The sequence below is a fragment of the Megalops cyprinoides genome, chromosome 22 (genome assembly GCF_013368585.1).
Source record: "Megalops cyprinoides isolate fMegCyp1 chromosome 22, fMegCyp1.pri, whole genome shotgun sequence".
NCBI lineage: Eukaryota > Metazoa > Chordata > Actinopteri > Elopiformes > Megalopidae > Megalops > Megalops cyprinoides.
Genome location: NC_050604.1, coordinates 19667235 through 19811413, shown reverse-complemented (window position 1 = coordinate 19811413; position 144179 = coordinate 19667235). Strand labels below are relative to the sequence as shown.

Sequence of the window (144179 nt, the reverse complement as noted above, 5' to 3'; positions counted from 1 at the left end):
TTGGATGACATCATACAGTGTCACCTTGGTTATGTTGATCCAACAATTTGTTACCACACTACTTTTCATATTTTTTTACACGTGAGAAACAGCAGATGTGAGCATTGTGTTGTATATTCTAATGAAATTAATTAGTGAGACACGTAAGAAATAGGTGCTTCTAGATGTAATTCATCTTCATGTCTGGCTTTGAATCCGCTTAGCATTTGAATGTCATTGATTTGAGGTATTCGGGTATCAAGGATCATGTTTCTGACAGATTACTTTTCTGTTCTGAAGTACCACAGGGCTGTGTTCAATAGTGTTGCTTGCAGTTTCTATTAAATGGGCTGCTTGCATTTGCTATGCTTGGAACTGTATTGCTGTATTACCCTAATACAGCAGCAGTGTGGAAGTGCAAAAATGGCGATGGTGTTTTCACCAGTGTAGCGGCCATTGTAATGGTGGCTGCTTAGGGGACTAGTGCATTTCAACTTGCTATAGTGAGCCGTGTCTCTGGATGCCCTGGAACATGCGCGTGCGTACTTCACAGTGATTAATCCCGAAGAAAAATGTTTGTGATGAAGCCCGTATCCTTGAATCTTTCTTTGCCGGTCTTCTGAGTCACTGAGCATGCGCTAGCAGAGTTCCATTTCTGTTGCACAGCTCTAAAACAAAGCAGTGTTTCCCCCTCCCTTCACATCCAGGCATACCTTTGTCTGCCTTGTGGGAGTGGGAGCTGTAATTGACTATCCTTCCTAGAGGCAGTTGGATGGTAACATTGTTTGATATTTGCCCAGAAGTGTTACTGCTAACGTGTAACACAGGGACATCTGCTGTAGTGTGTAGTGTTTACACTTAAAGCCAAAGGAAAAGTGAAACTGGTTGGAGTCAATATACACCTCGGATGATAGCGTAGTGTTATTGCCAGAAACTGTGGAAGGTACCACTGTGTGCCGTTTGTTGAACACTCTTGGTTTAGTTTTAAAAATTTTCACTGACTTTGTCAAATCGATTTATGGTAATTTTAAGTAAATGCATGGTTGAGTTTAATGGTTCATTTGTCTGAGTCCCAAAATACAATTGTTAAATGCACATCTGGAAGAATATTGTATTGAGCAAAGTTCAGTGAAGTGCCTAAAATGACTTAATAATTTTAAAAAGACTACAGACAATCCCATGTGAAAAAATCTTAAGTGTTTGTTGTAAGTTTTGTTTTAGACCAATCATATTGCTTGTTGTGCAACGTGTGCAATCTTCATGTGTATTTTTTTATTCTTAAAAATCATTTTTCTCATGTATGGTTTGAAATAAAGGATTGAACTCCTGAATTACACATTTACTTTTGTGTAGCATCTTTAAATTTATTTACTTATTTATTTATTTTTAATTAACAAACTTACTATTATTTTCAAAAATCCGTACCGTGGCTCATTCGTGCGCTACTGTATCACGTCTGCAGAGGGGGACAACGCGCAGTGTCCGCCGCTGAAGCCTGTGTGCTTTCCAGCTGTTTTCTTCGTGGACAATTTACAGAAAACGAAGAATAATGACAAAGTATCCGATAATAGATACGCACTATTCCACGAAGTAGAACATGAATAAAAATAATGTAATTAAAAAAAATGAGTTTAAAAGAAATGCAGTGTCACGAGAAAAAAATCGGTTTTAGTGTACCAGACGGTAATAGTCACTTTTATGATGCTGTTTTATGGAAATCTGGATGCCCGAAACATTACTAATTTGTTGAACGTGAGATGTCCAGATTCTCCGAGTACTTTGATTAAAAGTATTTTCTAGATGAGCGTGTTATATGTGAGAGCGTATGCGTAAAGAAACATTCGGTTGTTTATTTATATTGTTTAAAATGAAAATTTTCTGGTTATCGGTGATCATCAGGATTTCTGTTACGCAAGTAGAACTATGCGCTATGAAAGAGGTAGTGTTTTTTGGGAAAGCCTGCCCCTTTATAAATCGTGCTGAAGTCCACGAGTCAACCCACAGGAGACACGAAAAAAAAAATCGCGAAACCCGCACCCTCCTCTGAGACTGTGCCGTACAGCTGGCAATCCACGGACAAAAGAGAGAGAGAGAGAGAGAAAGAGAGAGAGAGACATTATTGGCTGTTGAGCTCTCTTCTCTGCTCCATCAACTGCAGGAGGCTACACTGGAGATGCGGAGTTATATCAGTTTCATTACAACTTTTTGCTTTTAAATCTATATGATTACACATTTATCTGTATATAAGCACCCCAAAAAACTACTAGGTCTTTAACCTCCAGGGGGAAAATCGACTATCCGGAGACAGTTGGAATAATCGGGTAAGTACAAAACATTTAATTGCTTTTGTAATTTGGGGGAAAATTTCCTGTAATCTTGCATTTATGGAGTGATTACGACTGAATTTCGTATAAGTGTAATTTTTTTTAAACTACATAATGAAGTAACGGTACTGACTGAACCGTTATGAAATGCAATAGTCGTTCTGCAGTGAAAGTTTGACGTTCTGTTAGTGGCTTTAGTTTCGTTTTTAGCGTGGCCATGAATAACGTTTTAAATTATCTTTATGTAGGTTGACAATGCCCAGCTCATCCTTCCGGTTACATATTTTGTGATCACAGTACCTGACATTAATATCACAACCGCATTATGCGCGTTTATCAAGCTTCCTTAGCAAGTCATACTCTTTTATTTCACCTTTTAAATGGCTGCTGTTTGGATGAACTATACAAAAAGTACTGCATCCTTGGCTTGAATGTACTGGAGATACGGACTTTTCACAAATGTATATCTTTATCTGCAGTCACATTTGCTATGCATACATGCTTTCAGGTATTTTTAAATTATTGTATTAGCAACAGAGGTAGTCTTCATTTTCCCTGACATCTCTCCAGTATACGTTTGGTCATGGTCAGCTTTTCAAGTAGAAGAAATAAGTGAAACCTCACTCTAAATGTATAACTAGAACAGGATTTTACTTATGAGCAGAACAAGTTGGGATTAAATGAAAACAATTGACGTAACTGTAAGGGCCTACAAACCCTTTTCCATTTCGGCAACAAAAGCCATGTAGAATGTCCGTATTGTGGAGAAAGTAGCACCCTGAGACTGCATCCAGTGAGTGCGTTGAGACCAGACATCAAACTTTGTGAATGTAGACTGAAATAGAGTGAAAAATGTGTGTGCTTTCCAACACCAAGATGAATGCGAGTTTCAGACGGCCGAGACCAGCCTCCCTGGCCGCGTGTCAGCTCCGTATTTCCTTGCCAGTGTGACTGAAGGAATGTTTCTCTTCTACAAACTTCAAATTCCAGACTCAGTTTGGGAGCCGGCATGCCCTGTCAGTTCCTGTTGAGTTCAGTTGCTACCGAATACGTGAATGGAGAGAAGTGGTCAGGCATCATTTCTTTTGATTACGAACGTTTGAACTGGGCCTAAGTGGATAGAACATCTCCCCCTTTTTTTATGGAATGTTCTAATGAAAGCCCTTTATGTGATTATTTTGTTAAATTTCAGCCCAGCAACATTTTCCACTGTGGATTCCTCCCTATGTTCTGAATTGATTTTACAGGACTTTGGTCCTACCACTTCTGTTTAATATCATTTCCAGCACACAGGCCCACTAGCTTTAAGGGGGTCTGTGATTTATAGGACAAGCCCTGGAGCTGTAATCCATAAGTGATACCTTAATGGCTTGGAGGGATGTTACGGTGGAATGCTCTACTGTGCACATGCAAAAGGAAGCAGCTCGATTACCTGTTTTTTTTTTTTTTTCCCCTTTTAAGACCTGGTCCCGTATTGACTTTGGGATACTGATATCTTATGTTTTCTGTTTGAGTTCACACATAGAAACATCCTCCATCAGAGGCCTCTGTCAGTTCAGTTCAACTTAAGAAAGCAGTTTTCCTTAGCACTTATCAGACATTTTATTGTCAACACTTTTCCCTTTGTGGTTCCCAGACGACCTCTGGCTAATACCTTATTCTGATGTAAGCACTGATGCTTTGATCCTGAACTGGAACCTATGCAGATGAATTGATTATCAAATCTTTTGATCTGTATGCAAACTATGTGTGAAAGAGAAGGAGGGTTAGATAAGTCATTGTCAGTGTTTCTGATAAGCACTGATGAGTCATAGGCTTCAGACAGCCGAGGTTAACCAGGCACAGCCAGTGCAAATGAAAGGGTATTGAAACCCAGCTACAGTGCTATGGAAAAGAAAACCGTCTTTGGGAGGGCTTTCATGTTTATATCAAGATGTTTCTGAATGGAGTTATTTCCGTCCCGCACATTTCTTCACTAAGCAGTTTCTGGATCAGGAGGCACAATCACAAGCCTGACCACTTCATCCTGTTTTTGATCTCTGTCTACCCTGTTTCTCCTTTTAATTTGGCAGAGCTGAGCAGGCTAACTGTCAGAACCCGTCGAAAAGAATTTAGCCTAATCCGAAGCTACAGTTTCCCGGGCCAGTGAAAAACAGCTCTTTACCGGTGTTATTGTGGCGTGGGCACAGCACTGTAACGCTGCAGCCTCGCTGCTTGCATACTCCGTGTTGGCTGGCTCGGTGTTGCGCTGGAAGAGTCAGTCTCTGGCCGAGGGTAGGTCCGCACTGCACCCTGGTGGAGTCCCAGGATCTTCGCCACAGCCACAGTGAATCCGTGCTGATCCAGCAAATTGTTCCTTGGTTGATTTCATCTTTTGATCCAACCTGAGCCACGAGCACATTAGAGCCGAAGCTCCCTGCTCTTGCGTGAAGTGTGCGATGAGCTCTGGAGATGGAGCACAACTGATGAAGCTGGACATATTTTTATAAATGAGACTGGAGAACAAAGGCAGGCTGTGGTTTTTAAAGCAGACTGTTTGTTTATTTTCTTACAAAATCATTCCAGGCCTCTGTTTTGGAAATGGAAAATGCCTGATTTTTGGCCTGGGAGGAATGCCACTTTAAAACAAGCTCATTCCTGTGCTTAACCCATGGATATGTAATCATGACACTGAAGGGCAGTTGTTGAGTTTGTTTCTCAGTATGTGCATGTTTCTCAGCTCCTTTTCTCAGCTTTCAGCAGGAAGTTTATTAGCTTAAATAGATATATAAATGTATGTCATCTAAGATGATTGACATGGTGTATATGAACTGCCCTGCTGACGTATGACATGTCAAGAACCTTCATGGGTAATATTATGGGCAGTTATAGTTGGCTGAACAAATGCCATCAAATAGCTGTTAGGCTAACATGACCTGCTAGTTAGAACCCTGCAATAGCCCACATAAGCCTGAGTTTTACATTCTTGTAAGTCCAACCGATACCTGACTATATATATAAAATCTCATAGAAACATACTAGGTGGGGGTTAACAAGCATAATGCACGAATGACTGAGGTATGCTGACGCCTTAATGTAACCTATGTAAGTCGCTTTTGGATAAAAGCGTCTGCTAAATGAATAAATGTAAATGTAAAGATTTGTCATTGTATAATCATTTTGTTGTGAACTGTGCTTTAATGAAGTCCAGGTATAAAAGTATTCTGTGTGTTGTTGTCATAAACATGAATTTATTGTTTGCAGGAGCATAGGCTCTTCGCTCCATGTCTTTGGTGACAGTTGTGTGTTCTTTGGATTCTGTGAAAGCTTTGCAGTTCTAGCAGACTGACTAAGGACAGTATGAGTTCCAGCAAGGCTTTAGATGGTGAAATTACCTGGTTCCTCGGTGTAAATTTTCCATGGGCACTGCTAATTGGAACAAAAGAGGTCATGACCCCCCAAATCTGTCCAGGTCAAATAGACATAGGTCAAAGGTGACATTTTCTAGGTGTGGAAAATGTACAGAGAGCTGGTCGCAAGATAATGGATGCTTTCTTACCGTAACAAGCACTATGCACTAAAAGCTACAGGCTAATTTGAACTGGACAGTGTGACTATATTGAAGTTATTTATATACACAGAAATTATGTTTGCAATTATATAAGTGATTTATGAGCAAGAGATATACAGCCAAATCTTCTCTCATCTGCTCCAGAATCTTGCATTTATTGTGTCTTCCGTCTGAGAAAAACTTACGGAGTTCACCGGAATATCTAGCAAGGACAGTTTGCGGTGGATTTTTACTGTCAGACACTCACCATATGGTGTGTTATAACCCCTCACCATGGTCCTTGTTCTTCCTCATCTCGCTCGACCGCTAAGTTTCTCCCGGCAACCATGTGTGTCTGAGATTTTGGCACTCCAGGACGGGACGGAAATGAAACCAGAGCTTTGGCAGGGTCCCTCCATTGCTCTGAGGTGACTGGAATCTCTGCAAATGCTTTACCCCCCCCCCTCCTTTCCACAGTTCTGTTTACAAAAAGCCTGAGGTCACATAGTCACTCAAAGAATAGCGTCTTATTTTGGTCCTGCATTTAAAAATTGACATCAAGAAGAAGTGTTTGGCAAGATGTGTTACTTGTATGACTCCTGGACTAGAACAAGCTGTTGTAAATGTCTGCTTACCAGTGTTTTTTGTTTTTTCTAGAAATTTACTACAGGGGGTTATCAGTGGTGGAGAAGAGATTAGGGTTGGTGTGGTTCTAGTGTACAGATCTTAGGCAGTTTGGTATTTGTTTGCCAATACCTAAGGTATTTGTATGTTCTGGATCTATTTGATGGCCGCAATATGCTGTATACTGTGCATTATAAAATTAATGTAGCAATAAACGAGTAGTGAACATGATGGATCTAGCATTGAGTAACGCTCCATAGGACAGCTACTTGAGATGGTGCATGGACTGAACAAATCAATCAGTTTGATCTTTGTTTGAACTTTTTTTGTCAAGCAAACTGCAGTAGTGGAATATTTTTGAGCAAAATAGGATGTAAGTTCAATATTTTTCTGTGTGTATGAGCAGTTCAACATATGTCATTTGTTATTGGAATTTTTATATAATTTCAAGAACAGGGTAAAAGGATATGATGGTGATTATAGAGAAAGCAGACCATTTTGATGAATAATGAAGAACACAATGCTTCCTGAGGAAATGAGTAACTTTATTATAACTGATGTTTATATAGGAACAGTCTGAGCACCATATTATACCCAGTTAACTGTTAAGTATGGTTCAGGAGGTCTTGTGTCTAGATAGTAGTTATATGATTGTAGTTATATTGAGACTTTATGTGTGTGTGCATGCGTGCGTGCGTGTGTGTGTGCATGTGTGTGTGTACATACTCCTGGAATGTCAGACTTTCCTCTGACTAATGCTTACTTTGACCAGCACAGACGTCTGGCAAGTTTTCCAAAGGATGTGATTCTGAGAAAACCGAGACAGGGATGACTTAAATATATGTTACATACTTATTTACTTAGAAATTCTGATAATATCTGTATTTCAAGAATGTAAACACACTGTAAACACACTAACTCCTAGTTATACTGCCAGTGAAGATTTCAGCTAGGCCACCAGTGCTGACCACATCCAATGTAAATTGAAGTTGTAGTTCATCGCAGGAAATCAGTTATGAGTGAAGCAAATGCATGCTAAAATAATACAAACATTCAGTTGGATAGATGGCATTTCACTCTGATGAATGAATTTGTAAGCCATGTATGATACTGTGCCATGCATGTAATCTCAACAGCTACTCATAATTTATTCCATCTATAGTGCACATATGCTTTCAAAATCTCTGTAAATGAGTCAGAACAAAAGAGAAATTGCTTTCTCTGTACAATGTGTATCTCTTGTGAAATTTTAAGATCAAATGTTGCCTCATTTGCTGGTTTCAACGGACACCCAGTGTACTGGAATATCTTTTTTGGGTGCCTATGAATTATTGGGTTTTCCGGCATGTAGCTTAGTGAACGAACAGCATGGTAATTGACTGAATGCAACTCAGTCTGTTATTAATATAACACTCAGAGTCAATGGCCTTTATCTGTATGCCCTGCTGTATCACTGTATGAAGGAATACCACTTAGGATGCCTAGGGGATACCAAACCCCCTGAGCCCTGCTTGTCCCTGTCCCCTCAGCTACAAGACAAAGGATGAAGAGCTTTGCGTGGTGGCAGCAGTGGGATGTAACGGTGGCCCTGCTCCTTGCTATGTGGATTCCCTCTTGCCAGGGCCAGACAACACCCTCTCCCTCGCAGCAGAACGACAAGCTGAAGTTCCGGCTGGTGGGCTACCCCCGCAAGCACAACGAGGGGCGCGTGGAGATCTTCTACAAGGGCGAGTGGGGCACCATCTGTGATGACGACTTCTCCCTGGCGAACGCCCACGTGCTGTGCCGCCAGCTGGGCTTCGTTTCTGCCACTGGCTGGACTCACAGCGCCAAGTATGGCAAGGGGATAGGTGAGCACCGGGGCAGGGGAGGGGAGGGCTGGAGATGTGGGTGGGTATGGGGCCAGTTAAAGAATCCACGCCAGGACAGAACTGGGAATTCTGGGAAATGTAGTGCAGGACACAGATAATCAGCAAACAGACATTACATTACATTCATTTAAGACATGTATTGTATGGTGAAAGTTTTTTTTTATTAGTCTCTGAATTTATATGGATTCCTACATAGAGGGAAATGAAAGAAATCTGTGGTTTATAACAATGGTGGCCCTTTCTGGCCCTAGAAAGCCAAAGGTGTGTCTGGTTTTCATCCTACCCTTGGTCATTCTTCTCCGGGTTCTACTGTACACTGCCTCATCCCACACAATTATTTAATTGGACAGGAGTTTGAATAATGAGGTTCTGTAAAAGATGTGAGACTGTTCCTCTGAAGGACTGGCCGGTACTTAAAATGTTAGATCCGCTCTAACCCTTCTTCGGCATCCCTCTGTGACCAGGAAAGATCTGGCTGGACAATGTGCAGTGCAGTGGCAGCGAGAACAGCATTGAGTTCTGTAAGTCTCGCGGCTGGGGCAACAGTGACTGCACCCACGACGAGGACGCTGGCGTCGTCTGTAAGGATGAGAGACTGCCCGGCTTTGTGGACTCCAATGTCATCGAGGTAGGAGCACATGTAATGCATACAGTTTGTACACAGTGTAATGCAACCTTAATGGAAGTGTAGAAAAAGCTCAGTCATGCGTCAGGATCCTCCCAGTTTCCAAACCAAAGCGATGGACTGGAGTGAGTTTCCACCCTCAACTACAGTCAACACCAGTTATTGAAATATTCACAATATGCAATCAGTGATAACAGCCTCTTCTACTCAGCTATGGTAATATATATATATATTTTTTCTAACAATAAAATCTGAAATATCTTGGGATTCTTCACTCAAACTTTTCTGCATGCATTTCAATAAAGCTTGAAATGAGGGTTGTTTTCTGGTGCGGTAAAACCTTTAACCTTTGAACCAGTGCAGATCCACCTGTCGGTGCGGGGGGGGGGGGGGGGGTGGACATGTGTTCTGAATTACCTCACTCTCTAAGCTCCTTGACAGCACTCTTCTATCTGGGTCTGGATCTGGTTAAGGAGGGAAGGCGTTCAGCGGCCGACTGTCTGGCGTTGACACTCTCCCATACATTACGCTTTTTTCCTTTCCTCCATCCTCAGCAGGGCTACTGAGAAAGCCTAGTGGATATGCTCTGATTTTGCATTGATGAGGAAACTGATTTTGTTCAAAAAGTTGTTGTTTTTTCCACAGTGTAGATGCTTTATTTTAGCGCCCCAGGATCTGATGAAGTGAATCTGTAGCCAAGTAACATGGAGCACTTAATATTGTGCAATTGTAACTGAATTGTCTTCAAAAAGAGTAGTTTTAATGTTGGCAGCCTTGTTTACCACTGTAAGTGGTTCATTCACAAAGTGTTTCATTTCATCAAATGAATATAACAGCAATGTATCTGACACCGTTTTTGGAAGATCACACTAATTATGAGAACACATTATGAGAATTACATTACTGGCACACTTTCATCACACATATATGCCAGTTGCACATTGTTTTTCTGTTTTTCAGTCCTCCATAAAGGTCCATGCCAGAGAGAGCTTCAGGGGCTAGGGAAGTTTTGAGGTTTGTTGGATGATGAAAGCACTTTAGATCAGGAGCGTAATGCCACTGACCCACATTATGTTTACTTGTGCTGTAGGTCTTGGACAAGCAATATCTTGACAGGGACTTGCTGCAAAATAATCACAATTTATTTTCCAGCTGAAAGAAAGTTATTTAATCTTCATTTAGGGTGGCCAGATATATCACAGCAGACGTTATTAAGAGTCTTGAGTTTTACACAAAAGCCATTGGGATCAAGGGCAATGTTAGTTGACCGTTTGTATTTTTATTATTTATTTATTTTCACACTGAGTAAGAGATAACTTGCTGTCTGAGAAAGTTCCTCATTTCCTCAAGGCCTCAAGCCAAGGCAGTACAAATAAAGACCTCAGTGTGGGTCATCTCATTTTTAATTATCTCCTGTTACTGTGACACAGCGAGCAGCCAACAGTTAGACGTGCTTGCAGACACCACCCATCGATATCCATGCAGCAAGCCCTGCACTGTAACTGAACTCTGTCCTGGCTTTGTCTCGATGCTCTCTGGGGTATGGGGCCAAGTTGAGGTCCCGCTAAAGTCTGTCTGCTGGAGCAGCTAAAGGCATAGCTTGAAGGCTTTGTGAGGCTGTCCCTCGACAACATATGTTTGGACATCTGGGGCTTGTACTAGCATAGGATACGGCTTTCCTTTTCGTTCGTTATGGTGTCCTCTGGCCTGTGCACCAACTAAATCCTGATTTTATGTCACACGCATTCTTTGTATGTTCATCATTTCATGGACCCACCCCTGTCTTTTGGGACAGCCGCATTAACCAAGCATGCTGGGAAATCTCAGCCCACGATCGTGGAGTCCTTATTAGCGGAGAGCACAAACCCGTCCCTGTGCTTCGCAGTCCCATCCTCCTGACGGCCCAGGAGCAGCCCGCTGCAGACTTTAATCCAGGTTTTCGGAGCCGTTCCTATCGCCCTCCTCCGCTCCCCCTCAACTGGTCAGCGATCTCGCTCAAAAGCAGAGCTTTCATAAGAGACAGGGGATGGAAAAAACTGGTGGGGTGAATTCCTCCTGGCTGTGGCCTCCTCATTCCAGGGCTGCCGTAGCTGCACATGGCCGCCCCCCAGCCAACCCCCCCCCCCCCCCCCCCCCCTCCATCCTAAAGTAAAACAGCACTGAATGGATGTGGTTTATTCCAGGCAGAGTAGCGTGGGCCAGGTGTCGGACAGAGTCACGTGACGGCCTAGTGCTATGAATCAGCCTTTTGCAAGCCTCCGTGGGGTGTGTCCACTGTGGTCAGAGCTTCCACAGACTGGGGTTCCGCTCTCCCCGCTGTGTAAATAAACTTGTGTTTACACAGCATAGGGCAGGATCACACACACTCCATACATTCATCCTGTACACTGTGAGCTCTGGAGGTCTTATCACTGTTAGTTTTTTTGTACTTGGGCGATACTCAAGTCAATTCATGTAAAAATTCACTGTATGAAAACATGAAAGATGTTAACAAGAATGAAGTGGACAACCTCTTAGAAACGCACTTACTTAATCATTTGCACTACGCTTACTTTTGGTGTGTTACAAGATGTGAATTTTTTTTTTTTTTTGACCCACCCGATAATAATGATTACATTTATTTTTACATTTTAAGAGGCACGTTTATTGAGTCAAAGCCACAAACCGCAATGTGTGGTCAGTTTTTGATTTTGGAACTCAAAAGGGGTCAAAGCTTTAATTCAAACAGGCCTCTGCTCTGACATTAATTTCAGTGGTGACTGATCTCATTTTGTGGGCATGCAATGTTCCGTTGCTTTTGCAGCTCTCATTGTGCTGGGTTGTCACGATGTCTGATTATCAAATAAAATAATCAGCTTGGGAAGCTGAAGTGACTCCGCAATCTGAACTGATTCATGTATTTCGCTCTGTGGATGAAGGTGTTCTGATTGCTCCGAGGCAGTCATAGATTAACAACACACGCCAGTGTCTCTCTCCCATGACTCAGTAAAACCAGGGGATTTCACTTTCCATAAACACCTTTGCTGAACATTCAGCACTGTTGCTTTTTTCTTTAGTCAACCCTGTGCAGTGGATGGCCTACCAAAGGGGTTGTCCATGATATTGAACTGCTTTGGGGGCTCTATTGTATTAAACTGATGATGCCCTGTTTTATTTGGAGTCTAATGTGTGAGACTGACAATACCAGCTAGCTTGTACCTTATCTGGCCAGGTATTGAAACTTGGTCATGCAGTGCTTCTAATATTGTGACTCCATGTATGGCTTTCACTTATGTTGTACTCTGCCTCACTTGTAAGTCACTTTGGATAAAAGCATCTGACAAATAAATAAATGTAATGTAATGTAATGTAAATGTAATGTAGTACAACACCTCCCGCTGCACAGATGCAGGTGGAGGTGAACAGGGTGGAGGAGGTCCGACTGCGCCCGGTGGTGGCCATCGCTAAGAAGCGGATGCCTGTCACGGAGGGCATAGTGGAGGTGAAATACAAGGATGGCTGGGCCCAGGTCTGTGACCTGGGCTGGACCCCAAAAAACTCCCGCGTCATCTGTGGTATGATGGGGTTCCCCTATGAAAGGAAGGTCAACAAGAACTTCTACAAGTAAGTCACCCCTGGGGTTCTCCGGTAGAATGTAGAGGAGCATGGCTAAACACTGTCTGCAATTGTGCCTGCTGTTTGCAATGTCAGTTATTCAGCTGATGTGGGGGCTGTTTTCCCTAGTTCCTACACTTGGGGAAAGTCTCCTTTGGGTCTGTATTTTCTGTTTAGTGTTATAAATAATGTTATAATGTTATAATAATAATGTTATAATAAAACATATTAGCACAAATTGCGCCTTCCATTTATGGATCATTGCAGTTGCAATGATCACAAATGCAATTTGGAAAAATAAGAGATTGAGTTTCTTTATGCATGGTTTTTGGTGAGCAAAATATGGATGGCCCTTTTTCTGCTGTGGTGAAACATAAAATCATTTTAGTTTTAGTAGATTCTAACATGTGAATTACACTGGTTCCAGAGGTCCTAACTGCACTGGTGTACACGTTTACAAGTGAGAGAATGATAATCTCCTTCACAGCCACAGTAGCCAGCAGTATTGTGATGCATTTTAGTGTTATGTGTATTCAGTTTCACCAAGTCATGACTGTTTCTAAGCACTTTCAAGAAACATTTTATTTGTATGACAGTGGAGAAATACGCCCTTAGTTTCACATTATGAGGGGAAAAAAACCCCCAGACATAATTACACTGTTACTTTACCACAAACGACATATAAATTCAGAAAATGTCAGGGCTGACAAGGTCAAGTTTCCATGTTTTCTTGGCACTGGCAGCTAGCATTTAGAAATATTTAAGAATTAAAACAATCCCACAATAGGATTGACCGGGTCACCCATACCCTGTAGGGAGTCCTCTATCTTTGGCTTCATCTGCCCAAGCACCCAAATATGTTGCACTTATAAGGACAAAGCTGTTGTTCTTGGCCTGTAAGGAAAGGCTTGCTGGCATGTCTCTGTCCTCTGAGGGAGAGATATAGAGAGAGGGGTGCTAATAAGCTGAGAGGGGTGATGAGGGAGGTGACTTTCTGCTTCTCTGTTTTTGGGACAAGGCAGCCCTCCTCTCACTGGCAGACTCAGGTCTGTGTTCTGTGAACATCAGTTTTGATTCACACATAAATGCAGGTATTCCTTTTAACACAAGCAACTATTTTTTAAGTTAGTTTCGATGGTCACTGAAGTCACCAATCTGGTTGTAATGAGAAAAGTAGCATGGTATTTAACTGTTTAGGACGATTGCTGATCTGATTGAGGCCAGGCAGAGGTCCACCCTTCCTGGCAGATGGGTCATTTTCCACTGCCTTCTTTTTAAAATGGTGAAAGTATCAATTATATCCATTTACAAACTTCAGATTGCTGTGTTTAGGTTTTCACAGCACAATGAGGCGCATGTAATCACACAGTCCTCTAAATAAATTAGAGGGCCTCCTGTACATCTATTTCAATTTCCCTTTCTTTATCCCTGCTGAGGTAATGGCAAAAGACAGCTCCGAAACAAGAATATCCCGCTGGTTGCTCATGGACACAGAAAAACCGCAGAGCATGTTAATTAAGTTTTTGTTTAATTTAGTCATTTGAATTTTGAAAAACATACTGATTTTCCATTTTAAGTACATTTTTGAGAAGGTATCTAAATTAATTATGTCCGCAAAGCATGTCACAGCGAGGTCACAGTTTCCCAGCACGAAAACAATTTTTACAAAGTAAAGTTTTTGGCTTTTTAAATGTACAAAAAAATTGAGTATGAGTATGAGTCAAACAGTGTTGCCCCCCTGAACTCATGAAATAATCACATTGATCTAGTAGCAGCAAACATAAGCATGTCCTGGTAAAATGAGCTTTGTGATGTTCTGACGTGATTTATTCCTGTAGTGGTCTACAGCATGTAATGAGAAGCTTTACAGAGAAATATACTGTTTAAGCTGACAGAAATAATGACTGTTGAATATATACAGTGTTGCATTCTTCTACAGTACATTACACTGTGAAGAAACAGGTTTTCAGTCAATTTTAGTCACCTTATGCAAGTTATCATATCAGGTTATGAAACGCCTTTTCGTGCCTTATGCAACTCAGGGGTCTTAAGTGTTCCATGGGCCCAAATACCAGTTTTATTCATAGTCATGTGCCGCCATTTTCCCCCTTTCAATTCAATTTCAATCCAAATCTAAAAAAAAAAGAGTAATATTTGCTCTCTTCTTATCTGTCTGTTAAAAATAACAGAGGGGATTGGAGCTTGACTGTGCAGTCTGTCTCCTGTGTGTTAGTCTCTGTGTGTGTGAGGGAGCTAGAGGTCCCTCCAGTGAACTGGGGATGTTTTCCATATGGAGCGGTGGGCCTCATGCCAAAATGTGGAACTAAAGATTCTGGGCCGAAGTCTGAGAAGCTTGAAACTCGAACCTGCTGCACACTCTTACGGCTGATGGACACACACATTTCATATCAAGGCAATTTATAAGTGACCGACTTACCAGCCAATGTAATGTATTCTGGCCATAGATTAGAGCTTGATATAATTTATTGTTTGTTAAACCCAGCTGCTACTTATTTTTGTATTGATAAGGAAACCTTTGCTGTCCAGGAATGTCTTTAGTGCAGTACATAGCTGTGTCATGTTGTCAAATCTCATAACTGGTTATACAAAAAGCATTCCGTTTTCAGTGAATGAATCTGATTATCATATTTTACATGACTTTCATTGGACAGAATGGCAGACAGAGACCCAAGGCATCCTTACATATGGTTTCCTTTGACTGAATGTGGTTCTCCTGCAGTGGAATTCTGTGTTCGGAAACTCCCAGTGAGCTTAAGGTTTTTGCCAAGGTTAATAGTTGGTTAGGGCACAGCAGTGCTTCAAATGCACCCACAAGGCCGCTGTGTATGAATGGACATAACACACTAGAAGTCCAGTTACAGGCCCTCAGAGCTGCTCGTAACAGCATTACTGTTGTAATAATGTAGTAGTATGGTAGTACTACAGAGAGGAAGTACAAGGGGCTTGAATGGCTAGGCATTTGTGTGTGCAGAGGGCTCCTGTGTAGTACTGGCATGTCTTGCACACTTGACATCAGAGGAAAAGTATCAATACTGCAAGAGATGGTTATGGTGAAATAAAGAGAAAGTGTCTTATGTACCAGACATTTATAAATAAGTCTTGTGTGGGCAATTTACAGAGTGTGTGCTTGGTTTGTCTGCCTTGTACTTGCCTCTAGGGTTCGTTTTTTAACGCGTATTGGTTTTTCCAGAAACTTCTAAATTAATTTCACGCTTCAGTTAGATATAGTAGTTAAACAGAATGTAAATGACAAAATCGCTCTGTTAGCTTTTCCAGCATTATTGCATTCTTTATTGACTTACACACCTTTTTACTTCAAGTGAAAAAGTTGTGTAGATTTAAAAAAAAGCTGACTCAGACATTCATGCGGTATTGATTTTCACTGATCTTACGCAATAATGATTCAGTTGAATGACACCCAAACAGTCAGGGCTCACAGAGAGCAAAGAATGCCCCTCCTTTGTCCCAAGGCTGTGCTGGGGCACATGGAAGGGTTCCAGGTTGTGACGGACACTGCCGTATGGTTTTATGCTAAAGCAACTGTTTGCCCTCCGCAGCAGACATGGTTATTTGTCATGTCTGTGGGGGCTGAATGACATTAGCCGGTCTGGTGAGCTCCAAAGGGCAGACCTGAACGCAGGTCCTTCATCCTCTCATTCACGGCCAGATGGACAGGACCGTCAGGCCTCAGCGTGAGGCGTTGCTCTGATGTTTCAGAGAGAGAAGGACGCTCTTGTATTTTAGCCACAGGCACGTTAACAAAGTCTATGTAATCACCAGGACTGGTGCTGAATGGCTCCCTATGTCACAGGCTCATGAGATTTTCTCTGAAGTGAGGTGGCCTCCCTGTTGAAGGACATTAGTTCTGATGTGAATCCCTTAGTTGTTACTACAGTGTAAAAGCTGCTTTCCACAGCAATGTGTGTGTTAGTTGCATAAGCCACCATTAATATTTGGTTTGGTTTTGCTTGGAATAGCTGTTCTTCTCTGTGGCCTGTACAGATCAGGTGGCCGGTTCACTTGCATCTCACAGTTGGTGGTTAAATACAAGTAGGCTCCTGCATGAAGAACATAATAAAATAAGAATATCAGGAAATATTCTTATGAAAATATACTATATACTTCAGAAATAGAAGGAGTGAAAGTATGTTATTAAATTATAACAAACCCTTTGAAGAACAAGCGACAATCAAAAGGTGGACAGGTGACCTGTGTGGCTATTCATTCTTTCTGTGTTTACCCAGAATGTAAGCATGTGACATGTTAAGGCAGGTTGTCTCACCTCACCCTAACAAACACTGACCGGGCAAACACTGATCCGGAAATTCTCATTCATCAACATCTTCACACTGTGTCATCAGTAACATGAGTCACAGAGCTGGGTTGCACTGACATCAATCATTTCGATTCAGATTTTTTACCAATCACATTTCACAGCTCTTACCAGTGACTGAATATTCATCTGACTGAAAGGAAGAGGTTTAACTTTTAATTCACTACTAGTTTTGAAAATTGCCAAGACTTTTCTTTCCTGATAGTTTTTTTCAGTGCTATATACTTCATTAGACAATCTGTATTCCATGCCAAGTGAACAGAAGTAGTTAAATATAATTAAAGGCGATTCAAATCCTCACAAAATCTAATAAAATCAGCACTCATGGCAAAATAAGTTTGAAGCGGTGCCTAAATGAATATTTTCCAGTCTGTATTATTGTTACTATATCAGTAGTAATGATGCTGCCACTGTAATGCAGTTTAATGTATTTTAGTGATGGGGTGAGGTCATCTCATTTGGTAATCTCAAACAGATGAAAATTAAAGAGCTGGATCATTACATGTTCCGAGACAGCCAAATTACCCTGGCTGTCAGTTAGTCATTGTGGAAACTTCACCACAAGGCAGCACACATAGTTCTAATCAGTGGATGTGGCATCGTGCAGGGTGGTGACAGTTTCTAATTCTGATTGGTGGATATGGTGTCATCACAGGTTGTGACAATTTGTAATAATCCTAATCAGTGGATTTGGTTTTGCTGATGGATGTGATGTGATAGGTTGTGACAGGTTGTGATAGGTTGTAACAGTCTTGATCAGTGGATGTGGTGCTGTAACAGTTGTTGAAATCCACCCTTTCAGACCTTGGCAGGGGTTTCTTCTTGTTTTTGCCAGTTGCTTCACACATAGTATTTTGCTCAAGGGTATGACCACTGTGTCCCACCCAGGCACACATTCCCAAGACACTGCTTCAGTGTGCTGCTCCCTATGTAGGCGCTTAATATCCATGGAAACACTATTCTCTTGGTTATATGTTAATGCAGAGTTCACAGGTTACAGTTAAATAACTCACTGAGTGAAGAATGAAATCACTCCTTCATCCTGCCAAACAAAGCAGGCAGATATTTACCCCAGTGGCCTTGCCGCAAATGAGACTCTCTGATTACTCAGAGATTTGAAATAAACGACTGATCAAACGTTGCTGTCGGGTGTCTTTGTAGTGTTGCTATGTCGTGAATGAATAAGATAAGTAGCTGAGATTTGTGAGTCTCGGGAGGATTCCACAGCGAGGCTGCGGACTTGCACGTGCAGACTGCAGGATTCCACACTCAGACTGTGCAGGCTTCCACATACAAACTACAGGATTTCACATGTAGCCTGCAGGGTTCTACAGGTAGAATGTGGGATTCCACATGTAGATCTGATTTGGCCCCAGTTAAAGCTTTCCAATTTGGCCCTGAGTTAAGGTGTATACTTGTCCCTGGTTAAAAGTATAACCTTGTCCCTGGCCAAGGGTCTCATTTAGCCCTGGCTGAAGTAGCAGACCTGTTCTGAGGGTTTGCACTCTCTAATTCTGTTCCCGAAGCTCCACTTCTCTGCTTCACTGCTTTTCAAAAACAAATTTTGGCCGCGGAAGGAGGTTGTGGCCAGTGCAAGAAAGATGAATCCTTGTGCCAGGAAAGTATATATGGAGCTCGCTGGAAAGAAATGCAGGAACTGTGGTGCCTAATTTTGGGTACAGATTTAAAACAAAATTGTGCTTGAAGAATGCGAGTGCGAATCCATGGGCTGGTGGCTTGAGTATGACAAAGTGACAAGGTGGCGCCACTTCTGCAGCAGAGCTGTTGTATTCCCTGACGTGACCCACTCGGTAAAAGTGATACACCGCAGAGCACTGCGGGGCTTCTGGTCTGAGCGCGGCTTCTCTAAGTCTCGTGCCACCGCTTCACACCAGCGCGAGGGGAAAGAGTCTGTTTTCTCTCAGTTGTTTGTGAAGATCCCGGCAGTCTGGTGTTGGGCATGTCTCCAGGGCTCTCTCACTGTTCAGACTGGCGACAGGCAGAGGTTATGTAGTCTCTGGCAGGAAAAAGCGGAATGCAGACTCAGACTCAGTGTTCATTCAGACTGGACCAAGGAACTCATCCTCGAGCATCTACGTGTAACAGCGATCAGTCCCTGTCAAAAGGGCCTGTCATGTACATATGAAATTAAAAAAATCTACTTTATTAATAAGAATTGTGTCATGTATCACACACACACACACACACACACACACACACACATATATATAAACTCTAAAACTCTAACTCTATAAACTCTATATAGACACACAAGGATATATGGCATTTACCCCTTTACTTTCACAGCATCATAGTTTATGTCATGCAATCTGAACAAGTGTATGATTTCATTTGAATGGCCGATATTGTTTATGCATATCCCTGTTATACTTGACTTGCACCTGAATTCAGAATTTCCATATAACACATCTGATTGACTGTTAAGTGCTTCCTCTCACTCAGCACTGTCGTATCTAATTACGTTCATGGTTTCACTAGTTTTGTTCAACAGGTCAGCAGATGATTTGGTGAAGCTTATCAGTGCCTTCAGCTGAATGATAGGATTGATGATTCCACATTACAGTAGACAAATCAAGTCCCATATGTGGGTACACAGTGTACGTACTGTCAGTATGGGTTTTCCTGATATTATGCAGATAGATCTCAAAACTTGTTTATGGAAGTTTATGAAAGACAAATCTGACTCTTTCTTCTTGGCTGTGATATCAGCTGAAACAGCTGCTTTACTGAATGTCTAGACCTTGGAGAACAAAGAGTGATTGATTCCAGACATGGTTATAAAAGACAGAAACTGCCGACATCACCTCGTCACCTTGCCTTGATCTGCTGGAAGGATGCATCTCCTAAGCCTCTATATCCAGACAGTTGAAATATAGGCTTGACAGATTACATACGGTTGGAAATTAAGTCCCTCAGCCAAAACTGTAGGGGTCACCTCCAAGTCACGTTTCATTAGTTCAGTTTTTATACCTCTGGGGATTTTCTGCCATAGATATAAGATGTGATTAATGTCAGTTTCAGATGTAGCATTGCACAAAAGCAATGGTGTGTTACCCTCTCCTTTTTCAAGCACCATAACGCACAGACATTTCATTATGGGAAGCTCACCTTTCAGCGTCTGTCCTAAAGCAATGGCTTAGCTTGTCTTTTAAATTGGTAGAAACCACTTTAAAAAAAAAAAAAACACTGTCTGGAGTAGTTAATTTGGTGATATGTGGGGACCAGGGCCAGAATATTGTCACTTTTCAAACATGCAGCATAAAACTATACTTAAGTGGTTGGTGATGGCAGGCCATTACACACAACAGTGTCGTGACAGGATAAAAGGGTGAAACAAAGAGATGCAGAAAGAGGCCCTTTTCATTGTTGTGTCTGTGGACTCATATACCTGGAGAGTTTAGCCGCAGTATTCACATGTATCCTCTAAGCCATAAGCTCAGTCTGCTGTTCAGACAGTGGCCCCAGGAAGTTTCGGGGTCACAGGGTCCTCTGAACCTCGACCTACAACAGGTTTCATAAACAAAGGTTGGTGCTGTTTTTCAATGGGGTGTCAGTGTTTCTGTCTTAGCTTTAGGCAGGTGAATATTCAGTCAGTGGATCTGCAGTTGAAAGGGTGTGCTGTTGGATGGTCAACAACCAACCAAAAAGCATTCGTGAAAATAACGCCTGATGATAAGCTGTCCATTGATTTCCAAGTAACAGAACAAGATTCTTGGAGTGATTTACAATATTTGTTGATATGTACACGAAAATGCACAATTTGACATTTCACTCTTAGAATTTGACAATTCTATGCCTAGATTTTTCAATGTAGGTGAATTAAAGAAAATGAAATACAATTGATTAGATACTAAGTGTGTTCAATGGATGTCAAACGTTAATGCTACTATGACATTCATTTCCAAGAGTAGCTCAGCTAATTCTAGTGTATCAGGTGGTGAGTTTCTTAAAGACCAGTTATGCGAATGTTCCCCAAGTTTCTGCTGGTTTCAAACTGGACTTTAATGAAGTCCAGAAGAACTTCATAGCATGTCTGTGGTATTTCCTCCCCAAAGAAGTGGTTTTGAATTGGGTGAGATGAGAATATTTTGCCAGCGCAGGATTTTTAAGTCTGAAGATGTCTTTTAGTGAAATAGCTCAGACATACACCAGGACCACAAGCTTTAATATCATGCCGGAAGCACGTTGTAAAGTACACGGTTAAGTTCACCTCATCAGCGCGATTTGAACCTCGTGTGTGACCATGACAACCTGGCTACATGCTGTTTTTGTTTACTGAATTTTGTGAACGTTTCCCAGAAATAAGGAAACTCAACAAGGGTTTGGTGTAAACACAGAGAATGGAAAAAGCCACAGTCCCCACCTTGCCACATTTCTTTCAGTTAATCTCTCTGAACATATTCTCATGTTTCCTCAAAGTTTTCTGGCTGATAAATTACCTTTGTCTCATGACTGTCTGACTGTGTGGAGGTCAGGGTCAGTGAAGGCCCCTGTACAGTGGGGTGATTGATTGCTGGTAGAGCAGGAGGGTCATAGCAACCAAGGCAGGTAAACTGACCATATGTTTCATGTGCGACTAACAAGAAGCTCTGCAATAAATAATACAACAGGACTCCACATCAGGGCGAGAACTTACACAACCACAGACAACATAATCAGTCACCCTGTACACTTTTAAGAAAGTCATGCATGTTTACTGTATGTATTCACACAAGCAGCAAATGCATTTTAAGTGTATTATTTGCGTCACTCAAGGGCTTCACCCTTTACATCTACGTTTGTTGATTATGTAAAGGTGAATCATACTCAGAAAGGAAAAAGGTGTTACATCATTACATTCATGCGATTTTTGTACTTGCTAGAGTCATTGAGTCAAAGGTGCATGTATTCGCCATGTAAAGGGTGTGCAAGGTCCCTTACTGCCTTCTGACTGAGAGTTAAGGGGGTGGTATTCATTCAAAACTATGAGGCCTGGAACCAGAGCAACCACAACTTCATGGCCAACATTGTTTTGCTTAATTTGTTTTTGTTGTGGACGGAGACATGTCCCCAGAAAACCAGCACACTGTGCACAAAGCTTTTGTGTAACAGTACAATGCCAGCCAGCAGTAATATATTTCAGGAAAATATGGTAGGAACTAATAGATGAGTAGAAAGAACCAGGAATGTTAAATTCCTCATTTTTTCATTTACATCCTGGTAAATGTAACCTTAAATATTTAAACCCCCTAACCCAAGATTTGAGGAGAAGATTGCATTTAAAATATGACTTTTCATTAAAATGTGACATAAATACAATTATTACATATTTTTATATTTCTGAAATGTAATTTCATATATTTCATATTGTAAGTGATTCTGTAATTATTAGAATCAACATAAAGTTAGTTGTCAGACTTTTTAACAGCAGGTAAACCTTATATGTGTGGTCAGTTTCATATTTTCATATAATACTAGGCTTCATGATTTGTCTTTTCTTATAGATATTTGCTTTGATGTACAGAAAAATTGTTTCTTTGGATCCGTTCTGAATAACTGACTGATGCCATTTCTCAGGAAAGCTTAAAAACTGTGAGGAATCAAGTTTTTTATTTAAAGCTGATCTTTTTGACTTGTTCAGAATAAATAAAATGTTTATTCGTTTGTGAGAGCAGCCAGCAGAATATCATTCTATAGGGCCATTGTAAATAGCTTACAGTTTACTCACACAGGCCATATTTACAGGCGTGTAACTGGCGCCAGGCCTATGATGGAGGAGGGAGGGGACAGAGCAGGAGTGAGTGTCCATGATCATACTGTGAAGTGCAGTAGGAAAATTAAGCTATGAGAAAAATAAGATAGGTGAGCTTTGAAAAAGCACTTACTATACAGCAGCTTTTCATACACTAACGAATGATTTCAACACTCTATTGCTATTTTAAGACATGAGATGTTCCCAAGTCCTTGGTCTGTGCAGCTTGTAAGCCCTTAATTGTGATACTGAAGTGCTTAAGACTTCAGACCTTCGCTTTAAATAATGTTTGTTATCCATGGAACGTGATGACAGTAGTTTGCCTCTCTCCTGTGGTTGTGGTGCTACTCCCTGCTACATGTGCGCACATGCAAACACAAACAGATTCACACACACGCGCGCGCGCACACACACACACATACGCACACGCACGCACAAACACAGACACACACATACGCACATGCGCGCACACGCACATGCACGCACACACACACAAACACACACATACACACACGCACACACACACACACACATACAAATTTTAACCAGATATTTGATCTCGGCAGCATGTCAGAGGTGCTCTGTAAATTGGCTGAGTGAAAGTAGAGAGCATGAAATTGAGCAGATGTATTTTATATGTCTGCAGATGGTCTGTGATTTTGCAGTTCTAGTTGCAGAGAAGCTTTCAGCTGTCTTAAAATCAGTGGAAGATCATTCATGGCTGAGATTTTTACTTTAACCCCCTGAGGCTAGCTATTGATCATTATCTAAGTTGTTCCAAAGTATACACTATTCAAACTATATGCGGACATTATTGTCACATATAGTTTGAATAGTGTATACTTTGGAACTGTGTGTACTGTTAACAAATCAAGACTAGACTTGACTATGTATACTATGACAGGGTATGTATACCAGTATGTATAGATAAATGCTGTGTTATTCTCTGTCGACCATAGTTGGCACATGGTTGTTTTGAATTGGATTGTCCATTATGTCCTCTTTTGTGGTGCAGTGACTCCTTTCAAGCTCCCTGCCATTATTGTGATTGACTCCATATGCAGTGGATGACCTGAGGGAACATGATGATACTGTTATGTGTTGTGATGAGCTGTGAAATTCCGCCACAAAGGAATGTTGGCGTGGTTGCAGATTCAGCCAGAAATACGCGCTTCAACAGGGTCTTACAATGTTTAATAGTGTTCCTCCTATTTAAGGGGTTTTACAGACTCAGAGTTTCAGTATCAGGGCTCCTAGTATTAAACCAATGTGATATGAGATCAAAATATATTCGTGTTTCTTGCTTTTTCAGCAAATATATGCAAAGTCTTGAGTTTCTCTGTTATGATTTCACAATAAGATTTTAAAGAAATGTTTGATGGCATTTTATTTTTTTGGTGGAGTATTACTTCAATGCTGTCAGTCAGTTCTGAATTAGAGGACTATCCAGTCAGTGAAAGAAATGGTGCCATGTGATGAGTTTTTTTGTTTTTTTTTGTCTGGTGGAAAGAGTGTGTGGTTGTGTGCCTGCAAGCATGCGTGTGTGTGTGTGTATGTGTGTGTGTGTGTGTGTGTGTGTGTGTGTGTGTGTGTTGGTGGGGGGCGGGGGGGGGGGGGGGGGGGGGGTTAATGAAAGAAAATGTCATGGCATCTGAGGAACATCTATGGCCTGAATAATTTTTCAAGTGTCATCCTAATTCGTTGCACAGTCGATCTAATGACCGCTGATTTTTTTTTGTACGTGCCCCAGGTTGATGTTGCTTTTCAGGTTTCCTCTAAAAATACCAACTTCATGGGGTACACACACAAGCTGGAACAGGGCGCATGTGCCCCAAAAGTGCTGTGGACGGCAGAGCCAGTGTTTTGCTTTGATGTATGATGGGTGCACTGCAGGCTGATGAGACTTCCGTGCTTCACTATTGCAGACGGATTAAGAGAGCTGCGGAGGCAAAACCCAAGGGTAACGGTTCTGCTGGATCCAGGTATATTCTGAGGGGGAAACGCCACAGCTGCTTTCCCACCTACAGACCATGTGTGTTTATGTGCATTTCTGTTCTGTAGTCTAGAAAATAATAGCGTCACCGTCTTCCTAATATGCGGACACCCTTTCAGTAGGATATTGTGCAGGTCCTGCATAGTTGGTCTAAGGATCTTAGTCTGTCGTTCAAACCTCACGGTGGCAACTCAATGCTTTCACATGACTCAAGCTGCAAAATATGCTTTTATTCAGTGGTTGACAGCCATGAATGTGGCATTAGACAATTAATCACGTGCTTATGAGACCATTTTCTTTGAATGTACAGTAGCTAAATGTGAATTGGCAATGAGTGATTGTGTTTGTGATTTTAAGGAGTGGGCTCAAAAAAAATAAATGAATCAGCAGTGCCAGATACCACTGGGCTGTTGAATGTTGGGTGGTCTTATTCAAGCACCCATTCGATGGACAGTCATTTGTGCTCTATAAGCGGAACAGTCGTTGTGATGCAGCTGGAGAATCGAAGCATTGAGTGGCCATGTGTGGCTTGGCCAGATCCGTGAGATATGGAACAACAGTCAACAAATGAATTTCCAATACCGCTACCAAACTTCGCTAACGTATAGATACCCTGGTTCCACTTCCTGGAAGTGAAAACCCTCAAGAAGGACCATAATAATATTTGATTCTGTTGTTCCATGTGTTACATGTGGATAAAGCACAATATCTCTGTTTTTGTAGTCTGTATTTGTGTTAGTAACCATGTCAAGTAACAGATTCCTGTGTGATGGGACAGTTCTGTTTACTTGGTCTCAGGGGGTGGTACCATCATGTCTGCTGGCTTGTTGAAAGGACAGTGGCTTCCAAATAGTTTTGACTTCTGCTCTTTCACAAAGTATTAATGTTAGACAGACGCTTAATCTGCTCCACAGCTGCTCACACAAGCCACTTACACAAGAAGTACGTTACAAAAAGGCTTGTGTTATATAATAAGAAGTTCTAAAATCTTTAGCACGGTGATAGACATTCATGTCATATGTTAACTCATGGATATGGGGGTCTGTCAGGCAAACATAAATTACAATGTTAGCACCAACCTATATATTAAATACTTATGAGCACAATCATATATTTCTGCACCAATTGTCAACTTGTCATTTGGTAGTCTTTTTATGTAACTTATGTAACTTTTCGCTGGAGAAAGGAAGATCTGGACCAGTTAACACAAAGTTGCTTTATAATATGGAGATTCTCAACGAATAATGTCGTCTATCCCTGATGAATCAATTCACAGTGGTTTTTTAAAGTTGCATTTAAAAAAGTGTTCCTGTGTTGACAGATTAAATGCTGTCTGTGTAGATGGATATAGTCTGGAAGCTTCTTTTGCCCAGTGGGAGCTTGGATCTTTACGCTGATGTTTAAATGGGACATTTCACTGTTTAAACAATCAGGATTCCAGCGACCTCACCGTTGGTGAATCACGTAACAATTTGTTATTCAAACAGACAGTCCAAGGATTGAATCATAGAATCCACGAATCCAAGAATATAAGTGAATAGTGCAATGTTTTATACATCTATATTAAAATGGACTTTGATGGTTCAATGTCTGGATTCCAAATGTAGCACCTCTGTCTATATGTTAGATGTTAATGAAACAATGTTTGATTGGATTTGTTCTTAATCAGCCTTGTCAGAGCCACTGACTTGGTGCATGCTTTCTTCATCAAACTAATTACTTTACTTGATATTAATTTTCCAAATACTTCATGTTTTCAACAAAAATTAATTTCATGTTCCGATGAAATAAGCATGTTAAATTAACTTGCAAGGTGCAGTTAGGTACTGTGAAAGGAAACCCAAAGGTGCCCTTTTAAAATGTGGTCCTTTTTTTATAGATCCATAGACTTTAGAATCTATCACAGACACTGAGATACTGTGTTGTCATCGTTGTTGTAGATATGTTTCAACATACTTTAATTGCACTGGTGAGGAAATACAATTAGAATTTTCAATGACTTAAACATGTTGATGTCATTGGTGAATAATAAGGAGGTATTCAGAGCCAATGCTTTGGGTAATCAGTAAAACCAATTTTAAACCAGAAATGTACTTAGTGCAATTAAAGTACTGCTCTGTGATTCATGTGTTTTTCATGTGTATGTGTGTTTAGTACATGGAGTGTCGCATGTGTAAAGGCTTTCCATGAAAAACTATCTGGGGGCAGGTCATTTTAAATGGCTGGTAAGCCATTTTGTCACTCTACAAACGGATTCCTAATGAATGTTTACCTTTCAGGCAGAAAGCCATTCCCCAACCTAAACCTAAATCTAACTCTAAACAGAGCGACTCTGGGGCAGGAAAAAGGTAATCTGAGAAGAGATTGGGCTGACCGTTTTTTTCCCCCCCAGGATAAAAACGACATACTTCTGTCGACGGCCTAATGTTTTCTTTTCCCCACCCTTTGACCCTTCCTTCAGCCCCTTCTCTTTTCCCAGGGCCTGCCTGGTGAGCGGGCAGTGTGCATACTCAGTGACTGACACAGCCAGCACACAGAATCATAGGGCAGCTCCCAGTCAGTCTTGTGGACCAACCTGTTGTAGAACCTGCTGGTTTTTGGACCACTGTGTTTCGGTGCAGTGGTGTAACTTTTCAGAACCTGTAAGTTAATGAGTAGTGTGAGTGGTTACTGTGGGCAGTTACTGAGTATGGCACAGGCCTCCCCTTACTGTTGGGCTTTGGCCCACAGTGGCAAAGGCATTTCAAGGCCTACTGTCACAAAGACCACCATACTACTGTTTATTAGAGTGTTCTTGCTACTAGCAAAATTAGATCTGTTGTGTATGTGTGTGTGTGTGTGTGTGTTTGAGTGCTCTCAGTTGTCTGAAAAGAATCATTGGGCAACAATGTGGAGATGGAGATGCAGAATAGGTCATTTGTATGATGTTATTGTAGGAAAAAAGTTCAACTTAAACTTAAATCTTACTGAAGACAACATAGTGGCTAACAATGATCTATAAAAGCTATTTAAATATATGAATTCTATTGATTAGTTAACACTTTATTAAATTATATAGATAATTCTGTTGCTCAGAATTCTATGCTCATGGTCTGTTCTTAACATATTATACTGAGATGCCAACTCAAGCTGGAAGCAGATAAAATGCTTGATATATTGCATCATTTGATACATCCAAGGATATCACTGAATAAACTGATCTGATCATTTTTATATGTTGGTGGTGCTTGTGACATGCAGTTGTATAAAATGGTCCATTGTTTCAATGAAAGTACTGGGAGAACATGTTTCATGTTATTTATGTGCTGTTGATGGGTTTTATTTTCTGACAGAGGAGGTCAGTCAACAGTTTGATGTGTTTGATGCAATAGCTCAGAGCTGATAATGGACAAGCATGTTTTTTTCCATCTGAGAATAAAAAAACATAATTAACCAGAAGATTCCAAAGCAGTGAAGAAGAGGACTTTTAACCCAGTTCTGAACAGAATTTTTATATATATAGTAAATAGGCCAATACTGATGTGTTGAAAGAAACAACAGCCTAAACTACATTGCTGTTTATGACGTGTAGTCATTGTTTCACTTTATGTCACTGTCATTTAGCTGTGGAACATATTTCCTCTTGCAAGGATTTTTAAGTGAAATCTGACCTGGACTTGCAAGTGTAAGCTACAGTGCTGCCATATCACATTAGTCCTGTTGGAGCTAGCTGATCTGAGAACTGTTGTAATGAGAGCTTTGCTCTAAGGGCTGATCTGACATCAGTTGTAACTAGGGCTTCACTAATCTGGTGTGACGACAGCTTCACTGTAAAGGCTGATCTGAGATCTGTTGTGATGAGGGCTTACTTCACAGTTCCCAACCCCCCCCCATTCTCAGGCTGTTTATGGAGAGACAGCAGCACCACTACCTCATACACTCGGTGGCTTGCCTGGGGACCGAGGTGCACCTGTCCACCTGCCCCATGGAATTCGGAAAGGGGAACGCCAGTGCCCCCTGTGAGGGCGGCATGCCTGCCGTGGTCAGCTGTGTGCCCGGCCCACAGTACTCACAAGCCAGCAGCCAGAAGAAGAAGGTCAAAACAACGGTAACGTCTGTGTTCGTGTGTTTGTGTTTAAGTGTGTGATTTGAGGGCAGAGGGTGTTCTTTGATAGGTAAAGCAGAATTTTGAAATTTTGAGTTGAACGAGTTAATGACCTGTATGAATAACCTGTGGCAGTCGATGGAAGTCATCTGTAACATCAGAGCAGAGATACATGTGCTGTCAATGTGGCAAAAATTCCTTATTTATAAGGGAAATGCCACACAATTGACTACATTAAAAATTCTAGGTAATAACACACAGCCACTTGTGAATGTTTATTTACAAACTTTTCAAATTTTGGTAAATGAAACTCACACAGAGGGTTTCTTTTGCAAGATAATGTGCAAAATGTTTTCCGTTTTTAAAATGTTCTTTTACCTTTCCTCAGAACGCTTAACAAAGTGAGATGTCATGAATTGCATGTGCCACCGTGTGGCACTAAAAGATGGGAATGGCTTCTACAGGAATGTCTATTTGTGCTCCTTTGGGTGCTCCACTCTGGGGTGCTTAATAACGCCCTCCATGGGCCGTCTGTCTCCCGCAGAGCACGGTGAGGCTGAAGGGGGGTGCGAGGTTTGGGGAAGGGCGCGTGGAGGTGCTGAAGAACAATGAGTGGGGGACGGTGTGCGATGACCGCTGGAACCTGCACTCCGCCAGCGTGGTGTGCCGGGAGCTGGGCTTCGGCAGTGCCAAGGAGGCCCTGACGGGGGCGCGCATGGGCCAGGGTGAGAGCACAATACCCCCCACACGCACACATACACACATACACACACACACACACACACACACACACACACACACACACATATGCATACACACACAACACCCCCCCCACACACACACTCACATACACACACACACACATACACACACACACACACGCATACACACTCCCCCCCATCTCCCCCCCCACACACACACACGCATACACACACAACACTCTCCCCCCCCACACACACACACACCCATGCATGCACATACACACGCGCACACGCACACACACATGCAAATACACACAAACACACCCTTGCTGTCAAACAACTGTTACTGACTCAGTTTGCTCACACCAGCACTCAAAGTGGCTAACGGGTGGTAGGACCGTTTATACAGCTGGGTTTCCATCTGGAGCAAAGCCAGGAGGCTGGACTGGTGTCCACTCCCGAGTGCATCTGCACATCGGGCTGCTTCAGTCCCGATACAGGACTCATCTTAAGCTCCAACCAGTTGATCCAGGGTAGCATACAGCATCCAACACCAGGTGCACCTGAATTACTGGCACAGAGACCATATCTTACCTGGAATTTTACACCAGGTCTCAAATTACAGCTAACAGTATGGCCCTAATGCCAAAGCGTCAGATTCCTGACCGTCACAGGTGATTGGTCCCCTTCAGAGTGTGTGAAAACGTCATGGCCAATGGAAGGAGACCTTTCTTGCTTTATACACATATTTCAATTACAGCTGAGCAGATTGTAATTTAATTGACATCAGGTTGTATGTGAATTGACATCACTCTTTTTCTGAAGTTCACAGTATAAATTCAGCTCCACTTTATGGTGAGGTGTTGGATATGAATCAGAGACAAAGGTCTTAGTTCACTATGTCTATCTAATCGAAATATTTCTTGGAAGTCATACTGTGCTTCGAATTTGAAGCCAGCTCTTGTCAGTCAACTTGAAAGAGTCATTTGTCTGTGAGAGCTGACTCACTTTAAGTATTCGAAAGACTCGTGAGACTTTGGTTTCATGCTGTCACTAGTTATGTCTTTATTGTTTTGTGTGGTAATTCATGCAGTCTTTTCTCAGATGATTTGGCTTGATGTAGCAGCAGTTTCTGTCTCTGGACTGCAGCTCTTCATCTTTTTCTGTTTCTGTGACATAGATGAAACTTTGATGCTTTCTGAAAGCAGATGACTTAATATGTGAGGAAAAGCCAAGGCAAGAGATGGAACAGGTCCGCTGTACGCTCCACTGTACTGGCAACTTGTCCCATCTTTCGAGGCCTGAGCTTGGCCACCATTGCCTCTGAGCCCTGACAATGGATGACACATAAAAAACACAAGCATGGTAATGCTGAAGTTACTCAGAGGGTAGTGACTCAGTGAAGCTGGCAGGTGCTGCGCTGTGTCAAAGAAGCTAGGCTACGCGTTGGCATCCGCTCCTTACAGACTCATTCGCCGGCTGCTCTGCCTGTGAGACAAGGAGAAGCCTCGGAAACGCCGCCGTCTGCTGCTGAGAGCGCAGGACCGGGGCTTTCCAAGAGCAAACGTGCAGAGGCGCACGCACAGAGCCGGCTTCCTGGAAAGAGGAGCTGAGCACACTGGTGTCAGGTGGAGGATCTGCGACAGGCAAGGAGGCCGGACTGTACAAGGTGGCTTTGACTGTGCCACTAGGTGGCAGTGTTTCTGCAACTTCAATCTCTCATGCCTTCCACTCCACTCCACTTTGACGCTCGGTCAAAAAAAAAAAAAATGCAGTGACTTTCTATTATAGTGAATAGGTGGCATACATGTTGCCCCCCCTGCTGTCACCAGGTGCCGCTTCCTCCTCTGTGAAATCGCCTAGTGTGGCAGAAGGTCGCCTTGCAGGGGGAGAATTACTCAATCGCCTCGCCGACCGGTTTAGAGACCTGCCCCAAAATCACGTGAGCAATACGAAGTGTAGTGTGGCGACAGTGCGACGGTGAATACATGAGTTAAGCTGAATAAATTAATTGTTGGAGGGGGAACTCTGGTTGGGGAAGCGTGCCGTTCTATGCCTCCCTGCTGTTTTCTGTGGAATAAACAGCACGAAGCGCCGCAGGGAAAACAGTGACATCATGGGATGAAAAAAAATAAAGCAGCATCTGCCTCACAGACTGCCATTACCGATTCAGAAGGCGCAAGCGCAGAGATTTTTGAATTTGTTCAGGGTAAACACACATGTCTGCAGTTTACATTAGTCAGTGAGTCAGTGCTTTCATCTTTCAACACGTCAAGCATCCCAGTTGTGCAACAAATGGAAGGACTTTCTTGGACCTGTAGGGGAAGCTGGTGGAAGTCCAGGCTCTGTTGTGGTCTTAGAGGAGAAGTGAATGAGTGGTTCTAAACATTGCTGGAGTTTGAAGGTGCACCCCGGGAGGCACAAGTTCCTCTCGGACAGAAACGAGGATGCTTGTCAATGCCTGTCAGTGCATAACATCATGGCTGCACTCACCAGATGTCCGTATCTGACGCATTTTGGAATTCCTTACAGTTTTACATATTTCATAATCCATGTATACAGACTGGATTTCTGGAGCTGATATACTAAGGTACATTGCTCCGTAGAGCAGTGTCAAACTTGGGATCCTACAGCGACCTCTATTGGGTAGCAGAGATTAACCAGCCAGGGTAACAGAGCAATTCTAATGCGAGGGAGGGAAATTCTGCTCTTTAGCCTCTGTCTCAAGTTATTCTGTCTTCATGACAGTTCATTTAAAAACAAAGTGCTCTGCAATTGGTTCCTATGAACTACAGTATCTTCCCTTTTTTATCCAGGAATTTCTTGCCTCCACTTCTTTATTTGTCTTCTTATCTGAGCAAATCAGTGTGAGAATCTATATAATCAATAACCTACATCTGAGTAGGTTTAAATAATCTTGTCTAAAAACCTGCTTTGTTGATCAGGTATTATTTGTTAAGTTATATTTTTGACCATATAAAAACAATTCTACAGGAGGTGCCCTTTAAATGACCTGCATCAGAGAAGCTACCCATGATTATAATCCCATCAGTCAGCACATTCTACAGACAGGATCCTCACTTTGGAAACCGGCTGGATTTCATTACATGAGCTGAAGTTTATCTTATTAAAAGGCTCTACCCAGAGGACCATAGGTATTCCATTTGGGGTTGGATAGCTGCCCTCTTGAGCAAACAAGGGGGCTATTTTCAGATGTACTGTAGCACACAGCACAGATGGTTTTAGGCACACAGTCTAGTTGTACAGGGTTATGGGTTGGCAGAGGGGGTATATACTACATTAATCTTTTCTTAGGTTTGTAAACATGAGGTAGGTGGAGAATTACAAAGCCACGAGACTTTCCAAGGCCCCATTGCACTTTCAACTCCTGACACATATTCAACATTTTTCTCAGTGTGTGTATATGTCCACCAAGCAGGGGACAGTTTGGTGTTAAGTATAGTAATTACAGTTACTTCTCTTCAACTGTGAACTAAAGTAAGACTTCAATTTTACAATGAAAAATGTAACATTATTAGCCTTGTGGAGGAAAACACTCGTGAAATTATTATTATTAGTAGTAGTATTGTTGTTTTTATTGCTATGATAAGTGTGGTTATGATTATTGATTAGGATTATGATTATTATTTTTGATACCACCCCCTTTTCTATGTGATGTATTTACTGAAGCAGTTGAGTTTAGGTGCAGTTTTGCAGCCACTCTTTTGGTTAAAAGTCCTGGTCCTTAATCACTATGCCCACTAGGCCTGTGTATGTTAAATATCTGAAGTATCCTTCAGAAGACAGGTTTTTGTAATACACACATATAAATAGCTAAAAAAAAACATGCTACTGCTAAACAGCATGCTCTCTGTACCATATGTGAGGGAAGTCAGTGCTCTGGCTCCTTCATCGCTGTGCCTCGGAGTGGACATCAATCATACGGAGAAGCCAGACAGTGCTGTGAGGTCATCCCCAGGTGCTGAGCAGCTGTGTCGTGATGTCCGCAGGAATGGGTCCCATCCACATGAACGAGGTTCAGTGCACCGGTCAGGAGAGGTCGATCTGGAACTGCCGCTACAAGAACATCACGTCGGAGAACTGCCAGCACGCCGAGGACGCGTCCGTGCGGTGCAACGTGCCCTACATGGCCTTCGAGAACACGGTCAGAAAACGCCTCACCTGCTGTCCACGTCGTCCCACCTCACACGCGGCGCTGGTGCAGCGTTTCTCAGGGGTTAACGTAATGCGAGCAAGTGCATTGTTGTAAAGGCACGGGCTGTTTGTAACCTCAGACCACGTCAGAATGAATCACCCCTGTCTCCTCAAGCAGATCTAGAACTGAATGTGCAGAAACTGTTTGTTTTTCATTTAAATCAGAGGCAGGCTTTGTCTGGCAGCGTATCTGAATTAATCTCTCTTGGGTCATAGTGGGAAGGTAATATGCTTAATATGTTTGACCCTTGTTCAAAATAGTTACGTTTGCTCTTGAAATATTTTGACTGATTTTTTTTACTTTACAGAAATCATGTGTGGGTAATTAGTTAGCTATTCTATCTTTATGCATCCTTAAAACTACACATCATTTTAACGCATTTAAATTTGTGTGCTTTGGTACCTTTCAAGTGTAATAGCTGAAAGAAACGAAAGAAATGGATGCCAGTGCTTTTTTTTACAGTGGTCATGATTAGCTCGCTGACTGTGGTTCACCATGAGGAAAGTCAGCTGCGCACTTTCACCTCCACAACTCTTGTGTAAAATGCTAATGCTAATTAATTCATGCTCACGTTAAACAAACAGCAAATGCTTTATGCTTACTGGCAAGCTTACTGGAAACCCTGATTCCCAACATGCCTTGCTGCTCGTTCAGTAAGTAGTCAAGCCAGTCTATGAGTCCAGCCAGGCTATGTTTGAATCCCAAGCTGACAGGTTTTCGGTTCTAGCCCCGCTCAGCTTTAATCCCCCCCCCCCCCCCCCCCCCCACTTGCCCTGCACAGATCCGCATCACGGGGGGGCGCACCCGTTACGAGGGCCGGGTGGAGGTGGTGACCACGGACGCCAACGGGACGCAGGGCTGGGGGCTGATCTGTGGAGAGGGCTGGAGCACACGAGAGGCCATGGTGGTGTGCAGGCAGCTGGGGCTGGGCTACGCTAACCACGGCCTGCAAGTAGGTAACCCCCCCCCACCAAACCCTACCGGGGGGGTGTAGAAGCTCTGCCCTTTGACCGCTAACTCGTCGTCTAACACTGAAGCGAGCAAGCCTCACTCTCAGAAACGCAGTATGTGACGGCCGTCTCAAAGGAGAGTGTTTTCCTTCATTGGATCAATCGGATATTTTGTCTGGAGTGCGGCGTGCTGTGTGGGAAGAGTGTAACTGGATGTCTGAACTTCTGAATCACAGTCAGCCTTCCCTTTACCTCCACCACACAGCTAATCTTTGCTTAAGTTTTGCCACAAGATCAGTATCTTTAACCTCCACCACTAAATCAGTGCCCTCTTTCATCATTACCTTCCAACAACTGGAGATATCCTCAGTTGTGCTCTAAGCCTATGGGGTCTGGCGTACTCCATTAAGACTTCCATATCAAAACTCACCTTGGGTTGCACAATTCATTGGCTTTGTCCCTGGTGATGTTTTGATTGCACACAGCTGTGTATCTGATTTCGGTCAGTAAGGAAACACCGTCGGTGACTTGGCCTTGCACACAGTCAGTTCTGTTGCGGAGGGTGACAGGGTCCGCAGAGTATGTTGGAGGGGAAGGTTTTTGAAGGGTCAGGGTGTAGAATCAGGGTCACAGCATGCTGACGTCCTGTAGGGCCTTTCTGCAGATCCGGATCGTCGGTGGACGGACGAATTTCGAGGGTCGGGTGGAGGTTAAGGTTGGGTCCAAGTGGGGCACTGTATGCAGTGATGGATGGACCACTAAAGAGGCCATGGTGGCCTGTCGGCAGCTAGGGCTGGGGTACTCCATGCATGCCATCACTGTGAGTAAGACCCTGGGAAGGTACGCACACACATAAGACAGGCAGCAAGACAAACACAGCATACAACACCAAGGTCTTACACACATACACACATATGCATGCATAAACACATGAAATACAAAACACAAGACCCAGACTGCAGACCCAGGCAGACCTTCTAAATGTACCACACGTACACACACATATATGCGCATGCTCAGCACGCAGGTCTTTTAAATGTATCAAACATATACACACCTACACACACTCACAGCACACAGTGGAAAATTACTGGGTTATGTCATTGTGCTGTTATTTAAAGTGAAAACAAAATGACAGTTGTGGATACTGAAATCAATAACACTGGTAATACATCAAAGGAAGTAATTGTCACATATTCTGTTGTCTGATGTAGATGAAAGAAAGGAACCGAAAATATGACACATTTTATGCTATCAGGGTGACTATAATGGGAAATATTATAATATCAGTTTATCAACCCTTAAGAATATTACCCTTATAAAGATACGGTTGTTTATAAATTCACAATATATAAAGCAGCATTGTAGACAAATCATTATGAAGACAAGCTGTGTACAAATTTATGTTCAGCTGTATTGCACACTACCCCTTATAAAGCTATATTGCCTATGAATACATAGTACATAATGTATTGTACAGCCCTGGATGCTATGGAAACTGTGTTCAACTGTTTTCCACAGTCTGGCAGTTTGTGACGCACGACGCTGGATCAGATGTATATATAACTATGCTGTCATTATTTCTGAGAAGCACCACTGTGTTTTCACTCTATCCAGGGGAAATCGTTTCGGGGAAAAAGAGGCTTGATGGTATTCACAGCCCTGTCTGTTTGAGCAGAGCTTGAGGTTTATTTGCCTGCAGCCGCTTGATCCATTTATCTTCTATTGTTTAAACTGTTTTAGACAATATTTTTAAAAGTTAATGATTGCCAAATAAGATAACATAGTCAACATAACCATTGCATCACATTACTTTACATTCATGCTGCATCTCTGTTTTGGATTTTTAGTTTAAAATTTATTGTTTTCTTGGTCTGTTTTTGTCTTACTTCTTCAATTTGAGTGTTCAGGGCCTGTGCCTTTTGATAGCAGGATTGAAGTCCCCTAAATCAGAGCTGTGCCTCCTGGCTGCAGTCTATTATGTTATAGCCACATCTTACATTCAAAGTTGACTATTAAAGATGGAAACATTCACAGTCTGTACTGTGCCTCCTTCCTTCCCAAAATCGTTTGCGCTGGCATGTGATTTTATTTCTCACCTTTCTCACCTTTATGTAAGACATAAAGACATAAGCACTGATTCATCAGTGATTACCTCCTTTTTCACTGGCCATTAAAATAGCCAAAAAGGCAGATGTGCTTGATGGTCTCATCTCCCCCCTAACCCACCTGTGTTTGTGGATGTCGCCAAGGAAACATGGTACTGGGACAGCAGCAACGTGACGGAGATGGTGATGAGCGGGGTGAGGTGCACGGGGGACGAGATGGCGCTCAGCCACTGTCAGCACCACAAGGTCTTCAGCTGCCAGAAGGCCGCTCCGCGTTTCTCTGCGGGGGTCATCTGCTCCGAGAGTGAGTGACCACGGGCACACAGGAACAGACAGAATCTGCACCTGGCCTTACTAGTGAAGTCTAAAGAGCAGCTCAGCTCAGCACCGCTGGGGGAATCCCTGTGCTCTTCCCCAGTTTCATGGTGTGGTCTACAAACAGATTTTCAAGCAGTCTGAAAATGGTTATTGAAAGAAAGGTTCTCAGCATAACTGGCTTCACATTAGCATGTGCTTGAGACATTTTATAAAGGGTTTTTGTGTTTTATGAAACAGTTTCTGGGGTTATGCTTTTTTAACTAGATTTTTTTTTCATATTTTACTATACTTTATTCTTATTTATTCTCAGAAATCAGAGAGAGAGTCATTTAAGAATATCTCATCCTAAAACAACATTCATGGTATTAGGCTTTTATTTGGAATACACTGTCCGCAGATTATAACATTAGCTGGCTTTGATATTAACCAAACTATTGCGGAGATTCATTTTGACTGTGCCGTGGCTGCCTCTCGCTTGCTTCCCAGCGGCCTCCGACCTGATCCTGAACGCCCCGCTGGTCCAGCAGACGGTCTACATCGAGGACCGGCCCCTGCACATGCTGTACTGCGCGGCCGAGGAGGACTGCCTCTCCAAGTCGGCCGCCAAGGCCAACTGGCCCTACGGCCACCGCCGCCTGCTGCGCTTCTCCTCCCAGATCCACAACATCGGCCGCGCCGACTTCCGCCCCAAGGCCGGGCGCCACTCCTGGGTGTGGCACGCCTGCCACGCGTAAGTACGCCGAGCGGTCCGTTCACACGTCTGTGCCGCTGCGCTACTGTTTGCACAACAGGAAGCGTGACGCCTCTGACAAGCCAAAACATGCTGGTGTTTTTGTTTGTCACGGTTCGCTTGCCTCTACCCGCTGCTTAGCACAGTTACTGAGAAGTGAACCATTTCCGGTAATTAAGTGAACATAAATATAAACAGTTATACACTAAATAAAATGGTGAAAGTGCAGGAAAATCACTAGCTATAATATGAACTTCAGCAGGTGAATAAACCTGGTGACCTGTGTGTCACCTCTCAGTCTGAACTTCTGCTGAGAAGGTGTCTTTTCAAATCTGAATTTAGCATCCCTCCATACCCCCAGGAATAGTTTTCTGCCTTGTGTGGATGTTTCTCTTCTGTTGCATGGCCTCACTGTGTTTGTAAACCTGTTAGGCATTACCACAGCATGGACATCTTCACACACTATGACCTGCTGTCTGTCAATGGGACCAAGGTGGCTGAAGGACACAAAGCCAGCTTCTGTCTGGAAGACAGCGAGTGCCAGGAAGGTAGGACTAGTTTTTTCATTAAGTTTTTTTTCAAGTCACATTTTTAGGAGGAACCTCACTTTGAGCGTGCCAGTTTCAGCATTCACAGATGTAGACAGTTTCTTTCACAAAGGAAAAGAGATTTTACATTTTTCAACACCTACTAGAATTCTAAGAAGGAGTTATAACCTTATGGAGTATGGGGATTCTATGGCAAATAACTGTCTGATGGCTCGTAGGTTCTCCTGGATCGCTGTGCTCTAATTTGTCCTTGTATCCCCTGTGGCAGGCGTTGCTAAGCGCTACGAGTGCGCCAACTTCGGTGAGCAGGGCATCACGGTGGGCTGCTGGGACCTGTATCGCCATGACATCGACTGCCAGTGGATTGACATCACTGACGTCAAGCCAGGAAATTACATCTTACAGGTAAACCGGATGCCTGGCGCTGACAGAATCTGCCAGTGCGGAGAGGCCTCTCACGGGTGATTGCAGCGCGGGGGAGAATTCGGGACACTGAGTAGAAGGTCATGGGTTCACAGATGAGAGACTTCTGTAAAGTGTCAGTAAAGAGTTTTGGTAAAGCACAGCACTCTTTCATAACGTACCCGTGTACATTACGACCCCAGTGCTATGTATCAGTATAAAGTATGTATCAGTATAAATAGGTTCAACAATGTGGGTAAATATAAGGACAACAGTTCGCAAAGTAAATATCTACCATTTACAATGCTGGTGGGGGACAACCACAGAGGGGACGACTGGGGCAGAGAATGAACTCAGAGCAGTAATGTGTGGCTGTTCCCTCTCCCTCCCCCCTCTCTGTTCTTTCCCCTCCCCGACTCCCAGGTTGTGATCAACCCCAACTACGAGGTCGCGGAGAGCGACTTCACCAACAACGCCATGAAATGCAACTGCAAATACGACGGCCATCGCATTTGGCTGCACAACTGTCACATCGGTAAGCCGTTTCATCGCTTTGGTGATGAGCTGGGGGATGGTTGGCTCGTCTCACAGCACAGTGTACCTTTCATATCAAAAACTGCCTTTTGTCAAGGAATTTAGAATCTTGCATCAAACATTTAACATTGTTTTAGGTGCCAAGGCTAAATGCTTTGGAAGATATATATATATATATATATATATATATATCAGACCTGTTGAGTCCCAAATGGCTAGCACATAAGCATGGTAGTAGAGCACATTACTAAAGCAAAATTAACATCTGTTGTGTTGGGCAGTTTAATATATAACTTTATATTATTGCATGGATACAATGTCTTTCAACAAAGAATCTCAAAGTAGTTTATAATTTAGAATTACTGACTGCATATACCCACCATAAGACATTCCCATCCAGCACTGCAGTGCTCAGACAGCTTGTTTGCATCAGACTTTATGCTAGCTAAAATTAAAAATGGCAACTAATAGTGCCAGATTTATAATTAATGGTAAAGAGATTCATGGTGTGAATGAGTTTGACATGTGGGCTGAAAGTTGTAATATCTCTGTAGTACCTCTGGCGCTAGATTTTACCCCCATTTCCTTCCACCCACAGGTGATGCCTTCAGCGACGAGGCTGAAAGGAGGTTCGAAAAGTACCCTGGGCAGCACAACAACCAGATCTCCTAAATCCGGCACAAGGGCTCGGAAGAGCCGCTCCAAATGCCTAGCAAAGCAATGGGCCCAGGTGCTCACCGTTTCAGCACCGAATTAGATTTCTGTGTGTCCGGCAGCCAACCCCATCCCCCCACCCCCACCCCCCCACCCCCCTCTCCTTAAACCACCTAATTTGAATCCTTCCCTGAAAGACACCAACAAGTCAAAAAAGAGAGCCCAGTTAATGGTGAACTGATAATAAGCTCTGGGCTGCAGCAGTATATCATTTTGTCGCTATCCTAGCTAAAGCATTTGCCTTGTCAGAGGGCTGTGCGATCGCTTCACCCAGTGAATGTGTCAGACTTGCAAGCAGTATTTTACTTGAATACTTAGTGATCCTTTATTCATTGAAACAGACCTATTTTTCTTTCCTCTCCTAACATTACAAAACATGCAGCTTAGTGTATATACTTCCAAGCTGGAAAGCGTGCTACTTAAGAGATTTCATGCAACCGTATGTTCAAGTTTTTGTACGATTACTAATGCACAGTCTGTATTAAGAGTGAATGTTTGTAAATGAGCTATGAATATAATGAGATATTAACCTGGTTGGGTTTTTTTTAGGTTTGATTTATCCAGAGACCTTAGTGGGACTTCTCTTAATGTCTCTGTCAATCAAGTGCAGTGTTCTATGTTGGAGTGGGGAGAGAGATGGTCACCTACCACAACAGGACTATGCCTGCAATTTGAGTATATGAATTCATCTTGTGTTAGAAGCATTATGGTATAATGGTGGTGGTGCCGCTCGAGTCACTGTTCACATGTCCGGCCCACTGAATGCTGATATAAAAAGCTATGTAGGCGTCAGTGCAGTGAGACTGGTTTTTAAGCCATCTTTAAACAGAGGGAATGTAACAGACCAGCAAAGGATGCTTGTTCGGCACAGTATGGCATTCCTCGTGCAAAAAAAAAAAAAAAAAAAGTAGGTGCCATTCTTTTGACCAGAGGATCTGTGTGATATTGAGCAGAAAACCAGTATCTGAGACTCAAGGTGTCTGTGGCTTCATACTGTGGTCTTGTCACTGACAAAGCCCTACTTTACCTTGGTAGCAAGCTGCCACATAGATGTTTTGAGAGGAAGGAAACACACCATTCACTTTTCATGTCACTCTTCCTGCACTGAAACCTCTTTGTCTAGGAAACGTCAGAAAACGGCATAACAAGCCATGCACCTTTACCATATATCTATGGAATACCGTACGAGAACTGTGTGAACCGTACAGTCCTCTGTGCCCTCTATGTAAATATCAGCTAAATCTTCCCTCGCTGCAGAAAAGGGTTTGAAAGACAACCTGTTATGGTGCTGATTTTTTTTTTCAATCTTTTTTTTGTTTGTTTTGTTTGGTTTATTTGGAACTGTATCCTTTGAAATTAACCATTTTACTGAATGTATTTATTGTCCATTTCCATGTGCTCAAGAATGTGGAGTAACAAATAGATTCATTCACTATTAATGCTCACCTTTCACGACAAAGGAAACGTGGGCCATATTGGACATCCATTTGCTAAACCAATCAGACGAAAATAAAGCGAAACCAGGAAGTGCGTGAACCGCTTCCGTCTTGTACAGGGAGTGTGTGAACTGTCTCTGCCTTGCATGTGGTGCATTCTCTGAGTCTGTCTTTGCCAGTCTCTCATGTCTGTGGTCCTCAATTTTCAATCTGTCTTGGTCCAAGCACCAACAACCCTTAGAAAGCCAAGGTCAATTCACCAGTCCATCTGTACAGACTCCCAACAGACGAAGAAAAATGATCCCTAAATATGGTTCCTGTCCTGTGTCATACTCAACCTAGTGTGCTGGAGTTTGTAACTGTTCGCAAAAAAAAAAAAAAAAAAAAACACGTGCCCCATTACACATAATACACACATGAAATGAAAACGGCAACCACTGAAACATCTAAAATTGTCAGAGTGTGTGACAGTTTGGTCAAAGATTTTGTTCTCGTAGTTCTTCTCTCAACCATGAGAGCTACAAAACTCATTTGAATGAAATGCAGTGGCTTTCAGGCAAACCAAAGAGGCAGGGTCTGAGTGACTGAGCCAGAGCAGTAAATATTTCCTCCATTCTCCAGCCAGTTAGTGGCACTGTATTCACATTGGTGCACTTTATGAGTGTGTGTGTGTGTGTCTGCATTTCATTCATCCCCTTGAAATCTCAGAACTACACACATAGGATGCATATAACGATATGTCAACGTCATTACAGTAACATTACAATTAAAACTGATTGCCCATTCCTGGTTACCGTGGGCACTGTCAGGCATTTTTGTAGATATGAAAATTACTTTACTCCAGCACTGTCTCGCATGTAGCTATTTTTGTTATTCAAGTGACTCAGTCGAGCCTTTCACATTTCAGAGTGCGTATCTCACACTTCCTCTGAGTCAATTCTGAACGTGAAAAAATGTCAAGAGCTGTTTAAGCAAAAAAAAAAAACATTTTCTTGTTTGTTGTTTAATAGGTCAGACACACACCACGCCACCACAGCACGAAGATACCATTTCTTATCAGAACCAAACCCTAACACCCTGGAAGCGCTGCAAGATTTGCGTTTTTTAAGTGCAAGTTTCAGGTGTACTTCGGCGGGTTAGGGCTCTAAGCAGCCATTGACGGGTCTCATGGGTTCACATCTTACTGCTCTTTCATTTGACATCAGAGTGGTTCTCTCCCCCCCATCTGCATACTTTCAGTCTCAGTGCTCAGCTCAAATTTACATATTTTGAAACCACAGGCACCGGCAGTCTTCACAGTTCACATATAAATTTATTCAGAAAATCACATATAATGTGATTACACCCCCATATTTATTCGGAATTACATTGTAGATGTAGGTTTCCAACTGGGTATGAGATGTAACATTATGATATTCTTGTGACAGAACACTCACCATAGTGAAAAGGCAAGTCTTTTTTTTTTTCCAAAAACATTTATTTTTATGACTGCTTAACAGCGAAGACATCCTGTGGTTGATCACACATTTTTCTTTAAAGAGAATACAGTGCTTTGGAGGTTTTCAGTTAAGAGGCATATAAAGGGATATAAATCCATGAGAAAACCAAAGGAAATTATTTTTCTAGAGTAACTCGGCACATATTTTGCTGTTCACTTCCTTACCCTCAGTGTTCCACAAAGACGCCTTTGTACCTCAGCGGTCAGACTTTGACCTTTTGGATTCCAAGCTCCGTCTGTTCTGCATATAGACGTATGGTAAGGTTTAGCAGGAGGGCTTTGAGATTCTTCGGTTGTTATCAACTGCAGATAAAGTCTGAAACCCTTAAACAGAGATAGGTCGATATACAGCCATGAACTTTCATCAGTCATAATGACAGTCACTACTTTCTCCTCCACATCATTTCTGTCGCTAACCTTTAACACGGTCATATAATTAAGGTCACATTTGTGGATGACAGAGAGAGAGATATGAACTCTTGCAAGCTGTCTTGGGTCTTACATAAACATTAATAATACTGTGATTGAGATTACAAGGCTTTTATTTAACTCTAACACATCGTACTTGAAGCACAAGTCCATTACAGAAATGGAGATGATCACCTATGTTGATTGTAAACTGAAGGCGCAATAGGTGTACTTCTGCGAAGTGACAGATTCAGGCAAGCTTGTAATTCAGAGCAAAGGACACACTTAACACACTCTCCATCAGCCATATTCTTCAGTTCACCCTCTGTCAAATAAATATACCTCTTCCTTGGACCAACTGACAAAAACCAGCCTTTTACCATCCAAAATTGTGGCCCCTGAGCCATATTCATGTCCAGGCCTGCCCATCGTGAGGAACTAAGAACCGCGCTCTGTGCCGGCTCTCTGGTCCCCTGTGCCCAGCTTGGTGGCCGCGGGACCCCTCACTCAGTGAACTCGGGGCTGACGTGCAGCATGAGCAGGTCGAAGCCTCGCTTCACCACCATGTTAATACTGTCGCTGGTGCGCACAGCGTTGTAGATCTCCTCCGACGTTTTCACCGCCGTCCCGTTGATCTCCACCACAATGTCGCCTGCCTTCATCCCCGCCCTGAAACAAAGTGGGGGGGCGGGTGTCACACCAGGGTCATGCTGAGATTCATACGCATTTTAAAAAAAATTACAGGTGGACCAAGCCTGGGTGCAACTTCACTTGAAGCTAGTTTTGTTGTGTATTTACAAGAAATAGTGTGCATTTGTAAAGGCTGTGCATTATACCTTTACAATGCTACCTGGCAGAACTAGGCTGTGAGACCATCTGCCTGCTTGCCCTGAAACTGAAACTGACGGGGCAGTTTGACCCGCACACTGGATTCAGGACAATATCGCTGTTGCAGTGGTGTGTCGGTCAGAACACAGCAGTCAGGTATCCAGTTCAGGGCTTTATTTAAGTGATGTGGGTATGTGCGTCTGGGTGTGTGACTGTGTGGTTTCATTGGCACAGACGCACACAACACAACTGTTGGTGTCCCCAGTTCTTCACCCCACAGGAACATGTGCAACACCGAAGCGAGGGAGATCACCACAACTTTTATAATGTCCAAAATCCTTAGGTTCTGGGGGTTCCAATTGGTGGCCAATGGATGTGGACAGGTCAGGGGGTTCTGCTAAGGAGAGCAGCAGGACAGGTCTGGGCAGGCTTGAACTGGTTTTTAAACAAAGGTCTGGGAGAGGTGGGGGGTGGTGTGCACAAACCGAGACAAAGGAATGCGGCCCGTTTTTTTTAACGCACTCAGCGCACGGAACTCACCGATTGGCTGGGGAGCCCATGATGACACGGTGGATCAGAACTCCGTGCGTCACGTCCGGAAAGGAGGGGTCTCTCATCTTCAGCTCCGCAATAATGCTGGTAAGAAAAAAATCGACCAGCAAGAGTGCCGCTCAGTACGCCGTCTTCCACAGGACTGTTCCTTCACACCGCCGAACGAAAGGGCAAGGAGGGACATTTGGACAGGCCGCGTTGAAAAAAACCGCCTACCTGGGCGTGAGAGTCAGCATCATCACCCCTATGTACCGGCGCTTCGCTTCCGACTCCCCAAACCAGGACTCTGAGGACACAGGCAAAATCCAACTAAGATGGAGCTCATCATAATCACACGTGAAGGGCACGGCGAGTGGCCGCAGACAGACGTTTTAGTATGCACAAAGCAGCTTTCAGCACCAAAGCACAGTGCCACAACATTGGTATTAACTATGAATAACACACAGTGGCTCCCCAATGCACTGAAACTCTTCATAAACTGTAACAAGAACTTGATTCAACAAAAGAAATTCAGGTGTGCAAGCAGTATATTTGGTCCAAATAAATGAAAATAAGTACAACACTACCAATCCCCCACACAGCAACAGAATATGCTTTAAACACATAACTGTTTTCCTAAAACATTAAGAAGAGAGAACATTAAAATGTGAGCCTACATCACGTTTCCATCGCCTGAAAGTTATCAGAAGCTTCTGGGAAAATAGATAGAACACCTGTTCAAATACTACGAATCAAAACTGTTGGTGAAATTCATGACTGTGGCTGAGGTCAGCAGGCTGCCTGGATATTTTAAGTAAATTAAACAGATCAGTGACCACAAGACAGGTGAAGATAATGAAAACATTCACATGGGTCTGAACCTGCCACTTTTCCCTGAAGACCAGCAAGGCCAGGTGGAGGGGGACGCAACACAAATTCACCGCAACACGCTGCAAGAAAAGAGGCCCGAGAGGTAACTCTGAAGCCAAAATTCTTTCCTTGGTGAAGTGCGACAACTGTTGTGACAAGTGAGGAATTCTGCCAGAGGGTGCAGTCAAACACCCCTCCTGAGAAGTGCCTGAGTCTCAGGGGGAAAAAAAAAATGAACAAAAAAAAAAAAAAAAAAAAAACACAGGCAGTCTATCGGCAACATCATTAATGTCCACTGAGGACTCACAAAATGCGGGAGGTAGGGCTGTTAACAAATCCAACCATTATGCCCTGGGAAATGACCTGTACAACAAATGCTGTTCCAATGAAGAGAACTGCATGTCAACAAGCTGTTTGCACACTTTCACTTCACCTGCCAATTCATCTTTCTTTTTCTGTCTACCAAGCAAATGCACTACGTGACCACAAAACTTCACAACCCACAAATGCAGAGGCTGCTGCAAAAAGCATTACGAGTAAGAGGGATGGAACGGTTTGTGTTTTAGCTGTGGCTGCATCTCCTGCAACTCAATGTGTCTCCAAGTTCTTCCCCCCACTCATTACTATAAACAGACTCACGTGTCCAGCCACACTGCCTTTGCCATCATCAGCTAGGTGTTTTACCACACAAGTGAGGAAACTGTAAACCAATCACTGGAACGCTTATTTGAAATAGATTACGGTGCAACAATTAATGACAATGTATGTTATCACCTAGGTGCACAATAAATGTAGATATATCTAAACAAAACAAAAAAGGGCCAACAAAACTGGCACTGTAAAAAAAGTAAAGTAAAAACTTATTTTAGTTGGAGTTTAGTTTTTTTAGAGTTTAGAGTTTAGTTTTAGTTTAGTTTAGTTTTCATTCAGTGAACTCATGAGAGGGAGCACAAGCTGATGTATTTATTTTTCACTTGCTAAACGGAGGGGTTGGAGAGAGGGGAGAGGAGTACCAAACAGACTGGGACACAGCCTGCATGTACTAGGGATCTGACCATATCAGACTTTTGAAATGAGGTCATGTTAAGAGAATACTCACTCTTCTTGTCAGCCGCTCTGGTGAGGAAATGCCTGAGGCGGTCCGACGGGATAGCAAAGGAGATGCCCGCTGTCACCTTCATGGTATTGATGCCAATGACCTCACCATCCTGAGGGTGACATCATGGTCATGTGACCATACACACACACTCACCAAGCAAGTGTGCCACCAAACAAACTGACCCATGCTGGTTTCAGAAAGACATGCTGGTGTGCTGGACTAATCCCAATAAAAGCTTTTCCTTTCTTTACAGACAAATGTGCCGATGTCCGTTTGTCTCCTTTATGTGATTAAAGGTCAGTGCTAAGATTATATTCCTACCAGAATAATATCAAAGGCAAGATGGTCCTCAACCCCACCATGTTAATGGCTGAACCTAAACCTGTTTTTTTTTTAATCAGATGACACACATAAGACTTACCAAGTTGATGAGAGGCCCACCAGAATTCCCAAACTGCAAAAAACAGTAAAACCAAACACAACCATCACTGCCTCTGTGTTTGAAAACTACAACTCTTTAGTTTGCCAGTAAACCTTGCAACTGAGGGCCCAAGTATTAACAACCAGACAACCAGACCTGCAACCATATTACTCTGCATATTTAAATTACATCATTCATAACTGAATTTAGTCTATTCATATCTACTGCTCAAATAATACCATTCTGCACTTCATCTTCTCAACACTACTAAATGTTTGCAGGTACTAGTTAATGATAAAAAAAAAAAAAAATCAAAACAAAGACTGGTCTGCAGACACGCTGCTGGTTCAATGCGGACACAGCGGTGACTACCATGATGAGTTATGTAACAGGCTCATGTGCTTAAGGACCTTTGCATACTTTTTGAAGGAAGGTTAGCCCCCCCCCCCCGCTTCCGTGTGGGTTTGAGAATTGGGACTCACGTCAATAGCAGCGTCTGTCTGGATGTAGTCCATGTTTGAGTTGGAGATGCCCAGCTCACGGCTGCCCCTCTGCACCGAGCTGACGATCCCCGATGTTATGGTGTTACGCAAGGCAAAGGGGCTCCCCATCGCAACCACGAACTCACCCTGCCGTATCTCCGACGACAGCCCCAAGGGCAGCGTGGGTAAAGGGTGCTGGGAATGACAAAGGATATCCTGTTAAACAACAGCTCCATTTAAAAACAATCACCTGATTGGCACTCTTGCCTGGACAACACTGCCTAGGGGTGGAGCCAAGGAGTCTTTCAGCTGCAAGTAATGGGAGTCATGCATTTTCCAATTACAGTTTGTTTAAACTGCAGACACTATTGCTATTGCTGGATTTTCACTGGAGTATCTTGTTTAAGTGTAGGGGATAACTGTATCCCTCTAGGGATCTGAACCAACTGCAAACATAAGGTTCCCAGCCAAGTGCTCTCACTCTGTGCTCTATTGACAGTAAGCTTAGGGTTTTTTTACTATGAAACTGACTGTGTGCTATCACTGCCTACAACAAGAGGAGTGTCCTTTGAGAAATAGAAAGGCATCTTGATAAACCACCAGAAACTGGCAATCAAAACAATTTTAATTTTTTTTTCATGGAGAGCAGGCAGAAAAATACAAACATGTTTTAAACATCCTGCATTCCACTCTGAAACTGTAATGACAATCCAATATTGTCATGCAAATGTCAGTAATTGAGGTCCAATTCATAATGGTGCACAGCAACTACAATATCTCCTGTAACTACAGTATGCCACTTTGGCAGAAGCTTCACCTAAAACTCACTTAATCAAATCTTTTGTAATGTTGAGGAATTATTACTGAGGAAAACTGTGATAGTGTGCTCACTGAGAGCATTACAAAAAATAAAGGCAAAACTAACAGACACAATAAAAAACCGAAAGGAAAAAGCTATTGATGCAATGAAAAAAAACATTAAACTGACAGTGACAGGCAACGAGGTGAGAAAACTTACTGTTATAAGACTACACATGAGTAATAAAAGGCTATACACAATTAATCAAAGGCTACAGTGAAATGCACCTTTTCTTATTAACAAATAATGGCTGACGGCAACTGACAGCTAGGAAAAACGGTAAAAAAAAAAAAAAAAAACAAATGTCATGCATTAAATCGTCAGACACTTTTGTCAACTTTTTCTTAATAATTACTTAAGTATGCATCATATACCAACCTAGTCCCATAAACAGTCATGAGCAATTATAGTTTTCATCACACGGTTGCAAGTGTATTCTGGTACTCCATGTTCTGAACTTGAAGTTCAGTATGCAATCACACAATAAAACAGCGTGAAAACGCTGCAATGGTTACAGAACCAATAATTATATTTTACAAATACATTCCAAACAACCGCAGACAATAAGGTCATCTTAGTGAAGTACTATTTCGTGTGGACAGAGGGCCAGCCAAGTTTGTGTGGACACATATGCAAGTTGAAGCAACTCATCGGAGCTGTGTGTGTTTAGAGGGAGTGACAGGGAGACGTTGCTGTTTTACTGCCCACCTGAGTATTGATTTTGATGGTAGCAATGTCTGCAACCTGGTCCACATCTTGGACGGTGGCGTTGTAAGTCTCTCCGTTCGTCAGTTTGACTCGAACGCCCCGTTTGTTGGCAACAACATGAGCATTTGTGACAATCAGCCCATCTTGGCTGATGATAAAGCCGGAGCCGTTGGAAATCGGTACTTCCCTGCCAGAGAACGGGTGCCTGAAACGGGAAGAAAATGGCCATTAACTAACCTCATCACATTTGTATACCGTCACTTCGCATTTGTCATTAGCAGGGTAGACCTCTCGCCTCCTATCGCGTGGACAGCGTACTAGGTGACAAGACCGTGGGCGAGCAATATGCAGGGCAACAAGCCACAGAAACAATATCATGAGTGTGTAAACTTCGTTTAAAATGATGGTTATTTAAAATTGTTACAGCAACAATGCCAACGCTGTCCGCCACTTTGTCCGCCACAAAAAAGTGATAAAAGCAATGTCAACCACATGCTGAGACAATTTCCGTTTCACACTTTTCATATCATTACATGCATTGTATTAATTTATTCGCACTGTATCCGATGGCATGATTCAGGCACTATTTTATATACCTTCTCATAAGTTTTGTTTTCACTTTTACAGTATTACTTTTAGCAAAATAATCTCAATCAATGGCCGCTTTACGACGCAGCTAGCCACTACTGCCTTGAGCCAGGCAGCTAACTCGCTATCTAACTGACAAATAACTAGTCAGCTTCCTGCAATTAGGGTAAATGGTATACTTGTAGCTACTATCTCTTACCTCCCCAATATTTCGATGTACACAACTGCGGGTGCAGATTTTTCCACAACATCTGCAATGAAGTTGTATTTATAACGAGGGCTGTCGGGTTTGAAAGGGGAAGCACACTGCGCTGTAGACAACACGTTCTGGAAGAGGGAACCAGTTTGGGCTGTGACAGCTGACAGGACTCCCCCAGATAAACCCTGCTTCTCCCCATCTCTCAAATAGTACAGAAGTGCAACCCCGCCGATGCTCAACCCGGTCGCGAAAGCTGTCCCAAAAAGACCTGTCCGATTATGGCCCCTGCCCCATCCGCTTCCATAAGTCCCTGCTGACAGCGATCGGATGTTGGCTCCTGCTGCGTCCCGTCTATGTTGGAGGCGATCTCCATTGTAGTGCCCTAGTGAACGCTCGGGAATCAATCGCAACCTAAAACTGTGATCCCGAATACACTTCCTGAACATCCGCAACAACACGGTGTTCGTAGGCGCAGCCATGTTGGAACACGCCACCAATGAAATGTCTTTTTTTTTAGTTCCTGCCTGAAACAGCAGATTCTGAAACATTCTCTCTTGTGATTGGTTCTAACTGTTATGATGCCATATTATCGCGATAATATGATGTCACGTTACAATAACAGAACGTCTGCGGTGTCCTGTCTTTCGTCACGACGGGAACGCGATAGGTCGAGTCTGTGTCGTTGGAATGAAAATGTACTCATGACAGACGTATTCAACAATATGATTGTTTTACATAATTTTAATTAGTTACTGGAAATGCAATTGAATTAGCTCTGTCTCCCCTCCGACATCACAAACATTACGTCCAATATAGTTATATGTCACGTACAGTTGAATTCAGGGCCTGACGTATAATCGCGGGCATGAATTACTAAACCGTGGGTATGCATACATAAATCCAGTCCATGAATTACTAAAGGGGTATTTTTCGACCGTGCCGAGGGTGTCCGTGCAAACCCAACATGAATGGTGATAAACATTTTCCAAATTTAGACTCTGGCTGATAAACAAGTGTCATACGATTACAGAAAATGAAACAGGTGTTTTGTTGCATGCAAGGGTATCGAGTACAACGGGGGCTTTTTCGCAAGTTCGGGTTTGCTGTAGATGAAACAAAGAAAAGCACCTTGCTGACTTAAAAGTAACCTTGACCCCTAGACCGAGGACTGAGGCAAGTTGCAACATGTTAGTCACTGTTTCTTACCCATTTTGTCATTCCAAATAAAGGCTTTTTATTATTATTATTATTTTTTCAAACTACAGCGTGTCTGAGTTTTTGGGAAGATACTTGCTTTTCACAGTTTTGAAAAAAAATATTAACAATTTTGTTTTCCAAATTTCAGCGTTTTAATAGTGTGAAAGACTTTAAACACTGATGAACTCTCCCCTACCCCAGGGCTGTCTTCCTCCATCTCAGAAACACTGCCAAATTAATATGCTTTCTGTCACATAATGACTCAGAGAAGCTTTTTCATGCTTTGGTCTTCAAGGTTAGACTACTTGTAATGCTTTATTATCTTGGAGTCAAAAGGCAGCAAGGCTCCTAATACCAAGAAATGTGACCATTTAACACCCATTCTTGCTTCTTCACATTGGTGCCTAATCGAACAGTGCCGATTACAAAATCCTGCTGCTAGTCCTTATTAAAGAATTACAAGTGTACCAGCATACTTAAGTGATCTTATTTCTCCTTATCACCCAAATAAGACCCTGAAATAAAGGACGCACACTAACTTGCCATGCACAAAAATTCAAAGCTCAACCCCGGAGCAGAGCAGTCTTTCAAGATTTCAGTGTTTAAACCTAGACTTAACCTTTTAGCCTCAAACATCTGTTCCTTATGATACACAAAGGTTTTCCTAAAATTATTCAGTCTGCTCTCATGGGATGACTCGTTGCAGTGTTTCGATTCAGCCATTTTCAGACTTGATTAAATAAGTCATTCTTGAAATTGAGGGGAATGAAGTGTTCCTAAAAACTTGTCTTGTTAGCTTTTGCCCTACCACTGGTGACGTGAGTCCAGGGGCCTTAAACTGTAACTCCTATTAGGCCATACTATAGTCCAGGTACACCAGTAATCATTTTCAGTAGGTGGGTAATACACCTATATAGGAAAACTACTATATAGGCAGTTAAACATTTTAAAATGCTCAACCTGAAGACAACATAAGCACAACGGACTGTTAAATTAGTCAAGATGGTATTCACTTACCTCTACTAATTCTTTGCTTTTACATTGCAATGTAGGGAATTTAACCAACCACCTTTCGGTTAAGAGTCCTGCTCCTTACCACTATGTTACACTGTCTCTCCCATGTTCCTGGACTGAACTTTCCAACATCCTGGATTTCGAAGGGCTAAGGGATGTCCTTTCAGTAGCTTTTTCAGCCTTAGTTAGTCCTATGGACTGTGGTGTATACAGTAATCTCATCAGTTATTTCAATGAACTGCATATTCTTGTAAATGACATATAGAGTTGGCCATCACAAAACCTGAATTACCCTGTCACCATTAAGAGTAAAAACCTATTAATTTACCCCCCCCTCCCCAGTTTTTCCCAAACTGACTCAACAGGGTTTTTCTCCTGTTTTTTTATTCCCTCTGGAAAACGTCCATTGTGAAGTGCTGTGTGATAACTGGTTTGTAAATGGCCATAAACAAAATCAAAGATGTGTTGCAGAGTCCTCAGACCTGAAATGGCTAATTCTTTCACTTTTGAAGACCATGGCAGAAGTCAAGACTCTGCAAAGGTAAAACTTATAAAATCATGTTCACCTAAACCACACTTACCATTACACTGCAGGTGTGACTAAAAACACAGAAAACTATAACCAAATCTGCTATCAAACATAGGTTTTATTGAACATTAACACTTTAACAGTGACAGTTAATGGCTGCAAGTGCCACAAGTGCTGTGCAAACAGGAGAAAGTGAGTAGTGAAAACTCAAAAAGACATGGTATCAAAGTGGATAACAGGCTGGGTTTTAATTTAACCGGAATGAATATTTAAGCCAGCTCCTCTTCTTCCTCTTCCTCAAACTCCCCTTCCTCTTCGGCGGTGGCATCCTGGTACTGCTGGTACTCAGACACCAAGTCGTTCATGTTGCTCTCGGCCTCTGTGAACTCCATCTCATCCATGCCCTCTCCGGTGTACCAGTGGAGGAAGGCCTTGCGGCGGAACATGGCGGTGAACTGCTCGGAGATGCGCTTGAACAGCTCCTGGATGGCCGTGCTGTTGCCGATGAAGGTGGCGGCCATCTTGAGACCCCGAGGAGGGATGTCACAAACGGCAGTCTTGACATTGTTGGGGATCCACTCCACGAAGTAGCTGCTGTTCTTGTTCTGCACGTTCAGCATCTGTTCATCCACCTCCTTCATGGACATGCGCCCGCGGAAGACAGCGGCCACGGTGAGGTAGCGGCCGTGGCGCGGGTCGCAGGCGGCCATCATGTTCTTGGCGTCGAACATCTGCTGCGTGAGCTCAGGCACGCTGAGGGCACGGTACTGCTGGCTCCCCCTGCTGGTGAGGGGCGCGAAGCCCGGCATGAAGAAGTGCAGGCGGGGGAAGGGCACCATGTTCACGGCCAGCTTACGGAGATCAGCGTTGAGCTGGCCAGGGAAGCGCAGGCAGGTGGTCACTCCGCTCATGGTGGCGGACACAAGGTGGTTCAGGTCTCCGTATGTCGGCGTCGTGAGTTTGAGCGTGCGGAAGCAGATGTCATAGAGAGCCTCGTTGTCGATGCAGTAGGTCTCGTCCGTGTTCTCCACCAGCTGGTGCACGGAGAGCGTGGCGTTGTAGGGCTCTACCACCGTGTCTGACACCTTAGGTGAAGGCACAACGCTAAAGGTATTCATGATGCGGTCGGGGTACTCCTCCCGGATCTTGCTGATGAGCAGGGTGCCCATGCCTGAGCCTGTGCCCCCACCAAGGGAATGGGTGAGCTGGAAACCCTGAAGGCAGTCACAGCTCTCCGCCTCCTTCCTCACAACATCCAAGACAGAGTCCACCAGCTCTGCCCCCTCAGTGTAGTGGCCCTTGGCCCAGTTGTTTCCAGCCCCACTCTGGCCTGAGCAGATAACAGTGATGCAGTGAAACATTTTGCAAACAAATACATGGACAAATAACCACAAATACTATATGATCCGAAATTCTGTGCTGGAACTCTTTAGAAGCTCACGTCTGTTCATTTTTCAAGTCTTGTAAAACATGATTTATTTATTAGATAATCACCCTAACAGGTTATTGCATAATACTGTAGCTACTAGGGCTGGGACAATATGCTTTTGTCGCGATGCGATATTATCACGATACTTTGGTGCCGATTCGATTCGTATTGTGATTCCGATATATTGCGATTCTACAAGTATTGCGATTCGATAGTATTGATTATTGCAATTTTTCTGGCACCATTTTCATTCGTGTCACAGTATTCAGCAGCCCAAGCGTTTAGAAGCGCCCTCTACAGGCCTGGTGGAATTCCCGGCCACTCTTAGCTCACATTTGTCAGTGAAAGCAATACAGCAGCGCAGCGCCACTATTACGCATATGACGTCACAGAAAGTATCGATTCTGGGAAGAAGTATCGATATTTAGTATTGTGCTATAAAAAAAAATCGCGATATATCTCGATTTTTTCCCCACCCCTAGTAGCTACAGCTTTTGAATAATTAATAACCACACTCAATTTCATAGTTCACAAAAAGGAAATCTTTTACTGACTTAAGTGTGTACAAATGATCTACTCAGGCAAATGGAATGATGAAGTGAAAAGGAGGGAGGGCTGAAAGCAGACTTACTCAGCCACAAATTAGAAAACAACTCTTGCAGAGATTCTGAGCAGTCAGCTGATGGAAAAGGTGCCAAACTCCTTTGAGCCCTTAAACCCCCCTATGGTTTTTAACCAAATGTCAAATGTAATGCAGTCCTTTGTTGACCTCAGACAATGTATAACAAACAGAACTTACCGAAGACAAAGTTGTCAGGCCTGAATATCTGGCCAAAAGGTCCAGATCGTACAGAGTCCATGGTCCCTGGCTCCAGATCCACAAGGACGGCACGTGGCACATACTTGCCCCCTGGAGTCACAGTCAGTTTGTCAAAATTGTGATGTTCCACACTCCTTGTGTCTCAGAATTAGTTTGTCTTAAAAGGGTATTCAGTAACTTCTTTCAGGGGCTCCTTTACAACTTTATTCTCTGAATTTAAAACTAGGTATTCTACCAAATCCAGGACAAATACACATCAGTTGTACAAACGGTAATTTCTTACCGGAGGCTTCATTGTAATACACATTGATCCTGTCCAGCTGCAGATCACTGTCTCCATGGTAACTTCCCGTCGGGTCTATACCATGCTCATCACTGATCACCTCCCAGAACTGAAAACCAGAGAGCGGTCCAGGTTATAAACTCAACAATGAAGTAATACACAACTCGGTCTTGGAACTCGGTCTGGTGATGATTTTACAGCCATCAACATTCCACAGGGTATAAAGTCCGCGTGAGAAGCCTAGCATATCAATGCGCATTTAGAAATCCACAAATTGCTTAATTTTCTCTCCAAATTAAATTCGTAAGACTTCAAATACAGCATTTAGCTATCAGCAGTTTACTTGAGAATTCGTTTGAGAATTCGTTACTGCGATTCGGCACTTCCAACACCGAATGTCCCATGTGGCATTTTCGAAAGAAATCAGTTCAGCTGTGCGTTTATAAAAACATGGGATGCACTAGCGAATTTCACACTGAAGCGAAAATTCACCACCTACGACGCAGCCTAATTGCCATAATACTTGGGTGTTGGATCCAACAAAATGACCGCAAATGTACTGAACAGGGAAGAGATTTTAAGTCATATTGCACCACTGCGCACCATTTTTCCAGCTGGGCCAACACCCTGAGCTCCGTGTTTTAACGCAAATACTGGACTACGCAGTTAAACTTACCAAATTAAAGTAAAATTGCTCTTCATATAAAACAAAAGCTAGAGCAAATTCATCAGAAGAAAATATTCAACATAACTACGTAAGGTTTTACAGTGTTAGATTTGTTTAACCCAGCAGTACAAACAGCACAAACAAATTATAATACATAAATTACATCTTTCGCTTCATTCATTTATCCTAAATAAGTAAAGTAGCTGCAACACATCGCCGAATATACTCTACAGCTGATATTTTGCAAATTCGGGCCTGACATTAAAGGCACCTTGTCACTTACTTCACAATTTTTTTAAAGAGTCACAACCCAATGGTAAAAGTATTTGAAGTCAATCGCAATAAAGTTATACAACCAACCTTAGCACCAATCTGGTTTCCGCACTGTCCGGCTTGTAGATGAACAATTTCCCTCATTTTACAATTTGCAGGATCACCAACTATTCCTTACCAAACTTCTATTCCGCAATCCCGGTTTTGTGGAGCCTCATCCTGCAATTCTCCTTTTCTTTAGACTAACGCCTTCGCTGATTGGTTCGTGGACAGACTATACCCGCCCTGCGTTTATTTTAATTGGTGACATTCTGTGCCTGATTCCCCGTTGTAGGCCCGGCAGACAGTATAGCGATTGGTTTATTTTTGGAAGATGAAGGATACCATTGGTGGAGTGGAGAAATACTCCTTCAACGACAGTGTTTACTCATTCCTAACGTTTTTAAAACTACATCTGTCAAGTGTCTGCTACCGGATTAATGGAGTTTGGTTGAGATGTCGCAGCTGTGCGACTACACTGCACCGCACACACACACACAAACAAAACACTCGTTGTAAACAAGGACTACAGTTCCCCGAATCCCATAAGGATAACAGTGAAATATATTATTATCATTTTTAAAGCAGAAAAGTAACACAAGCTGCAAAACACTCTCAAAGTGATGACTAATGTGGAAGAACTTAATTTGTGCAAGCACTGGAAAACCTTGGGGACATTTACAACCTAGTAACAGGATTTTTGTCTAGACAGAGGTAACCAGCAAGCCAACAACAGTGGAAAAACTATGTAATTGATCCAATGGCCAAAGAACCTCTTATCAGTGTCCTGTGCATTGATAATTCCCTGAATGTTATCTGATGTAAACTGTATAGAAATGTAGGCCTTGAAAAGATCATGAAGTGAACGAGGAACACATTTAGTCTTGTGTTATACGTGACCTAGAGATATGAGGTTAAAATGCTGCTGAGCTCGACAAGTGCACACATAAGAATGGCAGAGAAAAACACCAATATGTCAGACCTAAAATGGCCTCTTCAGAGTGGGAGGCAAGGCAGTGTTTCAAGGTCATTCTGGCACACAGTCTCTGCATTTACTTGATAGCATTACCAGCACATGGAAAATGAGGGAGCCACAAATAGTGCCCTTTGGTGTTTGTACATGTCAGCAAAGATAATTGAGCATGGTGGGTGTGGTGCTTCATCTTCAGCGGCAGTGTGGTGAGCTTCCTCATCAACTTCCTGTCCGTGCTATTCTGATTTGACTTGCTTTTTTTTTTTTTTTTTTTTTGCATGTCCCCTGATGTGTGCAGATGAAAACTCCTCTGCACCAATAACAACATGATTTGGCAGAAATTTCCTTTTACCACAGTGTGGAGGGACAGTTTCCTTAGTGACTGTGTGAGGTCCTATTCAGCAGTATATGGTTTCAATACACTGTTGTGGTTATGGGGATTTCCCTGACACAAAAAATTAAATATGAGTCTGACCAACTATAATGATACTCCGCTCTGCCTACATGAATTGGAAGTATAAAAAAAATAATATTAATATTTCTAATTATTAGAATTAGAATTATTATTAATAATTTCTCAGTTACTGAGACATGTTAGACAAATGAGAATCTGTTAGGGCTGTCACAAAGAAAATAAAACTACAATAAAACCACTAAATAAAACTCAAGGATTTAAAATAAGTGTGACAGCATTCAACTGCAGTTAGTGGCCTGGGACTCATGTAGAGACACTTATGATAAGGAAAACATTTTAAAGAAGAATTTCCAACATCCCTGCTTAGCATTAACAGTGCTCTCCATAAAGTGTGCCACACCTACAGGACCAGTCAAAAGCTGGATACACTTTTCTTTCTTTATTTTCCACATTTTATAATAATAGTAAGGCCATCAAAGCTATGAAATAACAGAAATGTAATTATGCAGTGACCAAAAATATATAATAAATAAACAAATCAAAACTATCTTATATTTTAGATTCTTCAAAATATCCAAAAAACAATTCTTAAAATAAAAGATTTTTTTAAAGAAATTAACTATTTATATTTGTTCAAGAAACAAATTTCAAGCATTTACGCACAAGTCTTTAAATCAAAATGTCTTTGAATACATGTTTCCCATTATCTTAAACAGGTGTGTATCTACGAACAGGACCACTTATTGGGCCGAGTACACCATATTGGAGTCATTTCAGATCAGGAGCCCAATCACAGATCTAATTATAGCACATGCTTGTATGAGCTGCTTCCATGATGTCAGGAAGATTTGCCTAACCTCTATGAGGTTTCTGTCTGCTTGCTGGTGTACTGAGAAATGTACTAAATGTACTACGAAAAAGAGGTGAGTTAGGTTTTGATGTGTATTTGAGTACTGCTTTCACAATGTCTTACACTGTGGTGATCAGGTTCAATAATAAAAATAAAATAACCTGCCCAATGTAACACAATGGCATATACATATCAATTCATCTGAATGCAGTCTTGTTTTGATTTCCATGAGTATAACTTAAAGTTTCCATGTCATTTAAAACATCCATCAAGCCACCAAGCAATAGCAAAGCTAGTCACTGTGCACATGGTGATGATGGAAACCCACATAAACATGCAAAAAACCTTGTAACACAAATAACCTTGTATATTGCACTGACATTTTTAAATTCATGAGTATAGCATACTCATAGGTACAACAGAAAATCAACTAAATACTGAAAAAAATGAATCTGAAAATAACAAACCTATCTGAATTCACCTACTACATGTCTCGACTTCTCTGCTGTGGATTTCCCAGAATTCCCCATACACAAAAACAACTAGTGACAGCAAATCACTTAACCCTTTATATACCAAATTTAATGTCTCCATTTATGCAGGACTATATTTAATTTTGTTTATACCATTACATACAGGAGGCACACATGTTTGCTTTCCTCAGATTAGAAAAATATAGTGATTGAGAGCAGGCTGCAGGTAGCTAAATTATTATTTTTAAGTTACGTTGTATTAAGTAATATGTAATAGAATATGGTAGAATTAATGCATATGTAGGACACTGAAATTTCAAATTTCAAAACGGAGATCAAAGAAACTTCTCCAAAGAAGACTTTCATTCTTGACATTAGACTTTCATTCTTGATGTTAGGGGAATCTTCCCCCACAGTGGGAAGATCTCTAAAGGTCAGAGATAAATGTCAAATAATTCTCAAGAAAAGGCAAGTTTATAGGGCCTAGGAAGTCCTCATAATTAATCTCATCAATCATACTGGGCAGAATGTAAGGGTCCTTAGGGTGTGGTGTTAACAAGGTGGTGATAAATTGAGTAAATAACTGTTTTTAATGGTAAAACTATATATATTGAACAAAAATGCCTTGAGAAGCCCATCTCACACTTAGTCTAATTTGCAGAAACAGGAAATCCACAAAATCTTCTGGTTTGCCTGAGGAAGCACAGCTCTTGATGTAACCTTTATGTCAACTGTGAGCTATGGAGAAATAACTTCTCTTTATCTAACTAATTTTTAAGTTATCATCAAAAGTGTACTGTTATCTGAACAGTTGGCATCCACTTCACTGAGGTCTGATGTGGGCTCTGCAGTGTGAATACTAGCCATTGCCTGTGTGCCAGTGAGTCACCTCTCCTCAAGCACTCATGCAGAGGCTGTCACAGTGAGATGAGCGTACCACACAACTGAGTTGCATGAAGGGGAAAATGTATATGGCTCAGCAGGGTTATTTTTATAGGAAATTAGATTTTTTTGCACTGTTATGTTTCTTTAATAGTGTCATTTTTGTCTTTTTTTTGTCGCATAAGGCCACTTGTATTGCTCAAATTGACTTCTGTTTACAGAGCAAAAAGCTGTGTAGTTAACACACATGTACAGTAATACCACCCTTGTTAAAGGTACCTGACTACACCATAAATTTTCTGTTTTTGCCAGATCATCCTTGATTATGTAAACAGTGTCCTGTCAGTCATTTTTTCATTTTTTTCTCTTCACTTAACCAGGAAGTTGCTTGAGATAAAAGAATCACTTTTTCTAGGGAGACCTGGCCAAGACAGCATCTATACAGTCAGCACAAAAAATTAGAAAGAAACGAACAATAGGCAATACAATAATACACCAATACAAAAAGTCATACAGGGACAGAGATAAAATAACCAAGCTTATGAAAAACAAATACTCCCCTCATCAACGGTGTTTTGCACATCAACACCTGCATGCTGACATAATTATTCTGAGACTCCTCTTCAAGCTCTGTGGCACGCAGTATGTTTGTGTAGTGTCACTGCATCAGTGGAATTAGTCATGAATGGAGCATGGGCACTGAGAAAAATGAGGGAACACAGAAAAAGCTGCAACACAAACGCTGAAAAATTCCCCGCGTGTAATTCAGCTGTAACAGGACGTGGCTGAGTGGTTGATGCAAGGTAGGTGTGTATCAGTAACAGGAGACAGACCAAATCAAAAAGAATGGTTTTGACGAGTCAGAGCACCCGCTGTTCACGTTGAGGAAGGCGGAACAGCCACAGGAAGAAGGTGGTCGAAGAGACACAGCAGATGCTGAGAGGGCCTCGCACTCATCTCAGCGGTGTGAAGCCCCTATAAAAGCCCTAACACAATTCTCAAAGGCTCCCAAAGAAGGCTAAAATGCTTTGTCAGAAGCAACTCCTCTCTCTGCTGCTGTGCTTCTTTGCTGCGCTGGGTAAGTTGCACAAATGTTTCTCTTTGTGATTTCTGAGCTTACAAGGGGGACTTGGTTCAGCTGGCATGCATGTTTCCGCTTACTGCTACTGCATCACAGTTCTAAGTTTGCTAATTTGGTGAACCATACATTGGTTAGGTGTTTGCCATCTGTGTCTAATGATGCACAAGTTAAAAAATGTTAAAGTTTAAACAGGAAGCCATCTAGTATCATTCATTGTAGCAATACAGTCATTCTAACCAAACCAATCAATGGAAATATAACCATTTAGTACATTAAATAATCATGTACATAAAATGTATATGAACTAATATGCATTTCGTGTAAAAATACAATGCATTTTTGTGGAACAATAGTGATGTACTACCATGCACACTATTTTGCAAAGTATTTTGTTTTTTAACATTTTTAAAGGAGAAACTGATCCAGTCACGCTACAAGGACTGACTGGAGAATCCATCCATTTCCCTATCCCTGGAAATAACTGCAGTCTCCTCGTGGTGGACTTCTTGAGATACCCTAATGGATCCAAATCCATAATGAATTACCACAAGAACTCAGAACCGGACATTTTTGAAAACTACAGGAACCGAATTACATTCAGCAATGTCACTTTTTTACTGAGCCTAAAGCATTTGGTAAAAAATGACGAAGGTACATATGTTGTGCAGTGTGACATGAAGGTGATGTGGAAATTCACCTTGAAAATTTCTGGTAAGGCCACTGAACATTGCACGTTTCTCTGAATTCTTCTAAGATCATAGCCGAGATTTTGGTTGCCATAACTTGCAGTATATGTAGTTATCTAAAATACACTACCATTCTGAGGGGATTACCGACAAACTCAAACAGATTATTGTGATGATGCTAAGTCATATATGATTATTCTCTCTCTCTCTCTCTCTCTCTCTCTCTCTCTCTCTCTCTCTCTCTCTCTCTCTCTCTCACACACACACACACCCACACACACACACACACACACACACACAGTAGCCACATGATGTAATTGTTGCTGTTTGACTAATGTACATGAATTCTTGCCTTGTTCTCTGTGAGAGGAAAATACACCTATACAATTTCGCAAGTCGGTATGACCATCTCTGAAATGCAGGTTAAAAATTTCCAATTTTGCTAATTTCTCCTAGAAGCACTGAGGAAGCCTGCCATCCAGCAGACGAAAGCACCGAGCCTCATCTGCGAAGGCCAGGATGGTGTGACGTACAAGTGGACCTCGAGCAGGTGGCTGATCGCCCCCGAAAATGCCACCATCAAGGAGCTGTGGCTGCCAGGGACTCGAGGAGAAATGTGCGGTGTCTACGCCTGCACCGTGAGCAACAGCCTGAGCAATGCCTCAGAGACGTACTCCGTCCTGCCTTTTGGTGAGTTTCATGTATACAAAACGTGACTGAGTAATATGAAAATGCCCTGTTGTCAATGGTTACTGGCTTACCTCCTGACAACAGGGGATTTCCAAGAGAGAAGAGAGTGCATATGTATATCTCTTACTAAACACCTGGGTGTATTAGGTGGGCAAATTTATATCACTTATGTGTGCAGCACAGTTCCCCAAAAAAAACCTTTTTATATAGGCTGTCAACATGTATACACAAGTATGCATTATAGTGTTTTTAATGTGTGTAACTTGTGAGAAAAAAAAAAAAACAGGCCATTTGCTTACGTGAAGTTGAACATGAAAAGCAGTTTCATGGATAGTGTGGTAGGCCAAGGTTTACAGATGACTTGACACAAACAAGACCTGAGTGTTTGTATATTAATGAGAACACGAGATTTAGGCATGTAAAAAGGAGACAGAGTTGTCAGAAAAAATGTCAAAAAGACAATGTTGTTGTTTATCAAAAAAAAACAATGTGCATAAAATACTACATGATGTATGATGTTTAAAAACTAAGACAGCCATGAAACAAACTGAAATTCATGGCAGGGATACATAACTATTTAAAACACGTTTCAGTATGGTACCAATATAGATTAATTGCTTAGAGTCATTACTTGATGCATACACTGCCAAACTGAATCAAAGGCACAATTAGTGGCATAAATGATATGGAATCATCGACCCCAAACAGTATGCCTAATCTCCTATAGTACAGTGGACTGTAGTGACTTAAAAGTGTGGGATATTTTAAAAGCCTCTGCTTTCATATTTTAACAACATTACAGATTTGAGAACAATAAATGATAGTTAATAAAACTGTACTTTTCTTTTGTACTTTCATTTGCTTTTTTTAGGACACGATTGGAGGGACAGCACTTCCCTGTGCTTGGCTGTTGCATCTCTGACTGTTGAAGTGCTTTTTGCCATAACTGGATGCTGTACTCTTGGTAGGTTTCTGTACAATACATCTGATATTGTCCATCTAAATTGTTTCCCCTGTCTAACAGTATCTAAGTATAAATTACTTTGCAGACTGATTCAGCATTATTGACTGGTGTCACAGCCTTCAAGGAAAGAAAATAATTAATATTAAAAAATCGTGACAAGGCAACCCATTCACAATAGAAATAGAAATTCTTCTGAGGTTTAACTGAACTGTCCCCTAATGACTTGCCTCTCAAACTATTATTCATGTTATGATGCGATTTATATTTTTTAACCCGATCTAGCTCACAGTCATTTGAAGGGTTGTGTTGCACTCATCAGCAGCTTTCTGTCACTCATCTCTGGAACAGTTGGGTGCATTCTGTGGTGGTCGGTCAACTCAGGTAAATATATACAGTATATTTTCTGACTTGTGCTACATTAGTGAGGTTAGGAAGTCATTATATCTGCTTGGTTATATCTGCTTGGTTTTGTTAATATGTCAGATTGTCCTGATAAAAGATTAAAACTGTCAGCTATTAGCAATTAGACTGATGTTTTATTGTGTTTGTTGTTAGTGCAAATCAAACATAATTACAACTTAACATAATGAACACAGTGCAGTGTGAACCTTACAATAGCAACTACAGTAACAACTTTTAATAGCTAGCAAACTAATGTAAGCACATCACATTTGACGATTTTCAAAGTAATAGAAAGCAGAATCCAATACCTACTATGTAAAATCTCAGATAGAGAGAGCTTTAGGAATACAATAGATCTGATTACCCAGCTGATCTAAAAACAGTGGTTTCTCTCAGCCCACAAAACAAATAGTAGTCTTCAACACTGGCTCCACATTAAAAACGTCATAACACATAAATGTTCCGCATTAAAGCTGTCAGACAAAGTCTTAGGTCAGAGTTTTATCTTTTCATTTAAGAACTATTGTAAAAATTGTGCCTGTGGGAAGTGGACAGTGAAATGAAAATACCATGAAAAAACCATGAAAAGGTTCATGATAGAATATTATTGAGTGTGACGATGTGATTATTTCTTGCAGGAACCTTTCCCATGTTTTCTTTGGTAGTGTTAGCTACCATTCTCATTGTGAGAACCGGTATAGTTATTCACCAATGTCTGCATCAGCGTCAACACCCGGAAAACAACAACCAGGGAGGATATCTGTGCAAAGGTAAGTCTAATAACAACAGAGTTCAACTTCAATATAATCACCAATGGCACCAATTAGAAAGCCAAATTCATTAGAGTGATGGTAAATAAATAAGAATATCTGTGTCAGATAGAGTATGCTAACGTTCGCAGGCGTAATGCCCAATCCCCCTTCTGACTGAATAATCTGCATGATTAACTGCAGGTCAGCAGTGGGATAAAGAGCATGTCACATGAACACCACGAGTAACTTTTTATGTAGTTAGTGAACCAGGTAAGCTTAGAAAATGTCAGAAATGAAAACCACACTATGTGATTTTACATTGAGTATATGCTGCTCACAAGAGCAGTTGAGTAATTAATCCAATCAGAAAGGGCCCAGAGCGCACAGATCGTCAAAGTCACTGTCCATTGTTGGATGCATAGCCACATTTTTGAAATGCAGCAGGGTGAACACACAAAGTATGCAAGTGTGCTTAGCCTGTATGTTACGTTTCTCTTATGCATCCCACTGATATTCCACTTTATTTTGTAGAACATTATTTAGTGATTACATCAAATGTACCTTCAGGAAACAGCTCACACAATAAATATAGTTGCATCACTACATTTTCAGAATTGCATGGGGCTTATTTACATTTACATTTACATTTTTTATAAGTTATAGTATGAAACAGAAGTTATAGTAGCCTACATAATTCACTCTGGATATGAGCATCTGCTAAATGTCAAATTTATTTTATAGTATCAACTTTAAATTCAAACCTACATGTTATGATCGCAAGCAATGTAAACCTTTGAAATGAAAAAAAAAATGCATCAGACACTATCCTAGCAGGATAGCTGAATTTAAATTATTATTTGCCCTCTGACTCTCTATGGTGTTCTTTTGGCTGCTGTGATATTTGGCAAAAACACGCTATACCACAACCTGTGGCCAGAACTGCATGCTGGCTATTAGACGCTGTGTTGTTAAGGGCTGCGTGGTTAATGTTGCAACTCTGATGTTGTTCTCTCTTCCAGGCCTCTGGGATTTTGTGAATAGAAACGGAGCGATGGTTACTTTGATGGTTTCCTTAGTATACTATACATGGCAATGTAAGTGTCAGCAAGTAAACCTTCCATACTGTGTCATTGTGATTGACACAAATTTCTTTTGTCCTTCAATGTATACATATGACGGGCGCTGTTGTATTGCACACCACTTTCTATGTTCAAAGGCAATATTACAGTAAAAATTGAGAGCTAGAAGACATTTAAATTTTTTTAAAGGTGTGTTCTCTTCTACAGAACATATATTGTGATATTTGTAATAGGCTAATACACATGCATGTAACACGGAACACAAGTACATATTTTATGTATGTTTTTAGATTAGATTTAAATTTTTTTTTTATTATTATATTTTTTTTCATAATGAGATTTTTTTTTTTTTCCAAAACTTCCACACATACTTGCCCTTAGAATGATCTATACAACCTTAAGAGTTGCACCGGTTCACTGGACAGCAGGACTCGTAACCGAAAGGTTGCCAGTTCAGTTCCCCGCTGGGGTACTGCTGCTGTACCACTGGGCAAGGTACTTAACCCATAAGTAAACATCCAGCTGTATAAATGGGTAACAAAAAAAAAAAAACTTTAACTGATGTAAGTCGCTCTGGATAAGAGCGTCCGCTAAATACCAATAATGTAATGTAACGTAAAGTTTACTATCAGAGACTGAGCCATGGCTTTGCATTTCATCACACAGAGGAAGCCTGCACAACTGGATTGGGAGACAGCCTATCTCTGTTGATGCAAACAAAAAATACAAAAATGATCGCATCCTAGTTATCTAATGAGAACTGGCTGAATATAAACAAGAAATTGGCCAACTATGACGAACTAGCTACCAGCGGGTGCGATCCGCCAATATAACCCCGAGTTGTTGTCTGCATGTGGTTTTGCTCTTATTTCTCACTGTCATTTTCTGTCATAGATTGGCCCTGTGGAAGGAGTCATTTTCTTTGGGAACCTTTTGCCGGTATATTTATCGCAGTCCTCTCCGTTGGGCTGGCTTTCTTATTCAGAGGTAAGTGATACAGTTTTGTTTCTGTCTTATTTTATGTTTCAACGGAGTAAAAGAGAAAACAAACAAAATACAGTTTTAACAACAATTTCCGTGCCTGGAAATGCCACGCAATTACACTTATTTTCATATGAGTCACGAGTCATAGTATTTCCAGTTAATCCGATTTCTAAAAGGAAAGTGATTCACTTGTCTTTCAGAGCCGAAAGCAAGCACAAACGATACTACATGAGCGTGAGTGCCGAGAGACCGACTGCAGGAGCTTTCTTCTTTTAGACACAGCTGCGTGCATCTGTATGGAAAACGACTGCACGAATAAGACAGGAACTCAGAATGTTCAAAGTGGGGCTTTTTACCCCATCTAGTGGAATTAGTGGCGCATTGCTGAAAAAGTAAAGTAGATACACGGTGCCATTTCACAAACGCTTGAAAACACGCAAAGAGGGCAGCCTTGAACCAGTAAATTCAGCTGTTTAATCGACTATAGCGTGACATTTATTGCCCAAATTGTTCAAAATACGGAATTCTTCTAGAACAGGTACACATCAGAAGCATCTAGAAGGATTTTATAGGGCAGCAACGGTTTTATATTTGCCGATATCGCACTTACTTTTGGCGCCACGTTTTTTTTTTTTTTTTTTTAACCGTTTTACCGACCTCCTGGGTCCTACTTGAAATAGAAATATGTACAGTACTTACCTCCTCATTCGGTTGCCCCGCGGAGCTGTGTCTAACAAAGCAGATGAACGGTCTCCGTTGTCGTCACATAATGTTAGTCTTTTTTACTTTATCATTTGTTCCATTTCCGGCTTGCGTATAACAAATGGAAAAGTCCACGGCGGCTTTGCACTGCGGTAGATCGCTGGATTAATATCGCTGTATTTGTTTGAGGTAACTTGCAAATGAACACATTTCACTCACCGGGGAACATCTTTTTAAACATTTTTTGACGTCACCCAAATCGCGAGATGAGTTGCGGGGAAAGTCCGTGTGTGCGTGTCCCGAGATGCAGTAGCCTGTGTGCCGTAGCTGTACGATTAGGGGACATGTATAATTAAGGGACATTGCAGTATGCCATTGGGTAAACGTGTATGTGCATTGTATAGTGTCGGAGCAGATTTTGATAGACATTTTTATCAATGTTTTTTTTTTAATCAACACTATCTTGTGTTAGCCACAATAAACGTGTATATTTTCAAAGTGAATGATGACTTACCGTTTTTTTTTTTTAAGTTTGTTATGCCCCGCTCGCGTGTTAGCCGTGCGTTAGACGCACAAGGCATCTTTAGCTGCATTGCAACACAGTGTAAGTGTAGGAGACCACTGTCATCAGTCAGATGAAGCTTCAGCTTCACTGCAACCGGTGTAGGACACCGGTAGTGAAATCACCACGCAGACGGACACAACTTTAGCTGCATTGCACATTGTGTAAGAGACCAGCAGTGAAATCATTGCCCAGAAGCACACAGCTTTAGCTGCATTGTAGGCTACTTAGTGCGCTGCTGCATGCTGACGTCACAGTGCAGCCAAGCTGCAGTGCAGCAGCTCCTATTGATGGAGTTCTCTCCTCTCGTGCCAAAAGGAACATTTCAGCACAGCATATCCCTTACTGAGGGGGAAAAGAGTTGCCCTGATCTGGCACAGATTGTCCTCGGGTTCAGGCAGACCGGCTGAAACAGTAACAGTGAGAGTGATACTGAGGACTGCAGAGTGCAAGGGCTTTCTAGCGCAGAAATTTGACCAAACAACTAGATGTAAACTACACGCTACAATACATTTAGATGATTCTGGTATATTGTAACTGTAAAATCAGACCCTGCAATGATGTTTCCTGGGGTGAGCAATCATGATGAACTTTGAAATATGTTTTTTTTTTTTAAATAATATGTGCGCTTCTACCTTTAACCTGAAGATTCCCTGGAGAATAATTTAGTTAATCAGAATGCATGGGTCACTCACTGGTGCAGTATTTCATTTGTAATGGCCTTGTGAGGACCAGGTAAGACTTCCAATGGTCAAAATCAAAGGACACCTGAAACAAAACATCAAGTAACTGTTAAAAATGATTTGACCTTGAGATATATTCTTGATCGGGTGCTTTCATCGCTACCAAATTTGGGTGCCGTTCAGACAGACTTGTGGGCGTAAGACACGTTGCACAGCGGGACTGATGGTGCCGGGAGGAATGCAACAGAGCAGGCAGCTCTGGGGAGATGTGTGTCTGTGGAAAGATGCATGACATCAGCAGGAAACGACACAGAGGAAACTCACAGGAGGCTGCGGAGCTACTTAGTAATGCCTTTGTTGTTTTTATTCAGCAGGTCGCTGGCACTTACAGAAATATCAGGCTTTAAACGGTGCAGACTTGGTAATAGGTTCACAGATTCAAAGCACCGGTCGGATCTAAGATCGGCGCAACGGAAAGCTTAGTTACCAGGCTAATTTTTTTTTTATTTGTTTTTGTGTTAGGAGGGTTTACAGTTTATTCAGATTTAATGGGGCTACGGAACAGAAATGGGCAAAACGGCTAAATGAAAACTACTGTCTGATACAACAAAGAGGAAGTGAGCCTCCTTCGACAGGGCCTCAGTCTTTCTTCCTGACATTTCCGTTCTATTCTGAGCTTCTCTTACGGTAAATATTGGACACAAAACCTAGATTTAGCATCTTATTTGTTACTGGTAAAACAATTCTCAATCCCAATCAAATAAGTTGAGATTTTCTGCTAGAATTTCTTTGTGAACCGAGAGAACTGAAATCTTCAACTGAAGCTCATAATATGTGAAATATCAAGGAAGGCAAAAGCAAATATGAACGTGCTACTGCCCATAATGAAGGTGATTCTTTCTCTACTGATTTACTGACTACTACAATAGGACCAGCGGTGCTGCCCAATATCCTCTTGGTAGAACTCAAACTACGTGTGTGTCTCTCGCTGTCTTGTGTCTGAATGAGATTCTGTGAGTAAAATCCATGCATCCAAAGCTGAGTTTAATTAGAATTTAATCCACCCCTACAAACAGTTGGTTAAATGTTTGCTGAAGTGCTTAGGGTTGAATCAAATAGCCGGATGTTTGGAGTTTGGCTCTCTGAACGGAGTAAGGCCCTACCAAAAGGATATTGCGCGTGGGCTTGACTCGTGTCTTGGCTGACGCAGTGCTGCCTTTCGGCTCTCTCTCTCTCTCTCTCTGAGGGGTCTTGGGGCCCTCGATGCCCTGCTTTCAGAGTCAGTGTGTGAAGAAGAAGGGGGAGTTTGCAGTGGGACCTCTTGTTTGGAACAAGGGCGCGTTGGGCTTCGAGGTTGTGGGGGGTTTAGGTGAGGGCGGGCAGGGAGGAGAAGCTCAACCTGATCTCCTCCCCCTCCAGGAGCTTCCTGCGGAGACACAAGATTAAAATTCCACTTTACTAAGCTTGCTTTACACTGTCCTGTTTAGTAATGCCATGCTTTACATCACCTCGCTAGCCTATTTTAAAATATCCTGCTTAACACCTGGTTTAGAAATGTCCTATTTTGTATTATCCAAGTTTGCTAAACCAGAGGGTATGAAGCAGTATGGGTAAAGTATGATTTAGAAGAATATCCAGATTTACAACATCCTGTTACAGCATCCCTTTATGATAACCTGATTTATTGCTAACTTTACAGAATGCGGCTTAATTCTGTTTCGCTAAGCATCCAGCTGTACAGCACTTTGCTTCACAACCATGCTACCGACCAGTTGTGCCGTAAACCCACTCTGCAGGATCCTTCTTTACAACTTACAGTTTAACACAGGCTTGCGCTATTTTCCATGCATCCTGCTGTACGTTAAGCTTAACAGTAAAAAGTGTTTATCTGCACTATTTCACGTCAGCCTTTCATTCGCTTATGGCATTAAAGACTCCAGTTGTGATCTGACAACGCTAAACAGTAAATAGTGGCAAAGCATATTTGCTGAAATGGCTTAAACTACACCACCCCCGGGTCAGGGCACTGAGCCCAAAGAGGAATGCAAAAATAGATTAGCTGCCAACTTGAAGCCTTGGCTATGACCTCAAATCCAACCGCTCCCCAGGGGGGCTGCACTTGAATATTTAATTTTGTGGGGGGGGGGGGGGGGGAATCAATCCTTTTCTGAACATCCCCCTCTCCTCCGCCTCCACCCCATCAGCATTCATTTGCGGAAGCAGATAAGACTCGGAATAGATCAAAGACGTGTGAGATTAATGAGCTGCTGAAAATAACGTCTCAGCAGAAGCAAGGAACGCTGCCTCTATCTCAAGGCTCCTTAATGTCCCTGTCCTTCTTGCCCCCTCTCTTTCCCCTGCGGTATGCATTCAGCCACAAAAAAAAAAAAACAAAAAAAACAGAACCTGATCCTTTCTTGCTTTCTTTCGGCGCTGCAGTAAGTTCAGGAATCATTGCAGTCACAAGACTGATTCCCTTTGAGTGAATAAACCAGTGTCCATATCCAGTACATGTGACACATATGTCAACTGCAATTGCAGTATGTGAGGACGTTGGTGTCAGTAATGTCAATGAAAAGATTACATCTGAAGACATCTGAAGGCGTTGGTGTAAAATATAGGTATCAAAATGTCTGAAATAGTCAGCCTTTAATGGATTTTGTACTGAATGATTTAGTTTGCCATTGACTGTCACAGTGGTAAAGTGAGAGGGAAGCCATGCTCTTCAGCATCATCGTGTTGACTTTGCTGAGTCAGAAAGCAGCCTGTGTGCATCAACTGAATTAGTATGCCACTGTCCTGCTGCGACCATGGCCTGTTATTAGCATCAGAAGACAAGCCAAGGAGATAGAGGTCAGAGTGTGAAAATACGCAGCTCCGCAGGAGAGAGATAAAAATGGAAAAAAGGTAAACTCTGTGATGCAAAGATCCCTTTAAAAAAAAAACATCCAAGTTTTAGACCTTCTGCCACATGCAGTAATTCACTGACACATACAATAATGAAACACTAAGGAAGAAACAGAATGCATTCATATTAGTCAGATTAAAAATGAGTCAGGTTAAAACACAAACAACACTTCTCCCTCATCTGAAGCATTTCTCTGCATGTAATGTTGCACCGTGCATTTCACAGTGTATAGGGGTAGACATTACCGGTATGCAGCGATTTCAATGTCAAGGGCCATTTTGACATTCAGGAGGTCTTGGTATTCTCTCAGGTATCGGGCCATCTCTTGCTTGGCGTCACCGATGTCCTTCTCCAGCTCATTTATTCTCTCCTGAAAACACAACAGCAACCCGGATCAAACAGCTGAAACGGCAGAACTGTTTTTGCTAATCCCCAAGCCTCCAATGCCATTCTTCTCCTCACTGTTCTCAAAGTATAAAAATAGTCTGTATGTTCATTAGGTAAGTACATTAGAAAGATATTGCTCCTAGCATTGCATTGTACAGGCAAAAACCTGGATTTGACGTTATGCATTTGTACAATATGATAGATATATAACTGTGTGTGACATGTATCTTTAAAAATGAATGACTTTGAAAACCCGATGCGGCAAAGAGCTCGGCTGAACGATTACAAAACCCGGCTCATCCGACCATAACATACACTGTATCCTCTTTCAGTCTGTATCAGATAAACGGTGTTTATCACCTCACAATGCTCAGAATGACCGCTGTGCTGCTCTAACCCCTCATTCACACTGTGACGCATCTTGACTCCTGCTTTAAAACGTAATGAATTCTAAATGTAAATGCCAGACCACATCCTGCCACAGTAAGTGCTCAAAATGAAAAGCCACTTTCCCCACAGATACAGAGCAGTGTTATCAAATTTCATTTCAAACAGTGCCACACACAGCTCTGCTATGGTATTGTTTTGTGTTTTATTGCACTCTCATTTCTTAATTATTAAAATTATATAATTAAAACGAAATTCTGTAACCTTTATGCTACCCCATGCAGGTAGCACCCACCATTATTTCTTGAGGCTGTGCTGTAGAAACTGTGCTCCACCAAAAAACATCACTGAATATACTGATTGTATTTCCTGTTTCACCTAGCTATTTCCTCTACGCTTCTCTCCAAATCTCAGCAGGAAGCTGCAATACCCTTTCCTTATTTGCCATTTCCATTTATACATGGTGAAGAGGGTAAAATCCTGACACAAATTAAGGCCACTCTTTGGTGAGCTGCACTGAGCCACTGACCCCTATATGCCATCTGCTGCTGTACTGCAGGTAGCTAAAATCGCCAGGGCTCAGGGCTCAATGTCCTGTTAGAGACTGACAGGATTGACAGGATTAAGTACCCCTGTTGGCGCCATACCTGGTACTTGGCTACCTCTTTGCCCTGCCTCTCCTCCAGGTCCTCCAGCTGCTTGTTGAGGGAGTCGATGACGTTGCGCAGGGCCTCGATCTCAGAGGAGCGCGACTGGAGCATGCGCCTGTACTCCGAGGTCTCCTCCCGGATGGCCCGCACGGCCTCGTTGTTCTTGCTGGCCACCTCGGCCACGCCGGCGAACTTGGTGCGGTACCAGTCCTCGGCCGCCTGCATGTTCTTGTTGGCCAGCTTCTCGTACTGCGAGCGGATCTCCCGGAGGGCGGCCGTCAGGTCGGGCGTGGCCACCTCCACGTCCACGCTGACGCTGGCCGCCTGGATCTGGGCGGTCAGCTCGGCGTGCTCCTCGGCGAACACCTTCTTGAGGAAGGCGATCTCCTCGGCCAGGGAGGCCACGCTGGCCTCGGCGTCGCAGTTGGCCAGCGTGGCCCGGGCCGCCTCCTCCCGGGCCTTCTGCAGGGCGTCCTCGGCGTCCGCCCGCCGCCGCGCCTCGTCCTCGTAGCGCTCCTTCAGCTGGCCCTGGACGTCCCGTAGGTGGTCGCGCTCGGCCTCCAGCCGCATCTTCTCGTTGGCCTCGGCGTCCAGCAAGGCGCGCAGCCCGCGGGCCTCCTGCTCGTAGAGCAGCTGCAGGCGGGACGGGTCGCTCTGCCGCTGCCGCAGCGCCTCCAGCTCCGCCTGCAGCACCTTGTTCTGCTGCTCCAGGTGGTGCACCTTCTCGATGTAGGTGGCGAAGCGGTCGTTGAGGCCCACCAGCTGCTCCTTCTCCTTGGCCCGCAGGCCCAGCAGCTCGGTGTTCAGGGTGCTCATCTGGGCCAGGTCCATCCTCTCCGCCAGGTCGGGCAGCGAGGAGGATGAGGGCCGCAGCGACCGCTTGGTGGAGGGTAGGGAGCGGTGGGTGGAGTACAGGGAGGAGGAGATGGAGGATTTGGCCGACCGGGGCCCCCTGTAGTCGTCCCAGGGCCGGCGGGAATAGAAGGGATCGTAGCTCATGGTTGTCGTTTTTTTGGTTCTTTTTTTTTTTGAAAGGTTTTTGATGTGGATGCTTTGTTTCAAGTAGATTTAAGTCCCCCTTGTTCTGCACACCTTCACTGAGCAAGCCTTTGCACTGCACCAGTTCAGAAATGCTGCAGAGCCCTGAAATTTATACAGGCAGGCTGCTGCGCCCCCCCCCCCCCCAATAACACACACGCATCCTCAGGGAAGGTAGGGGACGTCAGCAGCCAGGCAGCCAATGGGAGAGTGCTGCAGTGAGGTAAGGGGGAGAGCTTGGCTTCGCGTTTCTCTGCTCAACCTAGTCGGCAGAGTGTAGGCGGTTGGGTACGTTGTTTTTTTTTTTCTTTCTTTCATTGTCAGCGCTATGTCCGACAACACTGACGACATCACTCAGATTTTCACTTCAGCAACGATACGGGTGGAAAAAGGACTTGTATCATTCTCTTCTCAGTGCATTATTCCTAAGGTCCCCAGCCTTTTCATTTTTTTGTGGAACACTGTGAAATCTCTGTCCTTTATGCTACAATATACAGTGATACATTGGAAATTTTATATAATACATTAGAAATACAGGTATCAGAATATCTGTTTTAGCTTAGGATGTTACTGATTAATGCATTTGACCATATGTCTTACAATACACAAACTAAAATATGAAACTGTTTCATGTTGTGGACCTTGTTGTTGACATATCAATACTATCATGTTGGCTGAATAGTTTGAAGGAATGATATTATCGTCTAAAAATGATTATACATATATATAGACTCTGGATTACAGACTTTGGAATATAATACTGTTCTGCTGGTATAAGAAAAAACACTGAGATCGGGGTCTAGAAACCGCTTGTTTATTACAAAGTCTGGAGGGGGAGAGAGAGAGAGAGAGAGAGAGAAAACTGCTGAATATCACTGATTGCTGAGTGTGTAACACAAGGTTTTTTTCCTCAGAAACATGCTGCTCAAAACACATTTGTCAGGCTGGTCTGTACATTTATCTGAGGGCATAGGGCATACATTTGTACTAGCATATTTCATTGTTTTTAGTATTATATTTTATGGAGGGCAGTGGGTATTATACAACATTTTATTTAGGCCACGGAGCTCAATCTTTCCATGCACCTGGAAATAGATGTTAAGTCTTAAGATCTTAAGTGGATGGGTGTCAATGCACATTATGGCTAAAGGATTGATGAATCCATTGAGAGAATAATTCATCTGGCATGACAACTGGTCAATCAATTACCCTTTTAGCTAACAGGCATTTCACCATACAGGCAGAGTGGTATCGACCTGTCAGCGGATGAAATGTTGCACACCGTTTTACAGCAGTGCTTCTGAGGGTAAAGTCAGGTGAAGCCAGGAATTGTGGGGAATTTGAAGCAGGCCATCCAGCTCTGACTTTTTTAGCCAAATTGGCTTCATATTCACTGATTTTGCACTGACCTGTGGGACTGCAACGCCAACTGGCATTTTGTCTCTCTTCTGGCTTTTTTCCAAAAATGGCATCAGCATAACTAAGACGTGCCTTTTGAGTCATCTGTATAACAACAAGATGGACTCGTTCCCGAAAAATGTCATACTCATCATTCTTAAGTGACATTTATTCTAAGAGGCCAGAATGTAGGTTGGTCCCTTTCTTGTCTTTTCCCGAAGCTAGTTTTGTTTTCTGTTTTGCCATTTGATTTGGCTGTTTTGGTTAATAGATGACATCACGTTAGGTTTATTTGGTTCTCAGTGTTGGCTTGAACTGATTCTGTATCCTCCATCAGTTTCATATATTTTGCGTGTTTTGACAATTAAACTGCATCCAAAAGAAAGATTATGGTGTCTGTCCTTGCCAAAACATTTAGAGACATTGTTTACTTCTTTCCACCCTGTCACCTATAAAGCCTGTGCTTGTAGTGTTTTATAAGAATTTTATCAGCATGATGTCATTTACCTGCTTTGCATCACATGACTTACCTTGCTGTTTTTACAGGGCCTCTTGGGTGGAGCAGCCCTCAGAAATCTATTTCTGGCATTTTCGCTTATTGTGATGTTGTCATAGTCTGAGTATAAATGCAAAACGCACTGATTATTAGTTTCCCACTTAAATCACTTAACAGATACCCACAACCCGGAAACCACGATAAATCTTGACCCGATCAGTACCGCAAAGAAAAAAAAGAAGTCCGGTGTGTGGCTGTGGAGTATGGGGCTCCTTTACTTACAGAATTGTTGACCAGAAAATCTTTGCTTGTGGCGCTTACTGCTAAAATTCGCAAGCTTACAGATCCTCTCAAGGAAATGCTTGCATTTCAGGCTTAGCATTAGCATTTGTCCGATTCAATCGTGACTTTTACAATTCAGTCTCATCTTTTGCGCCAGCCTGTTTGGAACCTCACTGGGACACTCTCTGCACTCATGTAGAGCTGCCAAGGCAAGATGAACGCAATCCCCCATTACGCTCACATACGGACAACAGCATGAATACAGAGCACAAGTCACGCAGAGCACCAGAATGGAGAGAGTGCTCATCAGATGATATCGGCTCTACTCCGCTGATGTCATGCGAGCAGCTCGCAGGAGCCTGATCAATCACAGGGTGCCTATGAGCGGCGAGATGAGGGGACCCTGGCCTGGGTTGAACACCCTGTTCACTTCCTGCCCTTTACTGTTGAGTCATTGCGGTGACCCTGACGCCCTGAAATTCCTGAGGTTTCGGTTGCTAAGCGTCGACACTGACACTACTGACAGCTGAGAAGTCTCGCACGGAGGAAAGGGCTGTCAGTTGCGCTGAATCTGCAGGACATTGATACACAGCTTTCCACCCACAGTGGTACAGTACATACAGTAAGACAGTGTTACCAAATACACTTAAAGCAACATCAAACCACCAAACAGATGTAATAGGTTGTTCCTTATCCCATAATTCAATGGGCTTCCAAACAAAGAGCACAAAATCACGTCAGGGGCTGAGGCCATCCCTGTTTTCACTCCTGCTGATGTATGAATTGTTTACCCCTCCAAAGAATTTGAAGTGAATGGATACTGGACTCCCAGCAACAAAGTCAGCATTTTAATAATCTCAGTATGGACCCAAAAAGCATGCTGTTGGCCTGGACCAATCCATTCATATTTTTATGCGGATGTTATTATTATAATTATTTTGGAAATTTTCTGTTGAAATGGAGAGCTTTCCTTCCAGCACTGCTTCTCATAATAACAGATGAAGTATCCACAATGGCCACAATGCCATGTAAGACTTGTAAAACCGGGTTCAAGGCGTTACCTGAAGAAGGCAGTTGACATGTTTGTTTAAAAAGCCTTTATTATATTGACATAAAGAATATGACAACAAAGCCAAACTGTACACTGGGTCCAATGCCAATGCTTCGATAATAGGTGTAAACAGTCTGTATGTACAGTCACATATTCCACTATAACACACCCATTAAAAAGGGAACAAAGGGAAGAACAAAAAAAGTAAAAAAAACAAACAAAACATTTGATAGAGGATATCATAATCACTAATTTTGCAGATTAACAATGTGAAACATGGTGAAAATAGGTGTGTGTGCAATTGGTTATAGATTGCTCACTGCTGCTTTTGGTATGAGCAAAATGTTTCTGATCCTCATTCAAAACATGCTCAGTGGCATCCTCTGGAAAATATGAGTACAAACATATTTACTTTAAAACATACCTAATTTATTTTTGTGCACCTTGCAACACATTAAACTGCCCGCAAAAGGTAAAACTAGGGTAAGGCAAAATCACAAGGGAAAAGAAAGATGACGTTCTTGATTTGACAGCTGAGTTTATCTGTGCAATTTCATCAGCCAGTCAACTTCGTAAAGTGACTACCAACTCACATGGAATCAAAACCAAAGAAGTGATCAAAACATCTGACAGCAAACAGTATCTGTCAATAGTCAATGGCAAATCAACAGATATAAAAGATCTTTTGTAAGGACTATTGATTATGGTTGATTTGTGTGCTACTTTGGCAAATTCACTGTATCTAATTTCCATGGCAGATGGCACTGTAGAATGTATAAATGCATCTGAAGACGATTTTTTGACTGAGTTTGCATCAGAAAATGCTATCTGCATGTTTAAGGCTCACAGAACCATCCTTGGCTTGTTCGTCAAAATTATGTCAGAATCCATAAAACCTACAGGAAACTTTACAGCAGATGCAGTCCACAGAAATAACAAGAAACTGCCACTGCGTTCAACATTCAATGAGAAATGCAATTTGGATTTGCAGCTTGGATGTTGTATGTGCCGTTTATAGCCTGTTTTCAGTACAGCTGCTGCCATTCCAAAAGTGATAAACTAGTCGTTAAAACTGGTTCAATTGCACGATAAGGTGTACTGAAATGTTTTTAGTGACCTAGTGAATTTTGACAGTCAGGGTTAAGGGAAGGTTAAATGGGGGCCAAGGGAACTTGTGCCATTCACTTCTGTTGTGGAATTTGTCTGCACTCCTTGCCACCCACAATCCATTTCTCTAGTTAACCTGGAAAAAAAGAGAGGGTAACTGATGTCTCTGAGGTCTCTGAAGTTACCATTAATTTAGAACACCAGAATCTTTCTCACTAAACGATATACTTGGCCTACATGGCTTTTCATTGCTGTTTATATGCTAGTGCAAGTTAATATGTTACTGCAATTTACGAACGTCAGTTTTTACCACCCTTCAAAGAAAAACTGCTCTGATTATGAATATTTTAATTTATTGCAGCATTGTCTGCATTACTAGAGAATACATCAATGGACATAAACATGACTGTCAATCTACATGGCTATGCACTTAATTAATTGTAATTATTTGATTAAGTTAGACGATTGAGGTACCCCAATGGGAAAACTATCTAACAAATAGATTGAGGCTGAAGCTGTATCCACCTCTTGGTGCTGGTGGATTGAAATATATGTAGTAAAACGAGCAGTATAAAACTCCAGTACACACTACATACCACACATCTGCCACCAGTATTGCCCCCTTCATTAATGTTCTGGTAAGAAGAAGAAACATCACTCTGAGTTATTTTAGCTATGGCTGCTACTATTGGCTTCAGACCGTGGCTAGATGCAACACTTGATGTCATAAAGTTGCAAGGTGGGTGGAAAGACAGTCAGAAACAGAGAGGAAATATATCATAAAGTTACGCTTTGATGAGGATTACTTTAGTTGCCTTTGGCAAAACGACATGTAGCAGGCTTTTTTCATTAGCAGCATGAAAAAAAAGATGGATTTTAGGTTGAAAATTGCTGCCGCAATAAATCTAGATAGGGTGGTGCTCTTCTTTGAATAAAATTAGAGAGTAGGGACAATGATACCTTGAGAAAAAATACACCAAACAATTCAGAAATCTTAAGTGAGCTCAGGTGGTTTCTAAGCCTTACCCAGGATGTGGGCTCAATTCCTTCTGCCTCTCTTCGCTGGATTTCAGTCTTTCTTCGATGAATTGTGGCTTCCCACTGTATAAGCTCTTGGTTCTTCTCTGTAAGTCTTTCTTCCATCTTCAGGTTTTTTGTCTCTCTTTGATGAATTGTGGCTTCTTGCTGCATAAGCTCTTGGTTCTTCTCTGTAAGTCTTTCTTCCATCACCAGGTTTTCTGTCTCTCTTTGATGAATTGCGGCCTCTCGCTCCATAAGCTCTAGGTTCCTCTGTATGACCCTTCTCTTTTCCATCTTCAGGATTTCAGACTCACTCTCTATCAATGAGGAGGCCATCTTGTGCAAGTCGTTTGAGTAGCACTGGCCTCCGTTTTCCTCCAGCATGGAGTCGATTTTCCTCAGCAGCTCCTTGACCTGAGTGCGGTCAGAGCGATTCTCGTTGTTAAAGATGTGGTATCGCCCCCCGCACGACCTCACCAGCTGCTGCAGATTGCTGCTTCTTCCAATGAAGTCCTCGATGGACCCTTCCAGTTTGTCCCCGTGAGTGAACAGGATGATGACATGGCTGGGTGTCCCATTCTCAAACAACCGCAGAATCTGGTTCACCGCCTCCTCTTCCTGTGACGTATATCGACTCGCAGGCAGCACCAGCAGGAACGCGTGGGGCCCGGGGGCAGACATGAACAAGCACCGAATGACCTCATAACGGAACCCCTCATCAGAGAGCCCGGTGTCAAAGAAGCCAGGGGTGTCAATCACGGCCACGCGCTGCCTATCCACAGTTCCCTTTTGAATGCTGCATGTTCTGGTCACAGAGGAGGGTGATTGCTTGGACACAAACTTTTTCTTACCCAGGATGGTGTTACCCGAGGCACTCTTTCCCCATCCTGTCCTCCCAAACAGGATGAGCCTCTTGTACTGGGAATCTGAAAAACATAAGTCATCATTTCATTTTAAATTAAAGGTATAAATTGCCACTGATTTCTACTGTATTTTATCCAGCTGGATACAAAAGCCATGTAGATGGGTCTTTGCCACTACTTGCGGCATTTGATTTGTTTAATTTGTAAAGCAAAGTAGCTTCACTGACACATGTGCAGAGGCTTTGAGCTTAACTTATATAAGCCTGTGACCTTCCTCTTTAGATTCCACACACAATGACCACTCTCAGCCTATCTACCTAAACAAATGAGTTAATGGAGTTCAAGAATGAAGTAGAGATGAATTCATACACATTATTACACATATGAATACATATGTATTATTCCACATACGTTTTCAAGAGTTCAACTTACAGTCATCGCTGTTGCCCCCTTCATATGGCTGTGTAGTTCTTCTATAGGGTTCACCACCGTTGTGTTGTAACATGTCATCTATACGCTCGATCAGCTTTCTAACCTGAATGCGATCACACATACTTTTATTGTTGAAGAGCTGATACCTTCCACTGCATTTTTGCACTAAATCTCTGAGGTGCGCGTTCTCCTGTACAAGCCTGTCTATGCCCTTTTCTCCCACTGCATTGCCACCGGTGAACAGGATTATGGTGGAGTCCAGAGCTTCTTGTCCAAACAGCTCTCTGACCCGGTCAGCCACTCCTTTCTCCTGATCAGTGAGGATCCCAAGCTTCACCACCACGAGGAAAGCGTGCAGCCCACGGTCGCAGAGTGACAGACATTCCTGAATGTAGTCCTCCACTTCGTCGTCGGGGGTCAGCGAGTCAGGCAGGCGCGGGGTGTCCACGACGCTGATGGGTCTCCCTCGGATCGTCACCGTCCCCTTCTCGCACCGCTGTGTCACTGGATCGAGGCTGAAGCGAGTCTCAAACTCCCTTCCTCCCAGGATGCTGTTGCCTGTGCTGCTCTTACCCACCCCAGGCCATCCCAGCAGGATCATCTGTAGCTCTCGACGTGACTGTTCACCCAGAGCTGCACGACAAGCTAGAAATAGGAATATAAAGAAACAAAGAAGAGTACAAAGACAAACACAAGACACATCAATTAAGCTTAAACGAATGCAGGATGGTTATGAAGTGCCCGGCAGTTTTGATATGGTATGGCATGTGCATAGGCTACTCAAAACCCGCAGCTATCAGTGGTCAACAGAGAATGATGTACATTTTTGCAAACCACAAAAAAGGAATTTAGCAATTTTGAGAGTAAAAATGACCGTCTGACAACCAGGCTTACTGGAAGCGATGCAAGCTTTAGCACTGAATCTGTTTTTTTTCCCCACACTTTATATGATATGAGGCAGTCACATGATAAATGTGGTTAAGGTGGTCCGTGAACCATTGGCTTGGCCTTACTTACTTTTGATTTCTGCTTAATAAGAGGGAAACAATGTACTGCATTTCATCATTAATATCATCTCATTGTGAAGCACACCGGATAGTTAGCTATATTCCCAAACAAAAAAGAAAGTTTTTAATGAGCTAAAAAAATTCCAAGGGTAGTTAATTATTTTGATTTGTAGCCACCTTTAATTTAATTGAAACGTAAGGTTTAAAATGAATAAACCGCTGCACTATTTTCATTAAGAAAAGTGAAGAAAAAAATATATATTTATGTTATTTATTTGTGGAGAAGGATTTTTTTTCAGAATGACCTGTCACAAATTTGCACTAATTTGAACAGTTATTTGCAATACATTTGCATAGGAAGCAAATTAGAAGGACACCTTGTTTTGGTTTTGAAACTGTGAGTATGGCTTGCTTCCCTACTTTCTCAGTTGCTGCCACTGATCACTGGTCCTGTTAGCCTTATTTGAACTGACAGCTGCAATACTTTTTAGCTAATGTGAAACCACAACTTTTCTCACACCACACCTTGTTACGCACGTAGGTGGTACATTAGAGCACGAAAAGTGTGAAATAGAATGCCAAATGTGAAAGAGCCCTCATTTGAGTAGTTCAATTTGAAGTCCCCGAATGGTTTTGTATTTAGACATTGAAGCTCCCCTACATTATCCGACAACAGAGTCAACAGAGTTGAGGAGGAACTAGGATACCCAGAAGAGCTGGAAGCAATTTTATGCAATCTGAAAAACTGGTTTGACAGCTTTAAGGTAGTTGGTTGTGGCACTGTCTGATCTCTTTTGACTATAACACTTGAATTGCTAAAATGATTATAAGAGAATTTTCCTTAATTGCCCTATATCCAGCGACTTCTCACAAAGACTAAAACAAGACAACCTTTTGAAAAAAACAAAATACAACTTTTTTTATTAATATTGTGAACATGTAGCTGTTATTCTTGAATATTTTCCTCTGGCTTTTGTACATAAACCTCTCTACAGCCAATTCCATTGGACATTAATGTGACTGCATTACATGAATTCCATTAAGGGGGCTCATTGACAGCCAATAGCCAACGAAAGGAGAGAAATCCAATGTTACATTAAAATTCAAATAAACAAATGCAAGTTTCACCTGTTCCATTACAATAAAAAGTTAGCTCTTGGCTCTTTGAGAGGAACAGCATATGATCAGATGTTGAAAACCAGCAGACCTAAGTATAATTTTAAAAAGGACTACTAACACTCACCCATTGTGAAATAATATTTTTCTTTTTGTCTCTCGTCCAAAGTTTCTTCAGAGGCAGATTCAGAAGCTGTGTAGTTCTGTTTTTATTAGTACACCATCCACTAGCCACACCTCTCTCTCATATGTGTCTTGGTATTTGATACCTAGGCTTTTTTTTCCTGGTTCTGCGAACTTCTAAACGAAACCGGCGCTGCTCTTACAGTTTCACTTTTGCATATCAGAAACAAATGTGTTCATTTCAGGCTCTGGGTACAAGGACACATTTTTGGTGTCGCAGTCATATTTCATGATTGCGCTACAACCCTTTCTTACGTGTTAGTGTGTAAGTGTACCCATTCAGTTTAAATGAGCAACAATATCAGATCGGGCTAGCAACATTCCCAGACCAGTGAGTGTGAGCATAACACTATTCGAGCGTTACCACAAGTTAACTTGCGCAATTTGATGGATCTATGTACTGTGATACAACAGTCCCTAGGTCACAGAATCGAAAATACACATCACAACACTACGCATAAAATAATTATCAAAACTAGGGGTGTCAGGTGTCAGGGGGCAGGGATTGAAGGGGGACCAAGGTGCAGTCTGAAGAGGTGGGTCTTCAGTCTGCGTCGGAAATGTCAATATTATCAGTCTGAGCAAGGAGAACAGGAATGATCAAGTCAAGTAGTTGCTTTTTCATGATTTGGCTGTCTGATGACTATGACGACTCAAGAAATCACACACCCTAATCTATAATCCAATGATGACTGTTCCATCTTCAAATGCTTCATCACAAAAAGTATTTCACTCACTGCTATTGACGCCATACCCACATATCTTAATCGAATGAAAATTATTTTGACATATCCTATTTCTCAAAGGGGGAAACAGCACAGCTAATTTGGATAATACATGCCATCTCTCCTTCATTAGCATGAAGAGACATGAATCAGGATTCTATATGACAGAAAACGGTAAATGGGATCAATTATTATAAGAATTCCAACAGCAAACACCTACTTCAAAACCTATGGTCAGAAAGTAATTCTACACAAACCCCACACCAGGGGGCGATATTGATACACTTTTCTTACAATCAATGAAAATTCAGTATTTATCATTCTATGACTGCTGTTGCTGTTGTTAATGTAAATGTGTGGTACAGAGATTGGAATATTGTTGTTTTTTTTTTAAATCCATGGGTAATTAAAAAATCTTTATATTGCATGTTTTCTCCAAGCAATATAAGAGGTGAAAATGTAAAGTCTCCTGTAGAAAGTCATTGTGACCCCCCCCCCCCGCGAAAGACAGCAAAACTCATGGAGGAAAACGTAACACAATCTATCAGATTTATGATGATTCATTTGAAGCACTTCAATATGGGGTTGTGGTATTAAACAATCTTCTACTGTTGTTCATATGGGTAACAACATTCCAGTGGACTTCATCGTGGTAATTAACAAGATTGTGTTAGGTAAGGTTTTGTCCCTTGATTAGTTTGTAAATATGTCAGAATGAGTGCCAAGCAAAATGATCCCAGATCAGGTGTTGGAAGAAGTAAATAACCAGAATGATGGCAGAAAAATATGCGAATATGACCTAGTTTTCAAAGTATATGGTGCCATCTGCTGACAAAAAATTGCAACTATTTAAATGGAGAGAGAGAGAAAAAGAGAGAGACAGAGAGAGTCTTGTATTACTACACATTCTTACTTACGTGATTGTATGCCTACTCATACATTTATATCATTTATATGTTTATATATGTGTACTATGAGCACTGTCACTGCATTTTAAAATGTACAACATATGTACAGAGGTTAAAAGGTAAAGAGATAAAAAACTAAAAAATCTAGACTCTAACGTGAAAACTAGTAAAATCAAAGACAGAAACAAATAACAAATAATTCATAGTCCTTCAATTTTATTTAAAAAATAAATAAATAAATAAAAGCTTGTGGGCACCATACACATCACTCTCAGACTTCTCCAGCTATACAGAGGACAGCTTCAATGAACTGCCAAAATCTAGGTTCTGTGACAAGGAGAGAGGTATTCAGCAGGTATTCATTTCTCATGCACCCACAGAGGAACAGCTAAGCAAGAAAGACTACCATAAATACCACATATGCCAAAATAAGGCCAGAACCATGCAGCATGTAGGGCTATCATGGATTTAGGCCCCTAGAGAGGTTCTACAGGTGTTTAACTGGGTGTTTAACTGGTTAAACATTTATGAACGTTTCCTGTACCAAATCAATCCTAAATGTTCAGAGTGACAGTAGTTTATTTCAGTTGAATTAGAGGCAGTTATGGAACATGTTTCTCTTTCCTTTGCCACTTTTTCATTGCTGTTAACAATGTATCAACTCAGCAAAATCAGAGTATGGGACACAAGCAGGCCTTGTCACATGGCCACATCTGTCAGAGGCATCCCATCGAAGTCATTCTCTTGATTTCCAGAGAAATAACAAAAAAGTCCAACAAAGAAAGATGAAGACACCAATGACAGAAAGACCTCCCAAATTTCCATAGCGCCCCCCTTCCCCTGAGTCTGACAGCCCCCTGCCCCTACAGACTGACGAATAACAGCAGCGTTCGCCTCGGCAACGTGCAGCCCTTCCCAGCTGCACCCGGCCCGTACATGCATCTCCCCAGCAGAGACTGAATCTGCCCCATTCATTAGTCTAAGTGGATGAGGCTGCCTAATAAGAGCTCCCTTCCCCTCAATAATTGCTGTTGATTGGCGCAAATTAGGCCCCGGTTGCCAGACGGGCGATTCTCGACGAGGATAATCCAATTCAAAACTCAAACTAATAGGATTTGAACTCTGGGCTGGCCTAATGTCCGTCTGCGAACTCTGGCTGGGTCCCCGCGCCCCGATGCCTGCCCGCCTCTGTTTCATGTCCTCATAGCCCGTCGTCCTCTGAAGAGGCCCGCGGCGTACACCCCCCCTCCCCCAGTGACTCATCCCCCCTCAAAGGAAAATAAACACAAGCGTCATTTTTAAAGGAGGCTATTTATCAAACTAATACACTGAGCACGACCAAAGGGAAGAGGGAGAAAGGGGCATTCTCTGACCCATCAATCATTCTGAGGCGTGGCTTTGAAGGGGGGAGGGGCTGTTGCTTGTCAGTTTCGGGTGACGGAATGCTGAGTTCATGCAGTCTTCGGTAGCTGTAGTTGCTACAGCTACGTCACCGTTTTTTCATTTTTCTCCACAAAAAGTATATATTTCTATATTTATATTTATCAGCATACAGCATTTGGAGCATAGCACCAGCATTCAAAACTAAGTAGATTATTCATGTGCTCTCCCGGCTTTTTAGAGCATCATTAGATTTCTTCTTCATATTCTGCACAACACACACTATGGATATTATTATAGTACAGTAATAATAATTTCCCCATGTTAATCCATCATGGAACATGTGGAAATACAATTACTTCTTTTCATGGTACAGGATTCTCAATATGAGCCATGTTAACATATACGAGTCACTGATCTTCAAGCTGACAGGCTAAGTGCTGATACAGTGTTTGCCTACAGCACCATTGCTACCTTCTGTAATCAATCATGAAAAATATAATTGACAGTAATTTTGAACCTTACAGTATGTGACACTAAGTAAATGTGATTAATTATATCTTTGTTTTGCATGTCCCTCTGCCCTTTCTGTATTAGCTAGCTAGCTAACTTACCTAATAGTGACCACAGCACAGAACTGATCCCTTTTTTACTAGCTAGCTAGCTTTCTGGGTAAATTTTCTGGGTGGGCTTGATGGGTAGCCCAACTGCAGTAATATGTAGAAACTGACTAAAGAAAGGAAGGTGAACAAGTAGATGTTCACAGATTTCTAGAAAACAATTTAGCAGAGCTATCTATGGTGGGAAGCTCCCCTTCACTTTACCCGAAGTGTGGCGCACGCTGGCCTCTCACCAGATAACACGCCGTCCTGTAAAAAATTGTATGAACTCTATTCTGTGTACTTGAGACAGACCCATACGTTCTGATCCCTAGTGTTTGAAGCAGGTACTGGTCTCATTTTTCTATTTAACAGTCAGCCATGCATAAAATCACAGCCTATTGCTGCTCATCTGGCAACATTTTTTTGTGGTGTACATATTGCATACGTACACTATTGCAGAGGGCTCTATTTAATGATTTTATTGAATTGTTCTGCCAGCCAGATTTAATCTTGCAGCAGACCAGATTTGGCCCCAGGGTTTTAACTCGGACCCCACCCCCCCAAGACTACATTCTTCCTATATTGATCCCAAAAAGACTTCCCTTACAGTCATTTACCCTTGCTTTACTTATGTCATTATAATGAAGATTATGAATACTATGACCTTATCTGAAACGCACGCTGGTGCTAGCATTTTTTTTTTCGGTTGTCATTTGCGTAGTAAGTGGATCTGTCGGTGCCTAGGCCTGAAGCCTAATGAAACTCCACTCCATTAGCGCTGAATCGGACAGATTGCTCACCCAGAGAAATGAATTGAGTTTTCTGTATTTGTAAGATCATTCTCCCTCCATTAACTGCCATTTATCCCGTCTCTTCATCACGGCTAAATCGCGTTAGCCGGCCATGATTATCCAAGGAGAAGTCCCTTCTTAAGAAGGTAATCAGGTTAGGCGGCTCAGCTGATAGCGCCATTAGGGCCAATAAAGGCTCGATGGGTGAAATGGATTCTCCAGGAGCAGATGGTGTATGGAGAGGGTTGGGTCTGAGAGATGGAGAGCGAAAAAAAAAACTAAATTTGCGCAGCCAAAGGAAGTTTATTGTCTCCACTCTATTGTGTTTCCATTTCCGGCTTTTTAAATCGGAGAACGTCTCCTCTGCGGGGAACTGTAGAAGACATTTCAGGACAACAATGTACCTGCCTCCAAAATGAATTGAGGAAATAATTAGCATAATAGTATCTCTTCTCTGCTGTCCCGTGAGTGTGCTAATTGAGAGAGGGGCATTCAGTCTAACTGCCACCTTCATTTTCAGTCATGATTTTAAGGGTTTTATTTTTCCCATACTTTCACAAGTTTGGCAGTTGCAGAAATTAACCAAAAATATTGGTAGGGTTGAAAAATGTTTTCTTTTTTTTTTTTTGTTGAATTAACTGAATTAATGCTCAAAGGTTAGGACAAAGTTCCATTGTGGTTCAGTTAAATGGGCCTACAAGTGCTGACAAAATGAACTCAAAGAGTTAGGCAAATGCCTGCTGTTGATGGAATTTCCATTTTATAAGTCCGAGTCATCACTGCCTTGTAACACAACTCCTGATCATGCCCTTGTGCTCTCCAAACTGGACTACTGCAACTCTTCTGTCCTCCCTGCAAACGCAATCAGGCCTCTCCTGCAGATTCATATTGCAGCAGCTTAATTTCTCTACAGTAAACCAATAAACTGTGGTGTCACACCTCTCCTCTTCTCTCTGCGTTGACCTCTCGTTATAACTCAGATAAGATTGAGATCTCTGCTTGTAGCCCACTGAGCAGTACCAATAACAGCAACCTGTTCTATCATCACACCCTATGCTAGACCACTGCTCTCAGCTATGTCGACGTGCCTGGTTGTCCCTTCCTGGAGTGGTTGCCCATTTTGATCACATCCTTTTTCTATATGAGCCTCTGTGGAGTGGAATGAGCTCCCATGCAGTGACTGAAGAGGGCAGGTGGGTTACTGTCCATCTTTGGTGCAAAATCAAAATCCAGTTATTCACACTACATCTTGGTTCCCTGAACACTGGCCCCACGCTGTAAAAACGAAATGTTGAGAAAACTCAAATTATCAAGGCAACATGATGCAAGAGATTTTTCAGTTTTCTCAACTTTTGACTACTGTCAAACAAGTATTGCATTTCCTACTAACATTGTGGAAGAAGCTCAGTGCTAGAACCTGGAGGTAAAAAGCCTTGTTGCTGTATGAGCTTTTGCAGCAGTAGTACAGGCTCAGGGGTAAACACATTGACTATACAAGCCTGAGGCAATTTCTAGCTGGACGTTGGTGGTGTCAGTATATGGTAAATGCAGCTACATTTTAAAAAGACCTGATAAAAAGCAATACTCTGTACAGTTGAGGAATATTTCAGCCTCCAAAATTCATTGCAAAAACACAGCAAAAATTCATAAAAAACATCACACTTAATGTTCAGGGATGTACCCTGAATCTCTCATATTAACTTATCCTTTCATCTGTACAGTTTCTAGCACAGTAAGATATTCAATCCTATACTAATATTCTTCAAATCCAGTCAATAAATGTTACACAGACTACTGGTAGTTACTGGTTGTTCTCAAATGTTGCAAAGTATTGGGAAAAAAAGCAATGTTTGAACTGCACAGGTAAGCTCATTATTTTCAGACCTCATGCAACCTATTTTTCAAACAGTCCACTAGAGTGTGATGTTACACCTTTAGATCCACCAGATTCTGGTTTGCGTAATCAATTCTCCTTTTACTTTGAAGATAAGCGCTGTTGCTTTGCCCCATCCAAACAAGCTGACAGATATGTCTTTCAATGTGGCTAATATTGGTGGGGCATATTTTCAAAAAAAATTTAATAACTGTGATACTTTCTTCCACCATTTACAAGATTCCTCACTTCATCCAGTCAGATGCTTCATTGGCCTTATGACATGCCATAAGAAATCACCTATGTATCGTGTATAGTATTAATGATTAGCTGGCCAGAGACATATGGTTAAAGGTGACTGTGGGACCGTGCATTACTGTAACAGAGTGAAGTGCTCCCATGATTTATGTATGGAAGGCACTTTGCCTCGGTCCAGGCAGGCCAGTGTAATCCTTCCCGCTAGACCGTCCCCTGGGAAACCTTTATGAGAAAACACTTAAAATTAATAATGTACATACTTTTTAATTATTCAACTTGAGGTATGCTTGTGCCTGTAACTTTTGGGAAATGCAATCTAATCTCTGTTTGATTATTTATTTATTCACATAACTGTCTGTTCGGCGATTCGTACATCTCCCTGTGTATCAGACAGAGCTGTGAACAGAAACTAAAATTATGATATGTGTGCATGTATGCATGTGTGTGTGAGTGTATATATCTGTACATACACACACACACATATATATTTTATATTTTATATATATATATATATAAAACGTATGTGCATGTGTGTGTGTGTGCGTGTGTTTGGCCTGCTGACAAAAACTAACACAATCACACTGAGTCATGGCCGCTCCATTCAGAGCTGACTGCTGGTCTGTCTCAGGCAACGCGCTATTCCTCCTTTATTCTTGTCTTTTGAGGGAATATCACGAAATGTGCAACCTATTTCCCTCTTTAACGTGAATGGTTCAACGTTCCTGGTAAATGCTGACGATTCGAGAGCCGAAGAGGTAAACAGCAATAAAACTTTCTTAAAAGGGTTTGTGTTCCTTTCCAACCGCGCTGAATCATCGTCTTTATGTTATCAGGGGCTCTGTGAAAGGTCCCCAAGGTGAAGTGTATTCCTCCCCTGTTAGCACTTAACCATAATACAATGGGCTTTTAAACTCTAATACCCTTTCATTGCTCTTAACATCTCCTGCTTTGAATTATCCCCGCATACGATTTTCTCTCTCTGCGCCGATATAATAAAATAATTGCCATTTTCGAGGCTCCACGATGGCTACCTCCTAATTCTGTTTTGAAGAGGACGATTTCTCTCTGAGAAATGGATGCCGGGGTGGCTGTTTGCTACCCTTGCCATCTTGTTTGCAGGGTTATTAAATGTGCTTGTTTTCCCAGCAGGAGGGGCATGTTTCATACGCGGATGTAATATTTTCTGGAAGAAAGCTCATACGAAATAAAAGGCCATCAATCTTCCGTTTTAAATGAGAGCACGGTGGAAAGCAGCCACATCCACAGAGGATAAAAACATCTTGAAGACACCCTCACAAGACCAGGCTGGACAGACAGGGGGGAGACCTCGCCTACTGCATGAGCTCATAGTTTCTATGGCAATAAACAAGCCAACATGCCAGCTGCACTAATATTCCTGTAACTCATTCGCTTTCAGATAAATTGCAAAGTGTAAATATTAAAAAAAAACTGTAATCATTAAACATTCTAAATTGTCTGCCGTATTGGCATGATGCAACCTCTTTAGTGTACAAAACTTTAAATGCTCTCTTGTACTACATAAAAATTAAACATGAATACTACTACTACTAGTACTACTAAATGAACACAGTAATAAAATAATAATAATCGCGTTATCACTTTTATGCCTGCAGAAATGAGAGAGAAAGTCAACAATCATCCAAGAACCTTCTTCCTGTTTCAGGAGCTTGGCACCTGTCGTGCTGGCTTTCTTTGTGTCCGCTGGTTAGCTGTGCATCAGAATCGCTGCACAGGGGAAACCAGGTGACACCTCTTGTCAGCTCGCCGTCTCTCAGCTCCTGACGATGCCGCTGGAATGCTTTGCTCTCGTGCCTGTTTGCCGTCAGCGCGCTCGGCACTGCGAGGCCTCGGCAGGTGAGACGGGTCTGACATTTCAAATCAACGCTGTCACCGCTGCTGAAAAAAAGACAACGTGCGTGATTCGCTAAGGTGACCCGGGACTTGCCTGTTTCTACATGCTTCAAGGCCATCTTGAGCTGCCCTTAAAAATAAACTAACAAATGGCATTATATGGCAATGCAAATTTATTAAGGGTTGGTTAATAAAACCAAACTTTTTTCCCTTTGTTTCCTTTAGTATCTAGTGTGCTCATACGTAAATTGAATTTACTTGATCATCTTATTTTTGAAGAAAGCAGACAGACTATTGAAGTAGATATGGTAAATCCGTTAAAAAGTGAGCAACATTTACAAGTGGATCGGCAAAACATTTCACAGTTAAGAGTTCAAAACGAACACGATGTGCACAATACATGAATAGATGTTAATAGGCTTTAAATATATAGAAGCATCTACAAATAGATGATACAAGGAAATCACCACGGACAACTGGAAGGAAGTCCTGATCCCACCCGAATGCCTCAGGGCTGGAGTCAGTGTGGGGAGTCTGACTGCCTTCAGCGTGTATGCAGGGATGTGATGGCCAGTGGGATGGTAATGACATGCCTGCCTTCTGCGGTGAGCTAATAGATGGGGTCACTCCAGCCCCCACGACTCCCCCTCGTGCGGCTTTGTAGTTAATGTCTGGTTTCGGAGAGCCTGCCACATGCTCCGGGCAGGCACAGTGGCGTCTCTTAAAAGAGAGAAAAGAGTTTTTTTTTTTTATCTGTTAGTGAACCTTGCAGTGTTTTATTTATTTTATTGTAGCTCTATGCGGTAAGACAGTAATCTGGGAGTTGTGATGTTTATAAATTCAGGGAGACTTTAAAGCCTGTGGGGAAAGCCACTGTGGCTTCCCCACAGAGTAACACACTCTGAATAAGTGAATCATGACAAGGGCAAGGGGATGTCAGAGACTGTATTTTAAAAAGGCTTTCCTCTTTCCTTTCTGCTGTGATGCTTGTTGTTCTTCCAGAAGACATAAATTTGAAAGAGAGAGAGCAAGCCCAGGTTTGTGCGTAAACTTGTCCCAGTCTGCAGTATATAATGGTTGTCTAAATGAGTGGGTAATTTTGTGTTTTAGCAACAAAAGCTTGGCCACTGAAGAGATAGTAATGCCTGATATGAACCTTTTCTGAGCCGAGTGGCCTGTTTTTATTGCCCATTTTCTTTCAAAGGCCCATTGAGGGTGTCTGTGGCAATTATGGCAACAAGGACAGAACATTCGATGGCAGAAATTACGCGGGAGCTAGCAGACTACAGATAATCCATAATAGTGATGGATCCTTTGCAATCAACAGACGGCTTTAATTGCCCCTCAATTGTTTTTTTTTCTGATTTAACACTGCCAAATAATGACTCAAGGAAGTCAATAAAAAGACAGTGAGAGGCTGTAGATTATCTCCCCTGTAGCTAATGTGCGAACGCAGTGAAAAATGAGCACATATGTGTATATTGAAAGGTGGCAATTAGGAGCTGTGATTGTGGTCATAATGTCACATATTCTTCATTGGTATTGCATCCCACTGACACGCTCATATTTAATGTAAATGGTGAACAATGAGGGTGAAGAAATAAATTATATTCAGTGGTTGATCTGGAGTGTATTTTTGGTAAATACTGGTCACATGACCCATAGGCAAACGATAGATATGTGGGTACATTACGGTTCATTTGGTTCTCATGGTTATGTGTGTGTGCGTTCCTCTGTGTATATACAGTATACCTGTAAGTTTGCTTGTGCATTTTCATTGTGTAATTTTGAGTGTGTTGCAGAACACTTCACATAACCGAAAAAAAATTCCAAAATTAAATTTTGCTTTAATCCATGATGGAGTCAGGATACTTTACTTTTCTTTATTTCTTTCATCTTGTTTCTCCCACAACCTCCTCTGTCTCTTCAAATGCTTTGACCAATAGGAGGTGTAGCAAGCAGTTGGCCACTGGCCTTAACCATTGCTGAACTGACATGTTTTGACCGTAACTGTATCTCACCTTAAGACAGTCACCACTCAAAGTTATGTTACAGATGTTCTCAGGCAGCAAAAACAGTTAAATCACTGGACTAAAAATTGTGTAAATGGTGACACAAAGCTGCACTTTAATCATGTCATGTAATTAGCTGGGCGCAGGTGTGCTGTAGACACCTAATAGCCCATATTTAAAGCTATTGCTCGTAGCTATACGAAGGTCCTGTTTTCAGACATTGTGAAGGCTGTTTCTATGTTTGTTTATGTGTCTCACAGCTCAATGGGAGGCTGGCTGGGACTCGCTGTGACAAAAAAGGACAGGTTGGCCTTTCGGCTGTGATTGGATGCCATTGGTGCTAAACTCCACCCACCCTCCATTATTTTAGACACCCTGCAATTTGAAAAACTGTTGGCTGACCAGTTAGGAAAGTTCTCCTTGGTTATTCCACTGCTGTCTTTCACTGTATACGGCAAGTTAACCGTGTTAACATACTGTGAATTGCACTCAGTAGAACTGATGTGGTTCGTTTATGGTGAGAGTAGAGGCAGAGAGAACATAGATAAGAGAGAATGTCTGGACTAACCTTTGATTCTGGATGAAGACATCTGGGCAAAAACCTGTGGGTGAAACACATTCACCAGTGCCCAGTCAATGCCTGCCTGTAAGTGACAGTTAAACTTCAAAGGCTCAAGACTTCCTTCACAGGTACTGCAGGCAGGGACGAAACAACCGCGTGGAAACGTAAGACTGCGTTACTGGACTAGTGATGGATTACGGGGTGCTGTCTTTGCTGGCTCTGCTGCTGGTCTCCCTAACAGATGGCCTACCTCGAGAACGCCTCCAGTACCTGGGCCGTTGGGAAGGGTGTGGGGAGTGCCACCCAGACAAGTGCTTCACGGAGCTGCGGTGCCCGGCGGGGCGGGTGAAGGACGCCTGTGGGTGCTGCTGGGAGTGTGGGGGCGCTGAGGGGCAGCCCTGTGACCCGGACCCCTCCGCCAGACTCTACGGCCCCTGTGGGGAGGGTCTTCGCTGCCAAATCCTGGAGCAGGATCTGATGTCCGGGGAGGCGCCTGAGCCGCAGTGCGTCTGTGTCCGGCAGGAGGTGCTGTGCGGGTCCGACGGGCACACCTACGAGAATGCCTGTCAGCTCAGGGCCGCCCAGGAGCGTACGGCAGAGAACGGCAAACTGTCCATGGACCACCAGGGGCCCTGCAAGGCCAGTAAGTCTGTCTGTTACCAGTGTGGAACCTGCAGTTTTAGACAGGTTAGTACTAGTAAGCTAAGATATGATATTAAGACAGAAATGTAAAATTCAGGCCCAGTAATTATTTTATTGTTACTTATGGTAGTGATAGATGAACATTAATAGAGGAAGTCCACAGTCATGTTTGACAGTGTGTTGTGAAAGATCATAAAATTTCATATTAAAACATACAGAACATGACATGATTCGAAGAGTGGTTAAACACGTACTGTAATAAATACTTTCTGATTGATGTTTATTGATATCTGTCAAAAGACAAGTGATCACGTGCTTTAATTAATTCAGTGTCTCAAAATTTTAAGTTTCTGATTGCTCCAAAAATACTTTTAAAATCAGCATGCTTTAACATCTATGCAATTAAAATGGTAATTGTGTATGCTAGATAAAACATTCATAGCTCATCTGTTTAATTATGTTTCGGTTAGAACCTGCTATTGTGACTGCCCCTCGTGATGTCACTGGGGTGGAAGGAAATGACATCATCTTCAGTTGTGAGGTGTCGGCTTACCCAATGGCCATGATTGAGTGGAGGAAAGAGGGGAACAGCGTCTTCCTGCCAGCAGATGACTCCCACATGGCAGTCCAGGTACAGCATGTGAAGAAAACCAAAATTAAATGGCTTTGCATTTTGACTTAATCTGTTTTTAGATTGAATTAGCTGAAAAAGTATTAGTTAGTGGTTGTTTAACTTGACCCAATGAGGTACAGGAAAAATTCTAATGCACTGGAAACTGGAATTCGGCCACCGCTACCTGGGATACTGCTGACAGCTGAGCTGTGTTATGCGCCCTGGGAAACGAGAGGTAGATTTACATCCAGACTTCTGTCCAGTGCAATCACATTTTAGACTCAACAATCCCATACCAAGAGCTCAACTGGCCACCAAATGTGAGTATTTTACCTGGAGGCATGGTCACGCCCAGTTTTGAGTTCCAGTCTCCATTAAAACCTACACCCAGTGTTGCATTTTATTGTCTATCAGGCTGTACGCCTAGTGTTGAGTTGTATCCATCAGGCGTTGGCGTTGACTTGCATTCATCAGGTCATCCACATGGTGTGGAGCTGTAATCTTTCTCAGGCCCTCCACACAGTGTTGAGTTGCAGTCTCCATCAGGCCCTAGATAAGTGTCCTCCATCAGCAGATGGGGCAGGCCTGGGATGATCCCTCCCAGGGCCCTGCATTAATGGAAGGGAGGTCAGCGGCGTCCTCATCTCCTCTGTAATCGGCAGGCTCGCGGGGGGCCCCGGCGCTTTGAACTGACCGGCTGGCTCCAGATCGAGAATGTCCGGCAGCGTGACGGGGGTGTGTACACGTGCGCTGCCAGGAACGAGTTCGGAGAGGTGCATGCGTCGGCCAGATTGCAGGTTGTGGAGAAAGGTATGCGCGCGCATGGGGTGGGGGGGGGGGGGGGAGGGATGAGGTGGCCCCTCCCCCAGGAACAGATGTGTTGCTGGGGGAGGGGGTGGATTAGTGGGCCTGCCCCTTACTGGGTTAAAATAGATGTAGAGCAAGGTTCAGGAGGGTGTTGATGGCAGGCTTTCCCTCTGGGGCAGAGCTCTGACATGCAGAGAACAATTACAGGGGCAGTTGGAGCTGTTGTGTCTAGCCCTGAGGTGAATGACCTCCAACCTCCCTAATTAGCCAGCAAAACAGATATAAATACATAAATAAAATAACATGATATGCCGAACACTGAGACACAATCTCTTTGTTTTTTTTTTTTTTTTTTACAGTCATAAGGGGAAAAATAAAATTCAACAGAAACACATAGATTGTGTTCCTGGATTACATTTTATACCCATGTTACAGCCCTCTGAAGGAGAGCCTCCACTAAATTCTTCAAAGAATGATATAACACTTGTCATTTCATTACTATATTAATGCTACTGCATTTGAACTTTTTATGTATATTCCTACATACATACATATGATTTAAGATTGACAATATATATTAATGGCTTAAATTGTCCAAACTGTCTTGTTGAACCACTGTCCAATGTAAAAAAAAGTGTATTTAAATTTGGTTTTTGTAGTATGCCTCCAGCAGAAAACAGCAATAAGAAACGAATCCATTCTTTGAGACGTAACAGGGGCCATAATGGCGCTTCCTCGTGATTCTTGTCATGCCCTTAACATAGAACACACAGACAGCGGTTAGGGCTTTGATTTATTTATTTGCCTACTTCTCGGAACTCAAGCGTGTTCTAGGCGGCATCGGATGGTTTTCAACCCAGTGGTCAGGGAGGGCCTTATCTACCGATACGTTTAGTCTCAATTATGGGATGAGGACCTCAATGTCAACAGGAATTGTCAACCGATACCGCTATCGGCCCTTAGCATCTTGGCGTTAGCATAGGTGAACTTGGCATTCCGAGAAATTTCACAGAGCAGAGATAACCTTACCCCCGTCTTGGGCTCCTCTCCTTCATGAGAAGGTGCATTAGTGATGACAGGCATTCTGTGGAAGAGTGCCGATGACAGTAGATTAGATTTGTGGAGGTGGACCTGTGTATTATGTAGCAGGGCGGAATGGTGACAGCCTCCTGTTGATCCCCGGCTATCTCCTCCTGAGGGATCCGCTCGTGTCTCCAGCTACAGTGTATCTGAAGGATAGGATTTTCCCTCGCCCGCTTCCCGGAATCCACCCCGTTTAATGCTGCCATAGGTTGGGGATCATGAAAAGTGACCCCCAAGTAGCCTGAATACTCGTGTGCTCTGTTCAGTTTGGTGTTAGATGCCATGCGATTTTCTCTTTTAAAAACACACAAATTGCAAAAAAAATTATACTTACACCAGCCCTTAACTGCATCCAGCTGGTTTCTGTGTCAAACAGATCTCAGAAAAGGTTACTTAGCAAAACCACCACTTCAAGGTGTTTTGTTATTGTTATCAAATCTAAATATCAAATCTCAAATATCAAATATTTGAAATGTTTTCGTGTATATGTCTTGTGCAGTTATGTTCCAACACTACTTGCATGCAATTGGTATATTATGTAATTTTTTCTAGATTCAGAACTGGCATATCACCTGAAGCTACACAACACTGGAATTGCCAACAATTCTGATGAAGATGAAGATGAAGATTATAGGGGATTAGCAAGTGGACATTTGGATTGAAAACACAAGTTTCACTGGAAACCACAATGACTTTGACCCGTGTGTAGATTTTTTATCTGCTAAAAAATGGTAACACATAAAACGGGTAATTTTAATGTTAATGCCAGTGCCCTGTCCATGAATATCTTTAGATATGATAATTTTGCTTATATCTTAAACAGTGTTGAATTGCATATTTTTTAACAGAAGAAGCTTCCTTGTGACATGTAAATAAAACAACACCCTTTGTCCGGTATTCTCTTACCTCTTACTCTGAAAACTCAGTCTGAATCAAAGCATTCATTCTTCTTGATTTTTCAGAAGTGTACAGTAATTCAACCTAAAAGACCCCCCAGAAAACCACAAACTTTACATTTATTATGAGAATACACAGAACTTTTTAAGAGTTAGGGGCATTTGGACAGGTGGGGATGCCAATTTAAGCAGCTTTTCTGTGGATGTGCTGTTGACGGTTATGTAGACAGGACTAAGCCAGAGACACTGTGCATTTGAAATTGGAGCAGGGAAGGTAGGGATGTATTGTCATACAGTGTAGGAAGTCTCATTCATGAAAGTATTACTCTACCTAATAACCTATTATTAAATCCTTGATTTCCTTAAATGAGCAGATTTAAACATTTCAGTTTAACGTATCACTGTCAAGCTACTCAGTGCTGATTCCTATTCACATTCACATAATTTCTTTGCTGCCATCTTAACTAGAATTAATTTATGTATTAATTAATAATGTTAAAACACATGTCAGACATGTATGTAGAGTGCATCCTTCAGGGTCCATGTTTCCTAAGTGAGCATGCTCTGGATCTGTGGTCAAGTAGGCCTGCTGAAATGAAAGTACAAACTAACCATTTTGGTGTCAGCTTGGAGCTGACACCATATGGGCCAAGTACACTTGAATGTGACCAGAACACATTCAAGGCTGTGAATATACCAGATGGCCACTGAGAGCACACAGACATAATCCAGCCCTCACCATACTGATGGCATGAAGGAATTATTATCTTAATAAACTGTGCATACTGGTTCCTTTTGGTTGTGTCTTTCTTCATTTCCACCAGGCTTGGCATTCACCCAGTAGTAGTGTCCCGTCTACAGTCACAATGACATCTTATGGTCATTCATGACAAGTCAATTTAAAATATCGGCACTGAAAACCTTTAACCAATGTCCCAAATTGGTATGTTCCATTTTTCTAAACCCATACATGCACAAACAGAATGGATCTTCCTTTGATGCTTGGTAAATATATGGTATACATTCAGCATTTTGGCACTGTGTAATGACTCCCATTGACTCTCATTCTAAGATATCCGGAAACACGTGTATAATTCCAAGTGATACTGAAGTAAATAAGTAACATTATGAATTATACACAAGTCATATTTGCTTACAATAATCATTAAAGTCTTTAATCTTTGCAACAAAAAAAAAAAATCAATCAATACACAGAGAAAACAGGAAAGCGCAATAAGCAATTTTTAGTACATCTGTCCTTGGTACTCTCCTGCCCTGAAAGTAATACATGCGTCCAGAGGACTTAAGTGTTCTCAAAAAGCGGTGTTAGAAGCTAGGGGCAGCCAGGTTAAGTTGTTTGAAAGCCTTGGTATTAAGAGGTATTTTACACTTTAGAACTTGGTTCTGCTAGGGTATTCGTTTCCCGGTATTGATCGATGCTCAGCTATCAATGCATAATAGAAAAGCTCACTTGCGCTCTCTCTCTCTCTCTCTCTCTGAGCATGTGCAGTGGGAAGGCCTTGCCTGTGAGTCAGGAGACCAGGCTGTCGCTGGCCTGCCATTATTGCCCCATAAAAGATCCCGTGGGAGGTGCATGGCGCTCGTATCAGCGCTCACCGAACGCCCAATCAAAAAAAGGCGCTTTAACAGTCCCCTCCGCTCCGCCAGGCAATCAATCAGAATTCAATCTGTTCGGCTTGGATTCCGACAGGGTAGGTAATTGCTCATAATGAGCCCGATAGGTGACAACAGCTTAAAGGGCAGACACCAATACAATAAGGTGTTTCCTTTCACCACTTGTCCTGTGACTGGGTGCTTAAATGGGGCGTTGCCGTTTGTCTGCCGTCTCTGACTCCTTTTAAAGTCATCCGATGTGGTACAATTGAAACCTTAATGGCAGACCTGCATTGATTGTCAAGTGATCTGATGGGGGGGGGCATTCATTGTCACAACTGTTTTCCTCCCACTTAAGCGTGCCTTCATTAACACCCACCCGGGCGATGCTGAGTGCGAGCAAAGTGTGTGTGACATCTCTCCATTAATACAATGTCACAGGAATCCGCTGTGAGGGTGCCACGCATTAGCATGGCAGTAATTGCAGAAGAGTATTAATGAGATGATTACATTTTTTTTTCCACACTGCTTGTAATACTATCTATGTGCATAATCAGTAAATATACTACAGAAAGTCCCTGTGGTGCTCTTTTGCAGTCTTTGGTACTTTCCAAAGATGCTTCATTAATCTGGTTCTAAGGCAAGTGCCCGTTGCCCTGCACCCTCCTCCCCCCCACTCCCCCACGCCCACCCCGCCCCCGCCCAGGGGCGTAGGGCCATAAAATGGGTTGGATGGGCTTCATTCTGCTGGTAACACGATTGTGTAGGGTCCGCAGAGGTCAAGGGTCACCAGCAGAGGCCTCTCACTAATGGATGTCTCAGTATAGTGGGGTAATATTAGCAGTTTGGCAGCATAACCCAGCAGAATGAGAGGGGGAAAACCTACATTTAAGAAAAGTGGTGAGAGCTGAATATGTTGAACTGTCTCCCGGAGAGCAAAAGAAGTGAAGTTTGAGCCTGGGGGTTCATCAGATTCAAATAATTTAAAAAGCAATTAAGAAACATAACAATAAAACACCTTTGCTGGATTTATTATTTTTTCTATAAAGGTGCATTGGATCCAGCCTTCAGAAGACCCATTTATTCAAAAACTTGTTAGAGGCTTATCTGATGGATGTCAGCTAAAAGAGAGGGAGGGAGAGTTGTGAATAACCCTAGCCAGACAAGGTCATTACATCAAAAGTGGAAGCATTCTTAGACAGAAATGTTTCATTCTGGGTAAGATATAGCACACAGTGTGATGTTATCACTGACCTGGTAACATATTGAAGCTTCTTGAAGGAGTGAGAATTGTTTTTCCAAGCATTAGAATATATTCAGCATTTTGACATTGTGTAATGACTCCCATTGACTCTCATGCTAAGATATCCTGACTAATTTGTACAAGTATGGCATTACTGTTCCATAGACAGTCCAATCTCTGTGTATTGTAACTGTGACTGAGTGCTTAATCTATGATTGGCGCCAGAGATGATCTCTCAGCTGTGAAACATAAGATAGCATATTCAACAATGGCAGTAACTAATGATAACATGTTTGATGGAGGAGACAACATTGGCAAGCCTTTTAATGTTTGTTAGTCAACACATAGTGAATACACAATGAAGAAATCAATGGGAAGATATTGACTGTTTATGTCCCATAAGTGACTTCTCCCTTAGTAAGATGTAATATCTTAGTGCTTTTATCATCTAAATTGTAATTGAGCAGAGGCTGTTCGCAAGTTGATGATGTTAGAAAAACGTGGGCTGTGAGATTATTACATGAGTAAAACTGAACGGATTACAGCCAAAGCAGGTACATAAACTGACTGAAAGATTTCTCACTTAGGCACATTTAGGAATGTTGATTAGTAATATTGAAAGACGCTAAAATGGAAATGACTGATTTGTTTCCAGTAGTAAAAACAGGCTTGGAAAGGGGTTTATCCGAACACAGCATGGTTGTGTCTATCCTGTTGTTGCAAATGCTGACCAGTAGATGGCGCATACACCACTAACTTACCTCTCCAGGTGCGCCCTCCCTTTCCGTTTTCTGGCATTTCAGTGATAGGTTATGGATGTCCTCATTAATGTGGAAATAGCTGAAAAATATGTCTGTCACAGCAAAATGCTTCCTTGGTCACAAAGCAATAAACATATTACATTCTTCTACCCAGTTGCTAATTACACGTGCTAGGTTTAAATAGTTTTTTAATTGTTAATGAGTAATTTAGAGAAAATAAAAGGTTGCCGCTGTCATAGCATATAGGAGATCCAATATATTCTCCTTCCGAATCTCTCTTAACTGCCTGCTCGATGAAAAAAAATCGTTAGAGACAAATTTCAAATAAATTACAATTTAACCACCCATAAAAAAGTCTGTGCAATATATGGACTAGTTTAGCTTTAATCATTTTGCAAATAATTAAAAGCATGAACAGGTGGTTTGATAATCATACCAGAATTACATCCCCAATAATTACTTTAAATGCATTTTAGTGGTGATTGTGGGGATTGATGGTTCTTCAGTTGTTATAAATGGCTTACCATGGGAATGTTACACCTCTTCAAATGCCCTTGATTGCATTGTGTTAATTCAAATGTATGGTCAAAAATTAATTCTTTAAAATTATTCCAGGGAGTAATAATTAATTGTCTCTCATGTCTCTCAGAGGTAAATATATATATATATATATATATATATACACACACTACAATTTTATGGAAAATTTTAAAAAGTGTTTCAGACTAATTTGCACTAAAATTCTAAAATGGAAAATATTTTATTTGAATTGAATATACTTTTGTGCACATTGATCTTAATTTACTTTTTATGGAATAATTTATAATTTATATGATATTTTGGTTTGACTTTAATACTAGTTGGAATGAAAAGGAGAGTTTGGACATCTTCATTTAATACATGGCAAGAAAAAAGCACTTTTAAAAATATTTTAAAATGTAAATTATTACCATGTGCTTTGCATGAATTCTTTTTTAGGATAATTTACAATAATGCAATTTCAAAACACATTTTTACAGTTATATTTTTCTGGAACTTGAGGTAAAGCAATATAAATTTTGTTTAAGAAGACAGCAGCAATATCTGACCTGGGAAAGAAACTCAGAGTCTATTGCTCTAACCACAGCATTGTATGATGGCTTAGTACAAATAGAGCTTAAGGTTAACTTAATATATTGACACATTACTTTTTACATACTTTACATAAAAACATTTCAGTGATTCATTTCATCCATGCACATACTTAATTCCAGTCTCACATTACAACTGTTATTTTTTCTCCACCATCACCATTCACAAAACTAAAAACTAGATTAATAGTTGCTCTTGGCCTTGACAAACAGGATCACTTTTTAAAAAGAAAAAAAAGAATACGGGTGAGCACAAACTGACAATAATATTAATCTTTTACAATTGCCGGTACTGAAGCAAGCTGTATTTGATTTCACATGTAGTCCGTAAACATGCTGGTGTTTTGCCGTTCCAGCTGTTCTAACATGTCGAGTTTGCACTCAGAATTGAGATGTTCCAGCAGAGGGATGTGGGCAGGAGCGGTCAGCTTTCACAGAAACAAACTGGCTGCTCTCGGGTTTCTCCGCCCTCTGACACATTGCTGCGGCTCACTTAGATCACCGCGCACATTACACACACACACACACACACACACACACACACACACACACACACACACACACACACAGCACCTGTCTGTGTGCGCGGGGCACTACACGCACTCACAAGATCACTGAGCACACTTACAGTGCCAGTCTGTGCTTAGATCACTGAACACACTTACAGTGCCAACACCTCTTCTACATTCATGTTCAGCACAAACTTTGACAGCTAAGTTCAGGACAAATGCTTAACCCAACGTGAAAGCTTGCTTTTTACACTCCCACCAAAAAAACAATGTATGTTGGGGAAACTCATTTCATGGCAAGTTATTGGAGCCAAATCAAAAATTATAAGTATAATTTATGTATTTATGTATTACCCTACTTAACCATTAAACATTCATCAATTTGAAAAAAAAAAGTTGTGACTCACATATACAGTACATTTCTGTCTCTTGTGGATGAAATTCTCACCCACCATTACATACCATAGTAGCTTACATATTTCAAGTCCATACAGTAGAAAGGAATCAAGTGAACCAAATAAAAACAGCTACTGGCAAACAGTTTCTTTTTACAGTCTACTTATAGGGGTACGATAACTCATAAGCCCCGTGCCAATATTTAAGTGAATCAGTATTCTTAATGTAATGGCCCTGATACCAGGTCTGTGACAGTTCTTCATCCCTGAATTCAAGGATCCATAGACCAGAGCAGGCCTGAATATTACCTTTCTTAGGCTTGTCTGTGGCCCGTTGGGGTACCACAGTACCCCTCGATATGCCCCCATCAGGGAGAGGGGCCCTGAGTGAGGCTGGAGATGTCCCTGCCCACAGCCTCTGTCATACAGGTGATGAAGCGGCTTTCTCTGGCACCCATTAATAGCCCCCTCCCGTTTTTAATTAGTGAGGATCACTGAGACCATCGGGTTGCTGTCACAGTCCCCCCCTTCAATCTGAACTAATTAAAGTGATTTCCTCTGGGCAGGACGTGCATCGGGCTCGGTGTTCAGAGAATGACAAGGGTTCGAAAGTACAGAGTCCCTTGTCATGAACAGATGCAGGCAAGCAGGATATTGCCCAAGGATTCAAATGCAGACTGAGGCAAATGCAGTGAGTTCTGATCCCAGCATAATTACATAGTGTCATGCACTCTGATTTGAATTCTCAACCCGCCATAATTACACAGGATCACGCGTGCCGATTCAAATTGGGATCCCAGCATAATTACACAGGAACACGATTCGAATCCTCATTCTGTCATAATTACACTGGAACTTGTGCTGCTTGATCATTGCGTTCAGTTTCATTTGAGCTGATCTCCCAACACAATAATAAACTCATCATTGCAAAAGCACAAGGCTCGTTATGAAACATGGATATTGTGAGGTGTAAGGACCGCTGTTACAGATATTCGCATCAACAAATTATAATGCGATAATAAACACTACTTTGAATGTGCGCTGATGGGGTTAGACAGGATTAGAGGGACAATCGTGAGTGTAGGGGGTTTTCACTGGCAAATGACGCTAGGGAGCTGCGGCATTGTGGGTAATGTTCTGCACTGAGGGGCATGAGAGCACTTTGTGACAGTCCCAGGGATAGAGTCTTGTGACATCATAACACAGCTCATCTGGGTGAAGGCGAGAGGGCTCATCTTAACAGAAATGGAGGAAAGTGCTCTGGGAAAGTGGGGTCGAGCGTAAATACGATTATCAGAAAAAAGTACGGAGGGTTGAGTGTTTAATGCACAATGGCTCCAAAAAGTGGGGTTTTATTACACTGAAAGGCTTTCAAAAAAGCAGGAAAATGTGTCTGAAATGAGGATGTTTAAAATCACTAGCAGGGGGTAATCTATTTATCCTTGCTGTGTCCTGTCGTTTGAACTTCTCTCCAATGTTTTAACATGACATGTGGTTTGATTCAGGGAAATTCACAGTTTTTACAGAAAAAAGGCCTCTGTTACCATTATTGGGAAATATCTGAGCGAGGTGGTGTTTTATCTCTTTTTTACTTGTCAATTTAAATGGAAAGAAACATGTGGAAACATGATTGTTTTATTTCCAGGCAATTTCCTTGTTATCAAGCCAAGCAATATCATCAAACAGGGGTTACAGCAAAAATAATTTACTCTGGACCTAAACTGAATCAAAGTCAGGAAAACATGGTAATCTTCCTTCTCACCTCTGTTTCACAAAGTGAGACAAAATTACTTTTCAGTAGTTACAACTAATACAAAACTGTATTACAGACAAACATCTAAACATGTATGTAGCATTAATATTAGCATTAGAATTAGAATTAACTTTTAATAATTGTCCCAGTATACTCAGAAAAGCAAACAGGGATCTAGAGTGCTTTGAAGAGTGTAGTACGTTTTCATTTAATGGATTAGCAGGTCACATTTTCCATTTTATAGAGTTGGGCTGTGATACACTTAGCAAAGAATATATAAGGTTGTGTGGATGATACACGAGACAGTGTCACATGGTGGTGAATCAGTCTGACCCTCTGAGAACTATGTTTCCCTCTATTTGGTGTGCCTAAAAGACTGTGCCACCTTCATAACCGTCCCTCTGATATCTCCGATCATATACACCACTCGGCCCCATTGGACAACCTGGAGGGCCACAGCATGTCCACAGAGCAGTAGGAGGCGGTGATTGAAGTGCAAACATGCCTGACTCTTCCTGCTGTGTCTTCCATGTGTGTCCCGCAGGCCCTCAGGCGCATTTGACAGCTTTCCCTTCCCAAATCACGGGTTCGAGGATGCGCCTGCAGCCCTGGCATCCTGCGGACTCGTCTCTCTGAAGTGTTTTTTGGAGCGCTCTTCTCGGCTGGGAAAGCAATTCAAACCCCGCGTGCCAAAAAGCAAAGCCAGTTAATTCATATCAAAACAAAGCTCACGTTAATCTTATTCTTCATGTTTGCTTTTTTTGCAGGAACACGCATAATTCAAGGGTGCAGCAGATTCCTCAGCTGTGGTGGACCACAAGCTTCTGTGCACTACCCTAATAACTCATATATATATAAAAAACATTCTAAAAATAAACAACAGATAAAAACAAACAACTTGGGATATTCCCGTTGAAATCAAAATGTGTTCTATCAGGTGTATGACCTAGGACAGACATATTAAATCTTCAGACATTTTGCTGGAAGTAAATGGAGTGCTTTCTAAATCAGTCTGCATAAGAGTCATCTGTCAAGTAACTGAATGTTAATGCAACGAGGAACTGGACTGAAGCAATCAAATACCCACGACAAGGTCAATAATGAAAACAAACCGCCCTCAGATCTCTTTTGATTGCTCTTCATTGGCTCAGTTGTGTCTTTAAGACGCACCCTTTTAAGCTCCCCTTCCCCCTCCATCCATTTTGGCCTGAGGGCGTTGCCGTGTGGGACAGCGCAGTCTCTGAGGCCGCCACTCGAGTCCGGCCGACAATGGACGACCACGCAGCCGCCAGCTGATCCAGCAGGATCATTAGCCTTAATTACACAGCTAATCCAGTTGCAGGCAGAGCAGAATAAACAGCTTGAGCCATTAGCGCGGGTGAGTGTCGGCCGGAGAGTGGCCTGCGAGCTTTCTTGGCAGTGATCTCCTGCCCCGAGGGAGCGGGGCGCTTTCATGACCGATTACTGCAAGCCCCCTGCCCCCACCAATACACCCCCACCCGCCCTCCACTGGACAGAGGACTGGGCGAGGCCATGATGTGCAGGCCCTACTCACACACTGTTCCTTTGCTTCTACCAGTTATGCACCCAGGTGGTGTTTGTCGAACCTCTTTGTTTTTTTTTCCCGTCTCCTAGCCCGAGGGCCTCCTCTCATTGGATCCTGGTACTTGGCAGTAGTTTGATGTAATTAGAAATCAATGGCTTCCTGCTGGTGGTTCCCACCAACCAGACGATATGACTTTTAAATACAGGAGAAGCATGTGGCAATGGCCCTACAGCATTGGACTGTGGTCCTAGGTTTGAATTCCCAGGGTATGCCACTACTGTTACTCCTGAGTATGGCTCATACATTACTACTGGATACCACCTCTTTAGACTGCTGCTTGTATTACTTGCTGTTTATTTTATGTGTAGTATTACAATGTGTTTTGGATTCTGTGATCTAGTGACTGGTGTATGGTAGTATACTTGGCTTCCGTAGTGTAGTCAGGTTGCGCAAGTTAACTTGTGGTAGGGCTTGGGTAGTGTTATGCTCACACTCACTGGTATGGGAGTGTGGGTATGGGATGTAACTCTGCTAAATGAAAGTAATGTAATGGGTAAGACTCCACTGTTACTGCTAGGTGTGTGTAATTTGTTACTCCAGGGTGTGTGTAATTTGTAACTCCAGGGTGTGTGTAGTTTGTTACTCCTGGGTGTGACTCTACTACTGTATCCTTAAGGAATAGAGTGTGTTTTGCTTCAATTGCCCCTATGACGATCATGCTGTATTACACAGCCCCAGGATTTTGAATGCTGTAAACACTGTGTGTCACTTTGGATAAATGTGCACACTTAGCAAATAAATAAATAAATAAATAACAAACTCAGTCCAGCATGGTGGCAGCTAATTATCAACATTGTGTATATGTCATGTTTGATGTTCTCCACATGCTGTTGATGTGATGTGTGCTGTGCTGGAAAGTGTTTGATAATTGGATGGAGCGTGGTTATGGGGCACAGTAATTGGGTAAACAGCACAGTATGTTACTATTGCCAAGAATTAAAATGATTCATGATGATGATGGTGATGGTGGGTGGGAGTCTTTGTGAGGATGATGATTATTTCACAGCAGAAAGAACAGCTCAGCATTCAGGTATAGTTTAATACGACTTTCATACAAAAGTGTTCTGATGATGGTTGAAACAGCAGTCGTCCATTTTAAAGTTCTCACCCACAGAGAGTCTTGCCTCCAACCAAAGATACTCCATTATTGAACTGAATACTATGTACACCTGCACTGCACAGAAACTCCACATAAATTGGATTTTTTTGTAGAATGTTTTTTTTCCCTCTGCTGCTTCACAGAGTACAGACAGGAATTAAAGACAGAAGTACAGCAGCTATCAGCTTCTATTCCATGATATTAGAGACTTTGCAGGATCTGGTCAACCCTTGAAGGTGACGACCATGTTGCTGCCAGAGGGGATACTGATGGACTACTAGAGGAGCACTCTTTCTGATGGCTGCAGTTTAAAAAAAAAAAAAAGTTTTTTTTTTTTTTTTAATGAACCCATGAGCAAAGATAGGGGTACTGTGCTGCAAATTGACCTGTCCTGACACCAAGCAGTCAATAAAGATCAGCTGACATCCCTCTGAGATGGGGTGGGAACCCACGTGACCCGGGGCAGTTTTAAATCAGGCTCTTTTGATCTGCCCATGGAATTATCTCCTGCAAAATAATACTATCCTGGCCTCTAAACCTCTGTTTATGTGTGGTGTGTTCTACCACATAATGGCAAGATGAACACCACTTTAGAAAAGATTCTAATTCTTCTTTCAGATTAAATCCTGCAAGTGTTTGCCTTTCCTTCTAATGTTAGGATTGAACTGTTTTTTAAAATCACATTTTTTGTCACAGTTTTTCCCCTGTTGTTGAGGTGTGGTCAGGTGTTTTACCTGAGCTTGCTTCATCACTTCAGCAGATAAAAAGACTCAACAGCACTCACTGTATTCCTGTCTTAGTTCATCAGCAAAGAGGAAATCTCACAGTGCTTTTCTTGCCTGGTTTATTTTCTGCCAAAAGTGATCACATAGAAGACAACTAAATAACAGCACAAAGTGTTGTCAAGACAGGGCTGTGTTAACCACACTTCAAAAGTTTCCCCTGTCTGATAAAACACTTAATATTCACATTGATATTTTATCTTGTTATCAGGGCTGTACCATGCATGCTGTTACATGCAGCTCCATGTGATCCCACATGATCTCTGTCTGTCTGTCTTTAGGCAATAATATATGTTTTTTTTATGAGTTTTTTTTTTTTTTTTTTTTGATTGTGTCATGTTTTGCTCATAACAGTTAGCGTGCCAGAGTTCAATGCTGCTAAAAAACCTCAGGCTCACTGCTGATATGTGTAATGTCAGATATATCCAGCTACATGCAGAGCACGTTTCAAAACATTTCTTTGACAATTTAGAGGACCTCTTTATTCAAAAAGAGGTAGACAGATAATAAAAATGAACCAGGACACTAGCAATAAAGTGTATGCCCTTAGGAGCATCACCCTAATTGTTATTGCTGAAATTGCAATATATTCTATTTTAAGTGGAATAGGCTTTTTTTTTTTTTTATCAATCAATGGTTTCTTTAATAATGAAAATTTGAAGAAAAAAAATTAGTATGTCCTCCAGCCTTATTCATTACACTCTCTTTTTATTAAGGGCTTTTGAGAGGAAAGTCAGTTTACCAGCACCTTATTAATTTTGTAACTGTGAACATGCAAATATCTTTGCCAAAGGCATATTATTTTATGAATATATATGTTCTTAGAATAAAAAAATAGCTTTCAGATATTGTCTTAAAAATTCCCCTTTTTACAACGTCACAGCATCACACTAAAGGCCAGGTATGCAGACATCTGAACACAGACATCTGGAGGGGTCTAGTATTACCCGGTAGCCCCATCCAATTGTCCGGCAGCAGAGGGGAGTGAAGATTAGCATATTGGACCTGTGTTCAGAGGGTCATGGGTTTGAATCCAAGACAACCTTGGTGTCAGTGAGAATAAGGACCTTGTTTGAAAGTGGAGTGCTCCAGGTACATTTTGCTATAGTGCATATAGTACAGTAGTATTTAGGGGCCAAGACAAGACTACATCATGTTTAGTGGATGTAGACATACATATGGAGCCCTGTCATATGAATAAAGAGGAAATATCTTGACAAGTTAATACTACCATCTTCTGCAAACATAAGCTCTTTTTGATATTAAGATCTGAAGAGAACATTTAGGTAAATATTGAGCGTACCGAGTCAGTCAGAGACATGGGTGGCTGTCCGGGGGAAGGAGGCGGCTGTGATCATTGTGATAACAGAAAGCCACTCTTGAAGCTCTTCAATCAGTTTCACTCAATATGGTGGATTTTATCCAACTATTAGGAGCAGAAAGAAGACATCATATTGACAGTACTACAGTATCTGCTTAGCTTTAAGGCCACAAGATATTATGATTTGAACCCTCTATCTTAAGGCTTAAGAGATCTGTCAGCATGTTATGATTAAGATGGATATTCATAGTTGTGATTTACAGCACAGTAAGGCCTTCAACAATATCTAAAACAAATCAATATCAAATTTCAACAGGTTTTTTTTGTGGTTGCTTCTGACCCAAAACTTTTACTTATGTGACAAAAAGTCTACCTTTTGGAGACTATAGTTGTAATCTTTGTGGTACATTATACTCTAGCTTATGCTATATTTCATGTTCCTGTCCAAGTTATATTCAGTTCTAAGCATGTTCTTTGAAGGCCTCTCCCTCATGTGTTCACTGTAGGTCACCTTCTAATCTATATTGCTTCAGCACAATTATGTAGCACTGAATTCATGTTCCCTGAAAAAGACTGAAACAATAGAGAACTCTTAACAGGTGTGATGTGGCTAGTCAACGCACCACCCAAAAAATCATGGGATGAAGCAATAACGACCAGCAAAACACATTGAAAACACATTGAAAAATGAAGCATTGTCTGAATTCCAAAAAAATCTGTCTTCGTCAGGTGCCACACACCTGTATTGGATGGCTTCCTTCATGCACAAACATAATTGTGATCATTTAGTCCGAAATGAACTTGATGGAATCGAGATCTGCTGTTGGTAAGTTTGTGAACGGAAACCGAGGAACCTCTAAATTTAACACTTACAATTTATTCATCAGTCTCAGTCTAACATACAAATAAGCATGTTACTGACTGTCAAAATCAGCATAGGTCAATTTTTCCAACTGAGGTGAAGGTGTGACCTTAACAAAAGGTGAGAAACAATCTTTTCATCTGACTTCCTCCTGCTATATCATGAAGAAGTCCACTGTGTGATGGCTGTCCTTTTCAGGACACACACACACACACACACACACGCACTGGTGAAAGAGTCTGTCTCTTTCCATCTCGTCATTCCTACCACCCAGCCTTCCAGACAGAATCGACGTTTGAGAACTTTGCAGTTCAAGTGTTTTACTCTGCTCGCGGTTCGCGGCCTGACTGGAAAGCTGTCTGAGGAACAGGAAGCATTAGGGCTCCGTCCATAGGCCGCCCGCTAATGGACCCCTCTCATTTCATCAGCGAGCTGCCAATTAATGAACTTATATTTTATCTCCCCGCGTCAGTTATCGGAACGTCCGCCATGTTCCGAGAAATGGGCTCCGTGGGACTCTTTTGGGCAGGCCGTTCTGCTCTCCAACCCCCCCACCACCAAAACCCATCAAATCCCGCCCCACCCCATCCCAGCCCCCTCCCCAATCCTTCTCAGTCTTCCAGCATAGTGAGTCAATTAATAATTCATGTAGAGTTATTAGCGCTAGTTCAATAGGGGCCGTGCTGATGGAGGCCGGTGCACACTGAGCGTGCCCGGAGGGAGGCTGTGTGCTGTGGTGTCATCCCCCATCTGCCAGAGTGCAATAAGGAGCACAATGGAGGCCTTGATTTCCACCAGCAGGCCCATAATCTTTAAATGGCTATTAGCAGAAGAGTGCAACCAGTCAATGACTGACAAAATCCTTTTAAAAGTGATTCTCTCTTTTTAGATCTCCCTACTTCCCTGCTGATGTGGTCCTGCATATTTGAAATAGCCTTTTTGAGGGGCTTGGGGGGGATGTTGGAAGTTTCCTAAATATGTATTACTGATCTCTATAGTAAACCATTAAGTTATTATTGTTTGTTAAGGAGGCTTCATGTTTTTCATAATCATGAAAAGTAATAAAGTAATGACGGTAGCTTATCTATATGAATAGAAGCACATTAAGGCCTGATGCATTGTGAGTAAAATCTAAGGTTTATAGAAATTATTTCTCAGGTTCTGTAAGAGATTATGATGGCAATCTAAGCTCAGAATGGGGCAGATGAGCTATTGTTTACTGCTATTTTTCCTTTTGATCTCTTGTGTGTGATCATGTGCAGTCTGCTAATATACCTTGAAATATTGAATAAAAATGTAATGCAGTAATCTTGTAGACTAAATGCACTTATCCCATAGAGTAAAAATACTCCTATGAAATCCTCAGAAATGCATAATATTCTTAAAGAAATGTTATGGTGTTGGGGTGAATCTCACTGGAAACAGGTGATCACTTTATTGAGGCATCATATCCAAAGTACAGCACAGCAAAAATGCATACCTCTATGGCAGGTGTAGTCCTAAAGGAGCCAAAATCCTGTTCCCCCCCCTGGGGTTCATCAACATTTATTGAAGATGAAATATGACTCTAGAGAATAACAACACCAGTGCCATTTAGAAAAGGAACTTGTTGTCTCAGAAGGATGTCAGTTTGAATCCCAAGTGGGGCAAAGCTGTTGGACCTTTTGAGCAAGATACCTAACCTCACCTCAGTATATGCTCAGCCACACGCAAGGATAATATGTGGAGTATTATCAATAAATAGCTAATAATATTAAGTATGACATTTGCTAAATAAATAATGAACTGGTAAAGCCCTTATTAGGGCGAGGGAGGTAAATAAGAACTGACTTCACCAATGTCTCACATTCCTTTACAGTAGTTGTTGGAAAAGCTCTCATGAAACATACAGTAACTATCAATGTGATGTGCATGATACTATAAGCGACTGTATGTTAAAACAAGTGATTAATTATTATAAAGATAATCTACTAGCCAATGTAAGTCTTTGAGTTTAGACAGAGAATTTATCAGAACATATTATTTTAACCCACAGCCAGACCATGGATAAAGTTATCTCCAAAACAACCATTTATTAAGCTCATTCTTGATTGGCTGTCCTGGTTTGCAGGACATCTGACAATGTGAAATGTACTTTCACTATCTCCAAATCTCACCTTTCAGGGTCAAAGGTCAGCACTAATGAATGGTGCAGGAACACTGAAGCAGACAAATAGGCCTGCCCAGGGCATGTAAAGTGTTCCTGCCAAAGGAAGACATGTCTGTTTTGTTGTTCAGACTGATCTAATGCTGTGTTCAGAGCAGGCGAGGAACTGCATGGCTTAGAGAGGTCACCCGCTCTGACCTCCAGAACAGCCTCTGGATATGAGCATGGAATCCTAGATTATGGGTGTGTGTGGGTGTGTGTGTGTGTGTGCGCGTAGTGTATACAGAATTCTTCAACATAGAGGAGGGGTGTGCACAGAATTCTGCAATATGGAGGAGTATGTCTACAGAACCAGGGGGTGGGGACTGGGGGCGATGTATGGACTCCTGGGATTTTGGGAACCTGCTATAGGTCTATAAAGAAAAAATGCTTCCCTCTCTCGCTCCCAGTTCTCTCTGTCTCTCAGTTGGCCTCTTTTCGTCTCTTGAGCCCCCTCTCTTGCTTTTCCCCTCTTGATCCTTCTCTCTCACTTTGTCTCTCTCTGCCCCTTTTGTGTCTCTTTCCCTGCCTCACTTCCCCTCCCTCTCTTTCTGAAGGGCTGTGGGAAGCTCACATCCATCTTGATTCTGCAGACAGAGGCCGTGTTGTGACGGAAGAGGTGCCGGCAGGCCAGTGGAAGGTGAAAGCAGCCACTCTGAATTGACACCGAATCCAGCGGCTTGTTTACCGGAGGAGAGCGTTCCTCCACTCGAGTGTGACAAAACTGTAATGCCAAAGCAAAAGATGTGAAACAACACGGACATGACAATCCCCCACCATTAACCCCCAAGACATGTCATCCTGCAGTCCGAGTTAGTGTCGTTGAGATTTTCCTCACTGCTGCTGGTGTTACTGAGGTATGGCTGTTATCTACAGGGCAGAGCAGCTCCCTGCAGTCTTCTGTTTGTTTTGGCTCCAATTAACTGCTGTCCTCCGCGCTTCTGAAGACGGGCGCTTGTCTGTTAGAGCGCCGGTGCGCTCGTCACCCCCGGAGACGGGAAAGTCCCAGCGATGGCCGCTGTCAGCGACGGTCAGAGGTTAATGAAGGCTTTCCTTTCTCCCCGCCGCCGCGCGCATCGCGTCTCCCGAGATCGCCGCGCTGATAAATGGGGACGGCCACGCCGGCGGCAAGTCTTCCTGTGACACGTCAGCCACCGTGCCCACGCCCCACGGGCCTTTCTGATGAGTGCTACTTCCTGTCATTGGATCCCCCCCCCCCCCGTTCAAAAGTAAAGACCCTGCGGTTTCTCCTGCCGAAACTTCGGCGACGTTCTCTCCTCCTCAGCTGGTTGAAGTCGTCTCATGGCTTTCTTTACCCCACTAAGGTTGGGGATTGATGGTCTGGGGAGTCCTGCTTCTGTCTGTGCCTGCGAACCCTAATGCATCAGGGCCTGCGTCTGACCATACATCTGTCACGCTTATCTGTGCTCACTCAGCAGGGGAAGGCCGATAGGGAGCATTTTTTAAGATAAGGTTCGGGAAGAATAAACAGTCTGGTCTGTGAAATATTGGAGTTTTTTGTGCAATTCACACTTATTCATCGTTGACAGTGATAGGATCAGAATCTGTGAGTAAGTAAGTAAGTAAGTGAGTGTAAAAATTAGAACGTAAATAGGCAGTGGTAAGTTAAGGCTCATTAGTTGACGTCTCTTCAATGTTGCTTTTCACAGCAATCAAATTTTCTGTAAATAATATCACATTAGGCTAGCTCTTTGTTTATTATTGAAAATCAGTCAATGTCCAAAATGCCAAGGCTGCATTAGCTGCATATATGCCAAGCAAAACAGTACAGATTGACACACCAGTGTCATACATCAAAAACTCAGAATTTCCCTGTTGGAAAATAATGTTGTGTTGTTATTGGATCCTGTTTCTTGTAGTGTCCCAGTATTAACAGCACGAGGGGGGAGGTAAAATACATCAAACTGTAGCTCCTACTTGCTGTAAACATCAGCAGGAGCGCCAGAGGACCAAATGGAGAAGCCCTGGCACATCTTTGATGACTCAGACCCTGCAGACTCATTTGTCTCCTCTTTGAAGAGTCCTAAATTCTCTGGTTTTGACAGGAGGAGTTAGGCTGTCACGGCTGAGAGGAACGTGACGGGCAAATGCGCAGTGAGTTCTGATAAAGCTGCCCCCTCGCAGGGGGGGGAGACAGTCACCCGCCGCTGCGTACGGCCCTCGGGCGGCGTGGCAGAGACAAACGAGGCCGAGAGCTCGGATCGCGGAGAATGCATCACATCAAAGAGCCCCTAATGGCGGGGGGGGGTGGACATGCAGGTTTTCATTCGGCCCCTGCAATGAGGTTCCATCACTTCCTCCCGCTGTTGCTCCCAGAGAACAGGCCTGAACGAGAGAGGGTCGCAAACCTGCTGAAACCCTTTTATTTTTTTTCGCCGCAGCCACCATCAAATGTGAGTGCACCCCCCAGGAAAGAGTAGTGTTGCCCCAGCGCCGTGCCTGCGGTGATGCTGGCTCTGGAAGCGATCAATTAAGAGGCTATTAATCATTTCAGAGAGAAACAACACAAAGTGAGCTTTTGACAGAGAGGGACCTCTGGACAGGATGTGGTAGGTATGCTGGCCGAGGGGCAGGGACTCAGGGTAAGCGGGGGAGTGGGCAGGCTGTGACATCATTTGTTACCGGGAAGAGTGTTGGGGGACCGGACATCCCCTCACAAGCGTGAGCCCACTGTATTGACGTGCCCTGTCACTTACATTCTCGCTCTAGCTGTTATATTGTGACAGTTCTCCTTCACAGGCATGCTGGTGCTGCCTCAACCTTCACCTTCGCTCACAGCAAGACAGTCAGTGATGGTTTTTCTTTCATTCAATACGATTGTATTTTTTTTTCAATTGTTTAAGAAAGCACACACAAAAGGTTAAAAATGCCCAGCTCCCAAGCTGTGGACAACCCTTCAAATGGTATGCTTACAAGTCACAACTGTTTTTTAGACCAGAAGTAGCAGTTGGACCTATTATTCTGTGACTCAGATTACTGTGTCTTCTTTAATGCCAGGTCTCTTTGAATCTTGAATTACGCAAATGTCTTACCACCATCGCCAAACAAACTGTAGAAGTAAATGTACCATTACAGGGCAAAGCTGGTTTTACTTGCACCTCATGGAGTTATTGTATAAACCAAATTAAAGTTATAAATTACTGCATAAACCAGTGTGTCTGTTCTATCAGCCACCTTTGCGTTAGACCTAGAGAGTAGTCATGTTTACAGAAAATAGCTGAATAGAACATATCTGTCAAAAGCCAGTTTAGCTGTACAGACAAACCTGTGTGCAGTGTGTATTCAGAGCAGCGTTTTTTTGTACCAAACCTTTCTCTCTCTTTCCCCCCTTTACATTATTCATGACTGGCATCGTGCTATCAGTAACCCCACCATTTGTTTACTTTGTCCACACATGCAACAGAAATTATGATAATTTAAATGTGTTTTATTGACCATGAAAATATGCCTGTTTGTTTGCAAAGTATTTATGATTATAGAAATGTATTTTTTAGCTGTTGATTGCGTGCAGAGTACCTGAGGACAGTCTGTACCTAGTATAGCACTAGTAGCAGTATGAGTCGTGTTGCCTGAGTATAGTAATGACCATGACTCACACATAGGGCTCAGGCCATACACAAACAACAGTTTCACTGGCAGGATATTTTGCAGTGTGCATATCTGTTGTGTGAGAGGTGCAGCTGGATATCACACCATTCACAGTGTGCTCCACACATCAAGACACGTGCAGCCTCCCTCTTTACAATGCCTTTTCCTCTGATGTGTCCCCCCCTCCCACTGGAATCTCCCATTAGGCTTTTACTCGTCGGCCTTAATCATTTTTATGACCGCAGACAACTGTGGTGAGGCAGATCCCACTATTTGCCTTTAATTCATCACTCTTTATGAAGACTAATACAGAGAGGTCTATGTAGTAAGGGGGAGAGGGTGTGCTGGTGATCCATTGTGCTCTACTGAATGTCATTTTGGGCAGTGTAAAAGTCTGAATCCCTCCTAAGTGAGTTTTATTAGTTTGGCTCTCGAACAAGCCTGCCAGTCTGAAACCTTTGAAACACCTTTGAATTTAGTGGGACTTCTTTTCTGTGGAACATGTGAAAGCACCCGGAAGTGCTTTCATTCTAACTACAATGACACCTTGTCCTTACCTTTGAATCATTAATTTCAGTAATAATGACTTTTTCACTGTGGAAAATGTTGAGACAAAAATGTATGTGTAACTGTCATGTCTTGTTTTCTGAAATTACAACACTTGACCATTTTTTAAGGATCCCCATCCGCAGCTCCTTTTCACTAAAGTCTATCGTTGCAGCAATACAATATCCTCACCACAGATAAATCAGCTTTAATTACAGCACAGAAAGCGCATTTAAATCAGTTTGACCATAACAAAGAGATTGGAGTAGCTGTTTCTTCATTATAACTAAGTGATTTAAAGTGCACAAAATGCTACCACATTACACACAATTATTTAGAAAGGAATCTGCTGCAAATCTGCTTATTCTGTTGTGCTTGTTAATGGCACAAAGCAATGAAAAAACAGGCCCACGATACTTTTCAAATAAAGACAGCTAAGCTTTCCGCATCCCCCGTGCGTAGCCAATCAGCTTCCACTACTGTGGCATGATCATGCCTTCAATGTGCAAATGTGTTACTCAAAAGTTAAGAACCCAGAGCTACAGGTATTGAATGCCCCCCCTGTTCCAAGAAACACATGTTCAGATGCATAATCAATAAAACGATGATACCTTGTAGATCACAGAAGTGATTTTCATAGGTTTAATGTCATGTTTTGGGCCACCTAGCATCGGCTCAACAAATACATATTCATAATCATCCTATTTTTTTTTCTCCCCTCCTTTTTTTGATTAAGCAGATGAAGGAGCAATGATTAAAACCAAAAGGGCTATTAACTACAGTGTATTAAAGCTTGCTGTGATTATGTGGGGAGTCTGCCGCTCATCGCTGCAATAATCCGGAAGACATTCCACCAATAATGATAAAGGGCTGAATTATTTATGACTCTCTGGCATTTGTGCCAATACAAAATGAATAACACATTAAGCAGTGGTAAAACAATAAGGACATTAGATGAAGTAGACTCGGCTCCATTGCTGCTGGGCTCTGGATTGTTTCTCCTCTCTCTGGTTCATTAAAGGGAAATCCATTGTCGTATAAAGCTTTCACTCCACAGGTATGAAGCATCTCAGAAAATGATATCTTAATGCTCGGCGGTAATGAAACGCATGAGAGGGGCCCTGCTTGTCTCTTCATCTCTGTCTCATCTAGCTCTCCTCTCCGTCTGGTTCTGAGTTAGCGGGGAAGTGACCTCATATATTTCAAACAGTGGCTGTTACCTTAGCATGTATTTTGTCCTGCCAGACAATGTATTGCCTTTTGTATTTACAACATACTATTATCTGAGCTGTTGTTGTAACTGTATTAATTAATTATTGCATGCTAACAATAGTTTTATTTAATTGTACACATAAAACCCTTATAATTACAGGAAAACCTATATCTTAATATATGATAAATATTAAGTAAGGAGAAACTTATTACTATTGTATAGTAATAGTATAGTATCAACTCCCATTGTTGTCTTGGGTTTGGAAACAGGTAACCTTGCTTACCAGATGTAGGCCTACATCAGGTATGCCAGCCTTATATACTTATATACCTGGTGACATCCACACTCAAAACTGAGATAATTATTAATGGACGGGGCCCATTTATAGGAAGAGAGTTGTTAATTACCTACCTGTCAGTTATTTTATAAGAAATCATACTATCACATAAAGGTATGGCTTCAAGTCTAAGAGGCAACTCAAGCTGGAATGTCAAGGTTGGGGAAAATTCTTAAACACACTCGGACAACATGATCAAACAGCAAATACATACCGCTGTGTTATGCCTTCCCATTATTTTCACGCTGGCCAAAGCTAACACCAGAGATATCCAGAGAATTCTCCACCAAAACTACATCAAAGTGCAATAGCAACTTCAGTGCCAATCAGGGAACCTACCACAAGAACTCAGTGCCATTACGCAGTGTATAAATTTCAGCCTGCCTCCTGCAGCTTGGTTTAAAATACCCATTAGTTGTAGAAAGCGTCACGGGACGATACGGGCTTGAATAATAAATGCAAGGTAATGCAGCCTTATAAATATCCGCTGTAATTTTATCTGACCTTTCCTGTTAGAAGGGCCACATGACACAGGAGCAAAGGCTGCGTGTCACATATCTCTGTCCTCCCTCATAGAACAGGCCGTTTAGAAGCAGCGGTGATGTACAGGGTTACAACCTGACCCGCAGGGTGATTATTCACACAACGTCCTCTATGAAGATAAACGCTTTCAGCTCAGGGTGGAAATTCTTTAAACGGTGTAATGCAAAACTGCAGAGACAGTCTCTCTGTGGTGATATTATCCTATATTTAAAGTACCTCACAATGGCGAAATGCTATCCCTCCCCACTGATGTGATCAGGTTGATACATTTTCTTGAGGTATTGGACTGAGCTTAATACTGGATATAAAAAAATATATAGAGAAAATACTTCTACAGTGTTGAGCTCATTCAAATGATTTCTGCACTCTGTACTGCTCTGTAAACATCCTAATACATGATACAGTTTTCCAGTCACTAGTACTACAGTAGTATCAATTTGTTGTCTATCCTCATAATTCTCAAATTTCATAAATACAGTTATTTCCATCTATGTCATGATCATCTCAAACATATCTACAAATTACCACAAGGAAGCAGGACTCAACCTGTGAATTTCCAATTTAGCTCAGACATATTATCTCCAAGATGTGAAACCCAATCCTGATTTAGGAACTTTGAAGGGTGAGATGGAAATGGCCTCTTGTGTGTTACTAAAGCCATCAGATTTAACCCATGTCCATCATCTCAAGTGACTGTGGAAAAATTAAGCAAAGGTAAACACTGAAATCACTTCAAGTTTCTGTGCACCATTCTAAAGTAAAAATTGAAATCACCTCTAATAACTGTACACCCATTCCAGAATAAAAATTCAAATGCCCACTGGTAACTGCACCATTCCAGAAGTAAACAATTCACTAAACACTAAAGGTGACTTCATCATTCCAGAGTAATAATTCTAAAGGAAAAGGAGGAAGGACTGACAGACAGCAGGGTCTGGCGCCTGTGGCCCCCTCCCCCCTGACCCCTGACGGGCCCCGCCAGCAAACCGCTTTGACCTCCCGCTCCCTTCTGCCGCTCTCCGAGTCCGAGTCTCCAAAGTTCTGGGGATCGATCTGTAACTTTGACGCCTCTGCTTCGGCAAAGGGCCAAATATGATAAGCGCTCACGCGGGACAGCCTGGGAGTGGGGGGGTCTAAGTGCTAAATCAATGGGGCTGTCTCTCTGATGTGTATAGCGTTACCAGTGAGCCCGACGCCCACTGAGGTGGGGGGCCCCCCCGTCTCCCGGGGGCGGTCTTTAAGAGACGCCCCGTGCCGTGATCTCCATTTTCGCGGCGGACGACCTCATAATCAATTACGTGTCATTAGCAGGGCATTTATTTCACCCTCGCTCACTTCGAGTGACTGCCCATCAACGACGTGTTCGATCCCGCACCCGCGACATCTCCGGTTCCTTCTCATCATCGCTTGACCCCCCCCCCCCCCATCCACAACATCCCTTTGAGCGCCGTGATTGTTTGAACTTGTTTCTCTTAATTTGCATCGGTGAGTCACCACGCTTCACTGCCTTTTCAGCCCATCTCTCTCATTTGTCACTTTGTACAAACGCCTGAAAGGGAAAAAAGTGGCTCCATACATGAGACAGATGTGTGCCACACACCAGTGTTCAAACTTATTTCAGCTGTCGGTCTGAATAGTTTGACTCACGCTGGAATGATATATCAGTCCAGACGTGTTCCATCATTCTTTGCTGGGTATGTAACTATCACATCACAGCAAAAAAATACCACAACTACTAGTATTATTTCACAAGTACTAGATACAACTGAATTGGGAAAAAACCTTGCACTAGGAAAAATGCAAACAATCAGTGTGATAGCCCCAATGTTTCAGAAAAATGAAAGATATACTGTAGTTATCTCTTTCCTCTAGATGTGCACATATAACATTGAAAAGCACCCTTTCTATATCCATGACTTCAGATCATGTTCATATGTTCAAAGGTCCAGACTAGTAAATTACACCCTGGTGTGGTCCAAGCCAAACGTGCAAAAAAAGACAATCATGAAACTCAATGAAACGTATGCTCTGGCAAAGGTGTTGTCATTTAACAGTGTTTCTACGGTGATCTTCCCTAATCTTTCGTACAAATATGACCCAGGGGCTGCTGAAGAAGGGATGACACACTGGCTGAGTCAACTTCCTTTCAGATTGACACTATCCATCTAAGATGTAAAGAGCAATCATTTACTCCCACAAAATCTGATATGCTGTCCTTGCATTGATCCCTCCGACACACTCAATTTCAGAGGGCATGGTTCACATGTATCACCTTTGAGAAGGGTACATAACACTACCATATCGATATGATATAGCATTAGTACTAATGGAGTTTACTGTACTGCAGCCAATGGCTGTGAAATATCTAAATGGGCATGAATGTTGTGATGTGCTTCTGTTGCTATTGTGCATGCAGTTGAAGTATATGCCACTCATTCAGTACTACTAGATGAGACCACATGCAGTATTTCTTTATATGCGTCTTGGATATACTGTCATACTATATATACTATGTACAGTAGACTATATACAGTATATAGTACTATATAGTATATACTAGATATATACTATATTTTGTTTATACTGTATATATTTTTGTACAAAAATGATGTATGAAATAATGTGCAATTTGATTATGCTTAAACTTGAACCTGTATGCTTAAATTTGAAGAAAGTATGTTGATACTGTCAGCAATTCAGTTATTGTTTAAAAAAAAAACTCATGTCGACAGCAAACGTATTGAATCTACTTTAATAAAACTAGGGGGAGAAGCAGTAACCAGCGCAGAAGACGTGTCTGAACTCCACTTTGCGATGATGTAAACGTGTGAATTGCACAGACTGAATGTTGCCTCTGTCTCTGTGCCCACACTGGAAAAGCTGGTGGTAATGATGCTGTGGACACGGCTCCTATCAATCAGTGCCTGATGAAGTGAGCCAAGATATGGAACAAATCTGGAAAGGCCTGAAGTTAGCCTGACCCCCGGGCTCTGGGAAGCTTCATTAACGCCAGCGTGCTGCACCGTCCGCGTTCTCCGAGCCAGTCGAACGTGGCGCAAAGGAGAGTTCTGGTTTCTAACAAGTCTGGCTTGTTTATGGCCCGAGCCGTGGCTTGGGAGCACTTGACGTTGATGGAAGTGGACTTCCGCTGTCAGACGAACGTTACGGCCAAACAGTGCGGGGCGCAGTGAATCAGGTCTCACTTCCCCGGGGGTGAGAGACAGCCAGAGCCACTGCCGGAGGGAGCCTGGGTAGCACCCCACACACGCAGACCTCAGCCCCGTCACCACGGGCTCATGTTTCCAGCGTAAGTAATGTGTTTTCGTTTCCACTGAAATGTGCATGCCTATGGAGGAGAGGGGAGGAGAAAGAGAAGAGGAAATGTCTCTCTGAAGGTATGCATCTGTCAGTGAATCCCAGATAATCACAGAGTGGAAGCGATGATGTACGTTCAAACAGTTGTGTATTCTGTGTTAAGCACTGCGTGACAGGCCTGATGGTTTTGCTGTGTTAACATTCAGAGATAATACAAAAACATTCACACTGTTAACCTCTTTATTTAATTGTGTGTGTGTGTATGTGTGTGTGTGTGTGTGTGTGTGTGTGTGTGTGTGTGAAGTATGAATCTGTTATTTTCTGTCAAGGTGACAAATTGTTTCTCCGGGTATTCCATTTACTGTAACTTATTATAAAATATTCTATTATGAATGATCTAACTCATTTAGGAAAGAAGTAACTCATATAACCAGTACAAAATACTCTGCGTTGTGTAACCCTAATCAAAAATCTATACAGAAAGGTATGGTCAATTTACAATCCTTGTCCCCTTTCTGTGCACCTCACACTGCCTTCCTGTGTCCCCCTCTCCCTGGTCCCCTCGCCCTACCCTCCCACGTTCCCCTCTGTCAGCCTCTCCACGGTCCCAAAGACGTCAGAGGTTTCCATGGGTGGGATCCCTGGCAGACTGAGCAGTTGTGCTGTGAAACCTGAGATCCTCTCCCTGGACTTAAAATAGAGGGCCAGATCAATGCCTGCAGCGGGTGTCTATCGAACAGTGGAGCTTAGCACCAGGAGCCAGCCAGCCAGCTCAGACGCACCATTCAAACCCAGTGCAGAGCCAGGAGGAGGACACAGACTGAACGACAAAGTGACCCAGTCAGGTTCTCCTTGTCTGAGTGCCTTGTGCTACACACGGACTGTTCAGCTCTGGGTGTAAATCATGTGACTTGAATAATCTTTCAGGACAATGTTAATTTGAAATTATTACTATATTATTATCACCATCATCATCCTTACTGTAGTATCGAAAAAGAAGAAAAAAAATCTTCTGTAAGTCTGTACAAACAATTCAATGCGTGTTACAGAAATGAGTGCCTGAAATCAGTGCAACCCAACTATTTGTTTTCTTTCTGTCAGCTGCAATTTCTAATCATTCTTGGAGGGTGGAGGAATTCTTTTTCAATGGCACTACAGAGAATGCCAGGATTATGGAGCTGCAATAAGCTAAATGCATTATGTGCAGTGATGTGTACCACTGTGGGTGTTTTTGAAATGGCCCATTTTAGTGATGGACCTATCACACTGCCATGATTCTGTCAACACTGTTTAATTTGACAGAATGTTTCTAAACCAAAAAAGTGCCTTATATTTCATATTAAATCACTCACATTTGACTTGTGCATGACAGACTGCACTGTCAAGATCTTTTGCCAGCCAAAGATCTTCACAACTCATTGCTGTTATTCACCTTAAATATATCACAGTTTCCATGGTTATGGCTTTACAATGCAGGCATGAGAGCATGTAGGGACAGCCGAGGCAGTATAATGGGTTTGCTGCTTTTGTGAAGTTTAATTTGAATGAATAAACGCAAGTTCCCAGTCGTCTTGCCACAAACATCATCATTTCGGTTTGTGCCAAGAGAGACCAAAACAAACAAGCTACTGGCTCCAATGAGCAATAACACAAAGGCCAATCCGAGGCTAATTATGTGTCCATCTCCCAGGATGCATCACTTCCAGCAGCTCTCATTATTATGGTACTTTAATTAGTCAGCGCTAAAGCCTGTTCAGACACTACTTGCTTTTTATCACATGGCTAGGGGCAAGTGGTAAATTACCTTGGTTGCACCTTGTTCAGTTGGGCCTGTTGGATGCGAAGCTGCCTCTTATTGCTTCCCCAGATCGGCGCCACATACAAGATACCTCATACTATTCTTACCATATGAAAATAAGATCGGCTTCAGTGTGGTAAAAAGGAGGGCACGCCGATATGTTTTGCTCAATCCATCTTGAGACACAGCACAGAACTGTAAGATACTGTCAGTCCGTTTGACGGGAAGTCAACGTGAGAACGCAAAGCCACGACACATTAATCTTCATTCTCTTCTCCGGGTCACAGCAGACTCACCAGGCAGATTGATGTAGCAGAAAATGCTATTATGGTTTCGGGCTTTGAAGTATTCGGAGTGCATTGTCACAACATCATCAGAATGATGTGTGCCGTTTGATTGGTGGTTGTTTTAAGAGAGACTGGCACAACATGTCTGAGCGCACGTAGGCAGAAGGAAAAGGTTTGGGTGTAATTATGGCACAATCACTGTAATCATTTACTCAAGAAGTCTTGAAAGGTTCAGTTCAACCAATTCTTGGGGAGAAACAACAATTGTCTGTCAGAGAGTCCTTTATGTGTTCAGACCAAACAATAAGTGAACCTTAGTAAATAAGTGACTTGATGATAAAAACAGATTCATCACTTGGTCTTTCAGAGGAACTCTGTGTCTTAAAGGAGACAAACTGCAAAATGTTTGCTTGCAGAATTTCTCAGAGCTACTGTGTAAGACATGTTTAATTAAACTGGCCACACCATTTAGCATTTGAAAACAACAATGGCAAAGAATTAAAAACTGAAAACAGGCAGTGGTGGGTTTTGAGCATATTCATTGATGTGTATTCATTAAATTGAACCTTGAGGCTATCACAAAGGGCTACGAGCACTGACACAAAATAGGGAGTAAAAAACAGTAACTAGTAAAACAAACAAAAAAAGGGCTTCAATATAAGTACATTCTGTGAAACTATACGTAAACATACAGTACATACAAACTGCTGGATGAAATAATTCACATTTACTGCATTTTCATGTATACATTCCAGGGGTGTACAGAATTTGACCCCATTAGCCTGAAAGCTCCAAAAATCATTGACCTTAGCCTATTGTGTGTAAAAAAACAGACAAATGCATTCACAACACACAACAAATGATGTCTATCGTGCATGAATACTCATGCACCCACTACAGATGATGTACATACTACACTGTGTGTAAATACACCTGCATCCACTACATCCACTATGACTGAATACCTGTCTGCTCTACAGGCAGCATCAAAATGAAACGCATTCAATGAAGGAATCAGTCAAACTGATCTGCCGTGCAGCTCTCAGGAGTGGTCAGCCAGTGGAGTACTGCCCCATCCTTCATGGTCATTTTAAATACTTGTCTTGATCTTGACATTATTTAGATATAGTGGCGGTTGCTGCAATGGATCTTTCAGGGCATGCAGCGTGAGGGGAAACCGCACCAGGGTGGCAGTGCTGTCCCGGCCCAGAGTGGGTCTCACGTTGTCACTGTGATTTATACGACGGCCTGTCTCGCTTTAATGACTTCATATTCAGCGGGTCACGGCATACGATCTCATGGGTCAAGTCTGGGTGGACCCCCAACAGATGTCACTCTCATGTGAGAGAACAAAACACTTTGCCACTCAGAAATGAACTGGTGTATACTATAATCATGGGCCCTCTACCGCCTGCTCTAATTGATTGCTCCATCTGGCTGCTTAAAATGTAATGTGGATGTGACTGTGGCTGTTCAGTTGGTACATGATACAACTCTCCCCGAAAAAACAAGAATAAATACAAGAGGAAGAACAACAACAACGACAAAAACCGATTAACATTACATTACATGCATTAAGCAGACGCTCTTAACCAAAGAAACAACCAGAACAATAGAACATAAGTGTATCTATTCCATTTAAAGGAGCAACCGTGTCAGCTCAGGCTAACAACACTCCCATACCAGTGAGTGTGAGAATAACACTATTCGAGCCCTACCACATGTTAACTTGTGCAATCAAAGCCAAGTGTAGGCTACTACGATACAACAGCCTCTCGAACACAGAATCCAACATACATCACAATACTACACGTAAAATAAAGTAAAGGTGTTAGGGGGCGGGGATGGAGGTCTGAAGAGGTGGATCTTAAATTCGCGTCAGAAGATGGCCAGCGATGCCGCTGTCCTAACCCCCGTGGGGAATTCATTGCACAATTAACACGATACACACTTCATATTTTGGAAGCTGCTACTATTACTATTATTGCCGCTACTTATGTACAACTACATTTCATCTCTGTAATTTGTGTGCGGTCCAGTAACTTGACATGGAAACGGCACTGTGGTGCAAACATGCCTTTGAGAGCACTGTTGATCCCCCTTTAATCTTCAGCGGCAGGGAGGTTTGAGCTGTTTTCACTGTGTAACGGAAACAGTTAGTCCCAGCGGTGGTGCTGTGCTGTGATGCAGAACAAAGCTCCAGGTAGCTATAAGCAGCAGTTCTTTTTTCCAAGTGAAATGAATAAACATATCTTTTAAAGTTATAACGTCTCAGTTGTGCTTACAACACTGACAAAAGCGTCGTAGTGGCTTGTTTTACAAGAACCGCGTTTCACGCTTGTTGCTGCTTGTATGAATTCCAAGTACAAAATCATTATAATGTTAATTAAACCGCTGGGGTAATCAGCATCTTAGACTGAATTTACAAACAGCAGGCGAACAACAGGCAGAGATGCAGATGATTAACATTTACATTTTGTCACTTAGCAGACGCTCTTTCCTAGAGCAACGTACAAGATGCGAGTGGCCTACATTTAATGTTACGTTGACAGTTTTGAGATCCAGCAGACGCTCTTAACCAGAAAGACTCCCCAAGTGAATCCAACAAAATATATCTTCCCTGAAAGCCGCATCCACCCAGTCATCTACATCCAGCCCAATACCTTGAATTCAGGAAGGCCCACACAGGGAATAAACTCCAGGCTTATGGCGCTTAATTAAATTACATATCGGTGATGCAGAGGCGTACCCTTCTGTCAGGGACAGCATACCACGAACCCCACTAGAGGTGCCATTTTTGGTTCTCGTCCCTATCCCTTAAGAACCCAGAGTGATCAATGAAAAAATAAAACCCAGTCAATTTAATATATAATATAATATATATAATATAGTGTTGTAAGGATGTGTTATTTGGGACGTGGTAAGTCTAGCTACGCACTTTCCCTAACGGTTGTTTTCGGTTTGCCTTCTATGACATCATAAAATTCCATTAATTACATCACAATGAACTTACCTATGGCTGCTCTTTAAATTGACTTGCCATACTGAGCTATCACCATTCTTCGTTTGACTGCATGAAAATGGCGACTTTGACTACGAAGAGTTCGTTGGAACTGTGTTTGTCTGGAAACAAGAACCAACTGCCAACCTAACGTGCCAGCATGGCAGCTATTTGGCGTTGGTCCTTATTTATTTTTTTATTGAATTTAGCCATAGCGATATTCGGTTTACATGACAGGATTTTGGAGTGTACCCCGTCCGATAAAGGAGTGTGTAACGGTAAGTATTCCGGTACCGAGAGATGACCGCAACCATTAGCTCCTATACATACAGCTTGATAGATCCGAATTATACCACCAGAGCTGATGTGGAAACAGCATGTCGCCGCTAGGGTCGTGCTAACATGTTAGCTGGTGTGCTGAACAGTTATTTCATATCAATGTTTTATCTATATATAGTCAATTTACACACTACAGCAAATACAGCAATGCACACCTAGCTGCAAAAACAGCTAGCTCCTTAGATGGCAAGCTACCCGTAGGCTATAGCTTCACAGAGTGAATCTCGCTAGCTAAACATATATAGCTCCGACAGGTGAAATCACTTAACAGATCAAACCATATGTATGAGCATCACTCCCAACTCAACTTTAGCAATTGCTGTATACACTGGAGGGGATTGCCAGGCATGGATATGAATATTTTCAGTAGCTACCTGTATTGCAGAACTGAGAATCATCTCTTATTTGAGGTGTGATTCCAGCAGTAGCGTTACTTATCAAGCTGTCATTTTTTCCCTACAGTGCTGCAGTACGTATGGGATCATTCCCTGCCCAGTGCTTCTGGAATTGTAAGTTATTACAGTATTTTTTATTTTAATTTATTAGTTGATTTTTACAAGTTCACTTTGCATTGCATACTGCATCATGTAAACACCATTTAGTATTTAATGTCTGACTGTTCAGCTTAGGTTGATTTGGTAAAATCACAAGTACAGGCTGCAGAGTTTGAATGTGGGTGTACAGGGAGTAATGTTTGTTCATTAAGGTGGGATCAGTTGGCCCAATGCAGCCCCAGGGAGCCGCTGTTTTCACCTGAATTGTTTTTGATATGAATCTGATTTTTGTTTAGCTCGTCACCGGTGTGCTGGGGGAATGGCAGCCAATCGAAAATGTCAGCAGGATGGCCGTGTTCCATACGGTGGCAGTGGTCTTCACCGTCACCGCATTGATGTGGCAGATGGTGCTCACTGTAAGACTTAAATGTATTACTTACTGTCTTGTGGTTCCTCCCTCATATTTTTACAGAGAGGGTCTACCTTAGCTACTCTGCACAACATTCCTTTGCATGTATTTAAATAGTATGTATTGATAGTGTGTTTTTTCTCTGCTCTTTTTCAGGATAAAAGCAGACAATACCTGTGTAAGTTTTGCTACTTTTATTCTGTCTTAGTTGCCAGCTTGTTGTGAAATTCCTGTTGACAAGGTTTGGTTTTATGTCCATATTATTATTATTATTATTGTTATTATTATTTTTAGCCGCTGAAAAGAAAAAAGTCAGACAGCTTTCAAATGAGAAGGAGTCTACTGTTTTAAAAGTTGGAGCCCTGAAAGAACAGGTACATTTCAGAAACACTTTTCCTGTATGTGTATGTCTTGGGAACACCTTCAGATCATGTTTCCTGTGCTTGTCTGTTCTAGATTAAGAGGTTCGAAATGAACCTTGTGGCTAGTGAAAAATGGGCGTCCTCTAAAGAAGTTAAATATGAGGAGCTGAAGGTGAGGAGCTGAAATGGTCACTGTTAATAAACATTGTTAATCGACACATTTCAGTTGACTTTTACATGGAATCTGTCACTTGAAAAACGGAACTGCCCTCTGTACAATTCACATTTTCACCATTTCATATTTCAAAAAAAAAGGAACAATTCAATGACCTTGGCAAAAGAAATGGCACTCTGGCAGAGGAAATCTCTGGAATGAAGAAGACCATAGAAGACCAGAGTAAAGACCTGGACAATGAATACAGTACCACAAAAATCAAACTGGAGAACCTGCTTAAACTGAACAAGGAAAGGCAAGATGTGCTACAGACGTAAGTGTCACACAAAATTTGATCAAAGGAAATCTATGTGTATATACATTTATTTTTAAATTTACAAAGATCTAGACACACCAAAAGTGTTCATAGAGAACCATAAATAATTTAAAGTAAATCAAAGCCAAGGAACACACCATAGACTGCATTCTTGTGTTGCAGTTTCATAAACTGGTGAAATCCCTTGATGAAATTTGTCGAACATCTACATCAAAAATCTCCCTGTGTTGTAGGGAGCTGGCTCAGGAGAGATTGGACAGGTATGACAAGGAGGTTGCAATGGCCGCTGAACTGGAGGACTACCAGACAAAAGTCAAGAAGCTTCAGGAGCAAAACGAAAGAACTGAAAGCTCTTACAAGGCCAAGGTGAAGAAGTCCAGCTTTATATTATTATAGTAGTCTTCTTCATGGGAATTTATTTCATGTAAATGTTGGTCTTGGGAACACATTTCATCACCATGTTGCTTGTGTCTGTCTGTTTTAGATTGAGGAAATTGAATCAACAAAACAGCAAACTAACACACTACTGCTGTCCACTCAAAATGAAAATGAGGAGCTGAAGGTGAGAAGCTGAAATTGACATTAGGTCTTTTTATCAATATTGTCAATGTCAGCAATGCCTACCACTGTGATATAGTTACATTTTGGCGTCTGAGATACCTTCAGAATTGTGACCTGCATAGAAAACCATGAACACAATTGCAAACATATCCATGGAGCAATTCATGTTAACGTTGTTTCATATTTCCAAAAGACTATGATCAAAGGACTGACTAAAGGGAATGTAGACGTGACAGAGGAGTTATACGACCTCCAAAAGTCCGTTGAGTATGAGAGGAAGAGTTTTAAGGAACATCTGCACACAACGCGAGAGAAACTGGAGGCCATTACCAACCTCTGCAAGGAGAAAGACGATGATCTAAAGCAGTAAGTATGAAGCAAGATACCAGACAGGGAAAGACAGGCTTTGTGCACTCTTAGCACTGTAAATGAGGTAATGGACCTGTGGATTTAGGATCTTGATATCTGTCATATTAATTTTAGCTCCGATTACATCTGTACGTTAAGATAACAGTAACTGTGTTTATGAGGAAAATAATCACTTGTGCTGTGAAAGGCCCTGTATTTTCTGTGTTGCAGGAGTTTGGCACGGACAGAGGAATGGCGATTTAAGATGGCAAACATCAAGGCTGATTATGAGCAGAAGATACTGGAGCTCCTGAGCACGCAAAAGGAGAAGGAGGATTCTCTTGTGGCCCAAGTGAGCTCGTTCACCTAGCACTGCTAAGAAATACAGCGCACTCATGACTCCTATCTAAAGATTCACATCAGTCCACATAATATGAATTTTTACGCCAGTTTATTCCCGTAACTTGGGCATGAATTAAGCATTTAATAAGGTTCTGTAATGATGTGATTACACACACAGAAGCACTGCTACCATTGGTCATTGTCAACAGAGCACTTTGCTGTGTTTGTCTGCCTTATGTGGCTCGGGCCTACTTCTTTCAGTGATTTGCATATTGGATTTTATGCTTTCCATCTTTCCCTAGCTCAAGTTCCACCAGGAAAGGGCCCAGGAGAATCTGGTAAGAAAAACAGAATCACAATTCAAAGCAAGTGTTTTTGATGTGTTTGGAAAATACAGGATATGTATTCCTCTTTTCTTTGTCTCCAGGTGTTTGCCTGTCAGTCACAACAGGCTCTGGAAGATGAAAGGAAAGATGTGGCCAACCTTCGTAAACAGTGAGTTCAGTAGCCAGTGAATTCAGCTTAAATGGGTTACTGATGACCAAAGGGATCGATAATGGCAAAACTGCGTCAATTAAAAGTTCAGCACTGTCAGTTAGGGTCTTGTGTATATTCAGTGGACTTGGATACAAGCTTGGATTACACTCTCCTTGCTGAGATACATAGGCTGATATTTGTAGTAGGGCAAACACTGACATCTGAACGATGTGCTTTTATCATAACCCAGACTGACTGAGGTCAATGCCAAATTGTCCGAAAACAAGAGGCGTTCCAAAAAATCCCATGGAGAGCCAAAAGCTCAAATGCCCCTTCCTGAGAAAGGTAAGCCCTTGCCCAATGTGGCTTATACCCCAATTATTTTAAAAACGAATATTATAGCTTATTAGTGAACATGACATGGAGTACACAGTCTGAATCTGCCACCCATCATGGTGGAGACAAGTGACACAGAGCCCTGACTGCTAGACCTGGCGCACTTTCTTACACCATCCTGTGGAATTTATATTTATATTTTTATATTTCTAAACCTACTATGTACCTTGATGCCCTTGCTGTAAATATTTGTAGCTTCTTCTGTCACAAATGTCACACATTTTTTGTTTTATGTCTGTGTTATTGAGCCATTTGTGTTTATTGTATATCTGTGAAAATTCTTGTTCTTGTCTCTCAGCGTCACTGTGTTACGTCTAACTGTTGTATTGCTACCATGGGCCTGAGAGAAACCCAGTTTCAATCCTCTGTATGTCCTATGCATATTGGAGAATTGACAATAAAGTTGTCTTTGACTTTGCCTGCATTGTCTTCCGCTGGTGATTGCTGTAGGTTGCTGTACTCTGTTGAGCCTTCTCCCTGACTGTCCCATGCTTTGTTTTTTTCCAGATGTGACACCCTCTGCTGTTGCAGAAACGGGAACCCAGCTCAAGAAAGGCTCACGCTAGGACGATGAGCTTGCTCTCAAGCAGTAAGCATCAAATAAGATACTGTCAAGGGAAAGATGGGCTTTGTCCACTCATGGAAATGTGAATTAGACATCAGACACAGAAATGTAGTTTAGGATGTTGATGTTATTTTAAATACTATAGCTATATAAAGATCACTAGATATTATTAAGAATACAAGAAAAGCAACACAACAAACGGTAAACTACATCATTGTGCTGTAATTAAGGCTGGGCAATTAATCAAATTTTATTTTCAGTTACGATTTTGGCTTCCAACGATTATGAAAACAAGATAATCGAGATAAAATGATTATTGTGCCGCATTATTTATTATTTATTTATCTCATTTAAAAAAAATGTTTCTCAGTTGAATTACAATTAAAATTGAAGAAAATCCACTGGTAAAAGACTTTTTTTTTTAAACCTTCGGCACGTAGCTTAACTTATTTTTATGCTATGTAGCGCGCATATTTAGTTACATGGTTCGTTATGTTTTCATTAGCGTTATTAAGCTTCCCTTAGTTTTCAGTTAGCATTTGCTATATTTTTTAACGTTAAATCGCTGTTTCCTCAAAGCTAAAATTAGCTAGAATTTTTCCAATCTGGTGTTCAAAACGATATGGAAAAAATATAGCCTGCTAGTACAATGGAGGATGTTTGCTAGCATACACACGTTAGTTTCTGTAGCTACTCGTTAGCAAGCATTGCTTTTTCAAAATCTGTTTCAAAATCTAAAGTTCTTGTGCACTGTTATTTTATTATTATGCTGTTGTTTTGTTAGCCTACATTGGCTAACGTGTATGTGTGTATTATGAATATAGTGAATTGAAAGAAACAATTTGTGAGTAGAGAGTAACGAGAGAGTATCTTTGCATATCACTAGCTCGGGAAAAGATGAAATTCAAAATTCGAAGGACGCTTTCTACTGAATGCGCATCGCTTTCGCAACATCGTAAAGTGGAAAAATCGTAAATCGAACCATCATAAGTTGGGGACCGTCTGTAAATATTACTTCACTTATAAAATCATGAATCTCTGTCAGAGAGCTTAACAAAAATGTGGGAAAAAATAACATCTGCTTAAATTCATTGGCCAAAGTTACCGAGGACTGAATAGCCTCCCACCAGACTGAATAATATCAGGCATCTCACGTGAAGAGTGCATGCATTCTTCCAGCACTCTTACCATTGGTAGATATGTTTGTGTAACATCAATGCTCAGCTCAACAGACTTGAGCAAAATCAAGGGCCTATTGCCTAAGCTCTACCAGCCTAACCTCTACCACCCCAGCCAAACCCAAGGGACGTCAAATAAGAGCCACCTCAACTGCTTCGCTCAACCGATCACACCGCTTTGACTGCAAACCCCAGGCCCTACAACCAGCACCATGCATTATTGATGCCGGGGACACGGATCCCACTTAGAGGAAATAAAAACACGCCTTCTGCCACTGTGACATCACCGGGGGGGGGGGGTAGGGGCTCGGCACCACGCGGAGCGCGCGGCGTCCAGCGGGGCGAGGGAGCCAGGCGCGGCCGGGCGCTCATCCATCACAGCCACTTACCCGCAACAGCAGATCGACTCCTTAGCGGGGAAATTGCGTTAAGGACGGCTGGAGATACCCGCTGCATGATTAATCTCTCGCTGTGGCCCCCTCCTGGCCTGCCTTAGACACGACGCCTCCAGGAGCAGGGTCCTGTAGCTGGAGGTCTATTTTTAAACACCAAGAACACAGACCTCATACAGCGCAGTGCCTCGCTGCTTCCACATCTCTATAAATTAGGCAGATGTGTGATTGGATTTGTCTGAACTCTGCTGCCTCAGCTGGGACCTGGTTAATGTTTTTGGTTGGTTAGAGCTGGCACAAATGCAAAGTTTGCCTCCTAAATACTCATGAAAGCCTGAAAATGGCTCAAGGTTGAAGTGTTGATACCAATTTCAACTGCAGATGAGGATAAGAATTGAAACTGAGTTTCTGGTTTCCTATGTCCTCCGTTTTGTGCTGATAGTGTGTGAATATTGTATTTTTACATTCCAAAAGAGCTATGTATTGTTTGTAGGCTCCATGTAAATACAGGCCATTCTTTCTGAATGTTGACTTTAAACATTATCTTCATCACATATTATTAATTACTTTATTGAGAGCACATTATTTATGGGGAGGATACTTGGTATCAAAAGGACCTACTGCAATAGCACAATGACAGTCAGAGCTCCAGGGGGTCAGGTTTGGTTGAAGTGAGTCATGGAACACTACTGGAAAGCCTGCTATAGACTAGCTTGGTCACAGAGTGCATGTCCGTTCTTTCTTTTTTTCTTCTTCTTCATTGTTAATTTATTATGTTAATTAATTAAATATTTGTTGTTACTTTCACTGGTCACGGCGTGGGAGAAATAAAACGCCATCACCTCATTTTCAACCCTTTTGACCTCATCAGGTTTTTTTTTTTTTTTTTGCCTCTCGGTCATTCCACGACACCCAACCACAACAACATCTTCTAGACTCGTTTCACATTTCTGGTGGCATACAGTAGCCCTTTATCAATATAATCTCTTAAGAAAACACAAAATAGCGTCTGATGGATGAGGTGCCTTCGTGCTGGGGAATTTCTGTGCCTGCGTGTATCCGGGCACCTCCTCTTTCCTTGGAATTCCACGCCAAGGTAAACGTACACCTAGAAAAAAAGGAGACAGTCTCTTCTAATTCATTTAACGAGCAATTGGTTTATCCCTTGGGTTGAGCTTCACCTGTTGAAACATTTAACCACTTAACTGAAAATGACTGCGTCACCCTCTGAATCAATGACATTCAATCTGTGGGAATCTTTCTGAATAAAATGAAGGCAGTCATTCTTTTGAGACTGCGTGGCAAAATACATTTGATGTTTGCACCACTGTTGGTTACATTGTCTTTATAAAATAATCTAGCTGCTTTTGAAGTCACAAACACGCTAAATCTCTCATAATCCCAAATAAAACATTCACACATCACTCTCAGCTTCTTAACTTCCATTAATTAAAGCTTCCCAGGGCTGTGAAAATCACCTGGAATTACTGGGATTGCTTTCGGATCTATTTCAGAACCAAACCACATCATTATTTCACTCACAAATGACCCATTTGCAGTGATTAACAAGAAACACTTAACCCTCAGATATTGCTCAACTGTAACCTTGGACTCAATTCAGACACACTACCCACAGTTTGAAAGTGACAAGAAGAAGGATAAAACAAAGTAAGGATGATAAGGTAGCGCTGACACTTGAAGACTGCCCCCAAGTTGTGCGTTTCGGCCGCTGACCACGACACTCTTCAGCTGGGGACAATGTGGGATAGCGCCCCAGGCATGGGAGGTGTGAGGGGGGCAGGGGGTGGTGGCAGATGGTCCTGACAGCCCGTATCTGGAGGCACCAGGTCAAGTGTGGCTTCGTCTAGTAGCACAGTGATGACACCCACAGAGGAGTGATGAGCAGATGCAGCAGGGGTATACCCATGGACAAAAAATTACTGGATTGATCAAAGGAGCAGTCTGATTGATGTCAAGCAATCCAATGTCACACTGTCATGAATATGAACATGATTGTCCATATTCAGATACAATACTATGTTTGTCTTTGTACATAGCTCCGGCATTCTGTTCTCACTTTTTCCTGTCAGGAACAATGTTTGGCAGTTCTAATTTTATATACAAAATATATATTTGGGTGTGTATATAAGTTAGCATTGTGCATAACATACACTGAAGGTGCATGTCACTTCTAGGCACTTTTTAGTGCACACAAACGGAGTTACCTCTTTGCTCTTTTGTCTGCATATTTGCAGAGCTCCAGCACTGTGCTCTTAAATAAAGATCAAAAGGCTTCTTTTGAGTCTGAAGTATGCACCGGCAAAGATCGGGCTGTCTTTGACCTCAGACAATCGACTGCGACTGTCAAACGTAGTGTAACCCGACCCTATTAACAGCTGAGGAGCCGCAGGGATCACTCGATACATGAGGGCCGGTGATGACTGAGGAACAGCAAACAGAAAAGCATGATGGTACCATTTACTGTACCTCTCCCTGACAGCCTCTGCCTGGCCCTGTATTAGGTTGCCTCGTATGAAGCCTGCAGCTGAAAGGAAGTGTGGAGGTAGCACTGGAGCGACGCGCTGAGTCTGTCTCATCAAATATAAGCTTTGTATTTGTCAAGGGTGGATGACCATGCCGGTGGCTCGGGCTTATTCACTTCCTGCGCAAAGCAGTCGGGATCTTGATATGCATCTGAATTGCAGGCTGGAGCCCTTATTTCTAAAACCTTTGCCAAATGACTGTGATTTAGCTTGGGCCGTGTTTCCATTTGGCTTTGCGTGAAATGTGGGCAGAGGTAAGGCAGAGGAGTGATTTGGGAAATGAAGGCTGCAGGCGTATACCTCTACGGGAATGCTCTCCTTGCACCCTTAGGGAGGTTGCTCAATCTGTATAAATACTGCAAAGTATACTTGCAACGTACTGAAAGTAAATAGCAACACATGCAAAACTCAGCCAAACCCACATATGACAGACATCGATGATACATTTGTCTAAAAAATAAATGTAACACTGTAATTTATCATTATCAAAAGGTACAGTTTGCCAAGTTTTTTTTTTTTTTTAATCGTGGATTGTTGATAAATCAAGGGTTGATTGCCACTCTACTTATTCATGTTGACTAATTATTCACATTCTTATTATCTACCCTCTTATAAACATATCCAAACTTAACCCTGGATTGTGTGTGTTGTGGTGAAATACCTGAGATCCAGTGATGTTCATCTCATTCACCCTCATTATTGGAAACAATAAGGAAACAAAATATTCTTGCACAATTAATTTAGCTTTATTGGTTTGTAACCATGTTATATTCATATACAGCACTGTTTGTGTATTGTACATATATTTGAGTCATATGTTTTACATATATTTGATCTCATGCATAGATGTAGTTATGTCACCACATTGTCAAGAGCGATTACAAATGTGCAGGCATAGCGCTGCCAGGCAGTAACATTGCAAAGCCTTCAGATAATTTACAATGGACAGGAGTTCTGTTCCACACATTTATGTTCTTTCCTACTTGGTAGCCCGTATCAGTATCAAAATGTTATGCTTATATGCTTTAGTTCATGTTTCCGATGGTATGCAAAATGGCTATTTCCTAAACCCCTCCTCAGGCATATCCTTTGAGGAGAGATTTGGGAGGGGTCGTCTGAACACTAAATTAATATGAAGTTCTTTCCATATTCATAATTCATAATAATCCTGCCACGCTGACACTTTTTTTTGCATGATAGTTACGCATAACACGCTGCCCAAGATATTAAAGCTTCTCTTGATATCGGGTAGTTCTCACGAGTCTCATCATAATAACTTAACTCCAGTCAGAAACGTTCTCCAAGGGGAGCGGCAGAAACGAGACTCCAACAACACAGATGTTGCCACTTGGATACAAGCGTCAGAATTATGATTGGTGTGAAGGTCAAAGTCTTCATTTGGCCTGGGCTTCAATCTGTGAAGACTGTTTGCACCGGAGGCACCTGCTGGGATTAACTCAGCTCCCAAAAAAGGAAAACACAGCCAATTTAGAGCGCTGATTTTAAACCCTGGTGTAAATCTAGCACATTCCTTTTTGGAAGAATTTTTATAAACTGTATCTGGTTTCTGTCCCTTCGATTGCCTGTTTGGAGCTAATGTATTCTCCTTCTGGGGGGGAAGTCAGGTCTCCGGCAGATGTCTGGGGCTTTCAGTCGGCCCGCCATTATGACTGCAGTTTCACTCTTTCTAAGCCGGATATTTGTTGCCTGACACTTTTATGGAAGCCCAGGCAAAGAAAGGCAGTTGTGGAACTTGCATTACAGCGGAACGGAGCCGTCCTTCAGTTACAGTAGGCGGGAGTTTGAGTGTGAGGGGACGGGTGCAGATGAGGGAGATTGAGTTTCACTTAGGCCATTGTTCCTTGTGCAGGTCCACCTCTGCACACACACACACACACACACACACACACACAGACACACACAAACACACACAGGCACAGTCAGGACATTTCAGTGACAGTCCAGGAAAGGGAGAACAGCTGGAACATTCAGATCACACCCCGGCTGGCACTTTACCTGGACACACTAAATGCGTTATTAGAAAGTTCTCAAACATAAATACTGAAGAATGGTTTATTGCTGTATGTATCCTCGTAAAGTGCATTTTACAGGAAATCAATGTTTTATTTACTTACGTCAAATTATGACAATCTGGAATTGGTGATGACTTTTAATAATTTTATCCAGCTGCAAAAACCATGAATTTTTCTCTTTTTCACTCTATTTAGACTAATGACCACAAAAGGTGCAGACCGTGTTCTTGAGTGGTGTATTAAAGACTGTTGGAATACAGAATTTTGAAAAAGTAGAATTATCTTTGGAGAGGCAACCACTCATGGAAAAATAGGTACAGTATTGTTTATGACAATATTTCATCTGTTACAAAAAGTTTTTTTTTTATTTCAGTGCCTGTAGAAATCATAATGTTGACTATGTTGTACAAAGACAATTAAAGAAAAGCAACAACTAAGTGTAATACTCAAAGTTCAGGGTAAAGCATATTATTACAAATTAGGCTACGGTTTAGATCTTTGCTAGAATATTCACTTGGCCTATCAGTGGCGAGGAATTCCTACACCTATATTTACACAGTGTGTGCAAAGAGATAATTGGCATTGACGTTGATCTTTGTTAATGAGCAAACCAGTTTGCTTTTTCCATGGAAGTGCGTTCAGGACATTGTTTTTCATCTCGGCCTTTTTTTTCTAGATTGCTGTTGTTTTCTACAGGGGTTTGATCTGGTCTTGCCTGAACCATTCCATCGCTGCTTTTAAGGTTCAGACCTATAAAGGCAGAGCTTAAAGAGGCGCCAAGTTAAAAAAAAAAAAAAAAAAGAAAGAAAAAAAGGATTCCCTTTCATGTCATCTGCTTTTACCCACTTTTCATTTTCATCAACACAAACATTCCAAATGAGCAACCAGTCAGGAACGGCCTACATCCCACTTGCCATTGTGATGTAGCAGCTTGCTGTTGCACATGCACCAGAGTTCCATCATTTTGAGTGATTTGACCTCCTCAGTAATATGAGACAGTGCTGTATAGTGGCATTCACACGCTTTCATCTTCTTAGTCAAAACCTTTCGCTGGAAGGAGCACAGCGTCTCTCACTGCCATCCTTTCTCTCAGGAAAGAAAAAAAAAAATACATTGGGAAGGCAAACACAAACATGAAAGAGAAATACCTGATAATGTTCAGTGTTCTGTGTGTGTTAAAGTACACCTTTTTATATGCTATCAATAGCTGCCAGGATTTCCAGTTGTTGCTCTCTTTTACCTCTGTCGATCATCAGCGTGAGGCAATACACACTTTTTCCTGTGTCTGTTTTATCTGTGAGATTAAGTGAAGAAGCAATCTGTGAACTAAGCAATATTTTGTGAAATAACACAAGTAGAAACACATGTTTATAGTTCACTTGTTGGTGATTCAGCTGTTAAGACTGTAAAACTGAGAAATGTTTCTACACAATCTTTCCTCATCCGCATTAATGAAACAGCCTCATTGTTTTGTGGAATATCACTGGGTATTATCTGCATCATCATATACAATATTATGCCATATGCCATATTAAATACACCAGCTCTTGCTCTGAAGCTTTCATGTATAGTCTTTTCTTTTTCTGAAAATAATAAAAAAAAAAAATTAGCACACGAGTGGCTAACTAAATTCACAGCTTGATTGCATCTGAGTCCAGCTAGTGGCTGTCTGCAGAGTTTGAAAAGGGGTTAATCGCTTTTGGTTTGTTTATTTACTGATGTCAACTGTACATCAGCAGTAGCAGGCTGGATTAGCTTCAGCATTGGAGCCATCCTTCACAGCCCTTCGATCAGTCGTCGCTGACACTCTCGTGCTGCTATTTCCAGGTTCACAGGAGGTGAGGTATTCATGTCAACAGCTCTTAAGAAAACACCCATACACATGTCAATAAAGGGGGAATGTGGGATGATAGGGCAGCATGATGCAACATTTCACTGCTTCTTTCTTTCAAAGGTTTGCAGACAACAGTATTTGCGTGCATTTGCATTTGCGTTAGGCTTTTACTAGTTTCAATGAATAGTCCCACTGTTAAACCTAATAGTGTTGTGGTATTCTTCTCCATACAGTGGGAACAAGTATGTCTCCCTTTAGAGATGTTTCCTTATCCTACACCAACCAAGGGGAGAGGCTGTTGAAATGAGGACGGCTTCTAATCATGTATCCCCGCCAGATTGACGCATTTATTAAAAGATGGACCAGCTCAATTTGAACCAGTGCACATACAGTTACTGCTCCATACGGTAATGGTGGTTGAATTGGGCTGCTTTGTGAACTCAGAGAAGGCAACGTCTGTTTTGTTAAGCCGTTTGCTCATACTCTCTTCCTTTTGATATTAAAGCCGGGATTAGAATTGTACTCAACCCTTATGCTTGTAAACAGAAGGAAATAAATTACACACACAAGAGTCCTTCCCTTTGAATCTTTACTCTGCTGCACTGTGCTTCTCACCAGAGTATTTTTTGGCAGTCATCATCACCAATGCATTTTCGTTTCTGTTTTGTTTAATATTTTTTATGCACTTTGCAACAGAAATTCTCACAAAAATTGCTAACAGATGACAGACATGACAGTTGAATCAGAGTTACTTTTTTTTTTTTTGATAAGACATTAAAGTAGATGTTCCGGGTAGAGCTGCCAACGGCAATGTTTTTCCATTGCAACCGAAGATGCGCAACAGCAAGCTTGGGAACTATTCCTCATTATCAGTCCAGTCATAGTTCAATGCTTTTAAAAAAAAGCACATGTCTTTTCATAGACATCTGGCATTTGAGTCTGTCCAACTTCATTTGTTTTCATTTTACAAAGCATATTTTAAAAGTGCACAACAAACATATGATACTATTAATTTGTGAGGACTGCTAAAGTAATTGACCTCTGCTGTACTTTTTACAGACCGGGCACTTGTTTAGTTTGAAACAACTGCATTTAAATCACTCTACACACTATAGCAATGACTCCAGGATTACAAAGTCAATTCAATTTTGCAGCAGCGGTTATAAGTATGAATTCAATGCATTCTTATTTTGATTCTTCATGAAATACTTGAAGTTCTTCCTACTTCTTGCATACGATTGCCTGCCAGAGATCATAGCACAACCATTGTGATACATCTAGTATTTTCATAGATGCTACTTTTACACTTTGAGTCCACAAAGGACACTAAATCTTCAGTTCATTCCCTGGGGTTTCATTCTCCAGACTGGAGCTGCATCCTCACTTGTTGCCTGCTCACTATTGCCTGCGTATTGCTTGCTTCAGTTCAGATTTGACATGACCCAAATACAACTGGAAAAAAAAGTTTGTTTTTTTTTTAGCTTCCTGTCAAAGTAATCAATTCCTTCCCTGCAGCGTCTCCCCTCCTCTGCAGGCTGCTCCTGATAAATCCAGACAGAACATTGAGTTATGAATAAAATCTCTTTTGTTGAGCCTCAGAAATTTCATTGCGCTCTGATCCCCCCATTAGATTAGAGAGGACGGCACTGACATTGAAATGATTTCATTTGGTGGGAGAATATAAATTGAAGCATTATGTCAAAAGTCTCTGGAGGAAATGGGAATAAGCAGAAAAAGATTACGCTGATAAGCAGGTTACACGCTTCACGGACGCGGATTGGCAGAGACAGTTCTATTTTAGCTCGAGAGTGCCATTGAGACCACGGTGTTAGTGTTCGGTCTCTTGTTATGTTCCCCCCGTTACTGTAAATTTTAGAGCCGTTGCTTTTTTTTTTTTTGCAGGGGCATGTCAGACGCAGACAGTCAAAGTGACAACAAAGTTAATGACAGTACCTGTCACTAGAATAACGTTCTGCGTCTACTAAGGAGGTAATTATGGGACAGAAAATGTCCAAATTCAGCAGACCTGCAATGTGTTTTGTGTCGGTTACGAGTAGCCATAATTAAATAAATGTTTCGGACACAACACTTTTCACACACGAAGTTCAATAGTGTTATACTCCTTATAGTGAGCGCAAAAATGCATAAAAACCCAAAACATTGGGAGACTGCCTCAGTTTGTTGTTTAAAGTTTCCTAAGCCACTTTTCCCACAAATAACTATTTCAATGTAGGCCTAATACCAAACAGTATTACTGTGTCCATTTTAAGTAGTAAAAACAAATGCACTGTGAAGTATATTACACTGACGTGCCATCAGTGAACAATTTAATGTATCCGATTAATAACTCACAAGCGCAGTTCCAGTCAATTTATCCGCAGGAGGAATTATCCGTCAATCAATCAATCATATAGCCCACCACCACGACCGCCGCCGCCACCAGCACCAGCACTACTACTACTACTACTACTACTACTACTACTACTACTACTACTACAACTACTACTACTACAACTACTACTACTAATAATAATAATAATAATAATAATAATAACAACAACATTATCAATCAATAATATTGTCTATCAATTGAAGACTAAATATCTACGGAAGGAAGATTCCCGGACAGAGCCCTCACAATGCCACTATACTCAATCTCCTTCTCAGCAGTTCGTAAAAGACAAATACTCCACTGGCGGATAGCTTAGCTGCCTTTCTTTCTGCCCAATGTCATAAAACAAAAATCCATCAATGAGAAGTGTCAGGGTGTCTCGCGAGGATCTACTTCTACCATTAACATATCAGTTCGACCTACCTGTTGTTTGCCCACCTATTGGTTCAGATAGAACATGTCTGATGACATTCATCATGGACCAATAGACAGATCATGTTTCCATGGAGAGGAGATGGAGAAGGATGGCCCCACAAGTGTCAACTAATTGTACAGTAGGCAAACGTAGAAGCGCCCATTATTTTGATTTAAAGGCATCTTAAAAAGAATGCTTGTGCACGCACATTCTAAATAGGCTAATGGAAGACTGTCAGGGACATGATGTACGACGCCTTATAACATCTGCTCATTATGATTAATAACCTGGTGTGCATCATCCTCAAAGAGATGGAAAATATAATTACCTGCCAGAGTTGCCTGGGAAACAATGATCGCTTTTTACTCTGGAGATGCAACTCCACGTTGATAGCATGTGACGGAGAAGTGGTTGTCCGCAGAGTGGAGAGAACGCGTCGGTAATGCAGTCTGCTTCCTGACTGCGAATTGCGTTACGGTCCGGTTTCCTCTGGTTAAAGTTTTTTTTTATGAAAACAGTTTAACTGCAGATTCGCGTTTCCTTCTTCAAAAACGTTAGCTTTTAGATTCTGTTTTGTGGGACCTGTGGGCAAGGACTTTGGGGCTCCGGGTGGTTGATTGTCAGATTGTCGCACAGTGCAACGGATATAGCTATATCACGGACATTGTCATAGACAATTCATCAAAGCTGTCTGGTTACCATCATATGTTCATCAATTAACTCACCTTTTATTATCTGTGACATTTTAAATATACAAATAAATTGATTAAATAGAAATGGAAATTTTATGATGTGCTATCGCCTAACTTTTTAGATAATCCATAATTCTATGGCAAACATTTTCTGAGCCGTATATATTATATTCTCGATATTCTTGCAACAAGTGTACATTAACGGGAACTCTCAGTACATCAAATTAAAAATGATTTCCATGACCTTTTTAAAGCAATTCTTACATTAATGTGAAGTAGCCTACTTAAATGAACATGTATGAAAAGCTTAACTCAAATGGAATTAATGGAGCTTTACTCAAATGGAATTAAA

The 144179-nt window shown here is 42.0% G+C and overlaps 5 protein-coding genes across 6 annotated transcripts; 2 read left to right on the top strand and 3 right to left on the bottom strand.

Annotated features, from left to right (window-relative positions):
* The first annotated feature begins 2089 nt into the window (after window positions 1–2089).
* LOC118769808 (lysyl oxidase homolog 3B-like) lies at window positions 2090–40030 on the top strand. 2 transcript variants are annotated; one of them, XM_036517135.1, is made up of 15 exons: window positions 2090–2300; window positions 7986–8306; window positions 8792–8955; window positions 12338–12555; window positions 28525–28732; window positions 29274–29454; window positions 33441–33595; window positions 34428–34598; window positions 35261–35416; window positions 36849–37008; window positions 37509–37752; window positions 38185–38300; window positions 38569–38705; window positions 39126–39237; window positions 39835–40030. In XM_036517135.1, the coding sequence occupies exons 2-15, from the start codon at window positions 8000–8002 to the stop codon at window positions 39906–39908; spliced, it is 2403 nt and encodes an 800-aa protein (XP_036373028.1). In that variant the 5' UTR covers window positions 2090–2300; window positions 7986–7999; the 3' UTR covers window positions 39909–40030. The 2 variants fall into 2 exon arrangements, with proteins under 2 accessions (XP_036373028.1, XP_036373027.1); XM_036517134.1 differs by lacking the exon at window positions 35261–35416.
* A 2872-nt stretch (window positions 40031–42902) lies between these two features.
* On the bottom strand, window positions 42903–50385 carry LOC118769620 (serine protease HTRA2, mitochondrial-like). Its single transcript, XM_036516822.1, has 8 exons — window positions 49878–50385; window positions 49091–49295; window positions 47524–47718; window positions 47042–47074; window positions 46621–46729; window positions 44889–44958; window positions 44661–44756; window positions 42903–43961 (listed from the first exon to the last, which is right to left on the bottom strand). Exons 1-8 carry the CDS (start codon window positions 50354–50356, stop codon window positions 43796–43798), a joined length of 1353 nt encoding a protein of 450 aa, XP_036372715.1. The 5' UTR covers window positions 50357–50385; the 3' UTR covers window positions 42903–43795.
* Window positions 50386–52722: 2337 nt separating this feature from the next.
* Window positions 52723–56300, bottom strand: LOC118769423 (tubulin beta-4B chain-like). Its single transcript, XM_036516498.1, has 4 exons — window positions 56177–56300; window positions 55150–55258; window positions 54846–54956; window positions 52723–53947 (listed from the first exon to the last, which is right to left on the bottom strand). The coding sequence occupies exons 1-4, from the start codon at window positions 56231–56233 to the stop codon at window positions 52887–52889; spliced, it is 1338 nt and encodes a 445-aa protein (XP_036372391.1). The 5' UTR covers window positions 56234–56300; the 3' UTR covers window positions 52723–52886.
* Window positions 56301–61476: 5176 nt separating this feature from the next.
* LOC118769496 (kazal-type serine protease inhibitor domain-containing protein 1-like) lies at window positions 61477–115171 on the top strand. The gene is made up of 8 exons (XM_036516623.1): window positions 61477–61513; window positions 61945–62178; window positions 66216–66362; window positions 93856–94257; window positions 94727–94887; window positions 95532–95679; window positions 113863–113945; window positions 115061–115171. Exons 1-8 carry the CDS (start codon window positions 61477–61479, stop codon window positions 115169–115171), a joined length of 1323 nt encoding a protein of 440 aa, XP_036372516.1.
* Window positions 68646–73820, bottom strand: si:dkey-33c12.3 (uncharacterized protein LOC335380 homolog). Its single transcript, XM_036516708.1, has 3 exons — window positions 72636–73820; window positions 71460–71584; window positions 68646–69732 (listed from the first exon to the last, which is right to left on the bottom strand). The coding sequence occupies exons 1-3, from the start codon at window positions 73635–73637 to the stop codon at window positions 69672–69674; spliced, it is 1188 nt and encodes a 395-aa protein (XP_036372601.1). The 5' UTR covers window positions 73638–73820; the 3' UTR covers window positions 68646–69671.
* Window positions 115172–144179: the final 29008 nt, after the last annotated feature.

What these genes read in the sequence shown, in the direction of transcription:
- LOC118769808 (XM_036517135.1), top strand. Translation starts at nt 8,000, where the DNA reads ATGAAGAGCTTTGCGTGGTGGCAGCAGTGGGATGTAACGGTGGCCCTG. An exon ending in CAAGTATGGCAAGGGGATAG is followed by an intron (nt 8,307 to 8,791) that starts GTGAGCACCGGG and finishes CTCTGTGACCAG; the next exon opens with GAAAGATCTGGCTGGACAAT. An exon ending in CAGGAAATTACATCTTACAG is followed by an intron (nt 38,706 to 39,125) that starts GTAAACCGGATG and finishes CCCGACTCCCAG; the next exon opens with GTTGTGATCAACCCCAACTA.
- LOC118769496 (XM_036516623.1), top strand. Translation starts at nt 61,477, where the DNA reads ATGAAGGTGATGTGGAAATTCACCTTGAAAATTTCTG. An exon ending in GCTGGCTTTCTTATTCAGAG is followed by an intron (nt 66,363 to 93,855) that starts GTAAGTGATACA and finishes TCTCCCTAACAG; the next exon opens with ATGGCCTACCTCGAGAACGC. An exon ending in GATGGCCGCTGTCAGCGACG is followed by an intron (nt 113,946 to 115,060) that starts GTCAGAGGTTAA and finishes GCCCCCTCGCAG; the next exon opens with GGGGGGGAGACAGTCACCCG.
- LOC118769620 (XM_036516822.1), bottom strand. Translation starts at nt 50,356, where the DNA reads ATGGCTGCGCCTACGAACACCGTGTTGTTGCGGATGTTCAGGAAGTGT. An exon ending in AGACAGACGCTGCTATTGAC is followed by an intron (nt 47,075 to 47,523) that starts GTGAGTCCCAAT and finishes TGTTTTTTGCAG; the next exon opens with TTTGGGAATTCTGGTGGGCC. An exon ending in ATGCTGACTCTCACGCCCAG is followed by an intron (nt 44,757 to 44,888) that starts GTAGGCGGTTTT and finishes TTTTCTTACCAG; the next exon opens with CATTATTGCGGAGCTGAAGA.
- si:dkey-33c12.3 (XM_036516708.1), bottom strand. Translation starts at nt 73,637, where the DNA reads ATGAGCTACGATCCCTTCTATTCCCGCCGGCCCTGGGACGACTACAGG. An exon ending in AAGAGGTAGCCAAGTACCAG is followed by an intron (nt 71,585 to 72,635) that starts GTATGGCGCCAA and finishes TTGTGTTTTCAG; the next exon opens with GAGAGAATAAATGAGCTGGA. An exon ending in ATTGAAATCGCTGCATACCG is followed by an intron (nt 69,733 to 71,459) that starts GTAATGTCTACC and finishes GTGTCTCCGCAG; the next exon opens with GAAGCTCCTGGAGGGGGAGG.
- LOC118769423 (XM_036516498.1), bottom strand. Translation starts at nt 56,233, where the DNA reads ATGAGGGAAATTGTTCATCTACAAGCCGGACAGTGCGGAAACCAGATT. An exon ending in GAAACCAGATTGGTGCTAAG is followed by an intron (nt 55,259 to 56,176) that starts GTTGGTTGTATA and finishes TCTGGTTTTCAG; the next exon opens with TTCTGGGAGGTGATCAGTGA. An exon ending in GTATTACAATGAAGCCTCCG is followed by an intron (nt 54,957 to 55,149) that starts GTAAGAAATTAC and finishes CTGTGACTCCAG; the next exon opens with GGGGCAAGTATGTGCCACGT.